Source organism: Hypanus sabinus, chromosome 16 (assembly GCF_030144855.1).
Source record: "Hypanus sabinus isolate sHypSab1 chromosome 16, sHypSab1.hap1, whole genome shotgun sequence".
Taxonomy (NCBI): domain Eukaryota; kingdom Metazoa; phylum Chordata; class Chondrichthyes; order Myliobatiformes; family Dasyatidae; genus Hypanus; species Hypanus sabinus.
Genome location: NC_082721.1, coordinates 23,470,036 through 23,614,214, shown reverse-complemented (window position 1 = coordinate 23,614,214; position 144,179 = coordinate 23,470,036). Strand labels below are relative to the sequence as shown.

At 43.5% G+C, this 144,179-nt stretch overlaps 2 protein-coding genes and 1 long non-coding RNA gene across 5 annotated transcripts; 1 reads left to right on the top strand and 2 right to left on the bottom strand.

Moving 5' to 3' along the window:
• Positions 1–38,316: 38,316 nt before the first annotated feature.
• use1 (unconventional SNARE in the ER 1 homolog (S. cerevisiae)) lies at positions 38,317–58,825 on the bottom strand. 2 transcript variants are annotated; one of them, XM_059991284.1, is made up of 8 exons: positions 58,685–58,825; positions 56,292–56,341; positions 55,192–55,273; positions 53,474–53,626; positions 49,950–49,968; positions 45,656–45,686; positions 44,758–44,917; positions 38,317–40,132 (listed from the first exon to the last, which is right to left on the bottom strand). In XM_059991284.1, the coding sequence occupies exons 1-8, from the start codon at positions 58,784–58,786 to the stop codon at positions 39,950–39,952; spliced, it is 780 nt and encodes a 259-aa protein (XP_059847267.1). In that variant the 5' UTR covers positions 58,787–58,825; the 3' UTR covers positions 38,317–39,949. The 2 variants fall into 2 exon arrangements, with proteins under 2 accessions (XP_059847267.1, XP_059847268.1); XM_059991285.1 differs by having other exon boundaries at positions 55,192–55,270.
• Positions 58,826–58,859: 34 nt separating this feature from the next.
• Positions 58,860–114,846, top strand: LOC132406080 (uncharacterized). Its single transcript, XR_009516058.1, has 5 exons — positions 58,860–58,995; positions 60,218–60,383; positions 62,445–62,592; positions 111,542–111,675; positions 114,712–114,846. It is a non-coding gene; the product is annotated as an uncharacterized LOC132406080 (long non-coding RNA).
• On the bottom strand, positions 63,392–122,611 carry cers1 (ceramide synthase 1). Of its 2 annotated transcripts, XM_059991282.1 has the most exons (8): positions 122,484–122,611; positions 114,841–115,301; positions 93,563–93,722; positions 76,624–76,804; positions 74,640–74,801; positions 71,970–72,117; positions 69,658–69,797; positions 63,392–68,573 (listed from the first exon to the last, which is right to left on the bottom strand). In XM_059991282.1, the coding sequence occupies exons 2-8, from the start codon at positions 115,069–115,071 to the stop codon at positions 68,531–68,533; spliced, it is 1,065 nt and encodes a 354-aa protein (XP_059847265.1). In that variant the 5' UTR covers positions 115,072–115,301; positions 122,484–122,611; the 3' UTR covers positions 63,392–68,530. The 2 variants fall into 2 exon arrangements, with proteins under 2 accessions (XP_059847265.1, XP_059847266.1); XM_059991283.1 differs by lacking the exons at positions 63,392–68,573; positions 71,970–72,117; positions 122,484–122,611 and having other exon boundaries at positions 69,659–70,300; positions 114,841–115,740.
• Between the last annotated feature and the right edge of the window lie 21,568 nt (positions 122,612–144,179).

Here is a 144,179-nt window from a genome sequence, read left to right as displayed (position 1 = left end):
CTCTTTTATCTTATTTCATGCTCTTTTATCTCATGCTCTTTATTTATTGCTATTTATTTAATATCTGAATGTACACAGCTTGTTTACAGCTTACAATTACTGATGTTTACAGATCCTGTTTACAGTTGCTGTTCTATAGTTTTGCTAAGTATGCTCACAGAAAAAAAGAATCTCAGGGTTGTATGTAGTCTGATAACAAATCTTACTTTAAACTTTGAACTTCACTCAACTTCACCAGCCCCATAACTGAACTGTTCCTACAGAACTAGACTCGTTTTTAAGGACTCGACTCCTCTTATCCTTGATACTTATTGTTTGTTTTGTTTGTCTATCTATCTATTTATTTAGTTATTTATGATTTATTTTTCTCTTTCTTTTTGTATTTGCACAGTTTGTTGTTTTTTCACATTGGCTGTTGTCTGCCCTTTTGAGTGTGATCTTATATTGGTTCTATTGTGTTGCTTGCATTTATTGTGATTGCCTGCAAGAAAAGGAATCTCAGGGTTGTATAAGGTGACATATATCTACTTTGGTTAAAAAAAAATCTTTGGACTTTGATGTATGCAGTCCACCAGATCCATCTGCTACCTCCTGTAGCATTACTGGAAAAACTTGTGATTCGCTCATTGGCATCACAATTACCTCAGAACCCATTGAGAAACCAGGTCATTCTCAATGCTAAGAAACCGTCCAAGAAGAAAATATGGAATGTGACATCAAGATAACTCCCTATTTGCTTATATTTGAAGAGCAGGGAAGCATCCCTCATATCTTGGACACATTTTTATCATCTTAATAGAAGGAAATCTGGTCACTTGCCTCAATGTTGTTTGTTCTATCATAGTTTTAAAAATTACAAAAAGCCCCCTACACATTATAAGTGCTTAATTGGCTGCAAAGTACTTTGAAATGGATTAAGCTAAAAAGCAGCTGAACTCTAACCTTAACTTTCTAAAGTAGGAACATATTAATAGGAATAAAAGGAATAAAATAAAAGGAAAAGTATTTTTATGTACATGAGCCTTGCTTCAGAGACTAACATCAACTTAATTCTATAATAATAAAAAATATATTAAATTTAGAAAGGGCCAATAGATACATTTAATACATTGAAACCATAAATGCCCTTTCACCCTTTGTGCCCGATCCCTCACCCTGCTTGCTTTCCTTTCTAATTATAATGGAGCACGCTTGAGATTGGGAATTCAGGTCTCATCATGCTGCAGTAAACTGGTATGCAGACAGGAGCCTGATCCCTTGATATAATGTGCATCAAGCTAGCACGAGTGGCCATGTTACTGCACGAAACAAATTCTGTCGAGTTCTGTGCTTCTCCAGTCAGACAACGACACGTCTGGAGATGGGATTCTCTGCATTGCATCCTGCTTCAAGGCAGTAACGCTTAATGGGCAAGCACAGGAAATTTTTCTCTGTCCGCAGAGCTACAAATAAAGGTACTAAAGCAACTATCGACTTGTCTGCCAGATTTCTTATGACCCTGCAGTTCTTTCAGTCCATCTGCTATTCTTCTCTCAGATTAGCAGACATCAAACTATGCAATTTCCATTCTGGTTATCAAGTAGCTGTTGGGTTATTCCACATTGCTCCCTGGATGTCTTTTGGTAAGAACGATGACCATGTTGTCACAGATCTTGACTGTAACTTAATGTAAGACTCTGAACTCTGAAGCACAGGAGTCTTCTTCACTCTAACGATTAACAATGTAGCCCCATGCCTCCATTCACGTTCTGCCTTTTTATTCAAACGTGCTTGATATCATTGAATGCCAGAGAGCCTTGAACCAGGCTATTGAATATTCTCTTTCATATTGACCTTAGCCCACTGGAGACTGCTTTTCCTGTTGGCTTTGGAGCACGTGAATTAATGGCCCTTCTTTTCACTTGCTGTACTCCTTTTCCCCGTTCAGGTATGTTCTCTGAGTGGCGACAGAGTTCCATTTTGATGTCATGTCTGATTCTTTCTGATACTGTTGGCAGCAGTGTTTCCCTGAAGAGTTGAGATGCCCTTTGTGTTTACCCAAAGCCTTTAGTCCTATTAATGACCTATTTAATTTTTAATTTTACTTTTACCCACACACGACATAGGTAGTGCTCATATCCTGTCAAGATCAAGGGCTATGAGATTACTGAACTCAGAATCAGAATCAGGTTTATTATCGCCAACATGTGTCATGAAATTTGTTAACTCCCTACAACCTTCTACAGAGAAGGCACGACAGTGGCTTCACTTCATTAGGAGCCTGAGGAGATTTGATATGTCACCAAGAACCCTCACATATTTCTACAGATGTACCCTGGTGAGCATGGGGGGTGGGGGGTGGCTACTGCAAAGGATCGAAGTAAGCTGCAGAGACTTGTAACCTTAGTCAGCTGCATCATGGGCACTGGCCTTCATAGTATCCAGGACATCTTCAAGGAGCGATGCCTCAAAAAGGTGGCATCCATCATTAAGATCCCTCATCACCCAGGTCATTCCTTCTTCTCATTGTTACCATCAGGGAGGAGATACAGGAGCCTCAGTGGTTCAGGAACGGCTTCTTCCCATCTGCCATCTGATTTCTGAATGGACATTGAACCCATGAACACTTACTTTTTTACTTCTATTTTTGCTCTATTTATTTCATTTAACTGTACACACTGTTATTTACAGTTTTTTCCTATTATTATGAATTGCATTGTGCTGCTGCAGCAAAGACAACAAATTTCACAACATACATCAGTGACATTAAACCTGATTCTGAGTATGAAGCACCAGTCGTCTCATACTATCCTGCTTTTTAACTTGCATCATAAATACACCTTATGCTATATGACAATCTTCTAGAATATATTTTATTATTTCTTAATTTAGTTGAGGTAATATTACTTCATGTGTGTTGGTCCGGAGGAACGTTGTTTTGTTTGACATATCCATCTATACATTTGAATGCCAATGAACATGAACTTGAACTATACCTGAGGTCGTGCACAGGACAGGACATTCCATTTTGTCTAAAATGCAGCTCACTCCTTGAATTTGCACTTCTCTCGTGCAGTTTCCCAGAGCTTCTGCACGCAACCCACTTCAAAGGCAGTTTTCCAAATCCCAACAATTCTCCATTCTGATTCTAAATTTCAAGTAGAGTAGTTTTGTCTTCGTAACTGTATGCCATGTTTTCTAGCTTCCTAGCAGCTGCCTAAGCCCCACAATGTGAAATCCTCAACTATAATGCTTTGTTTGACCTTTGAACTTTCCGTGCCCCTTAGCAACACTGAACTGTTTGTTGAGAATGTGGTAAATTAGGAAAGGTGTCTGACAAGGAAGAAATCCCAATATCCAGCAGGTTCAAGATAGTGAAGACAAGTTTAAGCCTACAGCTGCCCCCCATTCACCCTCTTCAGCCACATGTGATTGTCCCATTACACAGGGTAGTGACAAGCCTCTTATCTGCAAAAACATTGCCTCTGTACTTCACTTTGTGGAGCCTGCAAAGCCTTCGCAGTCAGATGCACCTGAAGCTAAATGTATGGCTGGATCCATCGCTGGGTGCAGGACACATTGGCAGTTTATTACCACCTCCTTCCTTGCAAGGTACTCCCTCCTGGACTCAATGTAACTGCCTTTCCCGTGAGGAGGAGGTCAAAAATCAAGGCAAGCAGCAACAGTCCTCAGTTGTGGGGATTCTTAGTGGGGATCATGGAGTCATAGAGTCAACCTCAACAGTAAGGAAGGCACAACAGAGACTATACTACCTCAGGGGCTTAAGGAGAGCTAATCTGCTCAAAAATCGCTGGCAAATTTTTAATGTGCGAAGACAGCATACCGACATACGGACTGACAGTGTGATTAGGATGACTTGGCACGTCACTGGGACTCAATTACCTGGACCTGCAACTCTCGACACCTACGGCGTGGTCATAGCATCATTAAAGATCCATCTTCTGCCAGGCACTGTCTGTTCAATCCCCTGCCATCTGGTAGGAGATACAGAAACATCTTAGCCAAGCCAGACAAACTGCTTCTTCACGAGGGCTATTATGCAGCTGAAAAATGCTACACCCCGGCTTGCCAATGGCCTTTGAGTGTTATGGACGATCAAAGTCACACATTGCATGTAAAAATGGGAATCTATTTGCTAATTTATTTATTTAAAATTACGCTGTACTGCACACATTGTAATTATCTGTTTTGCACAGACTGGAGTAGAACAGCAATCTCGTTGTCTTGAGCAATGACAATGAATTTCTATTCTATTGTATACAGCATGAAAATAGGTCCTAAGATGCCCATCTAAGCCAGTCCCATTTAAGACCATGAGATGTCGGAGCAGAGTCAGGCCATCGGTCCAAATGAGTCCGCTCCACCATTCAATCATGGCTGATAACTTTTCAACTCTATTGTCTCTCCTTTTCCCCCTTAACCCTTAATCTGCTTACCAATCAAGAACTTATAAATCTCTGCCTTAAATACACCTAATGACTTGGCCTCCACCGCCCTCTGTTGCAAGAAGTTCCACAACTAAACACCCTCTGGCTGAAGAAATTCCTCCTCAGCTCGGTTTTAAAGGAGCACCCCTTTTCTCGAAGGCTCTCAGATCCTGGACTCTCCTTCTAATGGAAACATCCTCTTCACGTCCACTGCGTCTGGGCCTTTCAGAGCTTGTGTTTGGTCCATATCCCTCTGAACCTTTCCTATCCATCCTTCAGAGTGTGACAAATATTTAAAATTGGCCAAAGCGAGAATTGTACTTCCTTGCCTGCAGGTGCATATAATTCAGCATCAGTGACTGAAGGGAGCACCCTAATCTTGCAACCCCATCAGTTTACTCTGTCCATGGTTCCACTGCCAAGAATCACATTCAGAGGGCAGAGAATTATTGTTATCAAGGGAAATCGTCTAGGATAGTGTTGTTTCATTTGGAGCAAAGTGGATTTGATGAAAATTATAAACTGAGACAAAATAACTAAGAAGGGCCCACTTTCTCTAGCAAGGAAACAGTAACTAGGGGGTCTCAGCTAACATTGTTCAGAAACTTTAGAGGAGAGTTAAGGGAAGTTTCTGGTCGGGGTCTGAAACGCGTTAGCCGAAAGGAAGCGGAGACAGAAACCATCGCCATGTTTATGAAGTACCTAGATGAGCACATATAACCCTGTGAAATGAGAGAGGGCATGACACTAATTTGGTGTTTTCCTTTAAGCAGAATGCACACAATGGGCCAAATGGCCTCTTTCTGTCCAGTGCATCTACATTTCTTTGACAAGTTCCCAGATAGACTCTATTTAGAATCTCACACAGGCAGCTTAAAAAAAAGGGAAAATTATTAAGATGTACTTTTTTATACATTGGGCTCTCAAAATCCACCATACAGTTATAATTACCGAGGTACTCTGCAGCCTGTAATCACATTGACATGATTTATAGCTGACTTCTTGTTTATCAGAATGCCTAAGAACGTCCTGCAAAAAATCGCTGCCTCCTTCGTAATGTTGCAGTAAAGCAATGGGCTGTTTTAAGGCAGGTGTTTTGAAAGCCCAGCAGACCATGTGATGAACACCATACCAGGGCAGTTGCGGCTCAGCTGGCTTCAAGTGCGGCCAAAGAGCCGATGGAACTGATTGTGCAGGGGCAGGTCCAAACAGCGCACTCATACGCTTTCATTGCTTGCCACCCAACATTATTCTCTACCCGAATTGTTTGTTTATTTGAAGTAGTTTATTGGCTAATTGTGTACTGATTAGCAAGTTTCCATAAACAGGATGGCTTATATTTAGCAGTATAAAGTTCGAAGACCTTGGATTTTGGACCACTGAGTGTTGTTGATGGGAATTGAGTAAAGTGGAACTATTTTTATGGCTCATCTGCACATGATTAAGCCTTGTATCATTAGTACAATACTGCTTATAGGTTGTACTGAGGAGGGAGAGCAAGAACGAGTGGGAAATTTGAAAGTGAGTATTACTGTGTAGCAGAGGAGTGCTTGCTGTCCTTGAGGGGAACTGATAAAAGAGGCCTGTCCACATTTAGGACTCAAGATCAATATTCCACTGAGCTGTAAGTTTACCGTCAGATTCTTGACCTCTGATGTGTCTCTATATCATGATAGATCAGGGAAACGAGGGAATATCCAATGTAGAACAATTAATACCATCCGTGAACTGATGCATTGTACAAAATACATGAAGAACCACAAAGAAATCAAACAGCCCATTCTTCCTATTTAGCCAGTTCAGCATTAACTTTGAATTTTTATTACAATTTTATTGAGGACTTCTCCACAGACATTTCATGGCAGGTCAGGGCTGATGAAGAAGAAAAAAACAAGTACTCAAATAAAATTAACAAAAGGGATTGCAGGATGACACAAAGTTTAAGGACAAATCTGATAAGTAGAAGCAGGAATGGGCATTCAGCCTATGAAGAAAGATATGGCATTCACTTTATATAAAATAACATCTAACCCTATACCTGAAGCCCACTTTCCCTCCTTGTGCCGAAGTCCTTTGATTTTTTTAGCAACTCAAGAATTCACTGTCTGTGCCACAGTTATTCTCTCTGGAGTAGAAAGCTCCGAATATTCCAAGTGTAGCCATTTCTTGTCACTGCCATCCGATTGAACAGTCCCTTATCCCAGAGCAATGTGGACTGAAGCAGGCTCGATTTGAAAGGGGATATGGCTGTGGTTAAGTTACTGGGCTAAGAACCAGAGTTCTGGAATGTTGATTCAGAGACCTGGGTTTGAAATCTACCAATAGCTGCTGAGAGTCTAAACATAAGCATTAAATGAATCTGGAATCAAAGAGCAAGAGGATAAGACGTGAGAGAATAGGACCAATCAAGTGTGACAGTGGAAAAGTGTGTATGGAACCGGAGCAGATCGCAGAGGTACTTAATGAGTACCTTGCTTTAGTACAGTATTTGCTACGGAAAAGTATCTTGACGGTTGTAGGGATGACTTACAAGCGGACTGAAAAGCTTGAGCAGGTAGATATTAAGAAAGAGGATGTGCTGGAGCTTTTGGAAAGCATTAAGTCACCAGGATCAGACGAGATGTACCCCAGGCTACTGTGGGAAGTGAGGGAGGAGATTGCAGAGCCTCAGGCGATGACCTTTGCATCATCAATGTGGACGGGAGAAGTTCCGGAGGATTGGAGGGTTGGGGATGTTGTTCCTTTATTTAAGAAAGGGAGTGGAGATAGCCCAGGAAATTATAGACCAGTGAGTTGGTAAGTTGATGGAGAAGATCCTGAGAGGCAGGATTTATGAATGTTTGGAGAGGTATAATACGATTAGGAATAGTCAGCATGGCTTTGTCAAAGGCAGGTCGTGCCTTACGAGCCTGATTGAATTTTGAGGATGTGACTAAACACATTGATGAAGGTAGAGCAGTCGATGTAGTGTATATTGATTTCAGCAAGGCATTTGATAAGGTACCCTGTGCAAGGCTTATTGAGAAAATAAGGAGGCATGGAATCCAAGGGGACATTGCTTTGTGGATCCAGAACTGGCTTGCCCACAGAAAGCAAAGAGTGGTTGTAGATGGGCCATATTCTAATTGGAGGCCGGTGACCACTGGAGTGCCTCAGGGATCTGTTCTGACCCTTACTCTTCGTGAGTTTTATAAATGACTTGGATAAGGAAGTGGAGGATTGGGTTAGTAAATTTGCTGATGACACAAAAGTTGAGGGTGTTGTGGATAGTGTGGAGGTCTGTCAGAGATTACAGTGGGACATTGATAGGATGCAAAACTAGGCTGAGAAGTAGCAGATGGAGTTCAACCCAGATAAGTGTGAAGTGGTTCATTTTGGTAGGTCAAATATGATAACAGAATATATTATTAATGGTAAGACTCTTGGCAGTGTGGAGGATCAGAGGGATTTTGGGGTCTGAGTCCATAGGACACTCAAAGCTGCTGCGCAAGTTGATTCTGGTGTTAAGAAAGTATACAGTGCACTGGCCTTCATCAATTATGGAACTGAGTTTAGGAGCTGAGAGGTAATGTTGTAGCTATATAGGACCCTGGTCAGACCCCTCTTGGAGTACTGTGCTCATTTCTGGTCACCTCACTATAAGAAGGATGTGGAAACCATAGAAAGGGTGCAGAGGAGATTTATGAGGATGTTGCCTGGATTGGGGAGCATGCCTTATGAGAATAGGTTGAGTGAACTCGGCCTTTTTTCCTTGGAGCGACGGATGATGAGAGGTGACCTGATAGAGGTGTACAAGATGATGAGAGGCATTGATCGTGTGGATAGTCAGAGGCTTTTCTCCAGGGCTGGAATGGCTAGCACGAGAGGGCACAGTTTTAAGGAAGTAGTTACAGAGGAGATGTCAAGGGTAAGTTTTTTTTTCCTCAGAGTGGTGAGTGTGTGGAATGGGCTGCCGGCAACGATGGTGGAGGTGGATAAGATAGGGTCTTTTAAGAGACTCCTGGACAGGTACATGGAGCTCAGAAAAACTAGAGGGCTATGGGTCACCCTAGATAATTTCTAAGTTAAGTACGCGTTCAGCACAGCTTTGTGGGCTGAAAGGCCTGTATTGTACTGTAGGTTTTCTATGTTTCTATTCCCAGCAAACAGTAAGCATAAAGTTACTGGATTGTTGCAAAATCCCCCTCTCTCCCACTGCTGTTCACTCATTTCCTTTAAAGAGGGAAAGAAGGAAATCCTTATCCTGTCTGGCCTACAATAACTCCAGACGGAACAATGTTGTTGACGTTTAAATGCTTCCTCAGTTCAAGGGCAATTGGGAATGAACAATAATTGCTGGGAATATCAGGGATGTTCACATCCTGTGAACAAATAAATAAAACAATACAGTTTTGGCTTTTAAAGAGGACTTTCTGGAAAGAAGGATATAGATTCTTCCTCTATAGAGGCTTAAGATATTGAAGACTTCATTCAGCGGAGTTACTGTGGATAAAGGGGAGACAAATGGGACAAGGAGCAGAGAAGGGGTTGGTGATGAAGTGAGGACATTAAATTTGCTGCACTGGGAGCCCAGAAGTCTGTGTACTTTGCTGTGTGCATAGTAAAAGTGAGTGGGAGTCCAGGCAACAAAGCTTATTAATGTCCAAAATTTTAAGGCAAGTTGGGAATCCAGTAAGTACTCTGAACAAAGGGAATGCAGAGGTGACAAGAATATGGGCTGGGGCTTTAAGTTTAAAGCTTAAAGGAAATTGATCATCAAAGCGTGCATATCTCACCCTATACTACCCCAAGGCTTTCACAGCAGAAACAAAGTACAATAGAATCAGTGGAAATCTACACACAGACAAATGACCAGTGTGCAAAAGAAGGCAAACTGCAAATACAAAATAATAATAATCAATGGGTAATAAATAATATTGAGAACATGAGCTGCTGAGACCTTGAAAGTAAGTCCATAGGTTCAGTGCTGAGGTGAGAGAAGTTATCCACACCGGTTCAGGAGCCTGATGGTTGAACGGTACTAATTGTTCCTGTACCTGGTGGTGTGCCTGATCGGTAACAAGCCCTGGAATGTGAAGACTACACAAATGAAAAAGAGAAGACAATTCCTTTCCCCAGATGCATGGATAGCATTTTCACCAGCATCTAAACCAAGGTGGCAGCATGCTCAGTCATTAGCTCTCTCCCTTCAACCAGGAGACCATGGATTCAACGCCCACTCCGGAAGTTTCTGCAAAGGATCTAGACTTAAATCCCAGCTTGTGTTGAGCGAGTCAGAGGTGCCACTTTACAGAAGAGACAATAACTAAATCTCATTTGCCTTTCAGGTGGTTATAAACAATAATATCTCTAGGAATTATACCCAAAGTCCAAACCAATATCTAATCACTCAAGTTACATTATAAAGCTGATCTTTACACTTTGTTGTTTGTGGGAGTGTACAGTACATAAATTGATGGCTCTGTTTCCTGTCCTTTGAAGGTGGCTGCTGGAATTAATGGATGATGGAAGCAGAGATATTCAATGAAAAATGAATATCAAAAGGTGAAAAACACTTAAGAGAATAAGCATTTAAAGAGCAAATACAATAAGGACAGAGCTGTAAAGTGGAAATTACTTTAGAGAAAACACTCCATCTATGGCCCAAATGGAAAGAAAGAGCCAATAGTTTCATTCTGCGCTAGAAGCTTACAATTTCAATGTTTGAATAACATTTTGGGACAATTTCACAATGCTGATGAAATGCTTCCCCCCCCCCCACAAAGAATAACCTAATAACCTGAGAGTTCCTAAATTACTTTATCACTCCAGGCAAAACACCCACACTGAGAGTGATCGATCCATGGCAGGAACATGACAGAGTGCAAGCACATTAGCATCCGTCAACTCTCAACGGTCACAGCTGATTGGTTCTTTGTCCCCTCTAATGGAGAACCGAAGCTGTTAACAACAGCTATTGGATAATTTAATTGATACCAACTCTTGAACCTCAGTCAACAAACTAGTCTACAATTGTTGCTTTCATTGGAATTGGATGGTAAAGATTTCTGGCCAAAGCAACATTTGCATTTATATAAAGCCATTCTCAGCTCAGAAGTTCCTCAAAGTGCTTTAATATGAATAATATTACTAGTCATGTTAAAGTTGTGAATGATGTTAGGGTTTTGTCAAAATTTCTCATCCTAACAGTAGGCCTCAAAACAACATTGGAATATTGATCTAGAATGTTGTGTTCAAGCCACTTGGTATCAGGTGAGAATGTGCCCACTAAACCCCATGTGATAGAATCAGTAATCTAAACAATTAATTATAATATTGCAGAGATCATTGTTTCCACAATCTCAGGCCTTGATTGTAAAGTGCTGGGTTGCCCAACCATTCCCATTCCTAGCTGTTTGGTCTTCTTTTGCAGGTCCTTCCAGGTGCCTGGCCGTTCCCTCAGGGTCTGCCATCTCGGAACCCAATCCGAGACCCCAGAACCCAGACGAAATAGTTTCTGCAGCTGAACCTAAAAATCCATCTCCTCCCTGGACTGGAGCAATAGACTGCAGTGCCTTAGGATTGTCCTAGGATGTTGTGTGTGTGTGTGTGTGTGTGTGTGTGTGTGTGTGTGTGTGTGTGTGTGTGTGTGTGTGTGTGTGTGTGTGTAATGATAATTTACTGGGATAAAACATTCTACAGGCATCATCGTATTGCTTTACAAAAATGCAAAATAAATTAAGTTTAAGTCATGTTCCCAACAACTGCCTGTCCACAACAAGGTACCCCAATTCACATTTGTTTCAGCATTATTTTTGTTGTATTTATAACTCGGGCACAATTTATCTCACAAATTTAACAGACAAAGGGTTTGAGGGTCGGCACAACATTGTGGGCCGAAGGGCCTGTAATGTGCTGTACTATTCTATGTCCTATGTTCTATGTTTTATGTAGAACAAACATAATGTTCGGTCTCTCTACTATTGCATCTAACTTGGCTCTTGGGGTTTAGTGACCCAACACTCTTACCCACTGGCTATAGACAGAGTGTGTTGGCGGGTTATGGAAGTCTGCAGTAACTACTGAGACAAGCTGGGATCCCCTGCCACATAAGTATCCTCCCCAGCACTATGTCAGGAAAAAGAAACTTTATTTTGTTTACAGATACAGCATTGTAACAGGCCTTTCCTGCCCAATGAGCCCTCACAGCCCAGTTGCACCCACATGACAAAATAACCTGTACATCTTTGGAGAAAGGCAGCCCACCTGAAGGAAACCCACGTCGCTGAGCCCATGTTGCAACCGCTAACAGCTACGGTACCATGCCATCCTCGTGTTGCTGTGCTACCATGCCATGCTGTCAGCAACCCCTTCCTTGGTCAATCCTAGAGGGCAAAGATGATATTGCCATCTGCCACCGTGGTCAAGGTTAGTTCATTGTGGAGAGATTTTTGAGATCTTGCTGTGCCACATTCTCCCAAAGGAGGGCTCAAATGTGATAGCTCCCCAGAGAATTAGTTTCTCAACAAGAACCAACCAAGCTATCATTGCAGTGATCTCTCCTTAAGAGAGGAAGAAGAAAGGTGGCAACTCTTCTCTTTGGAATCAAGAGGCCAAGAGACCCCCCCCCCCCCCCCCCCGAATATTGTTGTGGAGGCACAAGAGAGGCTGCAGATGCTGGAAGCCTGGATCAAGGCTGGAGGAACAATAGCCCTCAACACTACATTGGAATATTGACCTAGAGTGTTGTGTTCAAGTCATCTTAATGGGACTTGGTCTCGGGTGAGAAAGTGCCCACCAAACCCCACGCTCCAGGCAGCGTTTGGGGATGAAAACAAAGAGTTGAGAGAAAGCCAATACTCTTAATCAGATCGGAGACCTTCATATTGATGAAGGTTCTCAGACCAAAAGACCACAAGACATAGGAGCAGAATTAGGTCTTTCAGGCAACCGTTCCATGGTGGCCTATTTATTATCCTTCTCAACTCCATTCTGCTCCATCTCCCCATAACCTTTGACGCCTTTACTATAATCAAGAACCTATCAGCCACTGTTCAAATACACCCAATAACTTGGCCTCCACAGCTGTCTGTATCAAGTCAATTCAAGTTTGTTGACATTTAACTATATACGCGCGTACTGCCAAACAAGACTGCATTTCTCCGGAGCAGAGCGTAAAGCACATAATACATGTACAACACACAGTAACTCTGGAATGTAAGAATTAAATCTAGAAATGAATTTCGCGTAGAAAACAAAGTAAAGTGCATAAATGAAATATTGTAGTGTACAGTATTGATCCGGTGACATTTTGCATGCGATGCGGCCGGGAGTCCAGAAGCTGTTTCCCCATCCTGACCATCCCTGCCTTTAAGCATCGGAGTCTCCTGCCCGATGTGCTGGGTGGTTGGGTGGGATCCTGAACAGTAAGGACTGCGTGTGCAGCGCTCCTGATGAACATCCCCGGTGGAGGTTGGGGAGATCCCCTTGAACGTTCTCACAGCCCTTTGGAGGGGTTTCTGATCCGACGCTCTGGCGCTCTCCCACCACCAGAAGAGGCAGCTTGGCAGAACGCTCCTGTAAAATTCAGTCAAGATGATCGGTGCGGGGGCGGGATGTGGCGCTTGCCTCAATCTTCTCGGGAAGCGGAGGGGCGAAGGCGACTGGGCATTTCGCTCCGTACGCGCTGAGTTCCTCCAGCGGTTTGTGTGTGTTGATCAGTGCCGGGGAACGGCCCCCATGCGAGGGGAACCGGGCACCTGATAGCACCCAATGTCTGCACGCCTCCACTTGTGTGAAATTCCGAGTAGAGTTTCTGGCCCATAAGCCGCAGATCTGCCTCTGAGCTCTGGGGCAATAGAGCGCGCAGCTTGACTTTACACGAGCAGATGACATTAACCTTTCATCAGGCTTGCGTTCGATCGCTCAAGTTCCCGCACACATTCAGCGCTGCTGGCCTCTCCGAGGAGGCCAAGGCGGGCAGTTCGTGCAATGAACAACTCGGCTGCACACACGTAACCCAGAAAATGGGGCAAATGCCCTTCGTAGGTGGGGGAGGGGGGAGAGGGTGTCCCTATAGCTTCTTGTTGCTGTCACTGTCATCTAAAGGTGGGAGGGGGCAAAGTTATCACACAGTTTCCACAGGAGCTGGAGAAGAAACAAGAAGTGACTGCGATTACTTACTCTTCCTCCCACACCACCGCTCTTCCCCTCCCCAAATCAAGGGGGTCCTTAGAGGGTGGGACTAACAGAGTCATTATAACCATATAATAATTACCGCACGGAAACAGGCCATCTCGGCCCTTCTAGTCCGTGCCGAACACTTACTCTCACCTAGTCCCACCTACCTGCACTCAGCCCATAACCCTCCATTCCTTTCCTGTCCATATACCTACCCAATTTTTTTAAAAAATGACAATACCGAACCTGTCTCTACCACTTCTACTGGAATCTCGATCCACACAGCTACCACTCTCTGAGTAAAGAATTTCCCCCTCGTGTTACCCCTTAACTTTTGACCCCTGACTCTCAACTCATGTCTTCTTGTTTGAATTTTGAATCTCCGCTCTGCCCCCCCCCCAAATCAAGGGGGCCCTTCGAGGGTGGGACTAACAGAGCCTTTGCCGGAGGCTATTGGTGGTGAGCAGCAAGCAGAAGCTAAATTTTGACTCGTATTTTGGGTGAGCTCAGCTGCCAGGATACCGGCTGAATGCGCCGTGCAGCTACCGGTTGACTCAGCTCATTCCCAGCGCACGAGTATCGTCAGCAGCTGGTTTGTATTATGTTTGAAAAGACAACCAAAGCAAAAAACATGCACTTCCCTTGCGAAAAGCAGGTTGCCGGAGGGACTCAGAGGGTCAGGAAGCATCTGCAGTTTACGTTGCGGGTCGAGACCCTCCATCGAACGATGATTGTCCGTTTCTCTCTCCAGGTGCTCCTCCGGCCGCTCAGTTTTGGCTCCAGCATCTCCCTTGTGTCACCGAGCGCCGGATGCTGTTTCCATCGCTTCACAACACCAACGATCACCGATGGAAGCCCCCTGTAAGGGGTGTGTACATTCTCCCCATCACCCCATCCCTCAGATGCTCCGGTTTTCCTCACACGTTCCAACGGTGCACAGTTAGTTGTAGTGAGTTGTGGGCATGCTATGTTGGCGCAAATGATTTGACACAAATGATGCGTTTCACTGTCCGTACCCGAGGCAAATAAAGCGAATCTTTCAATCTTTAAAGTCTACAACCAATTAGATACCTCTGAAGACCCAGGAGACTGCAGCTACTGGGACCAGGAGCAAAGCGCAAACTGCTGGAGCGCCTGTTTGGGATCGGGGGCATGGAGAAATGGGCGATAATTTGGGTCAAAACCCTCCACTGGAATGATCATGGAGAGGGAAGACGGCCAGCGTAAACAGGAGAGGAGGGCAGCTGGAACATGGGCTGGTCGGTGGTAGATTGGGCAAAAACCAAACTGCGGGAGGAATTCTGTGAGTCAGGCGGAATAGGTACGGACAAAGGGACAGACGGTGATTCGGGCTGAGATCGCAATCGGGTGAGACTTGAAGAAAGAAAACGGGGCCAATAGAGCCAGATGGGGTAGAGGGAAGGTAAAGGAGGAGACAGAGGCTGGAAGGTCATAAAGTGGTGATACAAAGGCTACTGGGGTTGGAAGCTGGTAAGTAAAAGATTGATAATAGATTTGTGAGAATAATCCTGTAAATGAAAGGGTTAATGTGTGTAGAAGGTTTAAATGCTCTGGACCTTTAGTCCCTGGAGTTCTGAAGAATAGTTGTGGGGTGGTGTTGGTATCTCATCGAAACCCATTGTATATTGAAAGGCCGAGATAGAGTGGATGTGGGGAGGAGGTTTCCTATAGTGCCGGAGTGCAAGACCAATGGGCACAACCTCAGAATAGAGGGACTTCACTTTAGAACAGAGATAAGGAGGGGCTTCTGTAGCCAGAGAGTGGTGAACCTGTGGAATCCATTAGCAATACGGCTTTGTAGGCCAAGTCATCGGGTATATTCAAAGTGGAAGTTGATAGGTTCTTGATAAGTCAAGGCATCAAAGGTTAAAGGGAAAAGGCAGGAGAATGGGGTTCAAAGGGAAAATAAATCAGCCATGATCAAATGGAGGAACAGACTCAATGGGCCGAATGGACTAATTCTGCTCCTATATTATTTGGAGGGAGGGAGGGAGAGGGAGAGGGAGAGGGAGAGGGAGAGGGAGAGGGAGAGGGAGAGGGAGAGGGAGAGGGAGAGGGAGAGGGAGAGGGAGAGGGAGTGTGTGTGTCAGGGGGGTAGGCAGATAGGACTATGAAAGAGAGAGGGGTGAACATGTGTGTGAAAGGGGATTGGAGGTGTAGGGGGAAGGGACACATTGGAAGGATCAGAGGTCCTTGAAGATGAGGAGGGTCCTGAATCAGCTGAGATAGTTGTGTTTTACAGCTGGCAGCTGGACCTGACTGAACAAACTTCTGAGTCAGACTTAAAGTGCGTCCCACCGAGCCTCAAGTGACAAACATAGTTTCTGCATTAACACTTTCTCACATTGTTGATTTTATCCTGAGCAAGGTTTAGCGATAGCTGGAGTGAGAACTAGTGCTTGGTTTATTTAAAGGATGATGCAACAGAAGCTTTGTTATCCAGCGGTTCTGAGGGATCGGCTGGGCCATCGCACTGCGGCAATGCTGAGGGAACAGTGGGCTGAGGGAAGGACTGGGGCCCGTGGAGGAACAGCCTTGCTGAGCACAGAGGCTAGAGGAAGGGAGGCACCAAACCCCTCTTCACCAAGGTCGACCTATTGCTTGCCAACGCCTGACTCTTCCATTCTTTTACACTAGTTGTCTTTCCTTTTCAATCTCAGCCCTAATGCAGGGTCTCAACCTGAAACATCGACCATTCCTTGCCTCCAAAGATGCTGATTGACGAGCAGAGTTCCCCCAGCAGTTCGTTGTTTTTTTTCCCTTGAGTCATAAAAACAAAAATCAGGACATCCAATACTTCTAATTATTACTCATCAGTTTTCTCAATTCATTTACGCAACGTTGTCCAATTTGGGTTTAACCAACTGAAATAGTGACTGTATTTCAGATTTGCCTGTATTGTACTCTGGGAGATGCTTGATGCTGGTCTTTCTTTATTGCTGCACCCTTCCTGTGATCCTGCCCTCGTCCGGCCAGCAACGAGTCCCATGTTGACTGTGAGCTAAGCCATGTTAGCCATAACACCAGTTTGCATCATGTAGACGTCTTTGCTGAATATGAGCCACTCTCAGCCTGAACCGTCAAGATTCTATTCCCATTGACGGGGAAAGATCTTGCTGCGGCTGCTGTTTTCATTGTCCATTGACCTGTTTGGAGCACATTATGGAAACATACTGTATATTGCACACCAGCAAGTACATATTGCATGCATTGGCACTGGTCCAGCAGGTGTACTTACGCTTTTTCCACTTTGTTCCGATTACACTATCCTTAAATGTTAACAAAATAAAGGAAAATGTTTTTATTTTAGGCTATTGCAAGCCAATGAAATAAATAAACCCAGCAAACCCAGAAACAATTCAAAACCTGTTTACAGACTGCACAATTAAGAATCATTGACTATGATGAGTTCAAACCACTCACAGAAAGAAAATGGATTAATCAACTACATTAACCACATAGACACCTCATTCAGTGTGAGTGTGAGTGTGTTTGAGTTGGGTTATGTATGTATGTCTCTGTCTGTCTATCTATCACTCTCTCTAACACACGCACACACACTCTGCTGTTATTCATGCACAGTTCATGCACAGTTACCCCCCACTAGACCAGTATCTCTGGGACCCAGAACCAGCGAGAATCAACGTCTCTGGAATCTGTATTCCAGTGAGAATCAGTGTCCATTAGTTCAATGAGAGTTCATTTGTGGGACCTGTATCCCAGGGAGAGTCTATATCTATGTGACCCTATTCTAAAGGCAGTCAGTGTCCATGAAGTTTTAGCCTTTGTAGAGTCAGGGTATGTGGGGTACATCTCTTGGGGAGAGTCAGTGTTTCTGGGCTCTGTACCCAGGGAGAGTCAGTATGTATGGGTCTTGTACACCAGGGAGAGTCAGTGTTTCTGGGCTCTGTGCCCAGGGAGGCTCAATGTCTGTGGGACCCTATCCCAGGGACAGTTAGTATTTGTGCATCCCGTACCCTAGGAAGAATCATTGTGTGTGGAATCTGTACCACAGAGAGTGTTAGAGTTTGTGGGACTGTACTCTGAGGGGAGCCATTGTGTGTGGGACCTGTACCTCAGGAGGTGTCAGTGTTTGTGAGACTTTTCTTCGGGAAGATTCACTGTGCGTGGGATCAGTATCCCTGGGAGAAACAGCATATCTGGGACCTGTACCTCCAGCTGAATCAGCTGCTTCAGGAGAAGAGAGAAGATGATCATGGACAAAGTAAAATGTTAGCAACACACACAAAATCAACTCAGCAGGCCAGACAGCATTTAGGAAAAGAGTACAGTTGCTGTTTTGGGCCAAAAACCTTTGGCAGGACCTAGATGCTGCCTGGCCTGCTGAGTTCCTCCAGCATTTTGTGTGTGTTGCTCGGAGTTCCAGTATCTGAAGATTTTCTCTTGAAAGTGAAAATATTTATGATTTGTATCAAGCCGACCTTCCTTGTCAGGCTGAAGGTTCTGTTGTGCGTCATGGACCTTGCGCAGATGGGATAAGGGAGAGGAGTTGGCTCTTGGGAAGTAAAGGCCCTCTTCCAAGGATGGCAGAGGAGATTGGGCTGGTCTCTCTGGAGACACGGCAGCAGTTGAAGTGACCGGTTTTACATGAGGAAACCAAGAATGAGATGATAATCAAAACCACACAGGTTAGGGCGACAGCTACAGATAACACTCTACAAGGATGATGCAGGTGCTAGAACTCCACAGTTCATTAGGGTATATATTCTATGGAAGGTCCAAATGCCTCTGGGGTTACATTTTAGAATCATGTGGAAATGGACAAAAAAAAGCAAAATTCTAAATTGTAGCAAAGTTAATTTTATGCGAAGCATGACATAGCAGCAGCTGTAAACTGGCCATCAAAACAATGGGAGGCGTGGGGAATGAGTCATAGAGCACCACAGCATAGAAACAGGCCCTTTGGCCCATCTAGTTCATGCTGGCCTGTTACTCTGCCTAGTCCCTTCAACCCACACCTTGAATGTAGCTTTCCATACTCCACTCAACCGTGCACTTTTCCAAAAGGACGACATGGAGGATGAAGTGAAGGAATTTATTGTGACCGATGCTATGTAGAACATCGGTAGTTAAAACCAAGAGAAGCAAACCCAAGCTGCTCTACAATTACACGTAGAAAAGGGAAGGATTACAGTAGTCCTATTAGAGACCAAAAAGATCATCTGTGTGTGAAGTTGGAAGCTATATAAATTTCAAGAACCGATACTTATGCATTATCATCAAAGAACAATGTGAAACAGCAGAGTCACATTAAAGGAAGGTTGTGTCTAATTAATTGAATCTTTTGAGATGGTTACAAGGAATGTCAATGAGGGTGACCTATCTGATGTAGGATGCATAAATCTTAGCAAGGACTAAATATGAAAATGTTCATTGACTATAGCTCAGCATTTAATACTATCATTCCCACAATCCTGATTGAGAAGTTACAGAACCTGGACCTCTGTACCTCCCTCTGCAATTGGATCCTCAACTTCCTAACCGGAAGACCACAGTCTGTGCGGATTGGTGATAACATATCCACCTTGCTGACGATCAACACTGGTGCACCTCAGGGGTGTGTGCTTAGCCCACTGCTCTACTCTCTGTCTATACATGACTGTGTGGCTAGGCATAGCTCAAATACCGTCTATAAATTTGTTGACAATACAACCATTGTTGGTAGAATCTCAGGTGGTGACAAGAGGGCGTACAGGAGTGAGATATGCTAACTATTGGGATGGTGCTGCAGCAACAACCTGGCACTCAATGTCAGTAAGATGAAAGAGCTGATTGTGGACTTTGGGAAGGGTAAGACAAAGGAAAACACATACCAATCATCATAGAGGGATCAGAAGTGGAGAGAGTGAGCAGCTTCAAGATCCTGGATGTTAAGATCTCTGAGAATCTAACCTGGTCCCAACATATCGATGTAGTTATAAAGAAGGCAAGACAGTGGCTAAACTTTATTAGGAGTTTGAAGAGATTTTGGTATGTCAACAAATACACTCAAAAACTTCTACAAATGTACTGTGGAGAGCATTCTGATAGGCTGCATCACTGTCTGGTATGGGGGGGGGGGGGGGTGGTGCTATTGCACAGGACCGAAAGAAGTTGCAGAAGGTTGTAAATCTAGTCAGTTCCATCTTTGGTACCAGCCAACAAAATATCCAAGATATCTCCAAGGAGCGGTGTCTCAGAAGGGCAGCATCCATTATTAAGGACACCCTTTTCTCACTGTTACCATCAGGTAGCAGGTACAGAAGCCTGAAGGCACACACTCAGTGATTCAGGAACAGCTTCTTCCCCTCTGCCATCTGATTCCTAAACTGAAGCTTTGGATACTAACTCACTTTTAAAAAAATATACAGTATTTCTGTTTTTGCATGTGTTAAAAAATCTATTCAATATACGTAATTGATTTACTTATTTATTATTATTATTATATGTATTATTATTGTATTTATTATTTTCTCCTGCTAGATCAGGTATTGCATTGAGCTGCTGCTGCTAAGTTAACTGCCGGTGATAATAAACCTGATTCTGATTCTGTGGCATCCCACAGAAAGCAATGAGTTGTTCCAGAAGTTCAGCATCTGCTGTTTTTATTTTTCCTTTAACCTTATAGTAAAGTATCCCTGCTCCTGTACTTTAAATCTTTTGCAATGAAAGCCAACATGTTTTTTTGCTTCCTTAACTGCTTGTTTTACCTGCATATCTGTTTTCCATGACTGGTGGATGAGAATACCCAGGTACCTTCGTGTGTCGAAATTTCCCAGTCTATCAACATTCCAACAATATCCTGCTCCGGGTTTCACCTAGCAAAGTGGATTACCTCACACTTATCCACTTTACTTGGCATCTGCCTTGTATTTGCCCGTTGCCTCCAGCTGTCCAAACTATCTTGGCGCCTATTGCATCTTGCTCACAATGCATAATCTCACACAGTTCCACGTCATTGGCAAACTTGGTGATAATATACTGTACTTGGTTCCTTCACTCAGATCATTAATATACATCCTGTATTTAACAGACCGGGTACTGTACACATGTTCATGGCCTTCTGCTGCTATTGCCTGTCCATTGCAAGGTTCAACACCTTATGCATTTCGGACATGCTCCTCTGAACACCACTGTTGTAACATGTGGTTACTTGACTTACTGTCACCTTCCTGTCAGCTTGAATCAGTCTGACACTTCTCCCCCCCCCCCCGCCCACTCTCATTATCAAGGCGTTTTTGCCCACAGAACTGCTGCTCTCTGGATGGTTTCTTTTGTTTTCCGCACCATTCTCAGTAAACTCTGGAGACGGCTGTGCATGAAAACCCCAGGAGATACACAACCTCCCCCCACCCCCAACCTCTGTGGTATGGACAATCATTCCACTTAGATCACATTTCTCCCCCCCCCCCCCCCCCCCCCCGTTCTGATGTTTAGTCAGAAGAACAACTACACCTCTTGACCCTATCTGCGGGCTGCCGCTGCTTGATTAGCTTATTAGATATTTACATAACAAGCACAGTTGCATGGGTGTACCTAATAAAGTGGCCACTGATTGTATAGCATTAAAAAAAACAGGAACTAAACACTGATTCCTGAGGTACTCAATTTATCTCTGCCACTCAACCCAAAAGGAAACTCCTTTTATCCCACTTTGTCCAGTCTCACAGTACTACAACATTGTAGTAAGCCATTCAGACCAATTGACCTACGCCAACCAAAATGCCCATTCAAGCCACCCGTTAACCAAGTTTCAATCCACGTTAGCAGATCACCCTCACACCCTTGTGCATTAAATTGCACATTAATCTCGTAGGTGGGGTTTATCAGTGGCTATAGTGTGATGCAGAATACAGCAAGAACATTGTTATCAGTTTGGAATAATGGCATTATACTCTCTGCTTAATTTATCTGTACCTTATGATATATATCGTTGGCACTAACCATTATGAAACAAGTGATTTTTAACAGTGTAGCTTAACTAAAACTTGTTTACTACAGAGATGTGTCATGTGATGGAAAGTTGTTTGTATCATGTGTATAAAAGGAGATTTTGCCATTGAAAGGGAGAACTTCTTTGGACTGGAAGTGGGAAGTAATGCCAAGGACAAAAAAAACCCCTAAGATACGTGTACATTTGTTGTTGTTAGGGCTGTGGACGAAAGGTCATTATTTTGTTTTCTCTCAAAAAAGCTGTTTCCTGAGCAGACTTTACTTCAACCTGTATCATGGCCAAGTGGCATAAAGGAGTCTTGAACAGTCATAAACTTGCAGTAACCAGAAACACAAAAGTGTCGCTGGGGACTGTTTACTTGAATCGTGTCCACTGTTCCTGTTTGTTCCTGTTAGTAATTGTATAATAAAACAATTTGCTTGAACATATTGATTGGATCAGAACCATATTGTAATAAAAAAGTATTTTGCAGCAAAGTTCAAAATTTAAAAGTTCAAAGTAAACTTATTATCTTAAGTACATATATGTCACCATTTACAACCCTGAGATTCAGTTTCTTGTGGGCATACTCAATAAATTCATAATAAAATAGTAATCATAACGCAATCAATGAAAGACTGCTCCAACTTGGGCATTCAACCAATGTGCAAAAGGCAACTAACTGTGCAGATACAAAAAGCAAGAAATAATAATAATAATAAATAAATAAATAAACAATAATTATAGAGAACATGAGATGAAAAATGCTTGAAAGTGAGTCTATAGGTTGTGGGAACAGTTCAGTGATGGAGCGAGTGAAGTTGAGTGAAGTTACCCCCTTTGGTTCAGAGTCTGATGGCTGAGGGGTAATAACTCTTCCTGAACCTGGTGTTGTGAGTCCGGAGGTTCCTGTATCTTCTTCCTAATGGCAGCAGTGAGGAGTGATCATGGCCTGGATGGTGGGGGCCATTGATGATGGATACTGCTTTCCTATGACAACGCTCCATGTAGATATGTTCAATGATGGGGAGGGCTTTACTCATGTTGGACTGGGCCATATCCACTACTTCTTGTATGCTCTTCCAATTCAAGGGTATTGGTGTTTCAATGCCAGGCCGTGATGCAACTAGTCAGTATAGTCTCCGTCATATCTATAGAAGTCTGTCAAAGTTTTAGATGACATGTTGAATCTTTGCAAATTTCTAAAACAGTAGAGGCACTGCTGTGCCTTCTTTGTAATGGCACTTACATTCTGGACCCAGGATAGTTCCTCTAAAATGATAACACCAAGCGATTCAGTGGTGCTGACCCTCACCACTTCTGATCCCCCATTGAGGACTGGTTCAGGTCTTCTTGAAATCTAAGTGCGCCATATCCACCAGGTCTCCTTTATCTATTCTACCAGTTACACATGGTATGATAGCAAAGCAGTTAGTATAAAGATTTACAGCACCAGCAACTGGGGTTCAATTCCTGCCACTGACTGCAAGGAGCTTGTACGTTCTCTCCGTGACCATGTGGGTTTCCTCCGGTTCCTTCCTACATTCCGAAGACATATGGGTTTGCTGTGGACATTCGAGAATTTAGTAACTCCAGAGCATAACACCAATTAATAGAAGAACACAGAGCGGGGGGATATGTGTCACTTTTTAGTGTGGTGCGCATTTCTGACGTGGTAATAATGCATGCCATTCGCATACTTTTACATATAACCCATGATGAATTATGTAAATATCAAAGAATGCTTAATCAAACAATATATTTGCAATATTACTGAAATATTAAATACAAGACACTCCTTCCTGCTCAGCTATAAACTTCAACAGAATATAGAATGCATCTCAACTCAACTGTGTAAAGTATTACTCTCTCATATACACACAATATTATACAACTACGATATAGTAATCCACAGTATAGTGAATTCTAAATTGTCCCTTTCAGGCCTACAGGTTTAATTACTGTGGAGGATTTCTTACTCTTGTGGAATAATGTCTTTCAATGACGGCCACTTTGCTGGGTGGGTGATACTTGTGACTGTGAAACAATCTCAGCCTCCAGGGTCTCCTCCGTGGTGGTTGTAGGAGTTGACTCTGAGACTGTAGGAAGTAGTTCTGACAGCTCTGGCCACCTTATTTCTCGAACAATTAACTCTGCTCTCCTCAGCTGGGTCATCCCTAGATGACATCAGGTGCAGTCTCCACCATTCAGGAAGCTGGTTTACAAACAGCGGCAATGTGCAGTCAGGAGAGGCTGCTGATAGGGCAAAAATGGAGTCAACAGGATGAGTTGCGATGTAAAAGGCGGACAAAATTGAAAAAGGTGAATACAGGACTGAAGGTGTTGTATTTGAATGTGTGCAGTATACAGAATAAGGTAGATGAACTTGCAGCACAGTTACAGATTGGCAGGTATGATGTTGCAGGCATCACTGAATCATGGCTGAAAGAAGATTATAGTTGGGAGTTTAATGTCCAAGGATGCAGATTGTGTTGAAAGGACAGGCAGGAAGGCAGAGGGGACGGTGTGGCTCTGTTGGTAAAATATAAAATCAAATCATTAGAAAGAGATGACATAAAATTGGAAGGTGTTGAATCATTGTCGATAGATCTAAGGAACTGCAAGGGTAAAAAGATCCTGATGGGAGTTGTATATAGAGCCCCCCACCCCCCAAACAGTAGTCAGGATATTGCCTACAAATTATAATGGGAGATAGAAAATGCATGCTAAAAGGGCAATGTTACAATAGTCATGGGGGACTTTCAATATGCAGGTAGATTGGGGAAAATCAGGTTGGTGCTGGATTCCAGGAGGAGGAGTTTCTAGAGTGCCTACGAGTTGGGTTTTAGAGCAACTCAAGGTTGAGCAAACTAGAGGATCAGCTATTCTGGATTGGGTGTTGTGCAATGAACCAGAATTGATTAGAGAGCTTAAGGTAAATGAACCCTTAGTGGAAAGAGATCATAATATGATCGAATCCGCCCTGAAACTTGAGAAGGAGAAGCTAAAGTCAGATGTAACAGCGTTACTGTGGAGTAAAGGGAATTACAGAGACATGGGAGAGGAGTTGGCCAGAAGTGATTGGAAAAGAACACTGGCAGGGATGACGGCAGCAGATCAGCAATGACTGGAATTCCTGGAATCAATTCGGAAGGCACAATATATATACATCCCAAAGAGGAAGAAGTATTCTAGAGGAAAGATAACACAACCATGGCTAACAAGTCAAAGTCCACATAAAAGCCAAAGAGAAGGCATATAATAGAACAAAGATTAGTGAGAAGTTAAAGGATTGGGAAGCTTTTAAAACCCAACAGAAGGCAGCTAAAAACCATATTAAGAAGATGGAATACGAAAGTAAGGTGACCAATGATAATAAAGAGGACAACAAAAGTTTCTTCAGATATATGAAGTTGAAAAGAGAGGCAAGAGTGAAAATTGGACTGCTGGAAAATGATGCTGGAGAGGTAGTATTGGGGGATACAAAAATGGCGGATGAATTGAATAAATATTTTGAATTGGTCTTCGGTAATGTGTTTGTCCTGTTTGTCAGGGGTCCTGAAGTGTGTGAAATTACCACAACTAGAGTGAGGGTTCTTGGGAAATTGAAAGATCTGGAGGTACCTGGACCAGATAGTGTACACCACAGGGTTTTGAAAAACTCAAAAACTTCTGTAGTTGTACTGTGGAGAGCATTCTGACAGGTTGCATCACTGTCTGGTATGGAGGGGCTACAGCACAGGACCAAAGGAAGCTGCAGAAGGTTGTAAATCTAGTTAGCTCCATCTTGGGCACCAGCCTACAAAATATCCAGGACATCTTCAGGGAGTGGTGTCTGAGAAAGGTAGCGTCCATTATTAAAGACCTCCAGCACCCAGGGCATGCCCTTTTCTCACTGTTACCATCAGGTAGGAGATACAGAAGCCTGAAGACACACACTCAGTGATTCAGGAACAGCTTCTTCCCCTCTGCCATCCGATTCCTAAATGGACATTGAATCTTTGTATACTTTTTAAATATATAGTATTTCTGTTTTTTTGCACATTAAAAAAATCTATTTAATATACATAACTGATTTATTTATTTATTATTATGTTTTAATTTATTTTTTTCTCTCTCTGCTAGGTTATGTATTACATTGAACTGCTGCTGCTAAGTTAACAAAGTTCATATCACACATTGGTGATAATAAACCTGATTCTGATTCTTAAAGAGGTGGCTGAAGAGATCATGGAAGCAGCAATAATGATCTTTCAAGAATCACTAGATTCTGGAATGGTTATGGAAGAACGGAAAATTGCAAATGTCATTTCACTCTTCAAGAAGGGAGAGAGGCAGAAGAAAGGAAGCTGTAGGCCAGTTAGTCTGATCTCGGCTGGGAAGATGGTGGAGTCAGCTGCAGACAATGAGGTCTCAGGATACTTGGATGCACATGATAAAATTGGCCATAGTCGGCATGGTTTCCTCAAAACGTGAGCCATTCACATACTTTCACATAGAGCCCAATATAAATTACATAAACAACAAAGAATGTTTAATCAAACAATATTATTCAAATATTACTGAAATATTAAATTCACAACATTTAGTACTCTAGCATGGAAGGCACAACAATGGAAAGACTATCCAGTCTGTTCCATCACTCAATCATGGCTGATCCCTCTCAACCCCATCCTTCTGCAGTCCTGTGGTATCAACTGCGGGCTGCCCCCAGCACATAGAACTGTACAGCGCAGGAACAGGCCCTTCAGCCCACAATGTTGTGCCCAACCGATTAAATTAGCAATTAAATGGCCAACCACACTAATCCTTTCTGCCTAAGCAATGTCCATATCCTTCCACCTTCCTCACATTCACGTGCCTGTCTAAATGTCTCTTAAATTCCTTTATGTATCTGCCTCTACTGCCACTTCAGGGAGGGGCACCTACCGCTCTGAGTTTAAAAACTTGCCCCTCACATCCCCTTTGAAATTACCCCCCTCCACCTTAAATGCATCCACTCTGGTATTAGCTATTTCAACCCAGGGGAAAAGATACTGTCTGTATGCTGTATCAATACCTCTCAGTCTTAAAAACCTCTATCAGATCTCCCCTCAGCTTCCCGCCGTTCCGGAGTAAGCCGCTCATCCTACGTGCCCTCTAATCCGAGCAGCGTCCTGGTAAACCTCTTCTGCGTCCTCCCCAAACCAAAGCCTGGACATCTTTGGGTCAATCAGGACTGCAAGCGATCCTTGGACCGTGTTAGCGTTGAGAGAAACAACAGATTTCACTGTATATTTTGATGTTTGCGTGACAAATCAAACTAATTTTATCTGATGTAGTTCTCAGATCTCCAGTAAGTTTGTCGAGCATGAATTAACTTCCATGTCCATGCTAATTGCGTTGGATTCCACCGGAATTTTAAGTGTGATTTTTAAAAATCAAACATTTTCATGTATTCTGCAAAGGACTTATGATTTCCCTTACTATGAATTTAGGCTAATCAATCTGTAGTTTCTCCCTCAACATCAATTAATTTTTTAAAAAACAAACAATATTTAGCCTTTCCTTGCAGGGCACTGACCGCATTCGAATAAATACGCGGTGCACCCTGTCAGTCAACTCGGGGCCATTCCGAACGGCCCTGGCCTTTGTGCCGAGAGCAAGGGGTCAGATCCACCACTTTCTGACCTGCAGTGTGCCCTGCACAGGCTGAACTTGACACAGCCAACGGTTCACAGCATCTGGCTCAATAAACATCCACACGTGTAAAAAGAGGGAGGGATGGGATGAAAGGAGTCAGTGTGAGACGCACAATCGTGAAGCCCAGGCGCCATCTATCGGCCACAGCTGGTATTTCATATCACCGTGACAGAGAGGAACACAAGACCCATCGAGCCTGCTCCGCTATTCCATCAGGGCTGATTTATTATCCCTCTCACCCCCATTCTCCTGCCATCTCCACGTAACCGTTGACACCCTTACCTCCACTTTGAATATGCCCAATGACTTAGCCGCCCCAGCTGTCTGTGGCAATGAATTTCACAGATTCACCACTCTCTGGCTAAAGAAATTCCTCTTTATTTCTGCCCTAAAGGGGCATCCTTCTATTCTGAGGCTGTGACTTCTGTTAGCCAGCCATTTTACGAAACGTCTGGTTAAAAAGCATGGCATGCACACCTTCCACAGTTAAAAAACCTTTATAATGAATACTTAAACAATGCCACAAATAGATTATACTCACATTATCACTTGGCTGCTTGTGGGAGCTTGCTGTGCAAATTGGCTGCCACACTACCCTGCTACCAATTGCACCTCATTACCTGTCATCTGTTCTGAGCTGTATGGGATTTGTGCTAGTAAACATCAAGTAAGGCTTACCGATCATTGAACTAACTAAAGAGAAGTTTGCTCACACCAGTCAAAAATAAAATTTAGGTCCTGCTTTCTCTTTGATTGCTCCACCAGGAATTGTACACATTCACAGGTGCACACCGGGCAAACTTAAACACTGGGATTGCAAACCCATTGGGCCTGCTCATTACTCATAGTGTTGACTTGCCTGAAAGTGCAATTAATCTCATCTGGACTCTCAATTAATTATCAGTGACGTGTGACTGCAGCTTCACTAGGCACAGCTACAGATGCACATCAGCTGCTTCAATTCCTAACAACCATCAGGAGGTCACTCAAGCTGCTTTCTTCATCTCAGTTAAGGTCCTTCCATTTGTGATTATCCAGGAAACATTATCCTCATTTGAAGAGACTTCGGCTTTTCATGGTGACCTCTGGATTTCCCAATGAGGCGCATCTTATTGTAGAAAAAATATCACAGGAGGCATGAAAGTTCATGCAGAACAACAAGATGGTAGGTAAATGGTCAAATGATGAGGAGAGCCTTATGGAGCACTTCAGAGACTTAAAGTTCAAAGTAAATTTATTATCAAGGTACATATATTTCTCTGGAAACAACCATGAGATTCATTTTCTTATGAGCATACTAGATAGATAGATAGATAGATACTTTTTTCATCCCCAAGGGGAAATTCAACATTTTTCCAGTGTCCCATACACTTATTGTAGCAAAACTAATTACATAAGTATTTAACTCAATATAAATATGATATGCATCTAAAATCACCCTCCCAAAAAGCTTTAATAAATAGCTTTTAAAAAGTTCTTAAATAGTTACTAAAGTGCATTGAGTGGTAACTTAAGCTCAGTCCTAACCCCGGCACTTTAACATGTCTTGCCCCAGGTGGTTGAATTGTAGAGCTGAATGGCGTTGGGGAGTAATGATCTCTTCATCCTGTCTGAGGAGCATTGCATTGACAGCAACCTGCCGCTGAAGCTGCTTCTCTGTCTCTGGATGGTGCTGTGCAGAGGATGTTCAGGGTTTTCCGTATTCAATCATTCTATAGAATAATAACCGTAACTGGATCAATGAAAGATCACCCAGCTTGGGTGTTCATCTGGACTGAAGAAGACAACAAACTGGGAAAATACAAAAAGAAAGAAATAATAGTAATAATAAATAAATAAACATTAAATATTGAAAACATGAGATGAAGAGACATTGAAAGTGAATCCTTTGGTTCTAGGAACATTTCAATGGTGGGGCAAGTGAAGTTGAATGAAATTACCCTCCTTGGTTCAAGGGTCAGATAGTTGAGGGGTAATAACTGTGGTGTGAGTCCTGGGGCTCCTGAACCTTCTTGCTGGTGGCAGCAGCAGGAAAGAACGTGTCTTGGGTGGCGGTGGGGGGGGGGGGTCCCTGATGATGGACGCTGCTTTCCTGTGACAACATTTCATGTAGTTGTGCTCAATGGTTGGGAGGGCTTTACCCTTGATGGACTGTATCTACTGCTTTTATAGGCTTTTCCATTCAAGGCCGTCGGTGTTTCCAAACCAGGCTGTGATGCAACTAGTCAATATAGTCTCCACCAGAAGTTTGTCAAAGTTTTAGATGTCACGCCAAATCTCTGTAACTCCAAAGTAGAGGCACCGCTGTGCTTTCTTCGTAACTGCACTTTAACACTGGGGCCAGAACAGGTCCTCCAAAATAATTACACTGAAGAATGCAAAGTCGCTGACCCTCTCCACCTCTGACCCTCCGATGAGGACTGGCTCATGGGCCTCTGGTTTCTTTCTCCTGAAATCAATAATCAGTGCCTTGGTGAAACTGAGTAAAAGGTTGTTGTTGTAGCACCACTCAGCCAGATTTTCAATCTCTCTCCTATATGCTGATTCATCACCACCTTCGATTCGGCCTAAAACAGTGGTGTTGTCAGCAAACTCGAATATGGCATTGGAGCTGTGCTTAGGTACACAGTCATAAGTGTAGAGGGAGTAGGGCAGGGGGCTAAACGTACAGCCTTGCGGTTCACCTGTGCTGATGGAGATCATGGAGATGTTGTTATCAATCCAAACTAAATGGGATCTGCAAATGGAAATCAAGGATTCAATTGCACAAGGAGGTATTGATGCCCAGGTCTTGGAGCTTATTGCTTAGTTTTTGAGTGGATGATGGTATTGAACTCTGAACTGTAGCCAATGAAGAGCGTCCTGATGTGTGCACCTTTGCTATACAGACATTTCAAGGTTCAGTCAAGAGCCAATGAGGTGGCATCTGATGTTAATCTGCTCCTCCGGCAGGCAAATTCGAGAGGATTTAAGTCACTTCTCGGGCAGGAGTTGATATATTTCATCACCACAGTGTGGACGTAAGTGCTTCTGGACGATAGTCATTGAAGCAGGTCCTGGTGTAATGGAAGCCAGCATGAAGCAGGTGGGTATTGCACACACTGAAGCGAGAGGTTGCAGATTTTAGTGAAAACTCCAGCCAGTTGATCAGCATTGGTCTTTAGAACTTGGCCATTCACCATCTGGGCTGGATGGTTCACCCTCCTGAAGGCCACTTGCACATTGACCTCAGAGATTGAGATCATGTGATCATTGGGGAGTGTGGGAGTTTGTGATCGTTTCTCCATGTTCTGACAGTCAAAGTGAGCATAGAAGGAATTGAGTTCATCCGGAAGTGAAGCCCTGTTGTCACCTGATTTAACTTTATAAGGGGTGATAGTACTGTATTCAAGACTTGCCACAACTGCCGAGAATCCTTCGTTGCTTTGAGTTCAGTTCAGAATTGCACTTCGCCCGTGAGATGCCATTCTGGAGATCGTGCCTGGACCTGTGTAACTTCCTCGGTCACCGGACTTTAATGTCTCTGATCTGGCTCTCAGCAGATCCCAAATCTCATAGTTCATCCAGGGCTTCTGATGAAGGAAGTCTGTGAGTGATTTTGTGGGGGCACTCATTTTTCATCTGTGCTATTAAGTTCCATGACAACCATGGTGTATCCATTCAGATCCACGGATGAGTCCTTGAACGCGGCCCACCCCGCTCCGGCGACCACCTCTTTGTCGTCCTTCTCTCGAGAGCTTTGTTCTTTACCCTCAACCTGTACGCGGGTAGGAGGAGGGCAGACAAGCAATCCGATTTACTGAATTGCGGTCTGGGCACGGAACGGGAGGCATTCTTTATCTTAGTATAACAGTGCTCTAGTGTGTTGGGACCTCCAGTGCTGTAGGTTGTACGCTGATGGTAACTGGGCAGGGTTTTCTTCATTCAAGCTGGGCTGAAGTCCACGACTATGATTTGAAATGTATTGGGATTGGACTGCTTCTTGTTTGGAGATGGCATCCCAAGCTCCCGCTGAATCTGTGCTACCAACTACCTACCTGGACTTATCCTACGTATCTCCATGTCTTATTCTTCCCTCGTTATCATTAACTCCTCCCGGATGAGGGGCTTAGGGAGGAGTTGCAACGTTACTGGGGTCAGCTGCCTGAAAGAGACACTCACCAGTGGTGAGGCATTGAAGATTGGGGTTTCATAAAGAGCAGAGGATTCAGGAAGTGCATTGTGTTCAGGGAGTGTAAGGCCAGAGAGAGTAAGGAATGGCAAGTTTATGAGGGAGAATGACAAACTTCAGGGCTCTCCGATTATCAGGGTCAGCCATGGATGTTGTGACCGAGCAGTCATACGCAAGCCAGGGCAGTGCAATATGGAGAGCAGGCTGTTGTCCAAGCGGCAGAGACCGATACAGTTTGGCACCATCAGCGCCGCTGCCTTGGGGACTCCAGCTCCGGGTTTTTCCCTCGGGGTTTACTCCCGAAGCCTTCCCCATGAGCGGGTATGGCCGCAAGGCAGCGAGGTCTGAGCTCCCTCCTCCCAGATGAGCTGCCAACCACAGCTGACGAGACCTATCTGCCCGTAGCAAATGGGTTTAGGGTACCTGCAGCCCACCTTTGCCTCTTCTCCTGTCAGTAGAAAGGGTTCTGCTGGGTTTAGTAGCTAAGCCACACAGGATTTGGACTTGGTTGTCAGAGGTTAATTGAGGCGCATGTCATTGGGAGCACTTAATAGGTAGAGGGAGCTTATCCCCACGTCCCCTCCCCCACACAGCTATGACAACCTTAATATTTAAGGAACCTAAAATGTTTAAGAAATGTTTAATGTGTGAGGCACTGTTGGAGCAGGAGCCACAGTAGGATAACGAGCATGAACTAGGGCGCAGGACAGCAGGCTTCTAGATGAAATCAGCTTCAAGTGGAGTGGACGGCTGCAGAACCCAGAAGAAAGCCCGAGACTCTGGGGTAGAAATAAAAACAAGCCGATTTACAGTGAAGAGGGGGAGGACAGAGGGGACAAGGTCAAAAGTGGATCATTTGTTGCAAACCAGTGCATGAAACAGTGAAGGCTCAAAGTTCAAAGTAAATTGATTATAGTAGTACATGTACCCTACATTACCTGAAATTCACTTTCTTGCAGACATTTACGGGGAATAAAAGAACAACAGAATTTTATTAAAAACTATACATAAGGAGATAAATTCTGACAGACAATGTACATAAGACAAACTCTGCTAATAAAAATAACACTGAGAGCACGAGTTGCAGAGTCCTTGAAAGTGTGTGTAGGTGGTAAAGTCGGTTGACTAGTGGTGAGTGAAGTTATCTATGCTGGTGCAGGAACCTGGTGTAGGGTAATGACTGTTCCTGAATCTGGTGTCACCGGACCCGAAGTTTCTATCGCTCCTGCTTGATGTCTACTGCAGAAAGAGAGTATGGCCTGGATGGTGGGGGTCTTTGATGATGCATGCTGTTTTCCTGTGGCACCACTCCATGTAAATGTGCTCAGTGGTGGGGAGCGTGTGCCCGCGATGCATTTCCCACTTTCTGTAACTTTTTCTGTTCTTTGATATTGACGTTTCTGTAGCAGACCATGAAGCAAATTAGGCTACCCTCCATAATGCATCAATAGAAGTTCGTCAACATTTTTGGTGATATGCCAAGTCTACACAAACTACTTAGAGAGAGTAAAGGCACTGTCTTGCCTTTTCTGTGATGACTCAATGTGCTGGTCCTGGGACAGATCCTCTGATACATTGATGCCAAGGAGTTTAAAGCTACTAACCCTCTCCACTCCTGTTCTTCTGAGGTCCTTCTGGCTCAATGAGTCTGCATCGCCCGAGTGAGCAATTAACCTACTGAACTATACGTCTTTGGAAAGTGGGAGGAAACTGGATCACCTGCTGGAAACCTACGGGATCACAGGGAGAATGTACAAACTTCTTATTCGTGTCATCTATATTGGATCATTGGATCCTTTTCTGAGGAAGGGGTGACCTGTACAAGATGCACCCGAACCGGAGGGGAACCAATATCCCAGCTGTGGGGGTTGCTGATGCTACTCGGGAAAGTTTAAACTGGTTTTGCAGGGGGCTGGGAACCGGAGCCCCAGGTCAGTAGGGGAAGAATCTGACCAGAAGTTCAATGGCAGGGGAAAGTATTGAAAGGCAAAATCAAAATAGTGGGTGTGATGGGTCGGACAGTTCGAAGAGTGTGTATTTTAACGCTTGGAGTATTATGGGTAAGGATGATGAACCTAGAGCATGGACCACTATAAGGAACTTTGATATTGTGGGCATTACAGAGACTTTGTTCAGAAAGGGGCAGGAGTGGGTGATTAATGCACCAGATTTTAGAAAAGACAGAGGAAGAGTAGGTAAAAGAGGAGATGGAGTTGCACTCTTAATTAGGGACAATATCACAGCTGCACTCAGAGGAGACATAATGGAGGGGTTGGAGGCTGAGTCCATTTGGGTGAAATTCAGGAACAGGAAGGGTGCAATCACACTGGTGGGATTGTAGTACAAACCCCCCCATCATTGAGGAACAGATACATAATCAGATTAAGAAAATGTGTAAAAATAATGGGTTATCATAGGGGATTTCAACTTTGAATGAATGAAATTTTATTTATTCTGGTCAGTACAAATATAACAAAAAGCATCATTTTCAATGATGGTTTCATAAGACAAAATTTAATAATAAAAATCCTTACAACAGACCGAAAGGGTGTAGGCTGAAGCTATAGCTTATTACGCCTACCCCTCTTATACAAAAACGTATTTGGTGTCAATCATCACATCAAAACAAAAAAATTCATAATCTTTTAACACAAAATCCAATTCCAAATATCATTTATCAACATTACTCCCATTCATTTTAAATCATGTATTTTATATTTGTTCATTAAATTATTTTAAAATAATTTTTAAACTTAAGTGTGGTGCATGTTTTTAAAATCTCACTACAAATGTTCCATAGATTCACCCCTCTGACTGAAATACAATGATTTTTTACATTTGTTCTTATCCTTTGATTTGGAAATATCCATGTTCCTCTCAAATCATGTTGACTTTCTCTCATTTTAAACAATCTTTGGATACTTTGTGGTAACTGTCCATTTTTTACTTTATACATAATTTGTATTATTTTAAAATCTACAAAATCTCTGAATTTTAAAGTGTTTAGTTGAATAAATAGTGGATTGGTTGGCTCATAACTTGTCTTGTTTACAATTCGTATAACTTTCCTTTGGAGTAGAAAAATTGAGTTTGTATTTGTTTTGTATGTATTTCCCCATACCTCTACACAGTAAGTCATGTATGGGACTGTAAGTGAACAGTATAACGTATACAAGGATTCCTGATTTAAGAAATCTTGTCTTTGTACAGTATTGCAATAGATTTTGACATTTTTGCTTTGACATAAGTTATATGTGATTTCCAGCTTAACTTATTATCTATTACCACTCCTAAAATTTTTGTTTCAGATACCTTATCAATTTCAACATCATTTATTCTGTTTACTATATGAGTTTGGTCCACAGTTTCCAAATATTATGAATTTAGTTTCACTTAGATTCAGTGATAATTTGTTAGTATCAAACCATTCCTTTATAATTTTTAGTTCTTTCTCCACTGTATCCTAAACACTGTATCCACTGTATTCAGATGTTCCCCACTACAAAATAATAGTTGTATCATCAGCAAATAATATATATTTTAATGTCTGAGAAACCATACATATATCGTTTATATACAAAATGAACAGCAATGGACCAAGCACTGGACCTTATGGAACCCCACAAGTTACCCTCAAAAGATTTGAATTTGAGTTGTTTATATGCACATACTGATACCTGTCTTCTAAATAACTACAACACACACAAAATGCTGGTGGAACACAGCAGGCCAGGCAGCATCTATAGGGAGAAGCGCTGTCAACGTTTCGGGCCGAGACCCTTCATCAGGACTCTGTAGATTTCCTCGTGTTTGCTTTCTAAATAACTACTTAATCAGTCATGTGCCTCCTCTCTGATACCATATCTTTCTAATTTTGTTAATAATAATTTATGGTCAATGCTGCCAAATGCTTTTTTCAGATCAAGGAATATTTCTACTGTGTATTCATCTCTTTCTAGAGCGTTTGATCTTTCTTTTACAAAATCTCTTAATGCTGTTGTACTGGTTTTGATTTTTTTTTCTGAAACCATATTGCTGCTCACAGAATATCTTATGTTTCGTTATAAAATCATTTAACCTTGTTACAAATTTTTTTCCCAATATTTTGGAAAACTGTGAGAACAAAGAAACTGGTCTATAATTTGAAAATACGTGTTTATCTCCAGCTTTGTATATTGGAATGACCTTGGCGACTTTCATTTTATTGGGAAATTTTCCAGCAATCAAAGACTGATTACAGTTATGAGTCAGTGGTTTCACAACAGTCAGTGATGTTTTTAATTACATATCAGATCCATTCCAATCCGTTGATTTCTTACTCTTTGATTTATATATCAATTATTTCTTTTTCCTCAGTTGCTCAGTAAACATAGTGTAAGTGTTTATATTGATAATATTACTACAGGCAGTTTAGAGGTCGGGAAGGAGGAAGTATTGGGCCTCCTAAAGAGTTTTAAGGTGGATAAGTCCCCAGGCCCTGATGGGATTTACCCCAGGTTATTGAAGGAGGCTAGAGATGAGACTGCTGGGCCCTTGGCTAGAATCTTTGTGTCCTCTTTAGTCACAGGCAAGGTCCTGGGGGTCTGATATGCGGCTAATGTTGTACCTCTATTTAAGAAGGGAACAAGGGAAAATCCTGGGTAAGTCTCACGTCAGTTGTAGGGAAATTGCTAGAGAAAATTCTTAGGTATAGGATATTTGAGCATTTGGAATCCCATGGCCTAATTAGGCTTTGTATGGGGCAGGTTGTACCTTAACGTCTTCGTTGAATTTTTCTGACAAGGTGATGAGAGAGATTGATGAGGGTAGGGTAGTGGATGGATTTTAGTAAGGCGTTTGATGAGGTCCCTCATGGGAGGGTTAATGCGGTTGATTAAGATGCATGGGAACTGCAGCCCCATTGCCTGTTTGGATTCAGCAGGTAGAGGTTTAAGGGACTCATTCGAGCTGGGGGCCTGTATGTAATTAGTGAAGTTTGGCAGAGATCTGTGTTGGGACCTCTGCTGTTTGTAATGTATGTAAATCACCTGGTTGAAAATGTAGATGGGTGGATTAGTAAATTTGCGGAGTCGTGGACAGTGCAGAATACTGCATGATATAGATCAGTTGCAAATGTGGGCTGAGAAATGGCAGATGGAGTTTAACCCAGATAAATATGAGATGCTGCACCCTAGTAGGGCAAATGCAAGGGCAAGGTCCTTAACAGAGCTGCTGAGCAGAGAGATCTTGGGATCCACATTCATAGCTCCTTGAAATTGGCTACACAGTTCAATAGGGTGGAAGGCTTATGGAATGCTTGTTTCTATTTGACACAGCACCAAGTTCAAACTTCAGGAAGCCTTGTTACAACTTTATAAAACTCTGGTTAGGTCACACCTGGCATATTGCATACAGTTCTCCTTCATTCTAGAATGAAAAGCCTCATCCTGAGAGTAGATGAGGTGGAGATGGAGGAATGGCATTAGATGGCATTGATTGTTTAAATGGTGGGAGTTTGAAAGGAATTAGTGCTCAGGGGGATCTTGTTCACAAATCATTGAAATTTACATGCAGGTACAGAAAGCAAAATAATAACTTGCCCTTTATTGCAGTAAGATTTGAATTCAGGGATAGGACTGTCTTGCTCCAATCACAGAGGCCTCTGGTGGGACCCTAATGTGCAATGTTGTGTTTAGGTCTGGTCTCCCTATGTAAGGAGATGGAGTGAGTCCAGTGAAGATTATCCAGTTTGATTTTGGGATGCCAGGAGAGATAAACCGGATTGGCATATATATTCTTCTGAGAGAAGATTAAGCGGTCTTATTGGAAAATCTCCAAATTTCTTATGGATATTTCAAGATGGTAGACAATAGGTGCAGGAGTAGGCCATTCAGCCCTTCGAGTCAGCACCAGCAATCACCGTGATCATGGCTGATCATCCACAATCAGTACCCCATTCCTGCCTTCTCCCCATATCCCCTGGCTCCGCTATCTTTAAGAGCTCTATCTAACTCTTCGAAGGGTCTCAGCCCAAAATGTTGACTGCTCCTTTCAACAGATGCTGCCTGACCTGCTGAGTTCATCCAGCTTGTTTGTACGTGTTGATTTGACCACAGCATCTGCAGTGTACTTTGCATTTACTATCTCTTTCTTGAAAACATCCAGAGAATTGGCCTCCACTGCCTTCTGAGGCAGAGCATTCCATAGGTTCACAACTCTCTGGGTGAAAAAGTTTTTCCTCGACTCCATTCTAAATGGTCTACACCTTATTCTTAAACTGTGGCCTCTGGTTCTGGACTTCCCCAACATCAGAAACATGTTTCCGGCCTCTAGCGTGTCCAATCCCTTAATAATCTTATATGTTTCAATCAGACCCCCTCTCATCCTTCTAAATTCCAGTGTATACAAGCCCAGTCACTCCAACCTTTCAACATATGACAGTCCCGCCATTCTGGGAATTAACCTCGTGAACCTATGCTGGACTCCCTCAATAGCAAGAATGTCCTTCCTCAAATTTGAAGACCAAACCTGCACACAATATGATGGTTCCCATGGCTGGGGTGTTCAGAGCCAGTACTCAGTCTCCAAATAAGGAGTCAGCTATTTAAGACAGATGCAAGTACTTTTCTTCACCCCAGAGAGAGTGAATCTTCAGGATTCTCAATCCAAGAGAATGTGGACATTCACTTCATGACATCTCAATGGATTTTTAAAAATTATGGGAATCATGATACATGGGGATGTTAAGGAGAGTGGAACAAGGGGAGAAATGATCCACACCTGCTTCTATTGCTGATCTACATGTCACTGGTGCATCTTTGCTGGCACCTAGTGGTATCTTTACAGTACTGCATGTGTGAGATCTCAACTGCCTCCGAACCTCCGAGAGATTTATAACATATTTTCCCAGCATTTCATACAAAAGTGAAAGCAAAGTTCACCAATTCTTAACATTGCATAATTAAGTTTATTAGCAAATGAGGATTCAATTCTTTAACGCATCAGTTTTGCACATTATCAGCACTACGTCATAGTTTCAAAGCGCATTTATTATCTAAGTATGTATACATTATACAAGATTCATCTACCTACAGGCAGCCACAAAACAAGAAACCCAAAAGAACCCATTTTAAAAAAGACTGACAAACACCCAATGTGCAGAGGGAAAACACAAACTGTGCAAATAATGAAAGTAAGCAAATCGTATTTAGAACGCGAGTCCTCAAACACGAAGCCTGGAGCAGACCCACAGCCTCAGCTTCAGTTCATCACATAGCAAAGTAAAACATCATTGATAACTTCATCATCAGGCGAGTATGGAGTTATTGACAACTGAATCTGCAATATTTAGGACATTTAAACGATAATATTCAAAGATTATACTTATATCCAGATGGAATTTACAAACTAAAAATGTTTTACTCAATGAAAATTGGAAATTCAGAGAACAGTATTTGAGAGATGCCTAGATGTAAATCACCTAGGCATATACGACTATGGGAGAAATGCTGGAAGATGGGATTAATACAGGTGGGTGCCCATGGCTCAGTATGAACCCGATGGGCTGAATGGCGGTTTCCATGCTGTGAGACAATGACAAATGACTTTCCGGGTCACTGGATCCAGTACCTTGCTCCATCACTTAATTTCACCAACTGCAACAGATCCCGGGTCCTCCCATTAATGAACTAGGTGGCTTCTGAAGTACAAACCCGAGGTTGTCCTGCACACGATCCTGTATCATGCTGGAAGATCCTCCAGACCACCTCCTCACCCCTCATGAAAAATACTAACCTTCAGCTCCACAGAGAAGCTTCACGTCAAACCTTCTCCAGTCCCCTAAATCCTAGAGATTGTACACACCACCCCGTCTCTGTGGCAATATTAATTCCAGTTGCATGGGCTCCAAGCTCCAGAAGTCCCTCAATCCATTCCCCTTCCTCCTGCCATCTCAGCCTCCGTTCAGAGTGGAAGCCCATCTACAATTTCCTGGAATCTTCTTCCATGACTCTGCCTGACACCTCACTCAATATGGCTTCTATGGTACCAGGGTCTCTATTTTGTGAAAAAAATCACATGGGGTATGGAAGGAAAGCAGGTATAGGGTTCTGAGTTGGATGATCAGCCATGATCATACTGAATGGTGGTGCAGGCTCGAAGGGCCGAATGGCCTACTCCTGCACCTATTTTCTATGTCTCTATGTTTCTAAACATCAGCTGATAGTGATAAGCCATAAAACAGATCATCAAATCAAAACACTGCACCTCAAATTGCTGCTGCAGTTTCAAAAAGTGTTTTAGTGGTTTTTCGGCCCGTGCATAGACACAAGGCATGGGAAGCAGCTTGTGGTTCAGGAGCCCGCAAACATGTCAACACCTCTCAATAATTTATTACTCTTGGATTAAGATCCTCTCGGAGCACGTGATGAAGGTTGCAGGGAAGACCGGGTCGCACTTGGATTCTGCAAAGTCAGTGAAATGAGCAAGTCTTTGTTTTTCCAGAAGGAGGGAGGACTGAGCCAGTTTGACTCCAGCCCCCATGGTCTACGACCCAGAGGAGAAACGGCAGCACCCTGATCACCTGAGCTTGGGGAAGATGCGAATGAAAAGGATCATACTGATGAAGATGAAACAGACCACGACCAGCATCAGCCACAGCAGCCAGTTGACAGATTTCTTTGCGTGTTGCTCCAGCCGCTCAGATTCCACCTTCAGCTTCTCGAAGTTCTGATCCGCCATTCGCAAGGACATAGTCAGCGTCTGCAGGCAAACACATGCACACAAGTCAATCTTGATTGTCAAAACTGCTTCCTCTCCCCGTCCTGGCCAGAAGCCATCAGACTGTTCTCCCTGGCTGGAAGGTGCAGGAGGGGAAATGTCTTTCCGTTTTACACTGATGGGGAGCTTTGAGCTAGGTTATGCTCACAGGAAAGTTGGCCATTTAGGATTGCGATGTTCTGTTTTTCAGAGTGGGATTGGGGATCTGCAGCACTCTCTAGCCCAGAGGGTTATGGCTACTCAGTGCTGAGACTGATTGGACAGTAAAAGAATTCAGTGACTAAGGGTTAGGCAGGGCAAAGGAGTTGAATGGTGGAGCATAGTCAAAGGGTCATATTGTTTCCTCTAGCCCGGGGGTCGGCAACCCGCGGCTCCGGAGCCACATGTGGCTCTTTTACGTCTGTGCTGCGGCTCCCTGTTGCTTTGGGAAATAATTGGTCAGTATTTAATTAAAATGTATTTTATGTTAGTTTGTTAGTTTTTGAAATGTAATTCTAAATTTGAAGATTATGGTGATCTTGTACAATCTAAATAAGATGTTGTGGCGACCCATTTCCTGACACATCCGAACCGGCTCACAATTAGCCAGCGTTCAGGCTAAGGGAGATAGCCTAAGGGGGTTTGTGAGTACGTGTCTTTTGCAGCATCCGCGCCGATGGGGGGCGGGTTGAGGGAGGTTTAAAAGCAAGGCTGTTTAGTTCGAATAAAGCTATCTTTGACTGCAGTTTACTGATTGCGTGTAGCACACTGCTACAACGTGTTTTTATCGCTGGCTGTCCAGAGGGGAGGTGCTGAAATGCTTTGTCGCGTGTCTGGAAGAAGTGAAAACTTTCCTGGGCAGCAAAGGGCTCACCTTTCCTGAGCTGGAACAGCCAGAGTGGCTGGAAAAGCTACACTTCATGGTAGACATGACAGCGCACCTGAACACGCTGAACACAGCTCTTCAGGGGTAAGGACGTACAGCCTTGCACACGTTGGAGGATGTTTTGGCATTCGAGCGCAAGTTGACAGTGCTTGCCAGAGATTTACAGAAAGGCACATTGTCTCACTTCCCCAATTTGAGAGAGTTCAAACAAGGTCACGACATGATAAATTTGGAGTATTTACATTCTGCAATCATCGCAATGCAAACATCGTTTGGGAAACGCTTCTGTGAGTTCAGAGAGGAAAAAAACACATTATCCTTCCCGGTCACTCCCCTAAGCATTGATCCATCCCTACTGAATACGACTGCATTGTCAGGTGTGAGTCAACCTGACCAAGTATGATAAATATTTTAATTGCCTATTATTTTACGTATATTCATATGTTTTCATTGTTCAGTGAAATAGTCCTTTTATTTTTTAGGTTGACAGCTGGCTGACGTTATTTTTGGTTTGCTGCTGGCGGCAAATTTAAGTTTGGCGTTTTTCATAAATACAAGAAGGACTCAAATAGACGTTGAGTATTTTACTTCAAAGTAACCTTCAACCCAACGTCTCTTTTTTGGAGTTCAAAATGTTTTTGCTGCATGCAGAAATGTAATTTCATTTTCTCTGCAGGAGTTCATCAATTTCATAAATGCAACACATTATAGTTTGTTTATACATAGCATAAAGGCAAAACAAAATGTTGTACGCAGTGTTATTTCATTTTAAATGTCAAACGGGTTTTGCGGCTCCCAGTGTTTTCTTTTCAGTGGGAAACGGGTCCAAGTGGCTCTTACAGTGGTAAAGGTTGCTGACCCCTGCTCTAGCCCCTATTTCTTCGACGCTTAATGCACTTCTCGACATGATTAAATGCAATCAATTTCAATTAAATCAAGAGTTAAAAATCTGAACAATTCTTTCAAGTAACCACATTCTGCATTTCACACAACGGGCTTAATTTGTGAATCCCTTCCAATATCATATCTGCACCTCACAACTGACTTGAAAACATCAAAATAGATGATGCTTACTATCAACATTTGTAGTGGATTATATGGTGGACAGGTATATCACACTATTTGGGCATTTTCTGACATTAGACAATAGACAATAGGTGCAGAAGTAGACCATTCGGCCCCTCGAGTCTGCACCGCAAATACATAGCACATATTAACTTCAGCAATCAACTTTAAAACCTGAATATGAATTGTAGATCGAATTCAAAATGCAGCTCAGACCAGTAAACACCCACTTAACTGGTATATGTCTGCGAATGCATGAATGAAATCAATATCCCACGGCATGAATAGGACTCAAGCGACAGCACTTGAGTAAATTGTAGACGGGATTTCTGCACAGGTGTGAATGCATGAATATGACCGAAAGACCACAGTAATTAACACTCACTTTGGGTTTGCTGGTCGGAAGATCCAAGTACTTGCAATCTACATGCACCTCAGAAGAAGCATTATGATGACATTGTAACTGTAGAAACTGCCCTGCTACCTTTGTTCTTTAATATATAAAAATGCGCTGTAACGTCGGATCAGGGAAGTCTGTCTCTCTCTCCCGTGACACCAAAGGCTGTCAACTTGTGTGCGTTGTGTGTCTGGAATAAAAGACGACTTTACACCTACCAGCTGCAACACTCCAGTGACTTTGTTCCTGTGACGACGACCTCCTCTCCCTCATCCCACTCCACACGTTCGGACACAATGGATGTTGACGCGCTCCAGTGCAAATGGAAACAAGTATCCCACTGTTGAAGTTAACGCTAATCTATGCCTGAGAAATTGTATGTCATCCTTAGTTGGCGCGTTGCATGGGGTGGGGGGAGGGAAGGGGCTTGGTATCTTCTGTTTTAGTGTGTTCTCTGTTATTCTGCTGGGCACTGTAGGCATCTTATGTTGGTACCTGAATGTGTGGCGACACTTGGAGAGTTCCCCTAGCACACTCCTAGGACTGCCAGTTCTTAATGCAAACGAGGCACGACACTGTATGTTTTGATGTACAACTGATAAATAAACCCAAATCTGATTCTGCATATAGCTCAAGGCTCCCAGTTAAAATAACTTAGAATTTACAGCAACTTACCTCCAGAAGAGGCATTATCCCACCTGCCCTGCCTGCTGGAAGAGAGCAACCAGTGCAGCCCACCTGCCAAAACTACAGCTGTCACACCGTTACCAACCGGAGAACCTTAGTTGCCAAGGCAGCTAGAACAGGTGGACGGAAACTGCGTAGGGTGGGGTCACGTATCAAATGTGTGTTGCCACACACCCACCTCACCGTGACCCTCTTAGCCGAAGTCAGGGGCAGCTTTGCACCCTTTGGGCACGAGCTTGTTACAGAGTGCTCTTCGATAATTACTGTGGGTGGTTTTAATAGGCTTCGAGACTCAGCAAGGATGTCTAACTCAAGCAGAGCATTGCTAGCTCGGTCTGGCAGAGGTAGTGAACAAGATAGTTACCTCACTGGGGAACTTCAAGCCACATCTCCTGGCAAACTTGCTTCTTGTTCTAGTAGAATTAAAATGGAAGTTGTAGGTCGCACATCAAATGGTCTAATTGTTGTTTGGGGAGGTAGGGACAAGTGCCTTACACACATAACATCAGTGATGTCACATGTTCAAGCTTTGCAGAGGAAACAGCAGCCAGACCAATGGAAGTATCTGGTCCGACATCATCACGGTGCAGGTTTCAAAACATGAAAATTAATTTTGTGCACAACTTGTATACAGAAGGGGCAGGAGCTAGATTTTCTAGTTTCTACCAAGTGTCAATTGCTGGTGGGAGAATCAGACCCCAGGATGCCTCTCTTCTGCCAACATTTATCCTCAACAAGGTGAGACTGCAGCTAACGGACACATTCTACTGAATTGATCCATGTGAAATTTATATTCCATGTCAGCCTCTCCTCACCCACATTCCTTCTTTCCCCATCACAGCATTGAGTATAGGAGTTGGGATGTAATGTTGAAATTGTACAAGGCCTTGTTAAGGCCAAATTTGGAGTATTGTGTACAGTTCTGGTCACCAAATTACAGGAAAGATGTCTACAAGATAGAGAGGGTACAGAGAAGATTTACTAGAATGTTACCTGGGTTTCAGCACCCAAGTTACAGGGAAAGATTGAACAAGTTAGATCTTTATTCTTTGCGGCGTAGAAGGTTGAGGGGGGACTTGATAGAGGTATTTAAAATTATGAGGGGGATAGATAGAGTCGACATGGATAGGCTTTTTCCATTGAGAGTAGGGGAGATTCAAACAAGAGGACATGAGTTGAGAGTTAGGGGGCAAAAGTTTATGGGTAACACGAGGGGGAACTTCTTTACTCAGAGTGGTAGCTGTGTGGATCGAGCTTCCAGTAGAAGTGGTAGAGGCAGGTTCAGTATTGTCATTTAAAGTAAAATTGGATGGGATATGGACAGGAAAGGAATGGCGGGTTATGGGCTGAGTGCAGGTTGGTGGGGCTAGGTGAGAGTAAGCGTTTGGCACAGACTGGAAGGGCCAAGATGGCCTGTTTCGGTGCTGTAATTGTAAAATGGTTTTATCCATCAAGGATTCCTTCAGTTCTCCCAAAGAGATGAACTAATTGAGAATTGGGGGAGGCCAACAGGGGAATCCCTTGGTATAGTATTGGGCTCTTCTTGGCTGTGCAGATGCCAGTACCAGGGCGACTCCCAGGCACAGCCCTTACCTGGTTGTCCTTCTTGATGACGTTCTGCGCGGCCAGGGTGTTGTTCTTCAAGTTCCGGGCCAGGTTCAGCATCTCCTCCGCAAGGCGCTCCTGCACATTGTGGTGATGGTGGAGAAGGGTATCCATTTCAGAGGCCGACTGTTTCTCATCTCCCATTCCACTGCAAGCAGGAGAGACAAGGAGCCAAAACCAGTAAAGTACATCTGCACGTACACCAGAGTAGATATTTAGCCAGCTTAGCTGTAACAACATGACCATGGCTACTGCCGCAGATGGAGTGTACTCCCCTCACAACCTCAAGAAACTGCAAAGCACTTCAGGGGCTATTCAGTACTTTGAGGTGCAGCCACCAACAGAACGTAGGTGAACACGTTGCTAAGGAACGCATCACAATCCCAGGGCCGACATCAAACCAGGGCCAGAAATTTGGATGGTTAAACAAAAAGGTGTTGCTTAAGAAAGAGCTAGCACAGCGACAAGGAACTGAATGGCTTTCAGTGACAAAGGAAGTACGAGATTAATTTATCCTTGCCTCATACAGACTTGGGCAGATGAGGATATTGGGCAGCATGAATTCTGGGGAAGCTCTAATTTATTACGAGACTGGATGGTGGTCGGGAGAGAATTCAAGTCTTATGGTGTGGTGAGGTTGTCCAGCCGGGTGACAGATGGTTGAAGGACGGTTGTGAGATCAGCCCAATTCACCTCTTATGAATGTTTATGACAGAAATTAACCACATTGTCCTCGTACAAAGCTTGTTGAGGAAAGCACTGCCTAGAGCCAAAGGGCTTCATTGTACAGTCTCAGTCAGAATCATTGATGTCGTAAAGTCGGGAAATACCAGCACTGCAAAACACACTAATGTATATCTGCAAATCCTACAGAAATAAAACTGACCTTCGCTTCCTCAGTTCCGCGTCACCTGAACCTAAAAATGAACACAAATAAAAAGACTTTTTTGAGTCCACTGCCTTCTTACTAATATGCTGTTTCAACTGATTTCCTTTCCCTCACATCTTTATCACCTTTACAACGAAATCAGAAGTGTCTTGTGCAGAAAAATGCATGAGTAATTTTATACAAGAACCCCACCAAATATCAAAAAAAAATTAACCAATCAACAAATCAATCTCATAGTTCCTTTTCAGGACAAAAGGAGGCCTTTCAGCCCTTTGACTGTCTGCTATCAAGGGCGTCCCCAACAATGCCTCTCATCTCCAAGTCTCCGAGCACTCACCTTCACACTTGGGGCCACTTATGGTGGCTAATTAACTAGCAGATTTGAAGTGAGGTGAAGTTTGATATCATTTAACTAGATACATTTATATGACATATATAATGATATAATTGTGACACGTTGTAAGGCTTCACTGCTAATGTAATGGTTTCTCTGTAGCAGCAATGTTTGGGTTATGACTAGAGATAATGGGGGTTTGGAATATGCGCCATCCAATGAGAGGTGGGTTCTTCTTTCTTGTGGGTCTGGGAGCAGGGATTTTGCGGTCTTTTGCCGGCAGGAGATGAAGAGAGAAGACACGAGTGGAGAGAGTTGGTAGACCGCTGGACAGAGTGGACGAGGAGCTAGGGTCCTGGGGTCAGTGATGCTCGGAGGAGGTCGATGGGGAACAAATGGACGGAAACATGAGCTCCACCATGCACATTAGGCCCTTTTCCTTTTCATTTTCTTTACAAACCTTGCAGTCAGATTAAGATTTATAGAGTTCAATTGTTTAATTGCATACGGTGTACTGTTTGATACTTTGCGGTTCGGATTTGTAACCTGGCAACACAAACGAGATTCCTCAGTTTGGCTGGGCCAGAGGCCGTCTTCCCTAGACAAACGCATGCTGGCTGAACCCGAGGGTTACATAATGTATACTGAAATGAGAGTGTTTCTTCGAACCAGGGTGTGAAGCACAGTACAGCACATCGTTAGGATGCAGGAGGAAACCAGGGAAGGGTTTCCACAGGACTTCCCCCCCCCCAACCCAATTAGCAATTGGTTGATTTAACAGTGTAGCCATTGCTGAGAAGCTGCCAATTATTGCCCTCCCTCGGGTCTTTTTTTCCCACAAATATTGCAACTCAAGGGCTCACTCCCAGGGTGCAGCACACACTGGTGGAGATCATAGTCACGTATAAGCCACGTAGCAGCACATCAGCTCGTGCTGCTGCCTCGCAGTTCCAGGCACCCAGGTTCAATCCTGACCTCTGGTGCTATCTACATTCCAAAGAAAGACTAATTGCAGGTTAATTGATTGAAATATAATCAACAGTAGGTCATATGGAGATTAGGGGAACAGAATCAATGGGAATACTCGGAGCTAGCATAAACTCAATGGGTCAAATGGTCTTCTACGTGGTAAGGAAATATGCAATGATGAATGGCACTATTGAACTGAACTGATTATGCCTGGACTCTTGATTTTGTGTTTATAATCTGTGTTTTATCACTTGTTTTTTTAGCTGTTTGCATGATTTGTTTATTTTGTGCATGGGGGGGGGAAGGGTTTGATGTTTTTCTTTGAAGGGGTTCCGTGGTTCTCTTTGTTTCGTGGCTGCACGGGGAAGACGAATCTCAGGATTGCACACTGCACACGTACTTTGATAACAAATATACTTTGAATCTTTGAGAATGAATTATACCAGGAAAGAAAATCTTCCTGCTTTTAGCACCAGCAGTTGGGTTTTAAAAACAAACTATTTTTACCATAAGCAGAGTTGTAAAATAGATTTTCCAAAGTCCACTGGAATTGAAATGTTGATTGTGCAGCTTGAAGGCAGCCTTTTCTGAATTGTTTTCCTGAGATCTCTCTGTTGCTGACCCAGGAAGAAAACCATCCTGTGGTACTTCAGTTAATTGGTCCATCACTTACTTGGGACAACTCTTCAATAACAAAAAATAGGCATGATTCACCTCTTCTATTTGGGACACTAAACCACCTAATTGGGACAGGGGATCGTTGCTAAACAATTTCCAACTAGTGTCAGTTGTGTGCACTTGTGTGGCCACTAGATACTATACTGTCCTTAGAGTGAACAGTTTTGAAATAGTGTTTGTGTTCAATAAAGTGATTCTTGTCATTGATAGTTGGTGAGAAACAAGCAGCAAGACAAGTCAGAACTTTTCTGCTCACTGTGGCTTCAAGTATTCAGGCTTGGAAAAGCCAGAAATGGCTGGGAGTGAAAATAAAACAATTTCACTACTTCACAAGTTAGGAACTATGAAGCATTTGAAGATATTGACAATTATCTTGAATGTCATAATAACAATGAAGATTTGGCAGATGCATTTGTCAAAAGCATTGTATGAAGGCAGTCCATTATCTGTACTAGGTGTCTGTACTGATTTTTGTTCATTTACATTCAATCAAAAGAACATGCCACTGTACACTGGTTGAACTCCTCATTCAATAACTATTAGGAACTAATAGTTCTGTAGTACTGTGGTGGTATTGGTAGTGTTCTAACTTGAGTATTTCATTGAAATACAGAATTTGTTACTCAGTTAAATGGTTGTTTATCTTTCTTTATACTCTTTTATTGTGATTCCACAAAAGCTTGAAGTGGGAAGCTGAACAGCTAGAGGTCGTGGTACATATCGGTACCAATGACACAGGTAGGAAAATGGAGGAGGTACTGACAGGCAGGCAGAATATATAAACATTTGGAGAAGCATAATAGAAATAGTCAGCATGGCTTTGTCAAAGGCAGGTTGTGTCTTATGAGCCTGATTAAATTTTTTGAGGATGTGACTAAACACATTGATGAAGGTAGAGCAGTAAATGTAGTGTATATGGATTTCAGCAAGGCATTTGATAAGGTACCCCATGCAAGGCTTATTGCTTTGTGGATCCAGAACTGGCTTGCTCACAAAAGGCAAACAGTGGTTGTAGACGGGTCATATTCTGCATGGAGGTTAGTCACCAGTGGTGTGCCTCAGGGATCTGTTCTGGGACCCCTCCTCTTTGTGATTTTTATAAATGACCTGAATGAGGAAGTGGAGGGATGGGTTAGTAAGTTTGCTGATGACACAAAGATTGGGGGTGTTGTGGATAGTGTGGAGGGCTGTCAGAGATTACAGCGGGACATTGATAGGATGCAAAACTGGCCCGAGAAGTGACAGATGGAGTTCAAGCCAGATAAGTGACAGGTGGTTCATTTTGGTAGGTCAAATATGATGGCAGAATATAGCATTAATGGTAAGACTCTTGGCAGTGTGGAGGATCAGAGGGATCTTGGGGTCCGAGTCCATAGGACACTCAAAGCTGCTATGCAGGTTGACTGTGGTTAAGAAGGCATACAATGCATCAGCCTTCATCAACCATGGGATTGAGTTTAAGAGCAGAGAGGTAATGTTGCAGCTATATAGGACCCTGGTCAGACCCCACTTGGAGTACTGTGCTCAGTTCTGGTCACCACACTAGAGGAAGGATGTGGAAACTATAGAAAGGGTGCAGAGGAGATTTACAAGGATGTTGCCTGGATTGGGGAGCATGACCAATAAGAACAGGTTGAGTGAACTTGGCATTTTCTCCTTGGAGCAACGGTCGATGAGAGGTGACTGATAGAGGTGTATAAGATGATGAGAGGCATTGATCGTGTGGATAGTCAGAGGTTCTTTCCCAGTGCTGAAATGGCTATCACGAGAGGGCACAGTTCTAAGGTGCTTGGAAGTAGGAACAGAGGAGATGACAGGGTAAGTTGTTGGGTGTGTTTTTTTTTTAAAAACACAGAGGGTGGCGAGTGTGTGGAATAGGCTGCCGGCCATAGTGGTGGAAGTAGATAAGAGGGTCTTTTAAGAGACTCCTGGATAGGTACATGGAGCTTAGAAAAATAGAGGGCAATGGGTAACCCTAGGTAACTTCTAAAATAAGTACCTGTCCGGCACAGCATTATGGGCCAAAGGGCCTGTATTGTGCTGTAGGTTTTCGATGTTTCTAACTGTTTCCATAAAACTTCAGCTAATTGTGTCAGCAGCTTCATTGGGCCAAAATGTACTGGTTCTGTTGCGTCCCAATTAACCAGAATCGGCTGTACTACCTTACAGCCCGTGGGTAACCCGGATTGTTATGAAAACTGCTTCACTTCTTTTAAATTTAAATGGTTAAACCCCCGCAATGCCCCAATGTTCAGCTGTGAAAAAACAGCAACAATGAAGTCAAAGCAGCTAACACTGGTGTTCACTCACCGTCAGCACAGAGCAATGGCTGTAAAGCAAAAGTGGAGAAGAATTAAAACTGAGCACAGTGATTTTTTTAAAAGTCAAATTGGCAAGTCAGAAACAAAAACAAAATCACTGAGTGTGGGGTGGGGGGGGGCAAATTGTTGGCTAATCATCCCATTACTTGCAGGACATTGTGGTCTTCAAAATGACTGCCTCAGGCACTTCTATCAACAAAGTAACGAAGGGGAACTGGACAGTGGAACATATGGAATCACTGAGAGTTACACCCACCGTCCTGCACAAGCATAGGTCTTCTGTGTTCAGTGGGGTGGGCTGACATTGATTCTCCAGCTTCCCAACACCAGCGGCAAGATAGAGAGACCTGTGCAGGGAGTGATCTTGAGAAACTGCGTCCACAAAATATAATAAAGTCAAGTTTCCCAGTTTCATGTAGATTTTCAAACTAGAAACAGAGTTCCACAAGGATTCAATCAGTACCAGTGGCAACGTACCATGGTGTTGGAATAGGAAACAAAATGTTGCACACAAGGTAGACAAGAGAGTAAACAGTTCACCCTACAGTTGTAATTGAAACAAAGTGCTGGAAATGCTCAGCGTCTGTGGAAAGATAAGCTGAGTTTGCGTTTTGGGTCGATGACCACTCATTCGATCTGGGAAAGAGAGAAGTTAGTTTTAAACTGTAGAGAAGTTGGGGAGTGGAGTGAGGGACAAAGAAAATATATCTGAGAAAAGTGATGTGGAACTCACTTACACTGAGGGTATTTTAGACATCTAAAATAGACAGATTCAGAGTTCCTCCAGCAACAGGGAGGAAATCAATTTGATGTAAAAGCTGTGAAATGCAGGCTGAAGCTGTTACTGTGATCGGAATTATAGGTGACATGGTAGCGTAGCGGCTAGCATAACTTTTTACAGCACCAGCGACTGAGGTTCAATTCCCACTCCTGTCTATAATGAGTCTGCATGTTTTCCCTGTGGCCTCTAAGTGCTCCAGTTTCCCAAGATGTAAACTATGGGCATGTTACATTGGCGACACTTACAGTCTGCCCTCAGAACATTTTCAGACACTGTTAGTCTTTGAAGTAAACAACACATTTCACCGTTTGTTTCCATGTACATACAACAAACAAAGCTAATCAATTTTTAAAATCTTTATAAAAAGAAACAAGATGGGGTGTGTCAGAAATGCACCTGCATATGTTCAGTCTGCAGGGATGATCCTGATCTTCCAGTTGCTTCCTACTTTAATTCTACATCCCACTAGCACTTTGATCCATTGATCTATGACCTCTTGCGTTGTTCTAACAAAGAACAATGTAAGCTTGAGGCACATCACCTCACCTTCCGACTGGGCACTTTGTAGCACTTAGGATACAAAAATCAAATTCAACAATTTCAGAGAGAGTGCTTTCTTTGTTCCTGTCAGAGTTGGCCTGTTCTGCTGTAAGATTATCCATCTATAACTTTAGCCATTGTTCTCTTCTCAGGCATTACCCAATATATTAAAGCTTCTCCTTTGACTTTGGCGCTCTCTCTATTATCAATCAGATGGCACAGTAAACAGCCGAATTTCAACAACCTAGATGTCATCCCACCAGAGCCGCTTCACTCTTTTGATCCCCCCCTCATCCTCTCTGTCAGTTCAAATTAACGTTTTCTCACTTTCCCATTTCTGAAGAGAATTTGACTTGAAATGTTACCTGTTCCTCTTTCCACAGGTGTTGACAGCCTGGAAGGGTGTTTGCAGAATTGCCTGATTTTATTTCAAATGTCCATATTTGTGGATTATTGATTTTCAAATTTCAATTTCCTGCATCTGCAGACTTTTGGAAGAGAAGCAGGCAATTCAGCCCCTCAAAACTGTGCCATGCAGGTATGCCACCAAGCTCCATTTATTCCAAACTCAGGTTGGAGGAGCAACACCTCACATACCATCTGGGTAGTCTCCAGCTCCTTGGTATTGTTATGATCCCAGCCCCCTCCTTTGTGAGAATCACAAGGGCACCCATTGGGGGGGGGGGGGGGGGTCAGTAGACCCAGGAAGTGAGAGAGAAAGAAAAATGTGCTGAATTGCACGTCCCACCCGGGATGCAGAATAAGACGACAGCGACTATTGTCTCATGGAGACCACGTGAAAAGCCCTCGGGCAAGGTGGGCTGGTTGAGAGAGAGATTGCATCATCCCAACCTGATTGACACCTGCGACCCCATGAGGAAGTATAAAGGAGAGTCTCAGGGGGACAGCCCCTCAGACGCACCAAGAAGACACGAGAGAGTGATCCCGCAGTAGCGGGAAGCCATTCTGAAGGAAGCCACGTGCGTTAGATTCCAGGATTGGAATTTGTGGCTGGAATCACAGAAAACCGCTTTTAACTAACATCGGGGAGAGGGAACCAACGCTCCCCCGATTTCACGGAAGCTTCATCAAGACTCGGCAAGTTCTTTCTCTTCTCCCCAATCTCTCTCTCTCAGTCACCCCACGTGAAACCCAGCAATTCTCAAAAGGCTGAGGCCTGCAGACTTCGGAGTGACTTTTATATTTCCAACGGACAATCTATTAACCCCTAGACAACAGTAGAGCTCACTTCTTAATGATAATTATTACTATACCTGCGCTTTAGATTGAGTATTGAAGATGTGCACTATCTGAATGTTTGTATTAACCTTACTTTTGTGTCCCTTTATAAATAAAAACGTTTGAAAATAGTGACATCAGACTTCAACGGACTTCTCTATCTTTGCTGGTAAGTTATCCAGTTACGGGATACGTAACAGTATGAACATCCAATTCTCCAACTTCTGGTAATTCCTTCCCTCTCCCTTCCTCCATCCCACTTTCACTCTGCCTCCTCTTCCAGCTGCCTATCACCTCTCTCATGATTCTGCCTTCTTCTACTACCCATAGTGCTTTCCCCTTACATTCCTTCTTCACCTTTCCAGCCTATCCCCTCCCTGCTTTCCCTCCCCCACCCCTTGATCTTTCCTCTGATTGGTTTTTCACCTGGCACCTTCTTTATGGGGCCCCTGCCCCATCCTTCTTCAGCCCTGAAGGGTCTCGGCCTGAAACGTTGACTGCTCGTTTCCACGGATGCTGCCCGACCTGCTGAGTTCCTCCAGCTTGTTTGTACGTGTCCATTTATTCTCCATTAGTTCTGACAAGCAATTTTAAAAGCTCTCCACCTCTGTTCCAAACTCAGAACTCTGAGCTCAGTGACATAACCGGCAACACTTTCATCTTAATACGATCCACACTCAAACACAACCAGGCTTCAGCCTAAAGGAAAGGGATGAGCCTAGAGTCGCCAACTCTCCAAGATTGTCTAAGGTGTGTCCAGGAATAATCTGCTAAACCACGGGCCATTAAATAAAATGGTGCTCGTTTTATCATTTGATTTCAATGCTAGAATTTAATCATTATTTCAAGTGTATATTTTTACTTGCTGTTTTATTTGGGTGGGGCAACTGGGAAGCTCGGGTTCCTGTGATTACAGAGTCCAACTGCTGGTTATTTAAAAGCAAAGCACTTGCCTCACCAAGGAGTTCGCTCCTCATCTCTCCCGTGTACCTGGCTTTCGTCTGTAGGTGGACGGTCTTGGTGGCAGATACCCGCTCTTTCCCAGTTGTCGAAGTCCGCCCGGGGGCTAAAAACTGATTAGCCAGAGCCTTTTCAGAGGGGTTAGGCTGGAAACCAAAAGGAAAAAGATTGGTTCATAGAACCTGACACACACTACCTGAGGTAGAGGAAGCAATGACAAAGTAGAAAACATTGAGATGGGTGTTTATTGGCTACGATCAGTCCCCGCTGCCCTTCAAAAGAGTGCTCCAGTATATTAAACTTCCACCTGTGAGAACTCAGTTTAATTTTTTTGTTTTGTTAAATATTTATTGAGAGGTTTCTTAATGCTGTTATGGCCAAGGGTGGTAGTGGGAATAAGCTCCCTCTACCCATAAAATGATCCCAATGACGTGTGTCTCAACTAGCCCCTGACAACCAGGTCCAGCTCCAAGTTTTCATGGGTGCTTGGCTACTATGCCCAAAGGAAACACTTCCACTGACAGAAGAAGGGGCAAGTGGGTTATTGGCTCCTTAAAACCAGTAGCTTCAGGCAGATGGGCTTGTTGGCAGCTCATCTAGAAGGAGAACTCTGATCTTAAACCTCTGCAGCCTACTCATGAGGAAGCCTATGGGAGTAAACCCCAAAGGACTAACCAGAGCTCCTGCGATGCCGAACTGTATCGGTCTCTTCCCATTCCTTTGGATTCATCAGCTGTGTGGAGGGGGAGCCTGCTACACGGGCAACAGCGTGCTCTCCATATCACTCTGCCTTGGCTTGCGTATCGTGTAGACAGCGGGGGTGCAACATTCATGGTCGACCCCAACTATGGCCTCAACAACTCAACCACTTATTGAGATACAGGCAAGGCCAGTATCCCTGACTGCTACTGAGACGGGCGAGACACCTTCTTGTACCTGTTCAGCTTTCCAAAGTGCTCCAATGACCTTTGGGTATGAACTTCCAGATAAACTCCCCGTGACAATTTAGGAACAGTGCTACATTTCCTAGATTTAGCTCGGGCAACAGTGAGGTAATGGCGATAAATTTCCAAAGCTGTGCAAGCAAACTGGATTAAGTGCCAAGAAGCTGTGCACTTCAATCTCAGTCCCACCTATAAACACTGTTTCTCTCAGGTTTGATTGACAATCAGGAGATCCCACATTCAGGCCTCAGAAATAATGGCTTTAGTCTGAAGGACATATCCTTTTCACACACGGTAGGCATGTTGGAAATGCGTCTCTACCAAAGGAGGTATAAGGAGCTTGTTCCCTCCTCTAGCCTGCAGGAGGTTCCCCTTGGGCAAGGTGTAGCTCCTGGTTAGCCCCCGATCAGGATCACGTGAAGCCACGGGAGCAGGTTGTGGATGGACGTATGGTCACGACTCCTGGTTATGCAACCACTGACGCCAGGTAGACGGTCTCCATAGAGTTTTATAATGGGTGGGGTCACCTGCCTCAGAAAGACACTGCCCAGAAGGTGGCAATGGCAAACCACTTCTGTAGAAGATTTGCCAAGAACTATCATGGTCGTATGACACAGCACGTAATGAACAAACATAGTCTTTGTTCTTTCCAACCACGTGAACAGGGAGTCACTTTCCACTGAGTACACAGAACAACAGGAAATTAATTTATTGAAGTCCAGGGGAAAATATACTAAAATTATAAATGACAAATGAATTATCCATACCAGTTTCTCTGCCTCCAGAAGCCCTTTCATGAATTCCACTTTGCGGTTATATTCATTTATAACTTCAGGAGCAGGTTTACTGCTAGGGACAGAGAGATATCGTCAGTCTTACAGCCAATAACTTCTGTTTAGACAAGTGAAATGTGCTGCTTTACAAAAGGTGTTACCAAGTAAAATATGACACTGAACCCAGTACTGTGAGAGGTAAAAGCTCAGTTAAGTAGATAGACTAAATACTTCAGGGAAGGAGAGAGAAAGATAGAGAGGAGGGGTGATGATGAAAGGAACTCCTAGAGTTGAGGCACAGCCGTCTACAGCAGAGTGATTAAATCCAGGGTGAAAAAGAGACCAGATTTGCAACGTGTCAAGATTGGACATTCAAAAATAAGTAACTATAAAAATCAACGTCTTCTGCGTCTAAGTAGTACTGCAGGTTAGCTAACACAGAAGTGTTTTAATAAGATAATCTGGTTTTGCGAGTTACTGCTCACCTCTGTACATGTAATTGCACCATGTTGGATCGCAAGACCCTACGGCTGATAGTGAGATCAGCTAAGAAGATCATTGGGGTCTCTCTTCCTGCCATCATGGACATTTACACTACACGTTGCATCGGCAAAGTAAACAGCATTATGAAGGACCCCACGCACCCCTCATACAAACTCTTCTCCCTCCTGCCGTTTGGGAAAAGGCACCAAAGCATTCAGGCTCTCATGACCAGACTATGTAACAGTTTCTTCCCCCATGTTATCAGACTCCTCAATACCCAGAGCCTGGACTGACACCCTACTGCCCTATTGTCCTGTTTATTATTTATTGTAATGCCTGCACTGTTTTGTGCACTTTATGCAGTCCTGGGTTGGTCTGTAGTCTAGTGTATTTTTTTTTTCTGTGTTGTTTTTTTTAAACGTAGTTCAGTCTAGTTTTTGTACTGTGTCATGTAACACCATGGTCCTGAAAAATGATGTCTCATTTTTACTGTGTACTGTACCAGCAGTTATGGTCAAAATGACAATAAAGGTGACTTGAATTGAAGTCAACATAATAAAACTTGAGATGCAAAGGCCGGCAATGAAACAAATTTAAAGGATTATTCTTACCTCATGTGCTTCTTCAATTCAGTCAACATTTCTTGAAGAGCTTCAACATACTATAGAAAATTACAAACAGTAACATAACAACATGAGACTTTACTAAAAAAAACAATCATTTCAAATGGTTTTGTGAAAAAAGGTTTGACTCTTTTTAAACTAGATGTAGACACCCATGAGTTGTTCACCATTCACAGAGCAGACTCGCTCAAAATAACTATCACAAAGAAGTGACGCAGAGAGAAATTCTTGCCACATTTCACAGGCAGCAACTGGGAAGAGGGTGCAAGCGCGGGCTGGTTTAACTGGATTTGTTTTGTCCCAAAGCAGTTCATTCATAATCTTTGAAGATGGCAGGCCAGCAATAAGCAGCTGACTAGCCCACAGCAAGCAGCATGAAGAGCAACGAGATGAGCATCCTCTTGTTGATGCCGGATGAGGCATGAAAGTAACCAAGGGACCGAGAAACCTCAGTGGCTCTTTTAGTTGGCTGCAAGAGATCTTTTACATCTGAAAGAAAACTTCAACACTGAGCACTCTTCTGGAACTAGACTTCACCATTTGATTAGACTGTTTGCAAAAAGAAGAGCTTGACTAGACCAGGGGTTCCCAGCCATAGTTATGCCAGATGGACTCCAAGTTGGGAATCCCTGGAATAGATTAAGACTGAAGTGCTCTGCCAGTTATCTAGGCTTTCATTCATCTGATTTTTTTTCTCCTATCGAACATCGGTGAAATACAAATTGTCCACATCCTGGTAAGAGAATACAGAGCAGCAAATAGGAAGGAATCATGCGTTCTCCCAATTTAGTGGAATGCAATCAGGTCTATAGAATCACTGGTCATAGAGTCACATAGCATGGAAACAGGCACTGAATCCCTGGCAACCACCCAATAACAATGATCCTACATGAAGACCATTTTATTCTCCCAGCATTCCCATCAGCTTCTAACCCCACCTTCACCCAGGTACAAAGGGCAATTGCACCATCTCAGATTGTAAGACCCTGTAGCGGATAGCGAGGTCAGCTGAAGGGGCCATCAGGGTCTCTCTTCCCGCCATTACAGACATTTACACCACATGCTGCATCCACAAAGCTAACAGCATTGTGAAGGACCCCACACACCCCTCATACAAACTCTTCTCCCTCCTGCCATCCGGGAAAAGGTACCGAAGCATTCGGGCTCTCATGACCAGACTATGCAACAGTTTCTCCCCCCAAGCCATTAGACTCCTCAATTCCCAGAGTCTAGTCTGACACCAACTTACAGATGCACACACACAATCAACTGAACACCACTCCACTCACATTGCAATTTTTGCTGATTTCTTTCTCAACTGCTGCTAAAACATTGTTTATGTTTACTTTTATATTATTTATTATTATATTATAATTTGCCCTTTACTGTGCCTATTGTATTGTTTATTAATTATTGTACCATCTTGCACTGTTTTTGTGCACTTTATGTAGTCCCATATAGGTCTGGTCCAGTGTAGTTTTGTGTTGTTTCACGTAGTCTATTGTAGTTTTGTGTTGTTTCAGGTAGTCTAGTGTAACATTGCTTTGTTTCAGGTAGCACCATGGTCCTGGAGGAACTTTGTTTCATTCTTACTGTGTATTGCACCAGCAGTTATGGTTGAAAAGACAATAAAGGCGACTTGACTTGAATTGACTTATAGCAGCCAGTTAACCAGCCAACCCACAGACTTTTAGAATATAGGAGCACATGAAAATTCCACAGGGACAGCACAAGGGGTCAGGATGAAACCTGGGACGGGGCCATAAGGCAGCAGGTCCACCTCACTGACACCCATATTGGCTGACAATTCTTTCACTTTCATAAAATACTTAAATTCAATTTTAACGGCAACAAATCTATCCTTTGTTAATTAATACGAAAACTAACAGACAAGATACAAGCACAATATTTATTCTTCGCCTTGAGAGGCAGCAGTAAACTACCTACTGAAATCAGTACATGCATCACGGTGAAGGTACTCCCAATATCATACAGGGAGGGCCAGGAATTAGACCAGCTCCTATAAATGAATGTTAAGCAGTACCACGTCCCGTTGAATAGTACCTTTAATCTAAAAAAAATACACAAGGCAGTTTGCTGAGTGGCTACCGTCCACAATGTTATTTTCCTGCACGCTTCTGTGTCCTGGACACATACAAATCCTGCAGTGGGTCAAGAGAAACCAATAATACCAACGTTATAAGGGTTTGTGGGTGGCGCATACACACTCGGTGTTGGAGTGTTAGCCACAACAAGAAATGTCGGGGGCTGTTTCCAGATTAAGTTTGAGAGTGGCTCAGGAGCAGTTCCTGGGGACCCGGTGACGTGGCCTTACAAAGACCAACTAACTAAAAGGCCACACTCTCTCTCCCCCTCCGTACCTTCTCGAAGCGCCAGTCTTTCTCGTCTCTCTTCTCCGCCGCCATCGACTCGCATCTCACCAGCAGCCGCAAGAAGTTCTTCTCCAGCCTGGGGGTGGCCATACTTGCGCCAGTGAGAGCTGCGTCGCAGCTTTAAAACATCATTTCCGATTGGATTTGACGCCATGTTTCATATTGGCAAAAAGGCAAAGCGCCTCCCTGGGGGGCACGTCTGAACAGAGAGCAGCACTCACCTGAAGTGCGGATAATTTACAAAGATGATCTTCGGGGGGGTTTAAACATGACTTTGTAAAGGCTCGGAATTGCTGATGGTCAGCTTTGAATTTTACATGATGTCACTAAAACATAGTGTATGGCTTGTTTTTAAAAATTAATTCCCAGAGGCATTTGACATCATATTGCACAGGAGTGGGGTATTTTCGAGGTGTTGGCAAAAACTGGAAAACACTAGCGCTAAAGGAAGATTGGATAGGCAAGATCCCAAATGTTGACTCTCCACTTTCCTTGTCTGACCCACCCAGTTCCTCTAGTTGTTTATGTATCTGCTAGGCAAGGGTTGTTTGAAACTGAGGTAGCTAAGGGAAGATTTGATTGAGAACTATAAAGGGACTTGCATGGAATAAATAAGAATAACCAATTTATCGTGGCAGAGAGGACATAAGCTAAAAATCTACAAACAAATTGGCAGAAAAATTCAAGAAGAACTGGCAGAAGTCTGAAACTTGCTATTTGAAGGAGTGATAAAGGAAGAACCCCGTACCATGTTTAAAAAGTACCTGGATGTGTGACTGAAGAGCTGTCAGCTGCAAGGCAGAATTAGGTCGGACGGCTTTTAAAAAAAAACTAGAATGAAATATAATGGGCAGTAAGTCCTTCTTCCTTGCTGAAAATGTTCCATGCTTCCAGTGATCGTATCAACAGCCCAGCTACCTGGATACTTAAAGAGCAAGCACGAGGAAATCTGCAGATGCTGGAAATTCAAGCCAACACACACAAAATGCTGGTGGAACACAGCAGGCCAGGCAGCATCTGTAGAGAGAAGCACTGTCGACGTATCGGGCCGAGACCCTTTGTTAGGATTAACTGAAAGGAGAGATACTGAGAGATTTGAAATCTCTTAGTATCTCTCCTTTCAGTTAGTCCTGACGAAGGGTCTCGGCCCGAAACGTCGACAGTGCTTCTTCCTATAGATGCTGCCTGGCCTGCTGTGTTCCACCAGCATTTTGTGTGAGTTACCTGGATACTTATCAGGTAACTAAGTAACTATTCTATTTTCCCCAACTGTGGACCATCAAAAATGTAATTTATCTTGAATTCCTTCTATCTATCTACCTGTTTATTTATTTATTTAAATTGTACGTCCATCCCACAACCATCGTGAGGGAGTAAAAATCTTTGCTTTATGACTGTGTTGTAATGTACAGGCGTGAATTTGTCTGTTTGCAGGTCTGGGTTCAGATGGGAACTGACAGTATTATTGTTTGGGTTTTGACCTAAATTTTCTGATTTGCTTTTTAAAAAAACATTGAACAGGTTGGAAGGGTAAATTATCGGCCTGGTCAGGAAATGGTCGTGCAGCGGAAAACGGCAAGGACAACAGACAAAATGGCGGAGTATGACGAGGGATTGCTGCCACAGTAATGTATTTATCAACCCCCTCAGAAGGAAAGCCACATTAAGTTTGACAGCTGAAGCAAAGGTAGGCAGCATTCAGGCTGTGTAGATGGATTACCATACAACACTCAGCAAGCAATGAAAGAGGCTCTTCAGTCCAACTGGTCCATACTAACCAGGGTGCTTATCCAAGCCAATCTCTTTAGCACATAACCTTCTAAACCTTTCCTATCTACCTGACTTTTTAAAACTTATTGTCGCCTGCAACTGGCAGCTCATTCCATAGATGTGCCAACATCTCTGTAAACAAAAAAGGCTCCATATTCCTATTAAATCTCTCCCATCTAAACCTACGTCCTCCTGGTTCTTGATTCCCCTAACCCTGTGAGAAAGACTAAGAGCATTCACCCTATCTGTGCCTCTCAGCTACACGGATACTAAGTGAATGGGCAAAGCGCTGGTGTAAGGTAGTGTTAGCAATGTTGCCTCAGAGCTCCAGGAAAACTGGGTCCAATTCTGAACTTGGCTGGCCGTGTGTGATTTCTCCTTGTGAATGTGTGTTTTCTGCCAGATGCTCTGCATTTCGCTCACAGGCTGAGAATGTGCTGGCAGGTAGGTCAGTTGGCCACCGTGTGCTGTCCCTAGTGTAGCTCGGTGGCAGAAATGGAGGGGGAAATGTCCTCTTCAGTGCTGTGCAGTTGAATAGAGATGTTTCCTTCCAGAGTGAAACACAAGGTCACCATTTCTAGAGCATTTTGTTTCACTCCAGACACTTGATTGGGTATTTCTGAGCCCAAGTTGTTCATGCCCTGATCTCCTGACCCTCAACCTGACAATTCCCACTTCTCCCATCTCCCACCGCCCTCAGGTCCATGCCCAGGGGCTCAAACCCCCAGACCATTCATGACTGTAGACTACTAGTGACCCCTCTCCCAACCACCCACATGGCCCTCCTTCCCTCCTTCGGCAGTCATTGCCAGAGTCCAAAGCACCCACAACCATCAAATGTAGACCATAGGAGCAGAATTAGGCCATGCAGCCTTATCGTGTCTGCTCCGCCATTCTATCGTGGCTGATTCCAGATCCCACTCAACCCCATACACCTGCCCTCTCACCATATCCTTTGATGCCCTGACCAATCAGGAAACTATCAACTTTTGCTTTAAATATACCCATGGACTTGGCCTCCACCGCAGTCTGTGGCAGAGCCTTCCACAGATTCACTACTCGCTGGCTAAAAAAATCCCTCCTTACCTCTGTTCTAAATGTTCTCAATTTTCAGGCAGTGCCCTTTTGTTCTGTATATCGCCACCATAGGAAACATCTGTTCCACATCCACCTTATCTAGTCCTTTCAACACTCGGTAGGCTTCAATGAGATTCCCCCACATTCTTCTAAATTCCAGAGCTGCCAGACACTCCTCATATGTTTACCCCTTCATTCCCAGAATCACCCTTGTGAACCTCCTCTGGACTCTCTCCAATGACAGTATATCCTTCCTGAGTTATGGGGCCCAAAACTGTTGATGATACTTCCAAGTGCGGCCTGACTAGTGTCTTATAGAGCCTCAGCATATCTCCTTGCTTTCATATTCTATTCCTCTTGAAATAAATGCCAAAGCTGCATTTGCCTTCTTTACCACAAACTCAACCCATAGATTAACCTTCTGGGAGTCTTGCATAAAGACTCCAAGTCTCTTTGCAAGCCTGATGTTTGAATTTTCTCCCCATTTAGATAATAGAGTGCACTATCGATCCTTTTACCAAAATGCATTATTGAACATTTCCAAACCCTGTATTCCATCTGCCACTTTTTTGCCCATTCTTCCAATTTATCCAAGTCCTGCTGCAATCACATTGCTTCCTCAGCACTACCTACCCCTCCACCTATCTTCATTATTATCTGCAAACTCTGCCACAAACCATCAATCCATTGACAATGTGAAAAGTAGCGGTCCCAATACTGACCCCTGAGGAACACTGTTGGTCACTGGCAGACAACCAGAGAAGGCCCCCTTAGTTCCCACTCACTGCCTCCTGCCTGTCAGCCATTTCTCCATCCACGCCAGTATTTTTCTTGTAACACTGTAGGATTTCATCTTGTTAAGCAGCCTTACATGTGGCACCTTATCAAATGCCTTTTGCAGGTGTATATGAAAATAAGCAATAGTTTTGGATGAAGTTGTAAAGGTCACCAAGCAACTGAGAACAAGGAGAGCAGACTGATCGTTCGTTGGGGAACACCGAAAGGAATGACATAACCTTAAGCGAAGTGGAAGATAGGAATTGAACCAGGTAAGCGAAGACAATGAGCATGATAAATGGTGGAAAGACGCATCAAACTGTGCCTAAAGCTGAAAATGAATGAGAAGTTTGGGACCGGAATGGAATGCGGAGCTATATTAGCCTCCTCATAATTTCAAGTATTTTGTTAATGACTAATAATGTTTGATTCTGTGATAGGGCAGGAATGTGACAACATTAATTAAAAAAAACAAGCAAAATTGCGCAAATATTTAAAGCTATGTTTAGACTTGAAATGTAGGTTAGCAATTGAATTTTTTTTGCACAAAATTGAATGAGTTAAAATTTACTTTGAGAAAGATAATCAAGGAACATCTTGAGGGACGAGGTCTAAGTGTCAGCTTACAAGTGGACCACGAGGGGCAGGTACAGTGAGAAAGGGATCGAGAGGGAAACGTGCATGAGTGGACCTGCAGAAGGATAAAATTTCGAGCTTGGACTGGAAAGGGGATCATCACATGATATGCTGTGTTTACCTTCCACAGTGCACTACTGCAGTAACCAGGTCATACATTCTATCCGGATTAGTAGCATCCCCTGATGTGTTGAATAACCAGAGTTCCAAAGACTGCTCTGTAAGATTGCGTATCGATTGTAATTGATCCATATATTTAAATCTTTTCAGATGAAGAGCTAACATCATAGGTAGCTTTTGTTTTCACTTACATCCTTTTCTGAGCTTCTTGCTTGGTTTCAGAGTAAACCCCAGCCTGATTGGGACCACATTTACTGATCACTGAGAACCTCATGAACTTGGTCTCGGACCTGAGAACTGGTCAACAGATTTTCAGAGAACACAACCTGCAACATGTTCTGCTTTATTTTAGAGCAACAGCTTACATCAAAGGACCAAATACCAAAATGGGTGTGGGGGCCCCATTGCATTTTGGATATACAGTGGATTCTGCATCATTGGGACATATCGGGACCAGTACATTTTGGCCCAATTAAGTGGCTGCCCCAATTAGCTGAAGGTTCTTAAAAATATTTAATAAGGTAAAAAAAACATATAAATGAGTTACAAATTACGTATTTAAATGAAATACAGAACAAATTAGAACTCTACTAATAGTACTACAGTACTATAAAATTGGTTTAGTTCCTAATAGTTACCAATAAAGCATTTCACCCAGTGTACACTGCCACGTTCTTTTGACTGACCGTAAATGAACAAATCAGCGCAGACACCTATTGCAGATAATAGACTGCCTTCATACAATGCTTTAAATTATTGCATCCTCCAAATCTTCATTTTAATTGCAACATTAAAGATGTTTGTCGATACCTTCAAATTCTGCATACCTCCCGACTTGTGGAAGTAGTGAAATAGTTTCATTTTCACTCCCGGCCGTTTCTGGTATCTCCAAGCCTGAATGCTGGAACCCAAAGTGAGCAAAACAGTTCTGAATGGTCTTGCTGCTTATTTCTCCCCAACTATCAGTGACACAAGTCACTGCTTTTTGAACACAAACACACACAAGACGCTATTTTAAAACTGTTAAGGGCCATGACAAGTGCATGCGACTGACGGCTTGTTAGGTATTGTTCAGCAGCAGTCTCCTGTCCCAATTAAGTGGTATAATGTCCCAAAAATGAATGGAATCCTGGCTATTTTCTTGATTAGTTTTTGTTCTTTAAGAATTGTCCCATCCAAGCGGCAGCCCCAATTAACCAATGACCCAATGAATCCGCTTTATTTCTAGCTGGCTCAATGCATCCTCCCAGAGTTAAATCTTCTGGCTTCCATTACCCAATTATTAATAATTGTTACAAGTGATTTATATTTCCCATAAAGGTACCCAGCAGGGGTTGCGCATTAAGCACAAATTTACAAAAAGGCACCACAAATGGTAGCGTTTACTATTTTTATTTTTTTTAAAACGAATTATTTATGTCCTAATAGCACACTGTTGCAAGTAGTCTACTGTGGATCAGGGAGACATGCAGAAACAGGCAACACAATTGGCACACAAGTGGGAAAAAAGGGTCACATCATCGCGGTTAAAGATTTATGCCCATTCTTGGTGACAGGGTGGCGGGGAGAATAACTGTAGGGACATACAAAATAGGAAAGACCATCAACTGGACTGCTGCCTCAGAGCAAACATGGTTACCTTCTGAGGAATACTGTAAATATATCCAGTGCATGCATGTCTCCTCATTACTGCCCATATTTTGAATGCTCTTGGAGGGTCTCTCAATGGGTCTTCTTGCCTAGTGGTCCACAGCTTTAAACCTTGCTTTCTAGCTTGGATGAATTTATCTCAGGTAGATGTTTGGGTGTGCAACCAATGTCATGACATTTTGGTGATTAAGTTGGTAAGAAGAGGTGGGGCGAGGACAAAGTCAAAAATCTTGATCACTACAAAGTCACTTTCAGAATAAGTCACCATCATTTAGGTTGGAAATACAAAGGAATTTTCTCGCAAAGGGTTATGGTTCTTTGGAATTCTCCACCCCAGAGACGTAAACACAGAGTCAATGAGTTTATTCAAGGAGGATTCAGATAGATTATTGGACATTGCCAGAATTGACTGTAATAGTGATCAGGCAGAAAGCAGAGCTGACGTCAATATCAGGTGAATAACGGGGCAGGCTCAATGAGCCAAGTGACTCCTTCTGCTCCCATTTCTCACATTTCTTTTTCAGAAAGCCATTCTGTTGACTTTTAGTGGTTTCTTGAAGCCCCTGTTCGCATGAGACTTTCCTCCATTTTCCTTCCTCTTTGGTAAACCGGGGGGGGGGGGGAAAGAAGCTGATTTTTTCTTTTTCGATACAAACGCTTAGACTGGTGGACTAATTAGCTGTTTCTAAATGGGCCAGGGATTGTGTGCTTCACATGGCTGTGGGTACTGTCTGTACTGCATTCCCCCAGTAATCCAGTGAGCTACTGGGAGTGCTTCAATAGTGATGAGAGGGGTGATTCCCTTGTTTGGTCAGGGGAGTGTCTGACTGGCTGCCTAGCTCTCTCTATAGCTGTGTTAAAATTTATTTGTTTCTTGCCTCTCTAAGAGCCCTGTATAGTGCTAATAACTTCTCTAAGGGTGGCACAGTAGCATAATGGCTAGTGTGATACTACTGCAGTGCCAGTCACCTGGGTTCAATTCCCACGGCTGTCTGTCAGAAGTTTGTATGTTCTCTCCTTGACTGCGTGGGCTTCCTCCGGGTGCTCCTGTTTCCTCTCACTTTCTAAAGACGTACGAGTTAGTTGGTTAATCGGTCACGTGAGTGTAATTGGATGGTGTGTGCTCACTGGGCCGGAGGAGCCTTTTACCATCCTGTATCTCTAAATTAATAAAAAGGTAAATCCATCTTCCCAGTGGAACCCAGGCTTGACATGGACTCAGGAGTCCGAGACTAATGGAATTTCCATTCCACCTTCTTCAGCAGTTTGCAGTTCCACGATTCCCAATCACTCCACAGTCCCAACCCTTCCAATCATCCATCTTGTTTGGTCTTCCTGAGAACAGGCTTCTTAAAGGTTAGTTAACACTGAAGACATCAAAATTGAGCCTAATCCCATTTATCAATAGTATCCATGCACGAACAACACTTAGCAACAGAATCTGTGGTCTTGGATATTCCTCTGATTAAGTTAGCAGCATAGACAGAAATGATAGATGCTGATTTCTTCCATACAGTATGGAAATCTGGGATTGTTTTCCTCAAAAAAGTGACAGATCCATTGAAAATTCCAGACTAGCAGATTTTTGTTAGGTCATGGAAACACGGTAAAGGGGTGGGAGTCGAGATGTCAACAGGCATTTCAGGCGTGATTTAACTGATTGGCAGAACAAGCTAGAGGGGCTGAATGGCCTCATCCTATTCCTATGTTCTCAGTGGTCACCTGGATCAAGTTCAGCTTGTGCTTTGATAAGAAGTAACTTCGTTCAGTACTATCAACAAGATAGGAGGGGTGTAAATGGGGGGGGTGGTGGAACTGGAACATGGAAATTAATGATACCTCATGACAGTGGGCAATATTAATGATGATAAAAAGTGACAATGTCTGGCCTGAAGGTTCTCAGCCCAAAATGTCGACTGTACTTTTCTGCCAGGCCTGCTGAGTTCCTCCAGCTTGTTTGTATGTGTTGATTTGGCCATAGCATCTGCAGTGTACTTTGTGTTTCTCTTGTTAATATCTGGACCTGACTGGAATTTTATATCATGGGTGTGAAATCATCAAAAACAATTTTAATTTTCTCCTTCACAGGTGTTCTCCCACTCTGTGGTGTCTCTGTCCGCCCCACTTCGAACCTGCTGTGTTTACTTGGTGACGGTTGAGAAGAAACTCTCAACCAGTTTTCCCCCTCCTTTAACCCAGAGATGCTGTGGCCTAATTGAACTCTCTTCCCATTTCCTAAGGGGAGGGCGAGGGGTCGTCCACAGGCAAAGCACCCACTCGGGGGGGGGGGGGCTGTGCCAAATATGGAGATCTCCCCAAGATCAAGTGAGAGGCCGGGAGGAAGAGTTCCATCTTGATGACGTACATTGTGAGAGAATTTGCCCTATCATTGACAGGATGCATAAAAACTCTATGGAGTTTTGCAGTGTAACACTGGAGGTTTGTGACATGGATGTTCGCAATAAGAGGGAGAAAGGAGTGAGTAAAAAGCTCCTGTCAAGGCTTCTAAACCTGAATGTGACGGGAGCTCTTCACTCAGGTGCATAGGTAAGGAAGAGGGGAGGGCCACTGCCAAGGTCTCACTTGGAGTGCTTGACAAATAAAGACTGGTAAGAGGTAGAGACCATCCAGCCCCATATCATAGACACAAGCGATTCTGCAGATGCTGGAAATCCAGAGCAACACACACAGAATACTGGAGGAACTCAGCAGGTCAGGCAGCATCTATGGAGGGGAATAAATGGTGGTTCAGGCTGAGAACCCTTCGTTAGGACAGGAAAGGAAGGGGGAAGAAGCCAGGATAAGAAGGTAGGGCGAGGGGCAGGAGTACATGCTGGAAGGTGACAGGTGAAGCCAGGTGAGGTGGAAGGAGGGGGGGGGGGGATGAAGTGAGAAGCTGGGAGCTGATAGGTGGAAAAGGTAAAGTGCTGAAGAAGAAGAGATCTGATAGGAGAGGAGAAGTGGACCATGGGAGAAATGGAAGGAGGAGTGGGAAAAGAGGGAGGTGATAGTGAGGTGAGAAGAGAAGGGGTAAGAATGGAGTTAGGATGAGGAATGGAAAATGGGGAAGGGGCGCGCGGGGAGAAACTACTGTGTATTAGAGAAATTGGTGTTCATACTGACAGGTTAGAGGCTACCCAGGCGGGTATGAGGTGCCACTCCTCCAGCTTGAGAATGTCCTCATTGTGACAGTAGAGGAGGCCATGGACCAACATGTCAGAATGGGAATTGGGAATGGAATTAAAATGGTTGGCCACTGGGAAGCCCTGCCTGTTGTGGATGGAACAGGTGCTCAACAGAGTGGTCTCCCAGTCCACGTCAGGTCTCACCAGTGCAGAGGAGGTTACACTGGGAACACCACATCCAGTTGAGGTGAAGTGTCACCTCATATGGAAGGACTAATTGGGGCCCAATAATGTCACTGCGACTTTGCAAGGGTGCCTTGAGCACAAAGCCAGAGAGCAAAGAGCCAGACTGAGGGAATTCTGGGATGGGTGGGGGGGAGGGGGTTGGAATCAGACAGAGCATAGAATTTAGCAAATAAAGAAATAGTTCACAGTATTTAAAGAAAAATTAAGACGTAGGAGAGCGTTACTTTTCCAAACGGGCTCAGGGTAACCAGAGATTAAAACAGATGCTGCCTCAGCAGAATCTTTCCCACCCAAACCCCATCCCCCAACTTTCGATCTCCGTCAAGGAAGTCACAGACAAATTGGGATCAGCCCTTCGTTCTGAACAAATCCAGATTCATAAGTCCTTGTAAACGAGGTGATGGCTATCATGTCCAGTAATCCCTGCGCTGCATTATAACCATTTATCCTTGATGATCCCGTTTCTCTGGTGCCATCTGCAGAGGAAATAAACCAGGAGCCCATCAGTTTCACCCAAAAAAAATCTTCGAAAAAGTGTGGAGACAGGACTGGGTTACAGAGAACAACATCCGTTAAAAGAGAGTTTTCAGAAATAAATTAAGTTTACAGAAATGCCTTAAGTATCTCACAGAGAACGTAAATAACTACAAGCAAAAATAACCCATATTATTATACTGAAAAGGAACTTAAGAAATAGGAACAAGAGTTAACTCCATCATTCAGTCAATCATGAATTGGACCCCATTTTCCTGTCTGTTTCCCACAACTTCTGATAACTTTACAGTCTGACAATAAGGTTTTACCCTGAGTTTATTAAGTCTACATTGATTTGTGGGGTATTTAGTTCCAATGATTCGCAGACCTCTTTGGGAAGAAATTCTTCCTCTATTTATTTATTGAGATATAGCGTGGAGTAAGTCCTTTCAGCCCTTTGAGCTATGCTGTCCAGAAATACCCCCAGTTTAACCCCAGCCTAATCGCAAGACAACTTACAATGACCAATTAACCCACTAACTGGTACGTCTTTGGACTGTGGGAGGAAACTGGAGCAGCCGGAGGAACCCACGTGGTCACAGGGAGAACGTAGAAGCTCGTTAGAGGCAGCAGTGGGAATTGAACCCAGGTTGCTGGTGCTGCAAAGCTTTCCGCTAACCACTACACTACTGTGCTGCCCTATTTTTAAAGCATCACTGTGTGCTGTGGCTCTAGATTCCACCCCCCCCCCCCCCCCCGGGGTAACATCCTCTCAGCTTTTCCACTATAAAGACCACCTTAGAGAAATATGTTTTCCTTGTCCACAGTATGTCAGTTTTTTAATCAAAGGATAGTCCCTGAGTTGAGTGAATCAAGCCGAGCAGTCTACCCTTTTCCAGATCATCATTACTGAACTAACCACTCCCTCTATTCTCAGTCTCCTCTTTTTCGCATTAGAGCCTATGATTGCATCCTCCACTACTTCCGTCCAAGCTCTAATCAGATTTCATACGGATTTAGCCCAACAGTAGGCTCCATGATCATATATTTTCCTTCATTCTCACAGCTCCACCCCACAAGTCTTACCCATCTTTGCAGGAGTTTTTCAGGCGGCCATATTCCTTGTGCACAACCGGTTTGCATCTGTTGTCTACATCGTACTCCCGGACATCATTTACCTCTGACACCTGGCCAGTCAGGACCTTCACCACAAGCAGCATGATGTACTGGAGAAAGGGTAAACCACAGAGCTGGGGTCAAGGTGACTGGCCTTCCACGTTACAACTCACAGCTTCATCATTTTTCTTCTGTGTTTTATTTCTCCATCCCCTCCAACAAGGCCCTTCTAGCCCAATATGCCCACCTTGCCCAATTACGCTCACGTAACCAATTAACCTACTAACCTGTATGTCCTTGGAACGTGGAGGGAACAGGAGCAGCCGGAGGTCACGGGTAGAATGTGCAAACTTCAGAGCAGGTCGCTGGCCGTAACAGGGTTATGCTATTGTGCCACACTAACTGGCGTAGATCTCTATCAGCGTGTTGCAGCGGGAATACTCTGGCGTCCTGCAGCTTTGAATTCTATCATTTTGCAAGCTGCTCTGAGAAACCAGTGCTCTCCTGGTCTCGTCCTGTAGGGTTGGTGGCATTTGGGTGCCTTTGGAGCTCCACTTCCATTCTAGGAAGTGAAGTTGAAGTGGATTGCCTTGACCTTGGACTGGTGTGGAAGCTACAGCAAGGTAAAGGTTAAGGTAATGTCCAGGTGGACAGCGGGAAACAAACTGGTGTTCAGCCCCACTACTCCGTGCCGGCCACAATCGCCCACCCGAGCCCGTACCGTCTGCCTGCATTTGACTTGTCTCCCTCTGTTTGCACTACTGCCAGTGAGCAGGAGGTGCAGGAGTCTTTGGTCCCTCACTACCAGGTTCAGGAACAGTTATTGCCCCACAACCACTGGGCTACTGGACCTGGTGTAGAAGACTTCACTCGCCTCAGCGCTAAACTGACTCAGTTACAGGGGCTCCGCAGCTCATGCTTGTCAGCTTTGTTATGTGTGGTGTTCCATCGATTCTATTATATTCCTGTGTTTTCTTGCAGGACAGTGAATATCAAGGTTGTATATGGTAAACATGCTTTGATAATACATTTACCTGGAAGTTTGAGGCAGGATGGTTTGCAGATAGTGTGCAGTCAACACTGGGAAGGGAGGTGTTTTAAGAAAGGTCTTTGAAGAGCATAGGTTCCCTTTTCACAGCAGGGGAGTGGAGCTAGATGCAGATGTAATCAAAGGATGCAAGGGCACACTCACCAACTAAGGGACAATTGCTTTACTAGCTTCAAAGCATCTTCAGCAGCTAGCTTGCAGTTTCTATTGACTTGTAACACCTGTATTGTGAATGGCGATTCGTCTTGCAAATAAGGATTTTTGAACGTACATGAGGTTACCAATTGGTGAATTCTGCATAAAACTGCATTTCACTGTTCAGACTTCAGAATGGTGTGTTGACAGAGGCCATGCCACCGTCCTTGTGCACAGGTAAATAGAGTGAGATTGAAGAACTGTTGTGAGTTTTCAGAGTCCAGTTAATCAGCGACAACACCGGATATGAGGAGGTCACTTTCATCATTTATATCCCATCCTTTTTATTCTGCAACACACACAAAGTGCTGGTGGAACGCAGCAGGCCAGGCAGCATCTATAGGAAGAAGCACTGTCGCCTCTTGCAGTGTGGTGGTGTCCTCTGGCTTGAGTGGAAGCAGCTTCTGATCACTGGGAGGGTGAATGACTGACATAAATAGACTTCCAGTGGCTTTGTGGAGCAGTAGTCTTCGTTGGGAAATTGGTCTTCAATTGCTCGGTCATAACTTCTCCATGTGGTTAACTTCAGCTCAAAATCATCACCCCATTAACACCACATCCCCACCATTTGACTTCCTCATCAGTGAAGATGAATAAAAGGGCTTGGTAGCAATTAAGGAGAAGCTACCTCGATGCTGTTGGAGGTTGTTATCAGAGTTCTATGATTTAAGGATTGGACTGTGGACTGGAGTTCAAACTAAACGTAGGTCAAATTGGTTTCTTTCAGCTTCATGTCTTTTTTTTTACATTCTGTATTTTCACCTGTTCTTTCTTTTAACGATTGGTACGATTTGTAATTTTTGTGTGTGTGAGGGAGGGGGTTGGGGTTTGATGTTCTTGTTGCACTTTCCATGTGGAGCGATCTCCATCCCATCACATTACACCTCCACCCCATCACACCCCACCCCTCCCACCCCAATCAGATAAGTATGAATCCTGCCCATCCCACCCTGAGTCTACAACACAGAGAAAACAGAGAGCAGAAGGAGAGAGTGAAAGGGTAGTGGGCACGGGGAGTCCCCTTATCAGAGTTACTCACCAGAAACCAATAAATATTCATCAGAGTGAGGGCAAACAGCAAAATGTTGAAGAAAAAGTAGAAAGGGATATTGGGAACAGACTGAAGGCTGGAGTAACAGGTGGCGTACAGCACTTTGAGGGGGAACCAGTAAAGTCGGAACCAAAACCTATGAGAAAAAGAGAGAGAAGGTTGCAGAGAAGGAATTTTACTATAAATATCTAGCCACCTCACTATCCCAAGACATGACGTCCAATTCTCGATCTGAAAATACCACCGTAATGCAAAATAGGTTTGCCTAAGGAGGGCATTAAGGAGACTGTCCATTGACTGTTCTGCAGCTAAAAAATGTGACGTAGCAAAGTGTATATGTGTGTGTTTGGTGGGAGAGGGGGAGAGGAAGGAGGGGAAGAACCAATCTGTGTCAAGGTTCCCAAAAAAACATTACATTGACCAGTTTGAGTAGTGATGACAGTTGAGTGAAAAGTATTGGCCATTTCAGAATGCTTGTTTGATCATTCTGAGAACTACAAATTAATCTTTCCTATCCACCTGAGAGAGAGCGTCATTGTTTTATGGTTCCTTTACAAGGCCAATTTTACAGTAACTATTCCCAAAGCTTTTGACTTATTTAATGATATGAAAGGTGCAACATCTTTTCCTTCCCTAAGGGGAAGTCAGGTGAACTAGCAACAATTGTCATTGAAGGGTCTGCAGTGGAAAGGGTGATCAGCTTCAAGTTCCTGGGCATCTACATTTCAGAGGACTGATCCTGGGGCCAGCACATAGATTTTAGTTTTTTTTAGTTTAAGAAGATTCAGGAAAGACTCTGGCAAACTTCCACAGATATTCGGTGGGAAGCATTTTGACTGATTCTACCACAGCTTGGTATGGGAATTCCAATGTGCAGAAATGAAGAGGCTGGAGAAAGTGGACCCAGCCTGATCCATCATGGATATAGGGCTCCTTATCAACAAGGACTTCTACCAGTGTTGATGTCTCAGGAAGGCAGGGCAATATCGTCAAGGATGTCCACCATCCAGGCCATGTCAGGAACAACTACAGCGATCAGGCTCCTGCGCTGGCACCGGTGTGGATAACTTCATTCACCACTACTCTGAACTGATTCTATGACCTACAGACTCACTTTGAAGGACTCTTTACAACGCATCTTCTCTGTATTACTTTCCTTACATTTGAATAGTTTTCTTCTTTTGCACATTGGTGGTTTGCCAGTCTTTATATATAACTTTCCATAAATTCTATTTCATTTTCTGGAAACGCATGCAAGAAAATGAATCTCAAGGTAGCATATGGTAACATTTATGTACCTTTGATAATAAATTACTTTGAACTCTGATGTTCTTTTCTCGAGATGCCATCAGGCAGAGGGTACCAACAGCCTGAAGCCCCACACCTCGAGGTCAACAACAGATTCTTTCTCAATGCCTTCAGGTACTTGAAATGACCTGACGAACTCTAACTCTACTTCAAGCTATACTTCCCTCAACTTACACTAATATTATTATGTACTTTTGTTTGTTGTATCATGTACATTTTGAATAATTTGTTAAATTACCTGGACTTTTGTTTGTATGAAATGTGCTGCTGCAAATAGCTAGTTTTCACGGCAATTAAACCCTGCGTATGTATGCCCATGACAATAAACTCCAACTAGCAATTTTCATCCTTACAAATACTGTCGTTCTCTGTGGAACACTTCCTAACGTGGAAACTTCATAGCGGGTGGAGAGATTTATCAAGATGCTTTCTGAACGAGAGAGGCTGAGAGAGCCAAGGCTTTTCTCTTTGGAGTATAGGAGGATGAGAGGTGATTTGATAGAGGCATACAACATGATAAGAGGCATAGATCGAATGCACAGCCAGAGACTTTTTTCCAGGGTGAAAATGGCACGCATGAGGACATAATTTTAAGGCTATTGTTGTTGTTCCTTTCTGCACCTTGTAGCACATTGGGCAACAGCCTTGCCGTGTCTTCTGTTTTTTATGAGGCCGAGACGCTAGCTAGGCACTTGAACTGGCACAGATGGAAAGCGTGCGAGGGGCCGGCTGGATTCGAACTCAGGACCATTCACCTCAAAGTCCAGTACAGATGCCACTGCACTGAATATCTGTAATTTTAAGGTGATTGAAGGAGAAGTATGGGTGGATGTCTGAGGTACTGTAAGTTCTTTACACAGAGAGTGGTGTAAAATACCCTGCCAGGGGTGGTGGTAGAGAAATATTTGAGGTAGGCACATGGATGATAGAAAAATGTAGGGTTATGTGGAGGATCTTAAACATCAGCACAACATTGTGGGCTGAATGGCTGTACTGTGCTGTAATGTTCTATGAGTTGTATTTTTTTATATTTCAGACCCATCAATATAAAATCCAACATTCCTTTATTCCTTCCATCACTCTGCCCCAGTGTCATGAACACTGCTACAGAGAGCCAGGTGACCTTCAATATGTACACCGATTCGCTCACACCTCTCAATCACTGACTTGTATGCATGGAACATTCATTACGCAGTCCGTTACCATTTCTTCACAAGAACACTAAGCAGTGGGTGGGAGGCTTGAACCGAAGCTTTGTTTGAGGGATGACGCAACGTATCATAGGCAGCACCCAACTACAGCTAGACTGGGACCCACTAATAAAATCTTTACATAGGAGCAGCCACTTACCAGCTCACAGCAAAGGTGCAGCATCCAATATTGGAAGCCACGTCATTTAGTCGGTGGTAGACCCCAGCTCTGTTTTTGAAGTAAACGTTGAGCTTTGTGAATTCAAGTAAAATGTCATTGATGTCATGCAGGAAAAGGACCAGGATTCCAATGTTGTGGTACCTGCAGAGAAACAAAGGGTTACTGCGTTCAAGTGGTCATTAGATCAGCTAAAGCCTGTTTGATAACAAGGGGAATTAGTCCCAGTGCCATCACAGTTTTTTCAATATACAGTATCACGGAGGTATACAGGTACCATGAAGAAACAGGCCCTACAGCCCACTGGATCCTTACACACTGTGCCCATTTACACTAATCCTGCATTAATCGCCTTGCTTTATTCTTGCCTCTGCTCTTTCGATTCTATCGCTCACCTCCACACTAGGGTCAGTTAATCTATAATCCCGGATGTCTTTGGGACGTGGGAGGAAACTCAATACTCAGAGGAAATCCACGCAGTCGCAGGGAGAATGTGCAAACTCCACACACAGCACCAGACATCAAGATTGAACCTGCGTCTGTTATACTCGAGACAATGGGACTACCAGCTGTGCAACATTGCTGCCCCTAACCAAACACCGTGTTACTCAGCAATATTGGTATTTTGTTTACACACGAGCTGTGATTTCCTATTTTCCTTGCCAATAAAAGCACCTGTCTCGGCTCTCCTGCTCATCTACCTATCTTAACTGTTCCAACTGTTGACTAACTTTAACTCTGCATAAAACATATGTTCATCCAAAACTCTGCTTCTCCTGTCTTAACTCCTGATAACCCAACACTCCAGTACACTGTGACCAACATTACACTGTGGCCTCCAATAACCGCCTTAATTTAAAAACCCTTTTCTTGGTTTGCACACCAGTCACTGGGTGAAGACCAACTCTCAGCTCCTCTACTACTGTGTTGTAACTTTCCCAGCTCAAGACACCTTCTGGGTCTCTGCCCTCCTCCAATACATGCCCCAATTTTAGATTGTAGAAAAAGTGTTAAATAAACACTAGTTTAGAGAAATACCAATGACATTTCTCACAGGCAAAAAAAAAGTGGGAGATTTAAAAAAAATTAACTTGCAGGATGTGGTCATCTCTGATGAGTTCAGTGTTTAGTGCAAAGTCTTAATTGCCCACGAGAGGGTGATGGTGAGATACTTTCTTGAACCACTGTAATCATTCTGTTGAAAGCACAAGCACAGTGCTGTTGGGGAGGGAGTTCCAGGTTGCAACCCTGTATTAGTATTGCATTGCGTTCTTGATTTGGTTAAAGTATTTAGAGGGTTTTCTGTACACTGAAGAAACAAACTTATGGCTAGATTAATTGTTTCACTTCATTGACAAGGTTGAGTTTATTTGTGTATCTGAATATTTGTTTAGAGGTTTAGCACAGTAAAAAGCTCTTCTGAGCCAATGAGCCCAACCTGCCCAATTACACCCATTTGCCCAATTAACTTATTAACCTCACTGGTGTTGCAATAACATCATGCTAACTACTGTGACACCCTTTCAGGTAGAGGAATGAGGCTGCTATACTCCTGTCTACTTTTGGCCATTAGCAACTTACCAGGTTCCTTTGTCCACTGGCCAAAACCGGTTCTCCCTAACTAGCATGAAAAACACTGAAGCGTCATTCACTCATGATGAGTGGAACAATTTTTAAGGAGATAACAGTATTCACGCCATGAAGAAATGAAGTCTTCCAATCACATTCTATTATACAGTGATGCACTCTTAACATTTTTTACAGCTGATACCTCTCCAGAAATGCCCTGGAATATCTAGGAATTAATTAATTCTTTGGTAATCACTGGTAGAAAAATAATATTTTTGCATTGAGAGTCTTTTCTATTTCCCTTCATGTTAAAAGAAATTGGGGGTTGATCAGATGCAGAAAGTCACTAGATGAAGCCTCACAGATTTGGCAACCCAACACACGCATCTATACTTACCTGAAGGCATAGGAGAAGGCAATAAGAGCCAGTGTTATCACATGATGGATCAGCATTACGACAGAGTCCTTTCTCCAGGCATCCATATAAATTGTGGCATAGATGGCGTGTCCATAGAAACTACACTGGACCAGGTAAGCGATTGCTATGTCCTTTGGGACATCATTTGATGCTCTCCAGTCTGAAAATTAAGACAATGGTAACTCCTTTGATTCATACCAGGCACACTCCTTTTCTCACTAAGGCACCACACTCATTTAATAATACTTGGTTCACTGTGATGATACCACGGCTCATGAAGGTGGGCAGTGTATGGGATGAGCAGCAATACAAAATTTTCCAATTCCCCAGGTTAAATTATAATGACTGCAGAATAAGCAAGTGAAGCACGGGAGAAGCTGCCTACATCAGCTCCTTTGGAAGGACTGTCCCCACGTGAAATGTTGGAGGAACTCAATGGGTCACAGGCGGCAAGCGTGGAAAGGAATAAACAGGAAACGTTTTGGGCCAAGACCCTTCATCAGGACTGGAGAGAGAATGAAGCTTCTTCCCCCTTTCTGTCCAGTCCTGATTTTTCCATTAAGATGGTGGCACTGTGGTCGCAGTGGCTTCTATGGGGCCAACAAAAGGTGCTACTGTCCTACTTAAACACATTTTTAATGATCGCAAGACCCTGCTGTGTATTAAGAACCTAAAGTACTGCAGGCTTACACCATCAGCGAGTTGCTCGCTGACAGAGATAATAAAGGAGCTACACAATGTGCTGCTGCCTGAGTTGATGAAGCCTTACAGTCAAATCTATGCGTGGCCATCTTGGTCGCTTTTCTTGTGATCGCAAGACTCTTTTGGATGTTGTTCATGTGGAATGCCACAAGTTCAACTCACTGATTAATTGGTTGAGAGCAGGGGCAGATGGCAGAGGAGCTGCATGGGCTCTGTCATAGCAAGGGTTAGGCCTCAAGCCACAGTGTCACCTGAGAGAGGCATCCAAGCTGGCGTGCTCCACTGGGAGCGGCATGGCACAGCATCCGGACTGGAGCCAGTGCTGCCCTCAAGCCACAGTGTCACCTGAGAGAGGCATCCAAGCTGGGGTGCTCCACTGGGAGCGGCATGGCGCAGCATCCGGACTGGAGCCAGTGCTGCCCCCTAGTGTTTGCTTGGCAGAAGAAAAGCTCTATTTTGGTCAACTGAAGATTTCAATGGACTGAAGGGCCTGGACTATATATATTTTGCGTGGTTGTATTTTACTGATATTGTTATCTTGCAAATGTGAGGACAAGCCTCAAGCCACAGTGTCACCTGAGTGAGGCATCGGTCCTGGTATGCTCCACTGGGGGTGATGTGGCATGGCATCCAGGCTGCAGTCGATGTTGCCCCCCAATGTTTGCTTGCAGAAGGTTAGCTTTGTTGTGGTTGACTGTAGATTTTATTGCGTGATTGTGAACATTATTTGTGCTTGTTATCTTGTGTGTTTTGTGTTGTGTGTGCTTTGTGCTGTGTGTGACTGTTGGTACTGTGTTTTGCATCTTGATCCCAGAACAATGCTGTTTTGTTTGGACGTACTCATTAGTATTCATACATGATTGATGGGAATTAAACGTGAATTGAATTGACCTGAAGGTTCTCAGCCCAAAATGTTGACTGCTTTTTCCTTTCCATAGATGCTGCCTAGCCTGCTGAGTTCCTCCAGCATTTTGTGTGTTTTACCCTAATAATCCAGCATCCACAGACTCTCTTATTTTAATAATTTCTCTCTCATGAACCTCTTTAAGGATACGTACAATTGCCTTTTGAAAGTTCCTGTTAATCTGATTCTGTTATCATTTCAGATCAAGCAATTATCTTAGCAACAGATTTCAGCAATACTATGCATGAAGTCATTTCTCCTCGGTCTTCATGCCAATTTTTTCCACATCATTGTTAATGAGCTCAGTAGTGAAAGGAAACAATGTATCCTTCCCTTTTATCAGAATTGCCCTTGGTTTTGATCTTCTCTATTAAATCTCTCCTCAAACTTCTCTGATCAAAGACTAGCATTTCCATTCATTCCACAAGATAGACATCCCCCGCTCCTGGTAAGCCCCATGCCCAGTTCTCAAAGTTCAAAGTAAAATTTATTATCAGAGCACATCCATGTCATCAGATTCTTTTTCCTGGGGGGCATACTTAGCAAATCAGTAGAACAGTAACTGTAAACAGGATCAATGAAAACAATCCATTCAAACACAAATATAAATAAATAACAATGAATAACAAGTATGAGATAACAAGATAAAGAGTGCTTAAAGTGAGAGCATTGGTTGTGGGAACACCAGAAATAGAATGAGTGTAGTTATGCCCTTTGTTCAAGAGCCTGATAGTTGAGGGCAAGTCCTGAGGCACTTGTACCTTTTACCTAATGGCAGCGGTGAGAAAAGAGCACGGCCTGGGTGGTGAGGATCTTTGATGATGGGTGCTGCTTTTCTACGGCAATGTTTTGTGTAAATGTGCTCAATGGTCAGGAGGGCTTTATCCATGATGGGCTGAATCCAGTACCTTTTGTAGGATTTCTCGTTCAAAGACAGTGGTGTTCCCATACCAGGCCGTAATGCCAGTCAGCATTAGTAATGCTGAAGTTTGCCGAGGATTTTGATAACATGCCGAAACTCTGCAGACCCCTGAGGAAGTAGAGGCACTGTTGTGATTTCTTTGCAATTACATTTATATGATGGGTCCAGGACAGATCCTTTCAGATAGTGACACCCAGGAATTTAAAGTTACTGACCCTCTCCACCTCTGATCCTCCGATGATTACTGGCTCACAGACCTCTGGTTTCCCTCTCCTGAAGTCTACAATCAGTTCCTTGGTCTTAATGGCATTGTGTGAGAAGTTGTTATTACACCACTCAGCCAAATTCACTTCACTGGGGTTAAGATCAGTCTACATATACACAATGCAAAAACGTACAGGAACGTCACTGATGGGAAGATGCACCACTGAAGTGCATCTGGTTCATCACTGGTGATTAAAAATCGCTGTTTTTTAAAGGGGTGATTCCAATTTCAACCACTGTCAAGTTGCATTCTGAACCTGCTACGAATGGGAAAAGGAGCCATCAGCATCTGGATAAGTTAAAGGGTTGTCACAACTGGAGAAAATGAGAAAAGCAAGTCCTGAAAAAGGGTCTCAGCCCGAAACATCGATACATCCACCCTCCCATGGATGCAGCCTGACCTGCTGAGTTCCTCCAGCATTTGGAGTGTGTTGCTTTGGATTTCTAACATCTGCAGATTTTCTCATGTTTGAAAAAAATTAAATTTTACATAGGATCAAAGCCAAGGCTAAAGTTGGCCATCGTGGTTATGGTTGAGATGGAGGATGGGAGAAGTTGGGGAAGGGGTGCTGCATTGAAGATGGGCTGAGAGCACCTGGATGACAACCTCACCTCATAACAATCCCCTAAGAGAACAGAGATCATCAAATCGTTATCAATTGCGGTGGGAGATGGTGCCAATGCCACATACACATGGATGAACACACAAAAATATGGCAGCAAGCCTACGTGAATAACCAAAGACAACCAGAAGCAGAGAGACATGGTCCTCTGCACCTGTGATATCACTGTTGACCAACAAGTCTTGACATTCTTATTCCGTTCTGCAATTCCAACTCAATTTATACTCTGCCTCCACCTTGCTCGTTTTTTCATTTTTTTCTCTGTAATACTTCATCTTGCTACACCCTTATCAGTTTATCTTACATTTCATCAAGTTAATTGTTTCTCCTTTGTTTCTACAACTCCTCTAGATAAAGGAAGAGTGAGGGTGGACATATATCAAGGGCCAGTTCTTTTGCCATGGGCATCCCTTTCCCTGTGCGACCTATAGGCTGATTCAGATATTCCTCTCTCCCTGCCGCCTTTGTGGTTCATTGGTCATAACCTCAGGGCAGCCCACTAGAAGTGACAACCAATGGAGTTCCATAGAATTAAAGTCACTATCAAAAGTCATAGGTTTGGACATACAACCTGGTTCATTTACGGCAGTCTTTGGGATTACTCCAAAGGAAGCAGGAAATGTTCCTGCTTCCGCTCAATGCATGATAGCTTTTTCAGCTTTATTGGCTAAGAGAATTATTTTGTTGTATTGGAATGATCCCGATCCACCTACTGCTTTCTTCTGGCTCTCCTCTATCATGTCCGATTGTTAAGATTGTTTCCGATGTTGGGGAAGTCCAGAATGAGGGGTCACAATTTAATGATAAAGGGGAAGCCTTTTAGGACCGAGATGAGGAAAAACAACTTCACATAGAGAGTGGTGAATCTGTGGAATTCTCTGCCACAGGAAACAGTTGAGGCCGGTTCATTGGCTATATTTAAGAGGAAGTTAGATATGGCCCTTGTGGCAATAGGGATCGGGCGTATGGAGAGAAAGCAGGTACAGGGTTCTGAGTTGGATGATCAGCCATGATCATACTGAATGGCCTACTCCTGCACCTATTTTCTATGTTTCTATGTCGTGTTTAAGTTTGGAGAAAATTAGAAGTCGGATGTTTGATACATCTTTTAAATTTGATCAAACCTGGCGACCTTTCATTCCATATTTTCATATGATCCAACTTTTTCTTTTACTTTTTTAGGTAATCTTTTTATCCTCTCTGCGAAGTTTTAGATTTGACCAGAAGAATTTTTCTTTTTTTTCAATATATCCTCAAAATGGACTGTCCAGTCCCCCTTTTTTTGTTTTAGGTTAGTTTACTGTTTTTTTTCCTTCTCAATAATAGAAAATTTGAGTCTTTTTTTCAATGAATTGTTAAGAGGAGTTGTGGTTCTTTTTTTATATTAGCTCAATATTATACATGATTTTGACAGTGTCTATTCTTTTTGTACTTTTATTGAAATATGTATTTGAGATAACTTCTCCTCTGACTTGTATCTATCCTTTTTTTTAATCAATAAAAAAAGATTGAAAATGAATTAAAGTCACTGCTGTCTAAAAGGAAACATAGCCCTCACTGGGAGCTCAATGTTACCCAGTCAATGTAAGGCAGAGTCTTGTGCAGTTAACAGTACAGTTAAAATCAATTTACCCAGAATACCAGTTCTTTAAAGGTCTGAAACAAAAAGGAAAGAACGTACAGCAACTTTGCACAAACTAAGCAGGAACTCTTTGCCAGAGATGCAGTGAGTGGAGAACAATGACACACAAACTATCAGCTTCACTTTAATCTCAACCACCAGCAGCAGTTAGCAGGCTTGACTGATCCAATTACGGCCTGGCTATCACTATATGCAATTCATCAGCAGCACATTTCACCGTGTTATCCCACCAATGTTTTAATGCCCTGATTACGATTGAGGGACGGCTTGTGCAATGCTCGTTCCCAGTAGATGGGGGGCTGGAAGTAGGAGTTACTGAGTCAGAATCTGGTCATTTAGTGCTTTACTCGGGGGAAGGCTGTGAATCCATAAACCTTTATATCTCATTGAGTTATGCTCTGTAACTAAGTACATTCAAGACTGAGCCTGAATCATGTTTGTAGAGATGAAGCAACGGGTCAGCTATGATCTAATTAAAAAGCAGAAGAGGCTTGAAGAGGCCAAGGGACGTAGGAGATTTGATAGAGGTATATAAAACTATGAGTGATATAGACAGGGTGAATGCAATCAGACTTTTTTCCCCCACTGAGATAGGGTGAGGTCATGGGTTAAAGGTGAAATGTCTAAAGGAACATTTCTACGCTCAAAGGGTGTTCAGTGTGTGGAATGAGCTGCCAGCACAAGCAGCGGATGTGGGTTCGATTTCAACATTTAAGAGAATTTTGCATGGGCACACGGATGGGAGGGGTACGGAGGGCTATGATCCGGGTGCAGGTTGATGGGACGAGGCAGAATAATAGTTTGGCATGGACTAGCTGGGTCAAAGGGCCTTTTTCTGTGCTACGTAACACAAGTGCACTGCTATCTAGTGGAGTCTGTTTCAAAACAAAGCAGTGGAAGTGGGCAACCCACTCGATAGACTCTGTGCAGCTCCTGACACGGAATCCTCTCACACCTCAGTCACTGTACAGAGAAGGATCCCGGTGAAGCAGCATCTGAAGAACCCTCCGGTTCAAAGGCCTGGATTTCTGCACTTGATTTAAATGCTTTAAGTACAATCATTTAAATCCTGAGCAACAAATTGCAAAATATTTTGGCACAGTACATGATTCTGTTTTATCTCATCAAGAATGCATTTTCTTCATGAACTTATAAGGCATTTCATAATCTTTTAAGTAACTTTTTTTAAAAGAGATGAGGAATTTCTTTAGCAGAGGGTGGTGAGTCTATGGAATTCATCACCACAGGCACCTCTGGAGGCCAAGTCATTTGGTTACTTTAATGCAGAGGTTGATAAGTTCTTGATTAGTATAGGTGTTGAAGATTAGGGGAGAAGAAAGGAGAATGGGTTTGAGACATTATATATCAGTCATGATAAAATGGTGGAGCAGATTCAATTGCCTGAATGGCCTAATTCTTCTCCCATGTCTTCTGGTCTAATGTGACTGAATATATCAGGAGAAAATGTTCCTACTGACTGGAAAGCCCAGGAGACTCAGGCATATGATAATAGCCAAAAAAAATAAAAGGGAAATTAAAAGAATTATTTTATTAAACCACAGTCAGTTAAAACAATCAGGAATGTGCTGTTGAAAGTTGGAATCTGACCAAATTCTACATAATCCTTCAAAACTGGCTGAACCAGCAACATTTTCAAGGATTGGGGTGAAGTGCAGGGAAGTAGGTTTAAATGAGCTCTCTCAGAGAGATGGAAAATGCACTAATAGGTACTTGTTCTCATTGGAGATGCATTAAGATCCTCTAACTGTTGTGTATGACATGATAACATCAGAACTCTCAACCACATCCCTCAACTCTCTCCAGGTTTGATTCATTTTTAGGATGTGGGCAGTACAGGCAAAGCCATTGCTTAACGGTGAATATGAACTCATTTTTGAGTCTCCTCTGGACTCGCTATCAAGGACTATACCTTAGCATTCTTTATTTATTATTTGTATTTTCATATATTTGCACAGTTTGTTTTCTTTTGCACATTGTCAGTCTTAGTGCACAGTTTTCATTAATTCTGTTGTATTTCTTTGCGCTACTGTGAATGCCTGCAAGAAAAGGAATCTCAGGGTATATGTACTTTGATAATAAATCTACCTTCAACTTTGAACTGAAAATTGCCCTTGGGGAGGAAGCATTGAGTTGGATCTGTTGGTGCCGTGCTGTGATGATGGGAATTCTTGGAATTCTGGAATTCGCCCCAGTGGTGATGAAGCAACAATGACATATCCCAAATTTAGGGCTGTGTGAAACTTATTCCAATCAGAGAAGCAATCACCGGTACTTAATTCCTCTTCTGTACTGAGTTAACTGTCCTAACCAGCTCCTTTCCGATTCAGCTTCCCATCAGAGGAAATTATCCTGCGTTCTCTCAGCAAACCCACCTCCCTAAAATGGGGCCTCTCTGACACAAGCGTCTCCATTTTTCAGATAAGGAACTGACGGGTGTCCTCCCTACTCAAATCCATCAGCCTACCTCAGTACAATGAATCACTGCATCTGTAGGGAGTCCCTCAGTTGGAAAGAACCAACACCAGAACCCTGAAGGGTTGACAGACTACAGCAAGTGACACAAGGGTGCAGTTATGGTCCAAGTGCAAAGGGAGAGACACTTAAGTGGATGAACAGTTCACAGACATTTATTAAGAACTCTGAAGAATTAAAGGAAAATTAATAAATGCTAGGCCAACAGGGCCATTAACAAAAACTCTCAGTCTGAAATCTAATGCCAACACTATGGGTAGGAAGCAGTGACTTTTCATACTAAATGATGGCGCTCCTTTACAGCAGCAATCAAAACAGTGGTCTTCTTTCCCACAAAATGTTGGAGGAACCCAGCAGGCCAGGCAGCATCTAGGAAAAGAGTACAGTCAACGTTTTGGCCCAAAATGTCAACTGTACTCTTTTCCTAGATGCTGCCTGGCCTCCTATGTTCTCCCAGTATTTTGCGTGTTTTGCTCAGATTCCAGCATCTGCAGATTTCCTCTTGTTTGTGATTACTGTTCTTTCCCAGATGGGGATAGAGATAAGCAGGAAGCATAGACTTTGCTGTGCTTTTGGTTGAGTCTCAATGAGAGTGGAATTAGAGGAAGGGAGTTAAACACCACCACAATAAGAACATGAGAAATAGGAGCAGGAGTAGGCTATCTGGCCCATGTGCCATTCAATAATATCATGACTGATCTGGCCATGGACTCACCTACCTGCCTTTTCCCCATAACCCTTAATTCCCTACTATGCAAAAATATATCCAACCTTGACTTAAATATTTTTACTGAGGCAGCCTCCACTGCTTCATTGGGCAGAGAATTCCACAGATTCACCACTCTTTGGGAAAAGCAGTTCCTCCTCATCTCCATCCTAAATCTACTCCCCTGAATCTTCAGGTAATGTCCCCTGTTCTAGTCTCACCTAGTGGAAACAACTTTCCTGCCTCTATCTTATCTGTCCCTTCCATAATTTTATATGTTTCTATAAGATCCCCCCTCATTCTACTGAATTCCAGCGAGTACAGCGAAACACTAATTGGCTGGAACCTGCAAACTCACGAGAGTGATTGCTGGAGCCGTTCAGCGGCTCGCCTGCGAGGGCATGCCGATACCATAGCAGAGTCTGCGGTTGTGAGAAGGCCCCCTTCCCCAGGCGCAGCTCCCGAAGTGCCAGAGACCTGCGCCTTCCGGAATTCCTGGATGAGAGACTTGTCCGGGATGTCATGACTGGAACCCAAGAACGTTGGTCAGGACCATACCCCTCCAATCCACAAGATACTGGACCCTGCCCCGCACCCGGCGAGAAGCCTGGAGGCGCCGGACAGGAGAAACCAGAGATCCTTCCACCAAGCGGGGAGGAGGGGAGGAGGTGATTGGAGCGGTGGGGGGGGGGGGGATAAGTCACCAGTTTCAGCTGCGAAGCACGGAACACTGGGTGGATCTTCATTGATGATGGTAGATGCAATCTATATGAGACTTTGTCGATAGCCTTCTCCACCATGAATGGTCCCGTGTAGCGTGGGGCCAACTTACAGTTATCAACTTTTAAGGAGAAATCCCCAGATGTCAGTCAGGTTTTCTCCCCTGGCTTGAGAGACAGAGCTGATCAGCTTGCCAGGCATGTGGTTTCTCGGTAAAAGAAGCCCTGGTCCATCTCCGCGTGTGTTTGTATGACTGGATAAACTGTTCTGCAGCAGGAACTCCCACGTCAATCTTCTGGTCAGGAAAGAGCAGTGGCTGGAACCCTTTCTGGCATTCAAAGGGAGACATACCGGTAAAGGATGACTAGAGGTTACTTTGGGTAATCTCTGCCCAAACCAACTGGGAGCTCCAGGATGAGGGGTTGGAAGAGGAAAGGCAGTGCAGGATTGTCTCCAGCTCCGGATCCACTTCTCAGTCTGGCCATTAAGATTCGGGTGGAAACCAGATAAGAGGCTGGCTTTGGCTCCCACAAGAGAACAGAAGATCTTGAATTGTGGTCCTCAATCCGACACCATGTTCTGAGGGAAGGCATGTAGCTTGAACATGTGCTGAACCATGAGGTTGGAGGTCTCACAAGTCAACAGGAGCTTAGGGAGAGCAAGGATATGGGCAGCTTTGGAGAACCAGTCCACAACCACCTGAATAGTAGTGTTTTCATCAGATGGGGCAGACCAGTGATGAAACTCACTGAGAGTTGGGACCAGTGATGGTGAGGCGTAGGCAGAGATGAAATTGTGGATGTCGTGGGACATTGATAGCCACCAAAATTGTCATTTGATAAATTCCAGGGTCCATTGAATTCTGGATGGCTATCCAGATGGGAGGAGTAACCCCATTCCAACTTTCTGGGGTATATTGTAGCAGGGACAAATAGCCAGTTGGGAGGTCACCCTCCTGGCCCTCATCTCCACCTCTATTCCCCAAATTACTGGACCAGCAGTGCACGAGCGAGGAAGGATGTTGATGGTGTCTTCAGACACATAAAGCTGCCAGGGGAGAGCACTGGACATCGTAATCTTGCCTCCAGGACAGTTGGTGACGGTGAAGTTGAACCAGGTGAAGAAGACAGTCCAGTGGGCTTGACAGGGTGTGAATCTCTAAGCATCCTGAACGTACGTCTTTCTGATCTGTCCATACCCAAAAAAAAGGGTGCCCTGCTCCCTCCAGCCAGTGTTGTTATGCTTCCAGGCCTCCTTGACAGCTAGAAGCTCTTAGTTCCTGACATCATAGATACGTTCAGCCAGAGTCAAACAACTGGGAAGAAAAGCACAGAGGCGCGGAAGAGCACAGAGAGTACAGCTACAATGCCGACATCCGATATATCTACCTCAATGATGAATAGCTGGGATGGGTCTGAGTGCCGCAGGACCGGGACAGTGGTGAAGTGTCACTTTAGTCGTGAGAAAGCTTTGCTTGGTTCACCTGTCCAATGGATCTTCCTAGTGAGTGCATTCATGGGAACTGCGATGGGACTGAAGTTTCTGATGAGAATGATATGTCCAGGAGCACATCACTGACCAGGGCCTGAAAAACAGCAGGGGCGTTGGCCGGATCAAATGGCATCACGAGGTACTCATAGTGACCAGGGGAGGTGTTGAATGAACCAGGCTGTAAGCATTATGCAGATCTGTCTTGGAGAATACAGTTGCCCCTTGGAGATGTTCAAACACAGAGGCAAGCAGGGGAAGAGGGTAGTGGTTCTTCACTCTGATGTTAAAGGTACCAATAAAATCAATTCAGGGAAGGAGCTTGCCATCATTCTTGCTTACAAAATCAAGAAAATGCCTCTACTGGCAAGGCTGATAGAACGATAAATCCTAAGACTAATGCCTCCTTGATATACTCTTCCATTGCCAGTGAGAAGGAAAAGAGCCAGCCCTGGAGAGGACGAGTACCGGGTGCTATCGTACGGCTGGTGTGGAGACCATGAGGTGGCTTTCTTCTTCCTGAAGACCTCAAGAAGGGCAACAATAATCAACCAGAACATTAGAAAAGTCCACACTAGCAGTTGGCACCGGAGGGGACAGACTGACAGGGGCTTGAGCCAGAACCAAAATGGTAGACAGACATGCCAGTTCCCACTCTTGCAGCATCTATAGGGACCAATCAATCCATGGGTTGCGGTGATAAAACCAGGGAAGGCCAAGCACCAGTGGCACAAGAGAGAATGAGAGCTGTTCCCCATGTTTGTCTCCCAGCACAAGTTGCAGGGATACTGTGGAAAGGTGGATCTTGCCAGCGCCAAAATTCGACCATCCAGAGCCATGATATCGATATTCTCTCTCAGTTGCTGAGCCAGAACTTTCCATCTCTGAGCCAAAGATTTATTCATGGCTGCCTCAGAACAAGTAAGTGCCTGAAGTGTCTGGGATGGCCATGACAAGGAGGCTGGGAGCATCGTGCAAAAAGGGGAGGAATTGGCAGTGAGAATCGACCTGTCAGAATGCCCTTTCCTACTGGCAGGTATCCTCTTTTACTGGGTGCTTGGGACACACTGCCTGGAAGTGTCCTGGATCACCACGTTAGAGGCAGGAACCTATCCTCCTGCACCAATCCAATTCCTCCTGAGGTAGATGCCTGCATGGGCATCTCTGGACTGGGTGACGAGAAAGAGGGTGAAGACAGACAGTAATCCAAACAGTAGGAAGCTTCGGATATTCCTAGCCTGTGCCACTCAATTGCCCAGTTGCCAATTCAAATCACCAGGACATCCAGACTGCCTAGCTCATCGTGCAGTGCCATTTCATGTTGAACCTCTGTGCTCAGCCTACACTGGAAAGCAAGATGAGGGATCTCTTGTTCCACCCCATTTCAACCACAAGTGTGCAGAACTTTACTACACAGTCCCTCACTGTCCCTTTCCTGTGGTGCAGGAGTCATTGGTCTGCCTCCTGACCCCATACAGGAAGATCAGACACTCTCTTGAATACGAACACGAATTGGGCCGGGGGAACGTTGTTCTTGTGGAGTGTTGAACAGGCTGAGTGTGGGTCTGCCTAGATTCACGTGTACACCAGTGAATCACCGAACCAACCTGGCAGGGCATGGAAGATCAGCTTACACCGGGCAATAAAATTCCTGCAGCCCTCTGAGTCATCAGAGTATCTGTCAGGTGGAGGAATACTCAGTTCTGGTCCAGACACTATTACAAGAGTTGGGGCATTAGTGGCTGAGGTTGCTGAGGCTTTTGAAGAGGAGCATATGGGAGATGCTGCAAATGGGACTGACATGACTAAAGGCTGTTGAATTGCGGTAGCAGGAGTGGTAATGGTTGTCACCTGATTCTGGCTGTTGGCAGTAAGCTGCTGGACCACGGCTGTGAGAGCAGTAATCGCTGACACCTGATTACGGCTGTCTACGCTGAGTTGCTGACTGTCACTGTCAGGGTAGAAACCTGTTCTTCCAGCGAGTCCTGGGTTTGCCGCTCTGAAAGTAGCTGTCGTGCTGTCTGAGAAATTTCAGCCAATTCAGCTTCTACTGATTTTAGTTTTTCCTCTACGAACTTCAGTCCAGACTGGGCCCGTTGCACTGCTACTGTCACTTCCCCCGATATTAACTGGCTGCATCCATCCCAAAGTGCAGATAGGATCTTAGTTTAATATCTTACCCTTGATACAATTCCAAAATCATAACACTGCCTCAGAGGTATGCTGGGATGTATAGGGAGGATACCATACAGCAAGTTCCTCATGTGAGAGAAAGTGATGGTTATGTTCAAGTGGCCTCATTTTAGGAATGTGGAATTGCAGAGAGAACGCAGGGCAATTTGTTGACTTTGTTTTCAATGTAACCAATTGGGAAGACTCTGATCTGGGAGCACTCTGGAGGGAATCAATAAATTAAATGTGTCCTGAGAGTACAATAAATTATTCCCGTATTGGGGAAGGGTTGACTGCAGGGTGATATGAGGTGTGCTCCGGAGTAGGGTTTGAGGGAAGCTGAGGTTTACAGCTTTTATTTAGTTACTTTACAGACAGTATCTTTAAAGGTTCATAATTAGGATCTGTGCTTCAATGGGAAAGATGCTGTTTATTGCTGAATCCTGAAGCCTTTGGAAAACAGAGGGGAATCTCAAACTTTAAATAAATTTATCATCAAGATATTATCACCACATTTATTATCACAATACACAACCCTGAGATTAATTTTCTTGTGGGCATTCACAGTCGAATACTAAAGAAACACAGGAGAATCAATAAAAACTACAAAGATGGATAAATAACCAATGTGCAAGAGAAGTCAAACTATGCAAATAAAAAGAAAATGATAAATAAGTAAGTATGTAAATAACTAGTGTTTTTTTATTAGGATGTGCATTGTACAGTCCATAGATTGTGGAATCAGTTCAGTGTTGAGGTGAGTGAATCCATGAACCCCGTGTTCAAGGTTCTCCAGCTATCCTGGGGGTTTGGCATGGTGGCAACATGTTTCCAGGTCACAATCTTGTGCGATGTGCAAGGGCTGGTATTCCTGTCTGCTGTATGCCCATCTGTTAGATGGATGGAGGTCAACAGCAAGTGATGGTGGAACAGATTGGTCTGGATTTGTCCTGTAGCTATTTGAGGAAATGAAAAAAAAGGGGCCTTCTGTCTTCAGGGCGGAGTAACACTCCCATCTTTCGCTTTCCTCTGCTTTCCCTGAAGACTATTTAAGGAAACAAACAAATGGATCTTCAGTCTTCCGAGAGGAGTAACACCGTCTCGTTTGGCTGTATTCATGAGTATTCGTGTCTGGATGAATGATGACTAAACTTGAATTGAATTGGATTGAATGTCTGTGAAATCTTTTCCCATCTTTCGCTTTCCTCTGCTTACTCTGAAGACTTGCCTCTCCAGTTAAATTACCCCAGACCGGTTAGTGAGCAGGTCAGAATATTAAACAGACATTGGACTTGAGCACTGGAAGCAGCTATGGTGTTCTCTGTCAATCCTTGCAGAAGATATTTCAGTGGCATATTTAAAACTCTGTTTGCCAGCAAGATACACACAGATCCATGGAAATCCAGGAGACTCAGTGCTGTGCAGATTGTTACCAATAATAATGAAAATTAAATTCACCGCAACAGCTTTCTGAGAGATATAGAAATATCTGTAGCTAGCAGCTGGCAGGTTTAACAAAGAACTGCAGTGATTCATTAAAAGAGCCAGTTCCTAGTGAGCTCAGGGACTAGGGAAGGATTAGGAGAGACATAAGAACGAATGCCAAGAAACATTTTTTTTAAACATTACCCTTCATATCACTTTGATACCCCAAAGAGTTTAAACATCATGAACATGAATTATATTTTGATTCTGGGGTTCACTCTGTGGATTCGTGGTAGCTCTGTGTGTGAAGATCTCACACAAGGCAAAGAAATAAATGCCAAATTAATCCGACCTTTCTTTTGCTAGAGTTCTCTTTTTTAATGGGAGGGTTGCTGGCCAGGTGGGAGAGCTCAAGGCCGCTGCCAGGCAAACAACTTCTTCCTCAATGACAACAAGACAAAGGAGATGGTTATCGACTCATGCACCCCCCCCCCCACCTTTACATTGACGGTATAGCAGTGGAAGCTGTGAGCATGTCAAACTCCTGGGAGTGCTCATTCTGCACAATCTTTCACGGTCACAGAATACATTACACACAATCAGGGAAGATCACCAGTGCCTCTACTTTCTGAGGAGGCTAAACAAAGCTGGACTGTGCATATCTATACTCCAGTCCTTCTACAGATGCACAGTAGGGAGCATTCTAACATGCTGCGTCATTTCACGGTAAAGAAACTGCACTGCAGCAGACAGAGGGGCTCTACAACGGGTAGTCAAAACTCCCCAATGCATCACTGGCACCAGGTTCCCCACCATCAGAAAGGTGCTGGGAAAGGGCCAGTCACATCATGAAGGATCCCACCCATCTTTCTCATGGACTGCTTGCCCCACTCCCATCGGGGAGGAGGCTACATAGCAACCACTCAAAAACAGAAACTTTCCCCAAGCAATAAGGCTGATCAACACCTCCACCCACTAACCCACCCCTCCACACACCCCAGCACCACCATTCTTTCTGTGAGTCACCTTATGTACAGACACTGCTTTACAATCATACAATTACTTAGACATAGTCAACTTATATAACCTATCTTATATAACCTCGCCTCACTATAGGGAGGACGTGGAAGCATTGGAAAGGGTGCAGAGGAGATTTACCAGGATGCTGCCTGGTTTAGAGAGTATGCATTATTATCAGAGATTAAGGGAGCTAGGGCTTTACTCTTTGGAGAGAAGGAGGCTGAGAGGAGACATGATAGAGGTGTACAAGATATTAAGAGGAATAGATAGAGTTGTCAGCCAGCGCCTCTTCCCCGGGGCACCACTGCTCAATACAAGAGGACATGGCTTTAAGGTAAGGGGAGGGAAGTTCAAGGGGGATATTAGAGGGAGGTTTTTGACTCAGAGAGTGGTTGGTGCATGGAATGCACTGCCTGAGTCAGTGGTGGAGGCAGATACACTAGTGAAGTTTAAGAGACTACTAGACAGCTATATGGAGGAATTTAAGGTGGGGGGTTATATGGGAGGCAGGGTTTAAGGGTTGGCACAACAACGTGGGTCGAAGGGCCTGTAATGTGCTGTACTATTCTAAGTTTTATCTTACGTATTTATAATTATTGTGTATTTTTATTATTGTGTTTTTTATCTTTTTGTGTTATTTTTGTGCTGCCTTGGATCCAGAGTAACAATCTTTTTGTTCTTTACACTTGTGTACTGGAAATGGCACTGAACAATCTTGAATGATTCAAATTCCTGACCTTCATTCAGTTCTTTAATAAGGCAGCCATGGTCTAATATCTCATCTGAATCTTTGGATCTTTTGTGTTGACCTGCGGTGTCTGTTTGGACCCCACAACCTTCTGGCGCAGAGGTAGGTGTTCTATCAACTAAGTGAGCAGGTTATCAACAAATTTGTGTGCTTGCTATAGATTTAACCCTAAAACCAGTCTCTTCCCCATTACATGTGATCTTTTACAACCTGTAACAAACGTCACATTTAGATAACACTACAAATGTAATAAACAAGGACAAGATGGTTCCCAGAAGCATTATGAAAGGGAAAATGACAGCCAACTACAAAACATTGTATTGGAACCATTGTCAAAGAGGTAGTCTTTCTGAGCACCTTAAAGAGGGATGGAAGAATTTGCAAGGGAATTCTAGAGCTTAATAGTCTGCACCAAAGGCACAACAGTGAAAGACTATAAGACACAGGAGCTGAATTTGGCTCATCATGTCTGCTCCACCATTCCATATAGCTGATTTATTATCCCTCTCAACCCCATTCTCATGCCTTCTCTCTGAATCCTTTCACATACTTACTAATCAAGAAACTATTCAGCTCCACTTTAAAAATACCCTATGACTTGGCCTCCAAATCTGTGCAAACAAATTCTAGTTACACCATCCTCTAGCTACAGAAATTTCTTCTCACCTCTGTGTATTCTGAGGCCGTGCCCTCTGATCCTAGACTCTCCCATATCAGGAACGCCCTCTCCGTGTCCACTCTATCTAGGCCTTTCGAAGCAAAGTGTGCATGATGTCATATCAGGAGGAGTGTCGAGGCATGAGGGATGGAGGAGTTATTTCTTCATACCTCTCATTCCCGGTCCTTTGGTTGTTTCCACTGTTTTATTTTATATTGTTGGGTCAGAAAGAGAGAGAGAGAGCTCCATCCCAGACTAGACTACACAAACCATAGTAAACTCTGACATTGGATTCCCAATCATTCCACTCCACAACACCAAGATTACAGTGCAGAATACATTAAAATAATTTACACACAGAACGTAATCAATCTTCCTAGACAGGGACTATAACTCATTGCAAATGCTGAGTGAAACCATTTGATGCATACCATAAAAGACGGACGGTGGGTCATGGAAGAAGGGATAGTCTGTGAGGAAGAGCAGGTAGGTGCTGTAAGACCAAGAGGCAGTGTAGAAAATCAGCTTCCAAGCACTTTCCGGCATCTTGGCCGCATCCTTGGGCTGTAGGTCACACCAGTGAGCTAGTGGCTGCAAGAGATGGTGAGAAAGAGAATTAGAGCAACTGTCATCATTCTACGCCAAAAACAGAGCCCTGCTTTCAGACACTGGATGTAAAAGGCTTGGATTTCTACAGCACCCTCCACATCCTTTTCTGGATATAAAGCACTTGCTAGCCTATAAAGTGTTTTGGAAGTGTGGCCAAAGAATCACAAAACAAGATCTCACAGGCAGTGATACAGTCATGACCAAATACACTGTTTTAAAAATGTTCAGAGAATAATAATATGGACACCAGGATAATCTTGTAGGTTATTTCCCCTGAAATGGCAGCTCCAACAGCACAGAGGTCCTCCATACTGCTTGGGATGTTCCGTTTCCATTCTGAATGTTCATTAACGACCTTCCACCAATGCTTAAGGTGGAAATGGGGCACCGTGTGCGGCTCAGAACAATGTATTGTGGAACAAGGTCAATTTTATCAAAAAGTAGTACATTTAAAAAGGGGAAAGAAAACTGAAATCACAACATCTTCTTCCAATAAAATCAGGTTTATTTCTGTGAAAAAAGAAACGGCCAAGCAAAGAATCGCTCCATATAAATTCTGATATGTTATTACTGTTACAGCAGTGTGGTCACCTTGTCTGATTGACATGGGGGGGAGGGGTATTACCAAAGCACCTTTACTCTGGCAGGATACGGTGCAACCTGTATGCTGGTCCCACATACTCAATACCTTCGGGGACCAAATCACCTACAAAACCAATAGTCCCAAGTTTATTTTTTTTTAATGGTACAGACATCTCTGGCAAGCCCAGTTTTTTTTGGCAAGTCCTAATTGCTCTTCAGAAGGTGTGGGTGAGCTGCCATCTTGAATTGATAAGAGTTCCGGGATAGAGACCCCACGACTATGAAGGAATTGAAATCAATAGCAACTGCATCTCAGAGGGGAACCTGTAGGTGGCAGTGTTTCCATGCACCTGCTGTTTTGCAATACGCTCACTTGTTTGGGAGGTGGGGTTTGCGGCCACATAAATAAGCAAGTACATTTTGTAAACGTATTGTAGCCAGAGTTGAGTGGTGGTGGGGGGTGTGAATGATCAGAATTATTGATGAGCGAACAGTAGTAGGTAGTTTTCACGGCCTATTTAATCAATGGAGCCATCAGTGTCAGGCCCTGTTCTCAGTGAACCGGAAGTGTACGTGAACCTTCCGTTTGAATTGAAGGAGCCAGAATAAAGTTCCTGGTATATCTTCCCTGTGCACAGAACTTCTTGCCCCCGAGATTGAAAGGAAACCCTGTGGTTTTCTTTGATCAATGTTTGCTGGAGATAGCTGCATTCACAGCATTTAACAGGAACTTGGACAGTTACTTGGATAGGACAGGTTTGGAGGGATATAGGTCAAAAGGTGGACAGATAGGGTAACTTAGATGGGAATCTTATTTGACATGGGTCTAACTGAGCTAAAAGGCCTGCTTCTGTGCTTTATGGCTCTATGGCTCCCTGAGAGGAAGGCCATTCAACCCCTATATGCCAGCTCAGTGGACGAATGGCCCAATTAATTTTAATTCAAATAGTTCACAGATGAACTATTTCCCCTCCATGCTATCCTTCTGAAGAAGTGTGTGAAGGACAAGGATTTACCCCCCCCCCCCATGGACCCCAGTCAAATTGTAAACACCATTAAAAAGAAAGTCACAATATAAAAGGGAAACAAATTTGAAAGAATTTGTCAAATGCAGACGTTTAACCAGCAACAAGCAGGTGTGCGAGTAAAATGAAATTTTACTCTTTTGGAAGAGGACAGCGAGGCTTTGAGAGGAAGTGCGGCGGTGGCCATTTTCAAATTGTCCAGTTGCGTCTCAGATCGGAGTTCTGAGAGGCGGGACTGCGCAGGCGTGTGAAGGAGGCCCGGGAAGGAGGGAAGATATATAAAGAACGCCGCCTTAAGAAGCGGGCAGCTTCGTTTGCGGGCAGCGGAGTGAGCCGGGCGCAGAGTGTATGGCTTGGGCTCAGGGGGCTTAGGCGGAAGAGGGCACAGTAGGCTTATCTTTTAGTTCTTGTTATTTTCAGTTATTTGGGAAGTATGAGTGTGAGGGCAGCTTGTTATTCTCGGTGTCGGATGTGAGAGATCCTGGAGTCTCCGAGCCTCCCGGACGTCTACATCTGCGCCAGTTGCGCCGAACTGCAGCTCCTGAGGGACCGAGTGAGGGAACTGGAGCTGCAGCTCGATGACCTTTGCCTGGTCAGGGAGAGTGAGGAGGTGACAGAGAGGAGTTACAGGCAGGTGGTCACTCCGGGGCCACGGGAGGCAGATAGGTGGGTCACAGTCAGGAAGGGGAAGAGGCAGGTACTAGAGAGTACCCCAGTGGCTGTACCCCTTGACAATAAGTACTCATGTTTGAGTACTGTTGGGGGGGACAGCCTACCTGGTGGAAGTGACAGTGGCCGGGTCTGCGGCACAGAGGACGGCCCTGTAGCTCAGAAGGGTAGGGATAGAAGAAAGAGGACAATAGTAATAGGGGACTCTAAAGTCAGGGGTTCAGACAGGCGGTTCTGTGGAGGAGATCGGGAGTCCCGGATGGTAATTTGCCTCCCTGGTGCCAGGGTTCGGGACGTTTCTGATTGCGTCCAAGATATCCTGAAGTGGGAGGGTGAGGTGCCAGAGGTCGTGGTACATGTAGGCACCAATGACATGGGTAGGAAAGGGGAAGAGGTCCTGAAACGAGAGTATAGGGAGTTAGGAAGGCAGTTAGGAAGAAGGACCGCAAAGGTAGTAATCTCGGGATTACTGCCTGTGCCACGCGACAGTGAGAGTAGGAATGGAATTAGGTGGAGGATGAATGCGTGGCTGTGGGATTGGAGCAGGGGGCAGGGATTCAAGTTTCTGGATCATTGGGACCCCTTCTGGGGCAGGCGTGACCTGTTCAAGAAGGATGGGTTACACTTGAATCCTGGGGGGGAACCAATATCCTAGCGGGTAGGTTTGCTAGGGCTACAGGGCAGACTTTAAACTAGTAAGATGGGGGGGTGGGAATCAATTTGAGGAAACTATGGGAGAGGAGGTTAGTTCACCAGTAGAGCAAGTAAATAGACAGTGTGTGAGGGAGGAAAGGCAGGTGATGGAGAAGGGATGCGCTCAGCCCGAAGATGTAGGGGAGAAGAAAGAAAAGGATAATAAATTTGAATGCATTGTTAGGGATGAAAAGAGAGGAGGAGGTGGAGAGTATCTTAAATGTATCTATTTTAATGCTAGCAGCATTGTAAGAAAGGTGGATGAGCTTAAAGCATGGATTGATACCTGGAATTATGATGTTGTAGCTATTAGTGAAACATGGTTGCAGGAATGGTGTGATTGGCAACTAAATATTCCTGGATTTAGTTGCTTCAGGTGTGATAGAGTAGGAGGGGCCAGAGGAGGAGGTGTTGCATTGCTTGTCCGAGAAAATCTTATGGCGGTGCTTTGGAAGGATAGATTAGAGAGCTCCTCTAGGGAGGCTATTTGGGTGGAATTGAGGAATGGGAAAGGTGTAGTAACACTGATAGGAGTGTATTATAAGCCACCTAATGGGGAGCGTGAGTTGGAAGAGCAAATGTGTAAGGAGATAGCAGATATTTGTAGTAAACACAAGGTGGTGATTGTGGGAGATTTTAATTTTCCACATGTAGACTGGGAAGCTCATTCTGTAAAAGGGCTGGATGGTTTAGAGTTTGTGAAATGTGTGCAGGATAGTTTTTTGCAACAATACATAGAAGTACCGACTAGAGATGGGGCAGTGTTGGATCTGCTGTTAGGGAATGCGATAGGTCAGCTGACAGATGTATGTGTTGGGGAGCATTTCGGGTACAGTGATCACAATAGCATTAGCTTCAATATAATTATGGAGAAGGACAGGACAGGACCTAGAGTTGAGATTTTTGATTGGAGAAAGGCTAACTTTGAGGAGATGTGAAGGGATTTTGAGAGAGTGGATTGGGTCAAGTTGTTTTATGGGAAGGATGTAATAGAGAAATGGAGGTCATTTAAGGGTGAAATTATGAGGGTATAGAATCTTTATGTTCTTGTTAGGTTGAAAGGAAAGGTTAAAGGTTTGAAAGCACCATGGTTTTCAATGGATATTAGAAATTTGGTTCAGAAAAAGAGGGATGACTACAATAGATATAGGCAGCATGGAGTAAAGGAATTGCTCGAGGAATATAAAGAATGTAAAAGGAATCTTAAGAAAGAGATTAGAAAAGCTAAAAGAAGATACAAGGTTGGTTTGGCAAATAAGGTGAAAGTAAATCCGAAAGGTTTCTACAGTTATGTTAAAAGCAAGAGGACAACGAGGGATAAAATTGGCCGCTTAGAGAATCAGAGTGGTCAGCTATGTGTGGAGCCGAAGGAGATGAGAGAGATTTTTAATGATTTCTTCTCTTCAGTATTCACTAAGGAGAAGGATACTGAATTGTGTAAGGTGTGGGAAACAAGTAAGGAAGTTATGGAACCTATGACAATTGAAGAGATGGAAGTACTGGCACTTTTAAGAAATTTAAAAGTGGATAAATCTCCGGGTCCTGACAGGATATTCCCCAGGACCCTGAGGGAAGTTTGCGTAGAAATAGCAGGAGCTCTGATGGAGATCTTTAAGATGTCATTAGAAACGGGGATTGTGCCGGAGGATTGGCGTATTGCTCATGTAGTTCCATTGTTTAAAAAGGGTTCTAGAAGTAAGCCTAGCAATTATAGACCTGTCAGTTTGACATCAGTGGTGGGTAAATCAATGGAAAGTATTCTTAGAGATAGTATTAATAATTATCTGGATAGACAGGATCTGATTAGTAGCCAGCATGGATTTGTGCGTGGAAGGTCATGTTTGACAAACCTTATTGAATTTTTTGAAGAAGTTACGAGGAATGTTGACGAGGGTAAGGCAGTGGATGTAGTCTATATGGATTTCAGCAAAGCCTTTGACGAAGTTCCACATGGAAGGTTAGTTAAGAAGGTTCAGTCGTTAGGTATTAATGCTGGAGTAATAAAATGGATTCAACAGTGGCTAGATGGGAGATGCCAGAGAGTAGTGGTGGATAATTGTTTATCGGGATGGAGGCCGGTGACTAGCGGGGTGCCTCAGGGATCTGTTTTGGGCCCAATGTTGTTTGTAATATACATAAATGATCTGGATGATGGGGTGGTAAATTGGATTAGTAAGTATGCCAATGATACTAAGGTAGGAGGTGTTGTGGATAATGAGGTTTTCAAAGCTTTCAGGGAGATTTATGCCGGTTAGAAGAATGGGCTGAACGTTGGCAGATGGAGTTTAATGCTGAGAAGTGTGAGGTTCTACATTTTGGCAGGAATAATCCAAATAGAACATACAGGGTAAATGGTAGGGCATTGAGGAATGCAGAGGAACAGAGAGATCTAGGAATAACAGTGCATAGTTCCCTGAAGGTGGAGTCTCGTGTAGATAGGGTGGTGAAGAAGGCTTTTGGAACGCTGGCCTTTATAAATCAAAGCATTGAGTACAGAAGTTGGGATGTAATGTTAAAATTGTACAAGGCATTGGTAAGGCCAAATTTGGAATATTGTGTGCAGTTCTGGTCACCAATTTATAGGAAAGATATCAATAAATTAGAGAGAGTGCAGAGACGATTTACTAGGATGTTACCTGGGTTTCAGCACTTAAGTTACAGAGAAAGGTTGAACAAGTTAGGTCTCTATTCATTGGAGCATAGAAGGTTCAGGGGGGATTTGATCGAGGTATTTAAAATTTTGAGAGGGATAGATAGAGTTGACGTGAATAGGCTGTTTCTGAGAGTAGGGGAGATTCAAATGAGAGGACATGATTTGAGAGTTAGGGGGCAGAAGTTTAAGGGAAACATGAGGGGGTATTTCTTTACTCAGAGAGTGATAGCTGTGTGGAATGAGCTTCCTGTAGAAGTAGTAGAGGCCAGTTCAGTTGTGTCATTTAAGGTAAAATTGGATAGGTATATGGACAGGAAAGGAGTGGAGGGTTATGGGCTGAGTGCGAGTAGGTGGGACTAGGTGAGATTAAGAGTTCGGCACGCACTAGGAGGGCCGAGATGGCCTGTTTCTGTGCTGTGATTGTTATATGGTTATGGAAATTCTCATCAGGGCGACAGATCCAATGCTCCCATCCACCTGAATGGCTTGTGTTAAATTCCCATGGCAACGGTCACAGCTCTTCCCACAAGAAACCATTCTTCATCATCATCCTAGACAGTGAAATGCTAGTTCGCTACTCGAGTGCAAAGGTATCGTAACTTTGTATAATTCTTCATGTATAAACTCTGTGGCCTCTTTATTAGGTACACCAGAACACCTGCTCATTAATGCAAATATCTAATCAGCCAATCATGAGGCAGCAACTCAATGCATAAAAGCCTGCATGCACGGTCAAGAGGTTCAGTAGTTGTTCGGCCCAGATGTCAGAATGGGGAAGAAATGTGATCTTGGTGACTTTGACTGTGGAATGGTTGTTGGTGCCAGACCGGGTAGTTTGAGCATCTCTGAAACTGCTGACCTCCTGGGATTTTCATGCACGGCAGTCTCTAGAGTTTACAGAGAATGATGCGTAAAACAAAAGACCTTCAGAGAATGGCAGTTCTGTGGGTCAAAATGAATTGTTAAGGAGAATGGTCAGACTGGTCCAAGCTGACAGGAAGATGACAGTAACTCAACTAACCATGCATTACAACAGTGTTGTGCAGAAGAGCAGCTCTGAATGCACGAATCATCAAACCTTGAAGTTGATGGGTACAGAAGCAGAAGACCACAAGTCTCTTGTACCTCACAGAGGCCATTGAGTGTACATCCACCCCTGGTTCCATCAACCAAACACATTCAACTAAAAGACCCTTATTGGATCAGAGGCAGAAACTTTGCATTTCAGACCAACTAATACTGTGCCACCAATGTCCTGAGCCAGCACAGTCCACAAAAGACAATGCATCAGTAGGAAGATTGGATTTGTCCTTAGGTTTGTAATACAGATAGGATCGACTGTATCCAGATTATGATTTATTTATGACACAAAGGCAGACTAGTTCGTACACAATCGAATGCTTCGTCCCTTTCACCGGATCACTGTTTGCTGGCATACTCTCCCACCATCTCACCAAACACCTCAAAATCATTTTTTGAAAAGAAGATGGTGGTGATGTGAGAGAGGTGGGATGTGAAGACGTAGTTCGGGCCAGGACACCCATCTTCCAATCCTCGTGGGAGACTGCAACCGACCCATTTCCAGAATAATGGGGCTTCATGACATCCATGATGATTAATGCATGGAAGAGGGAGAGGGTTATAAGAAATGTATGAAGTGTCTGACAGCTGTCATAAACACAAGAGATTCTGCAGAAAATCCAGAGCAACACACAAAATGCTGAAGAATCTCAGCAGGTCAGACAGCATCTACGGAGGGGAATAAACAGTGAACATTTCGGGCTGAGACCCTTCACCAGGACTGGAAAGGAAGGGAGAAGTAGCCACAATAAGAAGATTGGCTGGCTGGGGGGGGGGGGGGGGGAGTGTACAAGCTGGCAGGTGATAGGTGAACACGAGGAAATCTGCAGATGCTGGAAATTAAAACAACACACACAAAATGCTGGTGGAACACAACAGGCCAGGCAGCATCTATAGGGAGAAGCACTGTCGACGTTTCGGGCCGAGACCCTTCGTCCTGAATTTTTGTCCACCAGCATTTTAGGTGATAGGTGAAGCCAGGTGAGGAGGAAGATTGGTGGGTGGAGGAAGGGTTAGGAAGTGATAGATGGAAAAGGTCAAGTTGAAGAAGGATAAATCTGATACAAGAGGAGAGTGGACCATGGGAGAAAAGGAAGGAAGGGTGGGGGAACCAGAGGGAGGCAACTTCTACTCCTCAACCTTGCCCCTTGAATAGGCAGGAAATAGACAGAAACACATGCATGTTTGTTCATATGAGGAAGTCAGTGGAATATCTATAGCACCTGTGAAACAGGACTGCAGAAGGAGTCCGAGACTTCAGGGGAAAAGTTATGGGGGAGTTGGGATCAAACTGCAGTGAGTTAAAGTGTTTTGTTTTTCCCCATCTGGCTTGTGACAGTTTCTAAAATGCTCTGCAATCGTTGCTCAGCGCAGTCCAGTCTGATATGGTGATATGCAGTTTCCTGCCCAGGCCTGTCGGCTCACTGCTGTTTATCTGGGTCAACACTTGACAACAAGTAACGAAAATAAATTCAAAGACAGAGTCTTTTGTTGCCATTCATGTGGAATTCAGTTTAGTGGAGGAAAGAATGAATAACACAAAATCATTCTTGGTTCTGTAAGACTGATAAGATTCCGCTTCAACAAAAACGAGGAACAATCGTCACAAAGTACTGTGTACACAAACTGGGATCTTACATTGAAGTTGTAGAAGATATTGGAGAGGGCAAAGTCAGAGTATTGCTTACAGTTCAGATCATCTACCTACAGGAAATATGTCAAAAAGATTGAAAAGTATAGAGAAAATTTACAAGGATGTTGCCGGGGCTTGAAGGCTTGAGTTATAAGGCAAGGTTGAATTGGTTAGGACTTTATTCCCTGGAGTTTAGGAGAACAAGAGGAGATTTGATAGGTGTATACAAAATTATGAGTGGTATATATAGGGTAAATGCAAGCAGGCTTTATTGACTGAAGTGGGGAGAGATCAGAAATCACCTCAGGTCACAGGTTAAGGGTGAAAGGTGAAAATTGAAGGTAACCTGAAGGGTAACTTCCTTTATCAAAGTATGGAACAGACTGTTGGGTGGGGATTTGAATGCAATATTTGAGAGAAGTTTGGATAAGTACATGAATGGGAGGTGTATGGAGGGCTATGGTCTGGGGGAGATCAATAGGTGTATGCGGAAAAACAGTTTGACACGGACTAGATGGACTGAGATCTATTTCTGTGCTGCAGTGCGCTGTGACTTCAATTCAAGTTTAACTGTCATTCAACCATACAGACAAATGAAACAGCGATTCTCCGAAGCCAAGGTGGAAAACACAGTCCCAACAGTCACACCCAGCACATACAAGAGAGAAAAATACGGCCAAGAGTCCAGACTCAAAGCATCCAGCGCCTCCAAAATCTGCAGACGACCACTCGAGAGCCAGGGCAACACCGACGCTGTGCCACACTGGCCCCATTTGAGTGTGCCGGCTCTGGCACCTCTCTCCTGGTGGCTGTGAGCACGTGACACCGTGGCCTGAGGCCTAGACCTTTCTATGTCCGAGGCCACACAGCTCCCCCACCGTCCGCCCCTGCTCACCGCCAACAAATCAGTGAATCGAACTTCCACGTCAACAATGTCCAAAAGGGTCTCGCGATCACAAGAGAGGTGACCAAGGCGGTCAATTGCTATTAGACAGTATGTGCCTTTTAATGTAAGCTGCAGCACAATGTGCAGCTCCTTCGTTTCCTCTGCCAGCGAGCAACTCGCTGATGGGGTGAACCTGCAGTACTTTAAGTTCCTAATTTAGCAGTATCTTGCAATCATTAAAAATAAATTTAAACAAACCATAGAAGCCACAGCAACCAAACATGCCACTATGTTACCAAAATTGTGCTGCAGGTTGGGGGGGGGGAGCTTTAAATTAATTTTACATGGCATTGGGAACAGGGGAATAGCATACTAAAGAAAAGAAAAACACATTTCAAAAAAAACATGGGTAAGATAAACATAGAAAACCTACAAAGTTGTGCTGAATGTGTCCCTACCTTAGAAGTTACTAGGCTTACCTATAGCCCTCTATTTTTCTAAGCTCCATGTACCTATCCAAAAGTCTCTTAAAAGACCCGATCGTATCCGCCTCCACCACCGTTGCCGACAGCCCATTCCACGCACTCACCAAATAGAAAATTTTGACATAACTTGAGCCCAAGTACAAGAAAGCCTAATGCAGGTTTACAGAGCTTGTATCTAAATGTTAAAAATGTATTTAAAAAGGTTGATGAGCTGAAAATGAAATTAACTGCACGAGATTATGATGTTGTGGGAAGAACAGACATACGGCTAAAGTAAAAGCAGGAATCGGTTGTAAATATTCACGTATACAAGCTGCTCTGGAAAGAGGAGAGAGAAGTAGTGTGGTATTGATTAAGGAGAATATTGCAGTGCTGGAGAGCGAGCACATCCTAGAATGGCCAAGGACAGAAACAGAGGCACATTAGACAGCTGGAACTATTATACTGGCCATCAATTACTAGCAAGGACATAGAGGAGAAAGTGTAGGAACTTGCTGAACTGTGAAAAAACTATGGAGTAATTTATAATGAGTGATTTCAACAGTTCATGATCAAGATCTTAACAACATAAGGGGTGAAGAGTGGCAGGAGGTTCATAACATAATTGGACTGTTGGTGTGTTTGACAAAGGGAAATGGCGCTTGACAATTTTTTTTGAGGATGTACTTAGCGGGGTAGGTGGGGTTTGGGAGAGCAATGAAAGATTTTAAAGATCAGCTTTATTTGTCACGTGCACTTTGAAACAGACATTTTCAAAGGCATTGAAAAGCTTTGAAAAGGCGTCATTTGTATTGATGACCAACACAGTCTGAAGATTGTGCTGGGGAAAGCCCACGAGCGTTGCTGTGGTTCCAGCGCCAACACAGCACGCCCGCGGCTCACTAACCCTAACCGTACATCTTTGGAATGTGGAAGGGAACTGAAGCACCCGGGAGAAATCCACACAGTCATGGGGAGAATGTACACACTCCTTTCAGGCAGCAAAGGGAATTTCAACCTGATTGATGATTGCTGGCCCCATAAAGCATTAGTGGACACGATCTACTCGGATTTTCAAATCACAATTAATAAGGTGCCACGTTAAAGGTAACATATTCACAGGTTGTGGGTAACATCATATGAATGGAGGACTGAGCCAAGTACAAGAAAAGGAGAATGAGAATATATAGATCTTTTTCCAAGTGACAGGCTGCTTCCAGTGAATATACCCTTAGTGGCCACTTTATAAGGTTCCATCTGTACCTAATAAAGTGGCCACTGGGTGTAAGTTTGTGGTCTTTGTTGCTGTAGACCAACCACTTTAAGGTTCGATATTCAGAGATGCTCTTCGGCACACCACCGTGTTATTTGAATTAGTGTCACCTTCCTAACAGCTTGAAACAATCTGGCTATTCTTCACTGATCTCCCCTATTAACAAGCCATTTCCCTCCAGAGAACTGCCACTCTCTGGGTGCTATTCTGTTTTTATCCCAAATTTTCTGTAAACTCTGGAGACTGCTGTGCATGAAAAGACTAGGAGATCAGCAGTTTCCGAGATACAGTTTCCATAGTCAAAGTCAATTAGGTCGCAGTACTTCCACATTCTGATGCTTGTTCTGAACAACAACTGAACCTCTTGATCATTTTGGCATGCTTTTATGCACTTTGTTGCTACATGAGATTTATATATTTGTACAGGTGTCACTGAGTGTACAAGGTTATGACATGAATTACAGGGTTGATGTAGATAGACTGTAGTCTCTAGTTGAAAAAGCTAGAAGTGAAAACACATCCTCAGAGTTTTGGCCATTGGGGACAAAGGTTAGGAGGGTTGTAACTCTTTGGAATTCTCCACCCTAGAATGTTATCAGAGTACATCTCCTCTGGCCAACAGCCCGGTAGTTTTAAGAGTAGACTAAACTCTAAAATGACATTATTTATATTGAGACTTCCGTGATTTCTCCAAGTGTTTTAAAGCCATTAAAATAATCCAAGAAATGCAGTGGCCAATCTACACCCAAGATCTGATTAGCAAAAATGATTGAAATTAGCAGGGAATCTGTATCCGTGATGCTGGGCGGAGATTAATTGCCGATAATAGCACAGCTGATCTTTGGAGAAGCACACCTCTGACAGTGTGACACTCACTCTGATGTATAATGGAGTATCTAGCATTCCTTTCTTCAGTCCAGTATTTCTAGGCTCAATATACTACTGTATATTCTTTCTAATATCCCACATGTGGCACATCCATTGTATATATTTGCAGAAATACACCCATGACCAGATCAGAATATTCTTCATCCTTTCTCCTGGGGGTATTCCTGTACATGATCAAACAGCGTCACAATGTCTCGACGTAAAAGGAGCTAGTTGCCTGGAGAGACAGAAACCATTTTTAAAAGGAGGATAAAACAATTGATCTGGTCTTCATTAAAAGCAAGAAAGGTCACTAAACTTAACCAACCGCTAACAAGAAAATCTGCAGATGCTGGAGGAACTCAGTAGGCCAGGCAGCATCTATGGAAAAGAGTACAGTTGACGTTTAGGGCTGAGACCCTTCATCAGTCCGATCACTAGCAGAGTTTTCAATTTACAAATGGGATCTTGAGTTCAGCAGTCCCGCACTCCCACAACGTTTCTACCTCCTAGCAAAAAAAAACTTCTTCAGCAATACCACAACTCAAACATGGACCCATAGGAGTGGAAACAATATTAACACTGCCCTGAGTATCAAATTTCAATATTTATTTTTATGAATGTAGCTTTGGAGTCAGAAAATTGTCCCGTTTCGGAGGCATATGCAGACAGTACTGAGGAGTGCTGTGCTGTTGAAGATGCCATCTTAATCAGGGCTTCCTCAGATTAATGCAAAACACTCCTGTGGGATTATTCAAAGACCACCAGGAAAACAGTCTCTCTTTTGTCTTTATCATTTTGATGTTTTTGGGAGCTTTCTGTGCATTTATTTGGTTACCCCATTTCCAAGAATGACCTTGAGGTGTTTCATTGAACCTAAAGACAGTGGGACATGCAGAAATTACAAGAAAGGCTGCAAATTTGCCAATCTTTCTATTCGTTTTCAATGAGAGTGATGCTGCTCAGGCTGCAGTCGATTTCCTGTGGTCTCTGAAGTGGGGTGAGCAGCTCTCTCGTGATCTTCACTGTCACAGCGCCGTCAAGGTTTCACCAAGTGGAAAAATCCATCTTGTTGATCAAGTGAGAGCAAACCGAAGCTACCAAACACAGATACAAATTAGACATTGCGATACCACAAAAGAAAACTGATGGTATTCTGAAAACACTGGCGCTTGTCCTTTGGGGGGTGGGGGGGCTGTCACAAGGGACAGTCATGCTGTGGGAGTAACCTTGGTAACAAACTACACTACATTTGCAAACTCACACGTACTGCAACCACAGTGTGCTGCTAACGGCTAATTTCAACACATCAAAAAGAACTACAAAGAAAATTGTGCCTGTCCATTCTTGTCTGCCCTTGTTATTTCAAACACTTCCCCAAAGTGTTTCTCCATTTCATGTTTTAAAATCATTTTTTTTCTTCAAAGCCCTCTAGGTTAAAGAAAGACCCCAGCCTTGATTCTTTTGTGATGATCTGTAATTTACATCTTCTAATTATATGTTCCAACAATGAATCAGCCTGGAACCAACAAATTGTATTAAGGCGGGTGAAGATGAGGGAAATAAAGATCAGGTGGTGATGTCTAATACCAGAGGGCATGCATTGAAGGTGAGAGTGGGAAGGCTCAAGGCGGATGTGAGGGGCAAGTTTTTTTTTACTCAGAGTCATGGATGTCTGGAACGTGTAGCTTGGTCTGGTGGTGGAGGCAAATACGTTAGAGGCTTGTAAGAGCTACTTGGATAGGCGCATGCACGTAAGGAAAATGGGGAGATATGGACATTGGGTAGGTAGGAGGAATTTGAGTTTAGGTGTTTTTGATTTGCTTTTTAGCTGGCTGAGCACCGTTGTGGGCTGAATGGCCTGTTACTGTGCTGTACTGTTCTCTGTTGATGTAGATAGGATCAGTCAAAGAGTAAGAGGAGGCTGGGCCTCATGGCCTACTGCAGGTTCCAGACAATTATCAGTTTTGAGTATCTCACTGTTTCAAACATCATGATCAGGCCTCTTCTTCATCTTGTTTGTCCTTAATGTGCATTCTGGTGGGAAATCAAAGCAGAAAGATGACCAAAATACTTGGCAGGTGACACCATATTTGTGCGAGAAGAAGCAGACGTAATATTTCAAGTCAAAAATTCTTTGGCAAAACTTGGAAGGGAGACAAATGAATCTTAAGCTGCCTGGACAATGGGGATAAGGTATGCCCCTGATATGTACTAATATAACCACATTCTACTCTGAATTTTGCAAACCCCTACATTCTTTTGTCCCTGTTCTCACTCTCTAACTGTTTCTATTCAGTCACTAAATAGATAACTTTGTTTACAGTTTATCCCCATGGTCACCCCAATGACACCCTATAAGAAACATCCAGCCTTCCTGCAACTTAACAAGCTTCCTAGTTCTGACAAAGGGCCTTCATCTTGAGCTATTTATTCTGTTTCTCTTCCTGAAGATGCTGCCTGACCTGCTGAGTATTTGTAAAAAAAATAGGAGCAGAATTAGGCCATTTGATCCATCGAGTCTGCTCTGCCATTTGATCATAGCTGATCCATTTCCCTCTCAGCTCCAGTCTCACGCCTTCTCCCCATAACCCTTTATGTCCTGACTCATCAAGAACCTATCAACCTCTGCCTTAAATACATCCAATGACTTGGACTCCACAGCCGCCTGTGGCAAAGAATTCCACAGATCCACCACTCTCAGGCTAAAGAAATTCCTCCTCATCGCCGTTCTAAATGGACGTCCCTCTATTCTGAGGCTGTGTCCTCTGGTCGTAGACTCCCCCACCATAGGAAACATCCTCTTTATCGAGGCTTTCCAACATTCGATAGGTTTCCAATCTAGATGCTTGAGAGAAAGTTTCCATGGAAACAAAGAACAGAGAATATTACAACACAGTACTTCCCACATTTTGTTTTTATCTCAGATTTCTGGCATCCGAATCAAGGCGGCAAGACCCAGGTCCGAGAACGAGGAACAAGCCAACGTTTGGCAAACTTGGAGCCGATTCAAAGCAGCAGAAGTGGGGCGAGGCAGAATTGAGGTGGTGGGGCCTGGGCCAAGACTGGGAGCAAGCCGATGATTGATCGATTTAAGCACAGGGCCAGAACAGAAAGGTTGGAAATGGGCTGAATCAGATGATGGGGTCTGGGCCCAAGAAGCAGCAGGGCCTGGGTCAGAGAGCAAGGAATAACTTGATGTTTAGTCTATTTACGCTCTGGGCCAGATTGAAAAGGTCAGGGGTCCAGGGTCCGGGGGGTGGACTGGTGTTCAGCTCACTGCTCGGCGAGGTTTACTCATCTCTGGGCCCAGCAGACGCTACGTCCTGCAACTAACAGGTTCCTGGACTGGCTGCAATGTTGACTTGGTTGATGGCTGTGAACTCACTTTCATGAACTTCACTTCTGAATGTTATTTGCTTACTTTACTATTTTTGTTTAGTATATGGGTGTTTGACAGCCTTTTTAAATGGGATCGATGGGGTTTCTTTGTTTTGTACCTGCCTGTAAGGAGACAAATCTTATGGTTGTATATAGTATACATACTTTGATAATAATTGTACTTCGAATTTTGATACAAATTTTCTGTTATCATTGTAGATCTTTTAGAATGTAGAGAAGGACAGTGTTTGGGATATTACCAGGAGTGGGAAAGATGGTGATCACCAAGTGGAAAATTTGTGGATCTTTTTGTCTATGCAGGAAGGAAGGTGAAAGAATAAACTTTCTTATATAGAACCATTCATAATTGCATTGATGATCCTGACCCATTCTATTGCCAACAATGTATTTCTGTAGTCCTTGTAACAAAGTAGCAAAATCTAGTCACCGTCAGTGTGTTATTGTATAAAAGCATGGAAACGTGATGGCCAATTTGCTCAGAGGTAAATCCCACAACTAGCATCCAGATACTGCAACCTTTTCAATTAGTGGTGATGCAGTCATTCGGCGTTACCTCAATTGGTACTCTGGTATACATTTGCGGAGAAGAAATATGATACCATTTATCATATCCCCTAAAGTCTACTGACTTTCAAAGTGAGGCCATGATGCAATCACAAAGCTGCCCACAACCCTGCATCTGGCACAGAGCAAGTCAGCAGGCACTAAAACTTAGACGAAAAAAATATTTGTAACACTCGATAGGTCAAGTGGCATTAATGCCAAGTGGGAGAAAAGGCCTTAATGTTTCAGGTCAGTGACCTTTATGCTATTTAAGGAAATTTTGTTGAAAACAGTCCCCAGGAACATGCTGGCTGCTAGCCAGCAGTCCTTGCCTGTCGCACCTGCACACTCCAGCATGAAATTCAGCTATCCACCAGAGGGCAGATGTGTGCACATCTGCCCACTATCTCCACCCCTGGGCTCACCGGATTGTGACGGAAGAAACTGAACCGAGCGGCTGGAAATTCTTTTGTACCCAGCCAAGCCCATTTATTAGTTTGGCAAAGCCAACTTTCACTTATAGGAGAAGGAGGATTTGACATTGATGGTTAGCCATTCATATAATTCGGGTTATTTTTTCAGCATAGAACAGGTGGTGAAAGTGCAAAACAAGTTATATTCATATGGAGCCTTTCATAACTACAGGACGTTCTGACCTAAATGTGAAGTCTGGACTTCCATGGTTCTGGAGTGTCAATACTGTGCACTGAACAGCAAGATTTATCATGGTATATTTATGGATTTTACTCAACAGCTAGTTCATGTGTTTTAACACTTAATTTTACATTTTTAACACTTATCATTGCTTTAACACTTTTTTTCTCAAAATCTCTAACCAAACCCCAGTATCTCAGCAGCAGTAAGGAGACGAAGCTCACCACTCAGGTATTGGACTTTTAAAAATTTATTTATTGAGCCACAGTGTGGAATAGGCCCTTCAAGGTGCACTGCCCAGCAATCCCCTGATTTAATCCTAGCACAAGAAAAGTTACAATGCCCAATTAACCTACCACAGGTAAGTCATTGGACTGTGGGAGGAAACTGGAGCGGGCAGAGGAAACCCACATGGTCAAGGGGAGACAGTACAAGCAGCAGTGGAAATTGAACCCGGGTTGCTGATACCGTAAAGCGTCATGCTAACAACAATGCTACTGTGCTGCCTAAGACTTGCAGCCAGTGTCGACATTTTCACTTAAGTATACCAAGTGTAGACACTACCCGCCCTGCAAACTGCATTTTCTAAAAGCTCCCTTCTGAAAAGCACTATAGAGCTATTCAAACAAAAGCTTCACATCATCTTAAAAGTTTCTTCTCCCAGAAGATCTGATTAACTGTTCTGGTAAGCCTCCCCCATCCCCATCTATCTATTAATTCTTTCGCTGCACTGTGGACACTTTAAACCACTTTTAAAATAATGTTATTTACATTGTAAGTGCCTGCTGTTATTTATTTATGCACGTTATTCAATATCCATCCTTTAACCTCAAACTTTTAGCTTGTTTTTATTTACATACAATTATTTTTTGGTTTTTTTTGTTGTATGTCATGCCCTGACCAACACACCACAGCAAATTCCTAATACTTTTAAATGTATATGTCAATTAAAGTTGATCCCTGATGAGGACAAGCCTCACACTTGACACCAGTCAGACAATGTCTGTCATGGTCCAGTCTGTAAAGTCTGTGTTCCGGTTTACAGTCTGGTCCGTGGACTCCAGACTCCAGGTCTTCCGGCTGTCCCTTGTTTCATTTGGGCTTAATCATAGGCACCTGATTCTTGTCTTGGGGCCGGGAATATAAGTGGCCCTGGGTTCGAGTGTAGGTGCTGGTTTGTCTTGTCAGTATCCTGTCCTCGCCTCTGTGAGGTTTGTCTTGTCAGTATCCTGTCCTTGGCCCTGTGGAGTAAGTCAGGCTGTCTTTGTTGTTACCCTGCGGTTGGATCGGTCCCTCCCTGTCCTTGCCTCTGTTGGGTAAGACAAGTCGTCTTTGCTGTTACCCTGACGCTGGACTGTTCCCTTCCCCTTCTTTCAGCAACACACACCTGCAGTCTCGCCTGCTACCCTCAAGTTCTACCACTGGAGCAAGGCCAGAGCCTTGCTGTGTCCAGATAAGGAACCGTCTTTCGTTGTTTTGGAACCGTCTCTTTGTGTCCTCACCTTCACCAGGTAGGTCCAGCCGTTTGCCACTACCTTGAGTGGACTGTGGTTGTTTTGTCGTCTCATATCCAGCTCAGTAGGCAGGCCATTTGCCGCTACTCAAATGGACTGTCATTGTTTGTCAAGTCTCAAGCTCCGAGTCAAGACCAGTCTGGGTCAGAGGCTCCGAGGAGGTTCCAGTCTGTGACCAAGGCTCTGCGTTCCTGTTCCTGTCTCCCAAGACCAAGTCTGAGCTTCATGTCCTCATCCAGCCCTGGAGTCCCACGTCCTGTCCCCATGTCCAGTCCCGTTGCCTTGCCATGTCTTGTCCTCGCCTGGATCCGGAGCCCGAGCCTGAGTCGAGACCCAGGTTCCGGGTCCCTGTCCAGTGTCTGGCTCGGAGTCCTTGTCCAGGTCCCACTTTCCCAGGCCAGTCCCAGCCCAGGCCCTGTATCCCAGTCTCGTCCAGGGCCTGTGTCTTGTCCAGTGTCGTCCTTCCCCACTTCCCTTGCTTTCTTGACTCACCTACTCCTGTCCCTAGTACTTCAGTGTCTGTGTCTTGCATTTGGGTCCGTTCCCAACGCCCACCTTATGACAATGTCCTCTACCAGGCCACCTCTTCTGTATCACCACACTGCACAGCAAGATCCCAGAAAATCTGGAGCACTTGCCGTAAGTTGGGAGCCATAGCATCTTTTAAGAGAATGCACCCCTTTTTGGGGTATGGACACTAGGGGCAATGTCAGTAATTATTGTCCACTCCTGCTTGCCTTCAAGTGAGGAGACAGCTGAGAGGAACATTAGTGGGCTTGAAGCTGTACTTGTTTTAAAAAATATATAGAGATATAGCACAGTAACAGGCCCTTCTAGCCCATGCAACCGAATGACACCCACATAATTAAACTACTCAGATGAATGTCTTTTTTGGGATGTGGGAGGAAACCCACATAAGTCATGCAAGAACATACAACCTCCTCATAGACAGCAGCCAGATAAAGATATCCTTCCCCAAAGGCCATTAACAAACCAGATTTGAGTTAAGAACAATCCAGTAGCTGTGCATTTAATTACAGTGAGGCTGGCATTTTTATGTAAAGTTCTTTACTATTTAACTACTTGACTGCAAATCCCCAACTACCATGGTGGGATTTGAATTAATGGTCAATAGTCCAATAGTCTTCTAGTATGGGGCACAGTAGATTGTCATTGCACCAATAACCAATTAGTGACAACTAGTAGAAGGCAAAGAGAGGGACTAAAGATGGACTTTTCAGGTTGGCTGCTGCTGACTAGAGGGATTGGCATTGGGCCTCCACTTTTCACATTAAATGTTAATGATCTGGATGACAGAATTGATGGTATTGTAGCCAAGTTTGCAGGTGATACAAAGATGGGTGCAGGAGCAGGTAGTGTTGAGGAAGCAGAGGGTCTACAGAATGTCATGGCAGATGGAAGACCGTGTTGAGAAGTGTTTAGTCATGCACTTTGGTAGAAGGAATACAGGCTCAGACTATTTTCTAAATGGAGAGCACATTCAAAAATCAGAGGCACAAAAGGAATCGAGAGTCCTTGTGCAGGTTTCCCTTAAGGCCTTTTCTCCTTGGAGCGAAGGAGGATGAGAGGTGACCTGATAGAGGTGTACAAGATGATGAGAATCATTGATCGTGAGGGTAGTCAGCTTTTTCCCAGGTCTGAAATGGTTGCCACAAGAGAGCACAGGTTTAAGGTGCTGGGAAGTAGGTACAGAGGAGATGTCAGGGCTAATTTTTTTTTTCCTCAGAGTGGTGAGTGTGTGGAATGGGCTGCCGGCAACGGTGGTGGAGGCGGATAATGATAGGGTCTTTTAAAAGGCTTTTAGATAGGTACATGGAGCTTAGTAAAATAGAGGGCCTTAGGTAAGCCTAGTAATTTCTAAGGTAGGGACGTGTTCGGCATAACTTAGTGGGCCGAAGGGCCTGTATTGTGATGGAGGTTTATGTTTCTATGTTAACTTGCAGGCTGAGTTGGTGGTAAGAAGGCAAATAGAACATTTGCATATTTCAAGAGGACTAGATTATAAAAACAAAGGTGTAATGCTGAAACTTTAAGGTGTTGGACAGACCACCTTTGGAGTATTGCAAGCCCCCTGTCTAAGAAAGGATGTGCTGACATTGAAGATATACCAGGATTGAATGTATGAGAAGTGTCTGATGGTTCTGGACCTGCACCCACCAGTGTTTAGAATGGAGGTGGGGGTGAGGGAAGAGATCACATTGAAACCTATTGAATATTGAAAACCTATATAGACTGGACATGGGGAGAATGTTTCCTATAGTGGGAGAGTTGAGGTGACTAACTTTTTTCCCTTTGTATTGTCTTGTGTACATTTGTTGTTTCTCTTGTGGTGTGCAGTCTTTCATTGGTTCGATGGTGTTTCTTTGCACTTACAATGAATGCCCACAAGAAACTGAATCTTAGGGAGCTGTATATGGTGACATACGTGTACTTTGATAATAAATTTGCTTTGAACTTTGAGGTCTTATAGAAGTTGCAGATCATCAGTCTCAGGGCTGGAGTGTGGGGGGGGGGGGCATTATGAATGAGAGGCAGGAACAATCCCAACCTGATACTTGGACTTGTATGTCAATTTTTAAAATAAAGACACATAAATTTATTAACTAACTGAGAGGCTATGAGGGGAATTTTAGCTCGATCTGGATAAAAATGTTCAGTGGGCGTCTTGACAAGCATTCCATCGATCATAAGTGGGCCATTAAAACCACCCAGATAAAGCACTGGCTTATACGCGTCAAATTACCCACTGAACCACAAATACTTCAACGTATTGCACACACGCAAAAGAGCTCCCTTTCTTGTTCTCTTGCCACTAATGTCAGGGTAAATTGATTAAACTCATATCGTCCGTATTTGTAATATGAATGAAAAGATGCTGCACGCTGAAATTAAACAGACGTGTTGTAAATACTCGGCAGCGTCTCTGCGGGGAGAAATAAACTAAACGTTTCAGGTCGCTATCTGATGAAATGTCATCGAGTGGAATCGTTACTTTTATTTCTCATTCTACAGATCCCCCGAGACCGCCGTTTCCATTGCGGCTCAGAATTCTAATATGAACCATCTTGCAATCTAAGTGAGCGGCTCGCACCGTCTTGACACCTTAACGTCAGCGACACAAACACCCACTCGCTCACTGACCTGGAAAAGATAACGTGAGGCAGCCTTGCGGAGGAGGGTCCATCCCACGGCACAGACGAGGAACAGAAGCCCCTCGGTAGTTGTGAGGGAGGCGTTTTCCAACAGGGTCCGCTTGCAGAGCTCCAGCCCGCAGTCCTTGCACTCCGCTATCGCAGTGTTCATACAGGAGAAGCTTTTAAACAGCATCTCGCCATAACTAGGCATCGGCTCTACCATGCTGATCGCCTGCATCTAGTAATCGATTAAAAACTCAGTTATTAATCCCAGAAACAGAGGAAACAAGACCCTCACTGGTCAGCAGGAGATATTTGGTTGAAATTGAAGTAATGCGTCCAATTCCCAGTCGCCTTCACGCAATATTCCTTATTCGCGCCAATGTTGCGGTTTGTAGTTAATTGTTACGTGCATCAAGTCCTGTTCTCGCTGTCTTTGTATCTGACGATCCGAATGCCCATACTGGTCTGTTTAAATAGGGCCGAGAGATCCCCGCTTTATTAAATATTCATTAATGACAGAAGAGTGTCGCTTCGGGTTTTCAGCAGCAGAGATTACAGCGGAGTTTTGAGACTGCTCGTCTCCCGCTGCAGTTTCTTGCCAATTTCACCTGCTCCGGGGTCGGTTTCTGCCTGTGATCCCGTCCTCCTCCTGCAGTGCACGGACGCATCGCAATAGCAAGCGACAATCTAGTGTTCACAGGCTGGTCACGTTTTTTTAAAACGGGAAAAACAGAATGACTCTCTCTTAGCAGTCTGATCACGTTCGGACGGCAAAAAGACCCTCCCACAATGGGGAAGAGCGATCCACGTGACTCTTCAATATACAGCCTTTGCCGTATCTCCTCATTTCCGCCCTCTCCCGCACTTAAATAATTGTTACATTGAAAGGTCAAGATCCGAGGAATTCTCAATTGATATAAAGTATTGGCGATCTTAATGCATGCGTCACATCGCTGCGGATGAGGGCAGCGGGGGGAATACTCCATTCATGGAAGCCAGTGACTGCAGTCACGCTGCGTGGGCAGCGTGAAAACTGCGCCGAGATCTTGAAGACAGTCCTGGGTCGCGATCAAAGCGGCGCAGGCGCCCGACCCTGCGGCAGTTTCACAGAAGGGTGGAGGACGCGGGCAATAGGAGCTACCGGCCAAGCGTGGGCAAGCAAAACGGCTGAAACTCATTTAGTTTCTCTAGCCATTCTGAAATCCTTTGCGATCAATACAGAATACCGCAAATGCTAAATCACCCAAAGCTCCGATTAAAGCATCTCATCTTCAGAAATTGATGCATTATAACCTTCCAGCCTCAGCGCTAAATTCGTTAATTTTAGAGAACGGGCCACTGTGCTCTTTTATTTCACAGTTTCAGTTTAGACCATAAGATATAGGAGCAGAATTAGGCCATTTGGCCCATCGAGTCTGCTCCGCCATTTCATCGTGGCTGACACGAGGAAATCTGCAGATGCTGGAATTTGAAGCAACACACACAAAATGCCGGTGGAATGCAGCAGGCCAGGCAGCATCTATAGGGAGAAGTACAGTCAACGTTTCAGGCCGAGGCCCTTCATCAGGACTAATGGAAGAAAGAGATAGTAGGAGATTTGAAAGTGGGTGGGGGAGGAGGAGACCCAAAATGAAGTTTTTCATCTTCCTCTGGTGCTCCCCTCCCCCTTTCTTCCAAGGCCTTCCGTCCTATGATACTCCCCCTTCTCTAACCTTGTATCTCTTTTGCCAATGAACTTCCCAGCTCTTAGCTTCATCCCTCCCCCTCCTGTCTTCTATCATTTCAGATCTCCCCCTCACTTTCAAATCTCTTACTACCTCTTTTTACCATTAGTTCTGATGAAGGGTCTTGACCCAAAACGACAAATGTACTTCTCCCTATAAATGTTGCCCGGCCTGCTGCGTTCCACCAGCATTTTGTGTGTGTTGTCATCATGGCTGATCCAGTTCACCTTTCAACCCTAATCTCCTGCCTTCTTCCTGTAACCCTTTGTGCCCTGACCCCTACTTCCATTTCTTTTAGATTTTGTTTCTTATTTATATATCTCCACTATATCTTTCGTTGTTTATCCTTCAGCTAACACGACTACACATCCTCTTCTCTGCCCTCTTGTGCTTTCCACCGCACACATTTCTTCACAATTTAAAACTTGTTTGACACAGAGAGTGTGAGAGTGTGAGAGTGTGAGAGTGTGAGAGTGTGAGAGTGTGAGAGTGTGAGAGTGTGAGAGTGTGAGAGTGTGAGAGTGTGAGAGTGTGAGAGTGTGAGAGTGTGAGAGTGTGAGAGTGTGAGAGTGTGAGAGTGTGAGAGTGTGAGAGTGTGAGAGTGTGAGAGTGTGAGAGTGTGAGAGTGTGAGAGTGTGAGAGTGTGAGAGTGTGAGAGTGTGAGAGTGTGAGGAGTCTGGATTTCCAGCATCTAGAGAATCTCTTGTTAAAGCACGTTTGATTTATATTCTTCCCCTCCCCCCAGTTTTGATAAAAAGTGATCAAGCTCAAATATTGTTTCTCTCTCCACGGATGCTACCCAACCTCCTGAGTATTTCCTTAAGTTTATTACAGCCAATGGAGTTGCTTAGCCTGCAGTTCACTAAATCTGAACAGTTGTGGCCATTTTTGGAGCAAGCATCCAGTAGCAGTAATGAATGGGGATGTTCAGTAAAGATGTAGTATCTGTGTCTTAAAACTAATGTAAAGGATAATGCTGCAGATACTGGAAGCTCAGGAATTCAAATGGTCAGCAAGTACAAATTTGGCTGAAGGGCCTGTCCCTATTGCACAAACGAGATTCTTAAAAAAAAATTCTGTTAGATCATCACCGAATTGAAATGTCAAACATTTTTCTCTCCGGCAACTGCATGTCCTGCCGAGTATCCCTAGCATTTCCTGTTCTTAACTAACTTAACTCTAATTCAATTGCTCTCCATAAAAGCCAGTCTTCAACCAATCTGATTCATTCTACATCCAACAGGAAATAGTAGAGAGCACTGGATAGAGCAAAAGGCCAAAATGGCCTGCTCAGGTGATCCAGCACAACTACAACACCAGCATCTACCTGCCAATGTGGGAACTTGTCTTTTCCACACAAAAAAAAAATGACAAATTCAAAATACACAATGACCATATTATCGAGATACTCTCAACCACCTCCATCAATGTTGTCTTCGGCCCCAAAACCATTGATCAACAAAGACCAATTTCTTAGGACAAGGAGGAAGTTGTCTGGACAGATAATTGAATTCCTTTTCCCAGATCCTCTGCCTGAGCCCATAGTCAGTTTCTAAGTCAGTCAGAATCAACTCCTTGTGGCTTTGGCCCTTTCGCTTTTGATCAGAGCTTAAACCAAGTCATGATTTGCATGCAATGTGGCCTCAAGGGTCTATTATGATCCAACAAGTAATCAGTTACTTAAACTTCCACATTATCCAAATCACTTAGGTTCAAATAGAACATTTAACAATCTAAGAAAAATCAATTTCTTTTGTGATACACATTAATATGGTATCCTTTATTTGTAAATTATGAATAAAAGTGATAGAAAATGAACCTGAAAGGATACAGGCAATGAACTGAGTAGTAAGCATTTCCACTGCAATAAAATGACTGCCCTAGCATAACAATTAGAAGGTGAGACAAGATGTTGCAAGTTTGCAGGCAAGAGTTTTAAGTTATTCTCTGACAACATCAGTATGAAATGGGGAACATGGTTTTTAGTGCTGATTATACAACTTTAGTTGGGGGGGTAGATGACAATTGGCCTTATTGGAGTCAGCCTTTCCTTCAAAGTCAGCACTCCATTTGGACCTCTGTGTTTGGTCTGTTGAATTTACGGTTCATCTGAATCACTGGCCGGACATCATCCTACAAAAAAAAACAAAAATGATTCGTACTTTGTACAGACTGAATAAGGGTCAAACTTGCAATGATGGTCAATAAATCTTTAATTTACCCAATTAAGGTTCAGTGTATTAGAGAAACAATAGTTTATATTGTACCTTTCAACACAGCAAGATGTCCCAAGGCTCTTTACAAAAACATTAGAATTAAAATTTGATTTTAAGACAGATATACCAGGAGAGATTTGGATGAAGGCATGATTCTAAGCCAACAAGAGGAAGGATTTAGAAAGGAATCCTGGAGAGTTGAGCCTTGGCAGCTAAAAGCACAGCCATCTGCAATGGAGCAACTAAATTCTAGGATGTACAGAAGGCTAGAGAGCAGAAAAATTAGTCTTGGATTCCCACTAACACTTACCAGCTGTGCCAGTTTCTGCAAAAACGGAATGAGTTTGCGGAGCTCCTGGTCTCTTGGGTTCTTGGACCAGCTTTTGATCTGAATCCCATTTGCACTCTTGGAGAAGAAAATAAATGTTTCTGAAGCACACCCACAGATTGGCAATGCTTACAGGAAGCACATTTCAAAAGCAGAATTATTTTTGTAGAGATTGCTCTATTAAATCAGATGCCAGAATATCACTATTCTTTCTCCTATATTGTGCATTAGGGTAGCCAGGGTAATAAATAGAATTTGCTCAGGATTCCCATGGGTCAAATAATAACTTCAACTGGACTACAGAGACACACATCTAAAATTGTGCATATAATTTCACCCTTAAAAGTTCCTTTCCATCTCCTCTTTCCACCTGTAGTCCCCATTTACACCCCTTCTAATTATTTATTCTTTATAGCAACACTGCCCATCCTAAAGTGGGCCAATTATCTAACCCAAGCAAAAGTAAAATAAAATAAAAATGAGGGGCTTGAGATTTTGATCAGAAATACTCAGTAGTTGCAAGAAACATTTTAAAGTACAATTCTGAAATAAAACTTATATATTTAGAATCTAATTCAAATATGCTAATCCAGTGAAGGTTTTAAATGGCAGCTAAAATACTTATTTATATTGCCTAAGCCCATCTTTAGAGTGTTGGGTGGATACTGGTGCTTGAAACTATACTCCCATCACAGCATTAAGGACTGTAAAAAGAGAAATAATGTGACATCAAGTTGAAAAGCAATGTACATACAATGGTCAGTTATATAAAAAATGCCAATTACAAAGTTTATATTTACAAAGACAATTACAAAGAACTATATTTAAAACATGCAGATGGTGTAGATCACCAGGTTGAGACTGTGGGGTTATGTTGGAATCAGCCAGGAATATAACATGTACTTTAAGTCCACCAGGGATATCTTAATGAGTGCTGGGATTCAAATTAGGAGCAAAACGCTAATTAAGAAATTGACTATTTCAGGCTCTGTTGTGGGCAGAAATTTCCAGGTACACGGTTGAAAAGATTGAAGGGTATGCCCGAAGCCTTTGTGAAGAAAGGCAACAGCCTTCCAGTCCAGGGAACCTTTGGCTTAGCAAAATCAGTATGAAGTTGGGAACTTTGATTTCTTGCACTGGAAACAAACTAAGGACCTGATTAAGCAACAGAGGGAGTGCACCACTTCAAGCTTCCCATCTTTAAGGGAGCGAACAGCTCCTCACCCAGTGGAGGAATGTCTCAACATCCATTGGGATTGCCAGTAGCTTCAGAACTCAAGACAAGAATGGAGGTAAATCGTCCTTGATCTCCAGGTTGGTTCTCTCTAATTCTGCCACAACAACTAGAGAATCAAAAGGGGGTTGAAATATCCAAAGGACAATGTCTCTGAATTCTGATGAAGGATTTAGGTCCAAAATATCAACTGCTTATTCCTCTCCATAAGTGCTGCCTGACTTGCTGAGTTCCTCCAGTGTTTTGTGTGAATTGCTTAAGATTTTCAGCATCTGCGGAATCTCTTGTTCTCTGAATCAAAGTTATGACAGGATGCAAGACAATTAGAGTGAGGCATCCTGCACCCCCCCCCCCAAAAGAACAGCTCGATCTGCAAACAGCAAACAAGGCAATCAAGTTCAATCTGCAAAAGGAACATAACTACTGATGAACAGGCGAATTTTTTTTATTTATTCTTATTTTTATTTTTATTTTTTTAAAAGAGTAACCAGATGCAATGTTCTTCAGGAGACTCTGTTAGCATTCAAGATCAAGAAAACATGTATGAAGTGTTGGTCAGAGAGGGAGATCACACACAAGCACACACCACTGGGTTCAAGCATCACACTCTTGAACTAAAGAGGATAATTACATTCATCTGTTGAGATGTTCCCACAACCAATGATCTCACTTTAAGGACTCTCTTGTTATTTCATGTTCTCATTATTTATTGCTATTTATTTATATTTGCATAGTTTGTCATCTTCTGTGTTCTTGCTCTTTTATTGATCCCATTTACAGTTACTGTTCACCGATTTGCTGTGTATGCTCACAGGCAAACGAATCTCAGGGTTATATGTGGTGACATGCAGGTACTCTGATAATATATTTTACTTTGAACTTTAGAAGGAAATGTCACCAAAAGGGGGAACCTCTAATATATTGTGGAGCAGGCTGGCAGTACAGTGGTGTACCTTTGACAGACATTGTTCCCAAGTACTGGAGGCAACTTATTTTTTGTTTATTTATTGTTTAGAGACATGGAACAGCAACAGTCACTTCCTGGCCGATAAGCCCACACCATCAAATTACACGTGACCCATTAACCTACTAAATTGTAGGTACTTGGAATGCGGGAGGAAACCGGAGCAGAAGGAGTCCATGTGAACATGAAACATACAATCTCCTTACAGGAAGTGGTGGAATTGAACCAGGGTCACTACTGCTGTAATAGTGTTACATTAACTGTTACACGGCTGTGTCACACCCTGCCCCCCCATGCTACTTGCTAAATTAATATTGTTTGTAACAACTGTAGCTGTTCTACCATCGTGGTTTGGTACTGTCACATACTGGTATCTTGAGTTGGGTCAAATTAGTTTTTGGATGCAAAACAAATGACAAATCTTGAGGACTGCTAAACCTCAAATCTGCGCCCAAAGCAATTCGCACCAAATACGTTTCCAAAAGGCTCACCTTATGAAAGGGGACTGTTGGTTTAAATAGGACTTAACTACAGTTAAGGTTAGTTCACATTGAGAGGACACCCTCTGTCTCTGTCATTAGCATCTATTGTCCCCACGTACCTCAAGGGCCATTCAGACCAAGTCAAAGGGCTGATTAAATACCGAGGATTCACGGCAAACCACACTCAATTTATCCAGAGAGGGAGCTATTAGGCCGACAATGCTAGTGGGAAATGGTGGTTTATCCCTCGCCTTCCCCACTTCTGGTCCAGTTACACCCACTGACTCACTCAAGACTGACACAAGCTGCACTTGAGTTCCACAACGTCCAAATCATTCTCACCTGGAATCAGCAGAGCAAAGTCTTACACCGAGAAGGCTTAACCACCCCCCCCCCCCACAATGCCCTTCATTCCCCTCAGCCCCAAAGACTTCATTAATGCAGGGCCAACTGTAGAATAACAGTAAGGGTGGAAGGAATACACGTGACAAACTGATTCATCGCTCTAGCTGTCCACAGGGGTGGAAATAAATTTGGAACAGCCACATCCTGTCAGCAAGCCATGGGGAGAGCGCGTTTAAGACTAATTTCACTGAGGGTGATACTGGACATGCTGCTCAATATCACAAAACCATCACCAATTCAACCCCCACCCTCACTCTAATACGTTATGATAGAACGTCAAATTTCCTGTCTCACCTGGCCAGCTAAAGCTTCGGGGGAACTGTCTACAAAAACCGTCTTTGACAGATCCCTTCTGAGGACCATCAGCTCCCTGACGTAGTTGCCCATGATGCAGATGCAGTGTTTCCGATACAGACGATGCCTGCAACAAACTCAGTTTCACTTAATAGGGACTTGGATTCAATTCAAACCAAAAAAGAAAAAGGAGAGGTGTGGGGTGGAGGAAGCAAGAAACTCATTGTTCTAAAACTTCTTTTATCCCAATGCACCTGTCAGCCAACTTAATATAATCACATCGTGGTATTAGGAATAAAGAGGCCAAATAACTGTGTGGAAATGCCTACGTAGTCTTATTTCCATGATATTGAGCGAGAGCTGACATAACACCAGAGAGGGATTCTTATTCATCCTGCAGAAAATATCTTCACAGGATCTTTCACATTTACAGTATCTTGCAAAAGTCTTAGGCACATAATATATCCAGGGTGTCTAAGACTTTTGCACAGTACTGTAGTTTTATGTATTGCTGCTGCAAAAGACAAATTTCACGACATGTGTGAGTGATGATAAACCTGATTCTGATATGGGTCTCTATTGTGGACTGAGAGTGGGAAGGGGACAGGGAGAGGGGAATCACGGTTGGGGAAAAGGGCAAGGGAGTGGGAAGCACCAGAGACATTCTGTAATGTTCAGTAGAACAATTTGGAATCAAATGGCCTTGCCTGCTGTCTCGGAGCTGGGTGTGTCTACACCTGCACCACCCACCGAGCCCCCACCCCGGCACTCCTTTTCTGCCACCTGACCCACTTCCTTCTCATAAGTGCTCCACCCTCTATTCCCTACATCCTTTGACCATGCCAGATTTACAAACCAGCTCTCTGCTGCACGTTGACAAATACAATATTGCGTAAAAAAATTAACAATAATAATGGTTGAACTCCTTAGTTGGAGCCAAAGCATTCATCACAAACATTTTCAATACAACATCCCCACAATTACATGCGTTATCTGGGCAAGCACCTTTGATGCAATATAGCTTACCTCAGGCAAGCACTAGATAAGCCTGCCTGGACAGCTAGAATTAACTTGCCTGATAATCCGCCTTTGTGGATCCAATATATCTAGCAATTTGTCAGTATAGTCCTTGGTAGCAGAGGTGAAGAGGATAATCTAATAGTGGAAACAATGTTTGATTAGGATGAGTGTATGCCACTGGCCATCAAAAACCAAGTTAGAAGTTATGAATTCATAACCTGACCTCTGGAATTGTATCCATCTTGTTAGGAAGTCCATGGCATTGGTCACCAAGGGAAAGTGAAATGACTGAACTCTGAACTTAAAATTATCTTTGGCCTCCTCTACATTTGGTAAACCAGCAATGTGCCAAGTTAAACGCACATCATCATCATCTCACCACTACCGCCTTACAAGTCCCAAATGGAACTCAGTAGGTCAGGCAGCATCCACAGAGACTGAAGGATAGGTGATGTCTTAAGTCAAGATGCTGCCACAGGAGAGCTAGCACAAATGAAGTAGGGGAGGGGGCAGGGTTGAAGTGAGAGCTGGCAGGTGATAGGTGGAACCAGGCAAGGAGTGAGTTGATGGGCAGACGTTACTGGCAAATCGCAGTAGTGCAGTGGGGGTGCCGTGGTAGCCTAGCGGTCAGGGCAATGCTATTTTAGCTTGGAGCTTTGGAGTTCAGTGTTCAAGTTCAATGTCATCTGTATGGAGTTTATTCATTCCTCCTGGTGACACTGTGGGTTTCCTCCGGGAGCTCGTCCCACAGTCCAAAGACATACTGGTTAGTAGGTTAAATGGTCACTGTAAATTGTCCTGTGATTAGGCTGGGGTTAAGTAAGTGGGTTGTTGAGCAGTGTGGCTTGTTGGGATGGTGGAGCCTGTTCTGAACTACATCTCCAAGTAAAAGCTTTTTTAAATTTAAAAATCTACCTAGATCCTAGAGGAAAGTTATATTTCTCTGTCGCAGAGACTTTATTTATGATACAGTGTAGAGTAGGCTCTTCAAGCTGCACTGACCCAGCAACCCTCGACAACCCTAATTTAACCCTTTAACAATTTACAATGACTGACTAACCCATCCAGCAAGTATTTGGACTGTGGGAAGAAACTTGAGCATCAGGGGAAAACCCACACATTCCACAATGAAGACATACAACCTCTTTACAAAGGATGCCAGAATTGAACTTCAAACTCCAACGCCCCCAAGCTGTAATAGCACTGCGTTACCACAGGGCCCGCATGGCAGCCAGTGGAATGTTTAGTCAACAGCCCAGGTTTAATGGGCATCCTTGTGAATACTTGCTGAAAGGCTATCAAACGGTCTTTAGATGGGGTATAGATAGGTATGGCTATAGAAATAGATGGGTTCCCAATCTGTTTGCACCCCAGAAGACCAGATGGATATAGGTTCAGCAGGTCAGAGTTGGCAATTGCTCAGCTGGGTGACAGGTTCAGTACTTGGAAATTAATTAACAATTCCTTGCCAATTATTGAAATGGCCTCAGAGGAAGTTGTTCAATGAGTTTAAACATTTAATGGTGAACAAGCCCTATGGAAGGGATATAGTGGGGTGGAATCAATTTCAAACACAGCCAGTCATGCATTTAAAAAGGGTTTCTTCCCCAATTTTAAGCTCATTTACATATCAAGAGCAGTCAAATTCTTGGAAAAATGCAAGGAAAATACTTCATTTTATAATAATACTTAGTTGTAGATCCTTTTTCAATACTCTGATAAAGTTGAAGACAGATTTAATCACACTTTTGATCTTTGTCAAACACACACCAATAAGTAATCCATTTTTAAATTCTGAAAGTGACACAGCCATTCTGGACCATTTCATAAATTGTGATCCATTAAACTTTTCAATTTGCTAAAATTACTAAAAGAATACACCCATTGTGTCCTTCTGTACAAAACACTCACTTGACAGACAAATCCTTAAAGCCCTGCAAAGGAACATCACTATTTCACATCTTTTGTACAACATAGGTAAACCATCACCCTATCAGATCAATATCTGCTCTCCAAGCAATCTCATTATCCCATCAACTTCTCTATGGCCTTTTCTCTTGTGTGTCAATCACCTACACTAGCAGTAGAGGTCATTTACAGTCATTAATTCACTAACCAGCACATCACTGGAATGTGGAAAGAAACTGGAGTACCCAGGGGAAACACCCAAAGGATCCAGGGAAGGCATACCAGCTCCAGGAGGGCACCAGCCATTAGAATTAGAGCTGAAGCACTATTTGCTGCATCATAGTGGTTAATTGATTTGTGGACTGTGGGTGGGGGAGGGCAGGGAGAGTGTGGTGGAAAGTTGGAGCGAGGCCAGTTCAGGCAGTGGGAATGCTTCTGCAGAAATCTGGACCAAGTGCAAATAATTATGTTAATTTGCTGCCGGAAAGGGTGCTTATAGTTCAGCGGTCACACCAATGTTGGACAGATTGTGAAAGGGAAGAGTCCAGTGCAGCTGAATGGAAACTCAACTCTAACAAGTTTGAAGCAGCATCAAGTGCAGGGTCTCTCTTTCAAGGTTTCACGTCAGACAAAAGCACAGTTGTTTGCTCCTTGGATCAAGACATTTATACTTTCTCTCTGTGACTGCATAGGCTTTCTCCAGGTGCTCCGGTTTCCTCCCAAATTCCAAAGACATATGGTCAGGGTTAATGAGTTGTGGGTGTACCATGTTGGTGTTGGAAGTGTGCTGGCACTTGCAGACTACCTCAGCACCATCTACAGACTGTGCTGGTTTTTGACGCTAAATAACACATTTCGCTGCATGTGTGACAAAAAAAAAGTGAATTTTTCAGAACTTTGAATCAATTTAATACAATCTCAAAACTGTTTCACTGCGCCAAATCTTTCGAAGTGAGCAATGCAGTTACTCAGCTGGCGTCAGACACACAGTCCAAGGAAATACAAATAAATAAATCGTTAGATGCACACAGGAGGGTGCCATAGTATTACTTCTAGTGAGCTATTCACCCAAAAAGTAGCAAGGTTCACCATTTGCTCAGTGACCTGCTAGCCGTGGAAACAAAGTCAAAGTTCACCCCTGTAAGAGAAGTGCTTCCTTTTGAAATGTAAATCAAGCAAGAACTCAAATTCCAGGGGAAAATCAAAATTATACAAGTAATAAGATAATTATTTAAACAAGATTGTTTATTTATTTATTGAGAGTGTGGAATAGGCCCAGCAATCCCACATTTTAATCCGAGCCTAATCACAGGGCAATTTAAAATGACCAATTAGCCTATCGACTGGTAGGTCTTTGGACTGTGGGGAGAAACTAGAGCACCCAGAGGAAACACACATGGTCACGGGAAGAATGTACAAACTCCTTACAGGCAGTGTTGGGAATTGAACCCAGGTTGCCTGTACCATGAAGTGCTGTTCTAACGACTATGGCACTATGCGCTTTGCAGGGCTTTGGAATAGGTTAGGTAGTTCATTCAAATAGCCAGCTTTTGGCCTATGAGCTGAAGAGCTGCCTTTAATGCATCATTTCAGCCATGTAGTTAGGGCTGGAGCAAACTCCTCTGGCAACAAGACTACAGACTCCCATAAAAGCACAAAGCAGGTCAAGAACCCAGAGTGACTCAGACTGACAATTCATGGGTCCATTCTGTTCAGATAGATTACCTCATAGAACTGAGAGACAGTTTCAAGGAATTCCTTGCAATAAGGCCTCAGCCTCACATAGACCTGTAAAACAAAGAAAAAACCTCAAAAGGTCATCATTAATCCTCCCTCCCCTACATATCCTCTTCCATAGAGAAGGTTCATTATCTACACAGATTTTTACAAAGTCCAAAGTAAATTTAATATCCAAGTACATAAATGTCACCATATACTACCTTGAGATTCACTTTCTTGCAGGCATTTACAGGAGAATAAAATACAATATAATTTATGAAAAATTATACACAAGACTAACTAATCAGCAAAAGACAAATCATAACAAAGTAAATAAATAATAGTGAACATGAGTGCAGAGTCCTTCACAATGAGACTACGAGTTTATCTATCTGTTCTATAATTGAGTCTCTCCGTTCAGGCAGTTTACAAATATTCATCTTTGTTTTCAAAGTTTTCCATGGGTCATCTCTCCCACCTGACAGAACAGCATGTTCCTCCATGCCTGAAACATCGACTGTACTCTTTTCCATAGATGCTGCCTGGCCTGCTGCGTTCCTCCAGCATCGTGTGTGTTGCTCAGATTTTCAGCATCTGCAGGTTTTCTCATTTATGTTCCTCCATCTGGTCTGCTGTAAACTTTACGTTGGATAACTTCACTACCGGCAGCCCCCAACTCCCAATCCCTCCTCCTCTCACAGGATGTTCCTCACAACACAAACTAAACACAGAAAATGTCCGGCAAATATAGTACTCAGAAGCAGGGACAATATGATAGAAATGTTAGGCCAATGTCTGTAGCTTGAGTCACATTATAGTAAAGATGCGACTGAAGTGGAGAGGTGCAGCAGAAAATTCTGATAATCTTGCTGAGAATTGAAAACTTGAGCAGTGGAAATGGACTCAATAGACAGATTAGTTAGATAAGGTGGTTTCCCTCGAAGAAAAGACTGACTGAGTATTAATTGAAGTGTGTAACATTGAGGGCTGGATAGGGTTAAAAAGGTCTATTTCCCTATTAATTCCACCATTAACTCTGAATACAAGTCCACTAACTTAAGTATTATAAGCAGAAGAAATTCTCCAGATGCTGGAAATCCAAAGCAACTTAAGCATTAAGCAACTTTACCTAAAAAGCTTTATCCAGTATGCGGCTTAAAATGCGCCAACTTGATTTTTCCTATATTAAAGTTAATTTGCTAAATAAGTCTCAACCCCTATAGTTGTATTGGAGATGTTAGTCAAATGGCTGAGGAACTGCATGATGCACATTGTTAATTTAACTTCACAGATGCTTGCATTTGTCTGCAGAACCACTGGACAATACTTAGCTTTGAGGGAATACTGCAGAAACAATCTGGCCTATTTTCCTGTGAGTGGAGAGTTCTCCCCTTCCTCTCCAACCCTGATGAAGAGTCTCGAGCTGAAACATCGACTGTTTACTCTTTTCCGTAGATGCTGCCTGGCCTGCTGAAATCCTTCAGCATTTTGAGAGTCTTGCTTTGTTTTCCTATGGATCTGACTGATGCCTCTTCCATCAATTGAACACAACTCCCAGCATTTTTCCTACCCCCAAACAACCAAGGCCTGAAGATTGTCCTTTCTCACATACCCACAGTTAATGGCCAACCTTCTTACTCGGACTACTTCCCACACAGTCTTTTGGCATGCAGCATGAATATTGTACGAGAGCAATTTTAACACTGTGCAGATCAACTAAACCTGCTGTGTAGCAGAATGTTGTAAATTACTTGTGCTGAAAATTATTCACTGGTCATCGCCGGTTCCACTGGGACATTCTGTAACCCTCTTGTTCAGACCTCCTCCGGCACCACAGAACAATGGAATGTATTTAATGCCGTCTCATGAACCCTGATAATGGGCTATTGAGCCTGTCGCTGGATTGAATACTGGAGTTCATTATCTAGGAACTGCTCGGGATGTCCCCATAGCCCTCGTTGGACATCTGCAGCAAAGCTCAGTCTGCCGTCAATGCATCAAATAGGGGTTTGTGAGCATCTGGTGGGTGGGGGCACTGAAGAAATGGGGATGGGGCAGGGTGGTTTGTGACACTTGGGAAGTTCTGTATGAAAGCACAACCCCAGTAAGGAGGGGCTGATTATAGGCCTTTGCTGAGATCTTCCAATTCAGCAGGGCTCAACTCCATCTCCCAATCCGGCAAGCATTCTGAGCTCTAGTGGCGGAAGAAATCACACCATCTTTCGGGGCAAGGGAAAGGGGAGAGCATTCTAACTGGTCACATCACCGTTTGGTGTAGAGGTACCAATGTACAGGATGGGGAAAAGCTACAGAAGTTTGTAAAATCAGCCGGCTCCATCGTAGGCACCAGTCTCCCCATCACCGGGGACACCTTCAAAAGCAATGCTTCAGGTAGGTGGCATCCATCATCACTATTGCCCTTAAGCTGCACGGCCGCGCAATAACGGAAATGCTCCGGCACACACTGCCTTTGTTGCCGCGCAGCTGGAAGTTCCTTTTTTGTAACGTGCCGCACAGTTTTCAGGTTGCGCAAACATTTCCTGCTCTGCGCGGCTGTAAAAACAAAACTAGAGGGAATGTTATCCATCAAGGACTCCACCAACCAGGACTGGCCTCTTCTCATTACTACCAGAGAGGTACAGGAGCCTAAAGACACACACTCAACATTTCAGTAACAGCTTCTTCCCCGCCACCATAAGGTTTCTGAACTGTGCATGAACCTGTGAACACCACCTCACTTTTTTGATCTCCTTTTGCACCAATTTATTTTTTTATATTTCTTATTGTAACTTGTAGTAGTATGCAGCTTTTTTAAAATTTAGAGATACAGTGTGGAACAGGCCCTTCCGGCCCAACGACCCGCACTGTCCAACAGCCCGGCTCTTTAACCCCAGTGTGATCACAGGACAATTTACAACGACCAATTAACCTTTGGAACATGGGAGCAAACTGGGGCATCCAGAGGAAACCCATGTACTCGTGAACAGGTTGTACACTTTTTTTTAAAATAATGAATTAAAAAAAAAATACAGATGGTGTTGGAATTGAACTGTGAACTCCAGCACCTCTAGCTGTAATAACATTGTGCCAACTGCTTCGCTATGTGTATTGCACGGTTTTACACAGCCATGTGTCGCACTGTACTACTGTCTCGAAACAACAAACTTATGACATCCTGCATGTTAGTGATAATCAACCCGATTCTAAAGATACACGTGGGGGGAGGGGGGTGCAAAAATTATAGGATGTGTCGAGGCTAGCGCCTACGTGTTTTAAGAGAATCTGTCAGCCGTTCTATGAGATAGCTGAACACAAATATTTCAGGAAGTCAAAAATGATTATATCCCAGCATAGTACAGGTGGAGAAAGCTATCAGAGGAAAGCACTTGAGCTGATTTTAACATGACCTGATCCAGAGATACCACCTGCCTGAATATCTTCAATTCAGTTAAGGATAACTGAATGAAAACTTTCAAATTGTTTCAAAATGTAGTCACAGTTGTGATGACAAATACCTTCAGCCAATTTAGGTATAATGGTCTCTTACAGAGAGCAATATTGTGGCCACCAATCATCTGATTTAGTCAGGCTGAGTGAGGGATAAGTGTTAGCACAGTACCCCAGGGGTAATCCTTTTTCATCCTGAAAAATTCAGTGGAATCTTTTGGCATCCAGAGAAACGCCAGAAAGATGTGGCCTCAGTTCAACAACATCGGTCCCACAGTATCACCTTCAGACACTAGATTCTGTGCTCATCTCTGCAGCAGACATTGACCCCAGCTTTTTATCTTTTGGGATCAGAGTCAGAGACTGATGCATTGCTGAAGCAGCCAGAAATCTGGTCTCTGATATTAGTTCGATCTTACTTACTGAGAACAACTGGCCTCTTAGTGTCTGAGGTGCCTCTTGTTGTGGCGGATAGCCAAAGGTACTAACCGGCTGTCCAGTGATGTGCTGCTTTAGTGATCCGTGAATTAGCTTGTGGAGCATCACATTCATCGGCTGGGGAAGTGCTTCTCAGCAGGAACCAGTGGTGACAGCAAGACTTCATCTGCACTCTTGGGAACTACTTAAGAGTTGGTTTGGGGATTATTACTGGCAGTTGCTTAGGAACAGGTTCCTTGTTGATAACAGCCACCAGCATTACATAATAAAATCCATAGTGCTTTGTGGCAGTGCTAGCAAGCTGGAAGCGGAACCACATCATATGAGATGTCCATACAGGAGACTGACGGATTAGTCAAAGAGGGGTTTTAAGATTCCATTGAAATTCATTTCCAATTCAAGGAACAGCATGTCATCCATCATTCTAGCCATTTCTAACTTGTAATGTTAATTTTGTTTTTCTCTCTTCAGAGATGCCACGCAACGTGTGTTTTAAATATTTTTAATTGCAGCAGCAGTATTTTGTATTCTACAGTTTCACAATTATATTCTGATGAGAGTCACAAGTACAGGTTCATAAGATATAGGAGCAGAATTGGTCCAATCAGCCCATCAGCTTTGCTCTGCAATTCCACCATGGCTGATTTATTAGCCCTCTCAACCCCACTCTGCCTTCTCCCTATAACCTTTGATACCCTCACTAATCAAGAACCTATCAACCTCTGCTTTAAATATACCCAATAACCTGGCATCCACAGCCATTCATGGCAATGAATTCCACAGATTCACTCCCTGGTGGCTAAATAAATTCCTTCTCATTTCTGATCTAAAGGATACTCTTCTATTCTGAAGCTGTTCAATCCGGTCCTAGACTCCCCCAATAATATACAAGGTAGGGAGTTCAGGAGAGACTTATTTACCAGGAGGCAAAGAGAATGCTAGTATCCCAGAGTTGCAGAGGCAAAGAACCTGGACTGAAGGGAAAACTCACTAAACAGGAATGGATCTGTCACTGGGAAGATGAGGTGGGATGGGAGGTGATCTATGTGAAGCATAAACTTTGCTTTGAGCCAGCTGGTCAGTCACTACACTATACACTGAAACTCCAGGAGGAACAAACCTGATAGTTTTTATCTTGAAAGTGGACAGGAAATTCAAACTCCGCATCTTCCATAGGTGTAAGCTGGCAATGAACGAGCGTTTCGTCCTGCAATTAAATGAGAGGTATCAATCAGCAAATGAGGGCAGTTGGGTTGACCCAGAACTGGGAATTGTTGCCCATGTGAGATGTTCTCCATTTCTGTGCCCCAGAAGAACAAAAAATGCCATACTTGGTTATGGATGACAGGGAAAGGAGGGCATTTTCTGTGGATTGGATTCTAAAAAATTGAAATACATTTATTATCAAAGTATGCATGCAGTACACAACCCTGAAATTCATCTCCCTCGCAGACAGTCATGAAACAAAGAACCAAACCTTTCAAAGAAAAACAAATCCCCCGCAACCGCCCCATCAACTGATCTGTTTGTCCAAATGCACAAATGGCAACAAAAGAACTGAGTGACAAACACAATATAAAACACAATATCAAAATACACACGTCAATACAGTTTAGCTCAGCGTTCATCATCTCCAGATTCAAAAAAAAGTCACCCAAAAAACCTCACTAAGGCACCATCCATTGATGGCATCAAGGGAGACAGAGACACCACATGGATCAAGGACCTTCCTTTGGGAGCCGTAAGTGAGGAACCACCACACATAGAATATTGAATAGTACACAGTACAGGAACAGAACTTTTGGCTCATGATGTTCGGCCAACTAAACTAACCCATTCTGCCAACACAATGTCCATATCCCTCTACTCTCTGCCTATTCACATGCGTATCTAAGAGCCCCTTGTATGTCCCTCTACCACCAATCCAGGCAGGACATTCCAGGCACCCACCACTTTAAAACAAAATTTGCCCAGAACATACTGTATTTGAACTTGCTCCTTCTCACCTTAAATGTGTGCTGTATTGGGCATTTCAACCCTGGGAAAAAACTAACAGCTGTTTAATCTATGCCTTTCATAATCTTATAAAATTCTATCACATCTTCCCCAGTTTCTGCTACTCCAGTGTAAACTATCCAAGCCTGTCCAGCCTCTCCGTATAACACATGCCATGCAATCGGGGCAGCACCCTGGGCAACTTCTTCTGCACCCTCTCCAAAGCCTCCATTATTGTGTTTCCAATGGTGGGGAAGCCAGACTCAAATGCAATACTTCACCTATAACAAAGTAAAACACAAGACAGACATTGCAAATCCTCAGATGCTTGCACCTGCAGTTCAGGTTGGCATTGAGAGGCTGGTGATGGGGAAGGTGGCTATGGTACCGAACACCTGTTCTGCAACCAGGGTCTAACTTTGTGGATAAGACCAATTACAAAAATTAATCGGGTGTTCTTCCAACCCCAATTCAAATCAATTTAACTGAGGCACAACAGGTGACCAGTGATCACCCACCCTACTTCTGATTCCGAGCTGGACTTCAACTCACAGGCTTGCGGCCGAAAGATGAAAGAGTGCCAGCCGAGGAGATTTTGGGGCAGATGCTATCCGGAATCGTTCAGCATGAAACTGTGACGGAGGTGCTAGCACTGCAGTACTGTCCTAGCTACAAGGGGTTCATCACACCTTCATGCAGCCAAACACTGATCTCAGCTTCATTCACAACAGTACTTCAGCTCAAAGACTCATCCCAGAGGTGGAACTACTTTGGGGTAGTTTATATTTTAAAAATACTGAAATGCAATAGGAAACTTACCAGTCCCAGAGCAAGTGAGTAATCAGGTACACTGCGGGTTTTAAGTGGAAGAGTAGATTTTTGAAGTGTCTTTTCAGTTGAACTTTGCAATTCCTTGATGAATTTTTTCCTGCAGGAAACAAAATATTATCTGGATAAAATAATTTCTGTTTTAAAAATTACCACAATTACCCACATACCTCATACCTCACGTTCACAGCTGGTATTACTAACCCGAGTAATTCCAGGATAAAGAATCTTTTGGTCCATATATTTAAGTTAGTTCTCAGAAAATGTGAATGTGAAGAGGTGAGAGAGTAGAATACTTTTTGCCCTTAAATCACTTTTAGATCAGGTGACATCTTGCCCCAGTTTAAGTGACCATAAATAATTTAATTGCAATTTATAGTAATCTCTACGTCTCATATGGTACTGCTGCCACAAACTGAGTTTTATGACATACTTCAGTGATGATAAACACAGATTTTGATTTAGTGACATGATTAACATATCATAAACACAGGAGATTTTGCAGATACTGGAAATCCAGGGCCACACATATTGCTTGATGATCAAGTCCTGATGACGGTCTTGGCCTGAAGTTTGCCTTTACTCACTGCCACTACACCACTGGGATTTGGGACAGCAATTAAGGTCCTCCATCTCTGTCTGTCCATAGAGTTGCACACCGATATAGAATGATTCTTCATTACTGTTTCTGTAACAATTTTTTTTTTAAAGTCAGGGTTGTTAGCTCTGAGCTGAAACCCCAAACCTGGAGGACCAGTAGACCACTCTTAGTCTGGCCTGTTTGGCACGGATGACCAAGAGCCAAAGAATAAAGCCCCGACTCCAACCAACATAGCTCTCTGGGTCATTGAGACATGCAAGCCTCTAAACTCCACAACTAAATAGTGGTCCTCTTGGAGGTCAGCGTGAAATATCTACTGTTTATTCCTCTCCATAGGTGCTGCCTGATGTGCCAAGTTCCTCCAGCATTTTGTGTGTTGCCTGCTCAGCATTCCTCCCACCACCAACTCCACTAATTACCCGAGTTCCAGACAGAAGATTATGGATTCACTCCATAATGGAGTGATTATGGATTCACAGGTCTCACTCCTGTGGTTGGAGCATAGCGCTAAGGGAGGGCCACACTCTCAGAATTGACTCATTGTCAGTGCAACGTTCTTTGGAAAGTCTGATTGCCCCCCTCAGGCAGATGCATAAGATCTTAATGCACATTAAAGCAGTTGGGTTCCAGCCCACAATAATCAATATTTACCCTTCAATAAACACCACAAAAAAATTACATTTTCAGTTATTAAAGCTTTACTGTTATGGAATCTTGCTGTGTAAGGATCGGCAATGATGTTTCCTATACAAGCATAGGCTCTACACTTAAAGTACATGTTATAGATTGTAAAGCACCTTGGAATGACCCAGCATTATGAAAAGTACTAGAGAAATGCAAGCCCCTCTTTTCCAATGACCAATCTTTCTCAGATGTGAGACTCATTACAGCCACAATTGCAGTTTATTTTGTTCAAAAATCTATTGATTCAGGGATGTTGTCAGACAGTGGGAGAGCCCCGAATATTACATCCTTGGGATAAGTGTAATAACTATAAACCATATAGGTTAATCCTACAAGACCACAACCTTGCCATGGCTCGGGGGCTTGCTTGCCTCAGTGACCCAGAGAGCTACGTCGGCTGGACTCAGGGCTTCATGCTTTGGCTCTTGGTAGGGTCAAAAGGTATCAGCCAGACTAAGAGTGGTCCACCAGTCCTTTAGGTTTGGGGGTCCAGCTCAGAGCTAACAACTCTGACTGGTCAAACAAAATTGTTATGGAAACAGCAATGAAGAATCCTTTAACATCTGAGTGTGACAGTATTCCTGAGTCTCCACCCGGAACTGAAAACCGAGAGGAAGCTACTGCCATGATGAAAGAAGCCCTGAACACCGCCGGAGATGGAAAAGCTTCATTGCTGCCCTAAACACCAGCGTCACAACAGGCTGCAAGAAGAATTAGTTTAATGTTGATGGTGGGAGAAGTGCTGGAAACAATGAGAAATAGAATTGGCTGTCACTGTATTGATTAGGGAGAGGGTTGATGAGGGAAAGCAGTTAATGTGATCTACGTGGACTTCCAAGAGGCAGTTAACAGGGTGTCAACTATTAAAGCTGTCATCAAGATCAAAGAGCAGGAAATACAGGGGTTAATAGTGCCACTATTTGGCCAAGTAATAGGAAACAGGACAAATAAGGAATGCATTTCCAGAGAGGAGAAAGGGAATACACAAAGGAAGCTTCCCAGGGATCAGCACAAGTACCATTCGTTTGCTTAATATATTAATCGACTTGGATTCAAGAGTACAGGGCACGATTGCCACATTTTAAGATAGCACAAACCCGAAGGCGTAGTAAACTCTGAGGAGGAGTTCACGATGTAGGCTGATGGAATGGGCAGATGGGTGGCTGGTGAAATGTGAAGATGACAAATGTGAAGTGTTACATTTTAGTAGGAAAAATAATAAGATGAAACCTAAATAAGATTATTCTAAAAAAGGCACACAAGAACTAATATGGAGATAATGTGCTTAGACAGCTGTAAGTGGCTTTGAACAAACATGTGGAATCCTGGGCTTTATAGTTATGATGTACAAGAGCAAAAAGCCACAAAGTGAACATGTGTTATTCTGGATTTCCAGTATTTGAAGAATCTCATGTTAAAAAAACACTACTTCAATTATATTTGGAATACTACACCTGCTTTTGGGCACTACACTTCAGGAAATAGGCAAGGGCTTTGAAGAGTGTTCAGCTGAATGGAAAAATCAAAAAGAAATTCCTTAAATAATAGTAGCTGTGCATGGATAGCACTGCAAGGGATTGTAGTGTTAGTGGATTCAAGGGTAGTTTCCAAAGGGAGTGAGACAGGTATCTGGAAGGACAAAAGTTGCAGGGTATTGGTGAGAGGACCAGCTGGATTGCTCGTGTAGAGCTGGTCCCATTGCTTTGTCCTCCCACCAAAGGTGGACCTCCTTCTGCCCATGGCCTTTCTATGATAATACAAAATAGATTTTCTTACAGAAAGAATCCACAGTGCAGAATACAACCTAATAACATTCATCTAATCTTTACACGAAGTGACATCGTAATTTACCAATCCTCATGATAATCTGCAATTATGATATAATTAGGTACTGGGGGGAACAATAACAACCCACTTCCTCATGGATATGCAATTAATTCCACAGGAGATGGGGACTGCCAAACTTTAGAGTAGGGCTTTAATTCAATGGTCAGTGTTTATTTAGAAGTCTGCTGGCTTCCAATGCACCCCTATTAGCTTTCCACCAGTCAGAGTGAGTTTATGGCTGAAGCCAATCCTCCAGAATAAAAAATCCCTCCAGCTTCTGTCCAGTCCCTCCAGTCCCTGGTTCCTTTGGTTCAAGTTGAAGAATCTTGCTGCAGCTTTCAAGCCTCTCCTCCTCTTGACTTTGCCAACTGCTTTCAAAATCCTCCCAGAAAGAACAAAACCCTCGTTTCCAATTTACTGTTCAGTGCCTTTGTTCACATTTATTCCATTTAAATCCCCCGATGCTTTCATTTAGCAATAGAGAATCATAGTGCATTAATTACGGAAAACAGCAAATTAAACAATCATAGTCCAATTGAATGCCAGAACAGACTTAAAGGGTTTCATGATTAATTTTGTTGCTCCTCATTTTCTCCCCTGAAACGTTCTCTCATCAGAGAGTCAGATAGAGCATGGATTTATGCTCATCGGCCCACCGAGTTCACGTTGACCACCAGGCAGCCATTTACACCAATCTTACATTAATACCAGTTTTAATTCTCTCCATTTTAAATTCAAATAAAGGAATTATTTTTAAATTAATGCCTAAATGTTTGTGAAAGTAAGCTTTGTGGCTTGTTTTTAAATCAAAAAAATATATTATAGATGGTAAGAGTGCTGGGAGCATACAGATCAGGCAGAATTATCCATTTTGGTTCAGTTCTCCCATTGCCCAGGTCATGCTTTGTTCTCATTGATACCATCAGGAAGGAGGTACAAGAGCCTGAAGGCACACTCTCAATGACTCAGGAACAGCTCCTTCCCCTCTGCCATCTGATTTCTGACTGGGCATTGAACCCATGAACACTGCCTCACTACTTCATTTCTATATCTGAACTACTTATTTAACTGTTTGAAATATACATACTTACTATAATTCATGTTTTTTCTATGTATTTATTGCACTGCTGCCGGAAAGACAACAAATTTCACCACTTACGCCGGTGATATTAAACTGGATCCTGGCATATGCAGATTTTTGAGTTTCATTTTATTAAAAACTTCGTGGATTGATCAGTTTGATGTTCCCATAGACAAACTTCTTTGCAGATCCAAAGCTCAACAAATCTATTTTTTTTTTGACCAGGTCAATGTCTACTGTTAGAAAGTCCTTCCAGTACTCACTCATTAAAGAGTTCCTTCTTGTCAAAAAGAGAAATTGCCTCCATTGAGAGACTGATGGAGAACGTCATCTTCAGGGGCACTGAGCTTCTGTCCAAATTTCTACTGGTTTCCATGCCTGTTGGAGCAGAGAAAGCTTATTAGACTTGGCTAAAGGGAGAATGTTCTAGACAATAGGTGCAGAAGTAGACCATTCGGCCCCTCGAGTCTGCACCACCATTCTGAGATCATGGCTGATCATTCACTATCAATACCCAGTCCCTGCCTTGTCCCCATATCCCTTGATTCCCCTATCCATCAGATATCTATCTAGCTCCTTCTTGAAAGCATCCAGAGAATTGGCCTCCACCGTCTTCCAAGGCAGTGCATTCCACACCTCCACAACTCTCTGGGAGAAGAAGCTCTTCCTCAACTCTGTTTTAAATAACTGACCTCTTATTAATGTTGAATCAAAGGTGGTGACGAATCAGAACACTGGAGGGAGATTGAACATCTAGCTGAGTGGTGACACTACACCAACCCCTCACTCAACAACAATAAACTGAAGAACTGATTACTGACTTTGAGGAGGAGAAAACCAGAGGTCCATGAGGCAGTCCTCATTGGGGGATCAGAGGTGAAGGTGGTCAGCAATTTAATTATAACCATATAACAATTACAGCATGGAAACAGGCCTTCTTGGCCCTTCTAGTCCGTACCGAACGCTTACTCTCACCTAGTCCCACCGACCTGCACAGCCCATAACCCTCCATTCCTTTTCTGTCCATATACCTATCCAATTTGAAAAAATATATATTTATTTATTTTAAAAAGATGATAAAATTAAACCTGCCTCTACCACTTCTACTGGAAGCTCATTCCACACAGCTACCACTCTGAGTAAAGAAGTTCCCCCTCGTGTTACCCCAAAACTTTTGCCCCTTAATTCTCAACTCATGTCCTCTTGTTTGAATCTCCCCTACTCTCACTGGAAAAAACCTATCCACGTAAACTCTATCTATCCCCCTCAATTTTAAATACCTCTATCAAATCCCCCCTCAACCTTCTACACTCCAAAGAATAAAGACCTAACTTGTTCAACCTTTCTCTGTAACTTAGGTGCTGAAACTCAGGTAACATTCTAATAAATCTCCTCTGTACTCTCTCTATTTTGATGACATCTTTCCTATAATTCGGTGACCAGAACAGTACACACTACTCCAAATTTGGCCTCACCAATGCCTTGTACAATTTTAACATTACATCCTAACTCCCATATTCAATGCTCTGATTTATAGAAGTCAGCATACCAAAAACTTCCTTCACCACCTTATCCACATGAGAGTCCACCTTCAGGGAACTATGCACCATTATTCCTAGATCACTCTGTCCTACTGCATTCCTCAATGCCCTACCATTTACCATGTATGTCCTATTTTGATTATTCCTACCAAAATGTAGCACCTCACACTAATCCTCATTAAACTCCATCTGCCATCTTTCAGCCCATTTCCTCAGTGTCATCATTTAAGATGATCTGGTTTCGATCCAGTGCACAAGTACCAATACAAAGAAAAAGCACTTCTACTTTCTTAGAAATTTATGAAGATCTGGCATGGCATCCAAAACTTTGACAAACTTCTTTTAATGTGTAGTGGAGAGTATATCGACTGGCTGCATCACAGCCTGGTAATGGAAATACCAATGCCCTTGAATGGAAAAGCCTACAAAAAGCAGTGGATACAGTCCAGTTCATCAAGGGTAAAGCCCTCTCCACCATTGAGCTCATATACATGGAGTGCTGTTGAAGGAAAGCAGCATCAATCGTCAAGGACCCCCATCAACCAGGTCATGCTTTCTTCTTGCCGCTGCCATCAGGAAGCATAACAAATTTACTTTGAACAAAGCAACAATCCCACTGGCTGCAGGCAATAAATTATTCATGTAAAATTCACAAGAGACCTGATAGAACTGGAATATGCCAAGTCTAATTTGTAAAGAGACAAGGGGCAAAAAGAGAATCGATGTAGCCTCTCAGAGGTTTACGGAAACATGGAAGTGTTGATTAAGAGCTGGTTTAGTTCAAAGAAAATTTAATATCAAAGTACATACTGCATCACCATATATACAACCCCAAGGTTTGTGTATGCCCGCAAGAGAACAGGAAATCCAAGAAACACAAGAATCAATGAAAGACTGCACTCAATAAGGACGGTCAAACAACCAAAGTGCAGCAGACAGCAAACTGTACAAATACGAAAAGGAAAATAATAATAAATAAGCAAGAAATATCAAGAACTTGAGATGAAGAGTCCTTGCAAGTGAGTGTATAGGTTGTGAAAACAGTTTAGTGATGGGTCAAGTGAAGTTAGCCCCACTGATTCAAGAGCCTGATGGCTGAGGATGTTATCTGTTCCTGAACCTGGTGGTGCAGGTCCTGAGGCTCTTGTACCTTCTACCCAATGGCAGTAGCAAGAGAACATGGCCATAGTTCATCATGAGAGACCAGAGAAGGGCATATTTACCGGTGAGCTGATTGACCCAATAACACCCATCTCCTCTCCAAGCCTACTGCAATGGATCCTCCTAGATAGACTCTCAGCCAAACAACAGCTAGACCCAAACCTGCATGTAATTCATATGCATATAGACACTTCTAAATTAGTAACAATAATCACTATTCCAAACAACCATTTGATTAAAGAACACATTTCCTTTGTACAATATAACTAGCAGAACAGGCAGTGAATCAGATAAACCTTGCTGTTTGTGCGTGGAGGGAGGGAGCGGGCTTTGGAGGAGAGGTGCTTCTAACATTTTTCTGTAATTCATTCGTTGTTTTTCTTTTCTCTCTATATCATGGATGTCTGTGAAGAGCAAGGATTTCAGGTTGTATACATTCTCTTACATTAAATTGAACCATTGAAACCAAGTCCCAACTTCTCCCAAAATTGCTGTCCTATTGATTTTTAAGTGAAGATGAATAAATATTTGAAACTAACTTAGACCTGTGACTACAATAAGAGGGGTCAGTAGGGAAAGGGTTCCCTAGACACAGATGCAGCCTATCCTCTTGTACTAACTTGTTGGTGGCAGGCAGTATTTCCAAGGTCTGAAAACAATGGCTACTAACACACATCCCTCCTTCTAGATTCACTTGCAACCACCCTCTACTTACCGGGAGACACTGAAGGCGAGATCGGTAAGGAAGGCAGGGTTTGGTTGGTGATGTGGTTATTCCTAGTTACTGGTCCCTGATGAACCTTCTGAAATCTCACCCGGGTGTTGGATTTTGTTGTGTAGGAAGTGGAATCGAAGTCTGGAAGCAAGAAGAAAAAAAAATCAAGTAAGAATTACCAATCATGTTGGATTTAAAGTGGAAACCAAAAAGTGATACAATTGTTCCGACAAGAGAACTATGCTACGTTATTTAGTTTGCAATCATGAAAATTTGACATTAGAAGGGTTTTTTTGCATATTTTTGCCAGCTGATAGAAAATTATCCAGCTTAATTCCGCTTTCCAGCAGTAAATCTATAGTCTTGCAGATCAATTACACATTCAAGTGTTTCTGGATCTACCACCCTTTCTGGCAGTAAGTTCCAGACCCCCTACCGGATAAAAGAAAAATAATAATTCCTTAATGGCCCTCAAATTCTTCCGGCAGTTACTCTATTTCTATCAATCCTGGCTTTTGATCCTGACAAAGGGAAAATGACCTTTGCAAAATTCCCCCATATTATTATTCATCCTCTCTCAGATCTCAATTCTGAAGAATATAACCCAAGCTAACAAAAACCATTCTCAGGAGCTACAATTGTTCAGTCCCAGCAACATCTGTTTCTTCTGCTCCCCCTCCAAGGTAATCACGTTGTTCCTGTATTTCCACTCCCTCCATTCAAGCCCAGTGCCTGTGGGTATTCACAGTGCGGTCTCCTCATCATCAGAGAAATCAAAGCAGGGTACTTTTGCAGAGCTCCCTTCTCAGTCCTCAAGAGTGGACTAAACTTCTTGTTGCACACTACCTTAATCCTCAATCTCACTCACACTGTGCCCATTTTGTCCACTGCCTTCAACTTACTTTGAGGTATTGGTCAGAGCGGCCCCTCACTGCCCAATATGCTGTGCTGCCCAGCAACCCACTAGCCTAATCGCAGGACAATTTGCAGTGACCATCCAGTACACCTTTGGACGATGGGTGGAAACCTACACACCCGGAGGAAACCCGCACTATCATAGAGAGGACGTACAAACTCCTTACAGACAGCACCCAAGTTAAACTCCAACGCCCTGAGCAGTAATAGCATCACACTAATTTGTTACACTACCATGGCACCCCACTTCTCTGCTGTTATAGTTAATATTTTGTAATGCACGTGTGGTGAACTACATATACCTGTCTGGACACGACCCCCGCTGACTGCTCCTGTGGCTCCTCCCACAGACCCCGGTATAAAGGCGATCGAGGCCTGAGCCCGGCCTCTCAGTCTCCAGGATGTAGTATGGTGGTCACTCACTGTTTGTTCCTTCTTCCAGTCAATAAAAGCCGATATCTCGCCTTTATGTCTCAGAGTGATTTATTGATGGTGCATCAGCATGTTTATAATTATATGCTATTTTATAATACAAAACATTTTATTTTTAATACATTTTATATATATATACACGAGTGTCATTGACACTCTTTGAATCTTGTACCTCCTCCCTGAAGTTAGAAATGAGAAGAAAGCAAGTCCTGGATTGCGAGGACGCTTAGTGATGGATGCCATGTTCTTGAGGTGCCACCTCTTGAATGAGCCCACGATGGAGGGGAGGGATTTGTCTGTGATGGAGCTGGCCGAGTCTATAACCCTCAGAAGCTTCTTGCAATCCTGTTGATTGGAGGCTGCGATGCCACTAGACAGAGAGTTCTCCACTGTACACCTACAGGAACTGACATGCTCACCCATTGATTCCCCATCACTTGCCCAACTACAGTCCCAAAGGTCACATGCATTCCTGCTCTGCTGAGTAGGACCGAGTATTCATAAAGCTCACCTCGATGGACTTTAAAATTCCCATCCCCTCCAAGTCTTTTACAGTAAACCATTCCTAATGAATACTGGTGAAGTTAAAATTCCCCTACTACTACCACCATTTCTGTGATCTAACTGCTTATCTGCACATCTATCCCCACTAACTGTGTGAAGGCCTGTAGTACCCTCCCAGCTGAATAATTGCCCCCTTGTGTTTTCAAGCTCCAGCCATATGCTGCAAGTTGAATGTCCCATTCTGGGATATTCCCTTCCTTTGTGTTAGTGGGTTGCTTGAATAACACTGCTATACCACCTCCTCTTCCCCTTCCCCCACCATTCACACATGAAGATTTAATACCCTTTAATGTTCAGCTCCCAGTCTTGTCCCTGTTTATTCATGTCTCCATAACAATATCATATTCTCCAAGTGTTAATCAACACCCTCATTTCATCTGCCTTACTCGTCAGTCTTCTTGCATCAAAATAGAAGTCTTGCATTTCTCTCAAGTACATGTACTGTATGCTCTGCTACTAGACGGATTCAGATTTCCTTTTATACATACACCCAGTGGCCAATTTATTCGACACCTTCTGTACCTAATAAAGTGGCCGCTGAGGGCATGTTCCTGGTCCTCTGCTGCCGCAGCGCATCCACTTCAAGGTATGATGTGTTCAGAGATGCTCTTCTGCACACCACTGTTGTAAGGTGCGGTTTATACAAGTTACTGTTGCTTTCCTGTCAGCTTGAACCAGTCCGTCCATTATCTTCTAAACTCTCTTATTAACAAGGTATTTTCGCCCACAGCACTGCTACTCACTGGGTGTCCTTTTGTCTAATGGCACCATTCTCTGTAACCTCTGGAGACTGTTGTGTGTGAAAATCCCAGGAGATCAG

What these genes read in the sequence shown, in the direction of transcription:
- use1 (XM_059991284.1), bottom strand. Translation starts at nt 58,786, where the DNA reads ATGGCCACCCCCAGGCTGGAGAAGAACTTCTTGCGGCTGCTGGTGAGA. An exon ending in TTCTGGAGGCAGAGAAACTG is followed by an intron (nt 53,627 to 55,191) that starts GTATGGATAATT and finishes TTTGGTTTCCAG; the next exon opens with CCTAACCCCTCTGAAAAGGC. An exon ending in TCATCAAGAAGGACAACCAG is followed by an intron (nt 40,133 to 44,757) that starts GTAAGGGCTGTG and finishes GTTTGCCTGCAG; the next exon opens with ACGCTGACTATGTCCTTGCG.
- cers1 (XM_059991282.1), bottom strand. Translation starts at nt 115,071, where the DNA reads ATGCAGGCGATCAGCATGGTAGAGCCGATGCCTAGTTATGGCGAGATG. An exon ending in TGCACCTTTGCTGTGAGCTG is followed by an intron (nt 72,118 to 74,639) that starts GTAAGTGGCTGC and finishes TTTTTCTCATAG; the next exon opens with GTTTTGGTTCCGACTTTACT. An exon ending in AAAAACTCCTGCAAAGATGG is followed by an intron (nt 68,574 to 69,657) that starts GTAAGACTTGTG and finishes TTTCCTCTGCAG; the next exon opens with ATGGCACCAGAGAAACGGGA.